General features: G+C 38.0%; 7 protein-coding genes across 10 annotated transcripts; 3 read left to right on the plus strand and 4 right to left on the minus strand.

Moving 5' to 3' along the window:
- The first annotated feature begins 4,649 nt into the window (after nt 1–4,649).
- On the plus strand, nt 4,650–6,463 carry LOC148062300 (thyroxine 5-deiodinase-like). The gene has a single exon (XM_087813265.1). It carries the CDS (start codon nt 4,882–4,884, stop codon nt 5,686–5,688), a length of 807 nt encoding a protein of 268 aa, XP_087669391.1. The 5' UTR covers nt 4,650–4,881; the 3' UTR covers nt 5,689–6,463.
- An 18,135-nt stretch (nt 6,464–24,598) lies between these two features.
- On the minus strand, nt 24,599–52,388 carry ppp2r5cb (protein phosphatase 2, regulatory subunit B', gamma b). 4 transcript variants are annotated; one of them, XM_087812365.1, is made up of 16 exons: nt 52,270–52,388; nt 51,850–51,912; nt 46,360–46,522; nt 32,803–33,002; nt 30,293–30,403; nt 30,134–30,226; nt 29,923–30,053; nt 28,951–29,010; nt 28,755–28,863; nt 28,630–28,683; nt 28,266–28,436; nt 28,072–28,199; nt 27,887–27,988; nt 26,796–26,868; nt 26,620–26,736; nt 24,599–25,869 (listed from the first exon to the last, which is right to left on the minus strand). In XM_087812365.1, the coding sequence occupies exons 1-16, from the start codon at nt 52,294–52,296 to the stop codon at nt 25,735–25,737; spliced, it is 1,737 nt and encodes a 578-aa protein (XP_087668491.1). In that variant the 5' UTR covers nt 52,297–52,388; the 3' UTR covers nt 24,599–25,734. The 4 variants fall into 4 exon arrangements, with proteins under 4 accessions (XP_087668491.1, XP_087668490.1, XP_087668493.1 ...); XM_087812364.1 differs by having other exon boundaries at nt 28,072–28,436; XM_087812366.1 differs by having other exon boundaries at nt 25,775–25,903; nt 28,072–28,436.
- Nucleotides 52,389–53,737: 1,349 nt separating this feature from the next.
- On the minus strand, nt 53,738–61,375 carry LOC148062302 (heat shock protein HSP 90-alpha). The gene is made up of 11 exons (XM_087812279.1): nt 61,240–61,375; nt 60,186–60,335; nt 58,679–59,045; nt 57,813–57,946; nt 57,432–57,746; nt 57,202–57,367; nt 56,938–57,128; nt 55,837–55,984; nt 54,595–54,863; nt 54,203–54,536; nt 53,738–54,134 (listed from the first exon to the last, which is right to left on the minus strand). Exons 2-11 carry the CDS (start codon nt 60,333–60,335, stop codon nt 54,022–54,024), a joined length of 2,187 nt encoding a protein of 728 aa, XP_087668405.1. The 5' UTR covers nt 61,240–61,375; the 3' UTR covers nt 53,738–54,021.
- A 234-nt stretch (nt 61,376–61,609) lies between these two features.
- hsp90aa1.1 (heat shock protein 90, alpha (cytosolic), class A member 1, tandem duplicate 1) lies at nt 61,610–65,388 on the minus strand. Its single transcript, XM_087812280.1, has 11 exons — nt 65,280–65,388; nt 64,511–64,660; nt 64,078–64,444; nt 63,865–63,998; nt 63,481–63,786; nt 63,240–63,405; nt 62,978–63,168; nt 62,745–62,892; nt 62,399–62,667; nt 62,002–62,335; nt 61,610–61,939 (listed from the first exon to the last, which is right to left on the minus strand). Exons 2-11 carry the CDS (start codon nt 64,658–64,660, stop codon nt 61,830–61,832), a joined length of 2,175 nt encoding a protein of 724 aa, XP_087668406.1. The 5' UTR covers nt 65,280–65,388; the 3' UTR covers nt 61,610–61,829.
- Nucleotides 65,389–67,150: 1,762 nt separating this feature from the next.
- On the plus strand, nt 67,151–74,022 carry wdr20b (WD repeat domain 20b). The gene is made up of 4 exons (XM_087812521.1): nt 67,151–67,436; nt 70,388–70,570; nt 70,857–72,293; nt 72,548–74,022. The coding sequence occupies exons 1-4, from the start codon at nt 67,188–67,190 to the stop codon at nt 72,602–72,604; spliced, it is 1,926 nt and encodes a 641-aa protein (XP_087668647.1). The 5' UTR covers nt 67,151–67,187; the 3' UTR covers nt 72,605–74,022.
- Nucleotides 74,023–82,614: 8,592 nt separating this feature from the next.
- Nucleotides 82,615–87,174, minus strand: mgat2 (alpha-1,6-mannosyl-glycoprotein 2-beta-N-acetylglucosaminyltransferase). The gene is made up of 2 exons (XM_087778793.1): nt 86,986–87,174; nt 82,615–84,375 (listed from the first exon to the last, which is right to left on the minus strand). The coding sequence occupies exon 2, from the start codon at nt 84,163–84,165 to the stop codon at nt 82,753–82,755; it is 1,413 nt and encodes a 470-aa protein (XP_087634919.1). The 5' UTR covers nt 84,166–84,375; nt 86,986–87,174; the 3' UTR covers nt 82,615–82,752.
- Nucleotides 87,175–90,326: 3,152 nt separating this feature from the next.
- rps29 (ribosomal protein S29) lies at nt 90,327–91,254 on the plus strand. Its single transcript, XM_087812689.1, has 3 exons — nt 90,327–90,482; nt 90,885–90,984; nt 91,131–91,254. The coding sequence occupies exons 1-3, from the start codon at nt 90,421–90,423 to the stop codon at nt 91,137–91,139; spliced, it is 171 nt and encodes a 56-aa protein (XP_087668815.1). The 5' UTR covers nt 90,327–90,420; the 3' UTR covers nt 91,140–91,254.
- The last annotated feature ends 52,925 nt before the right edge of the window (nt 91,255–144,179 follow it).

Here is a 144,179-nt window from a genome sequence, read left to right on the forward strand (position 1 = left end):
TTCTCTCACGAAAGCTGGATTCAATGCCGCATTCTCCTTTAATACTAACGGTTTTCGACTCTCAAAAAACAGTTTGTGTCTAAAGGTTTGGAAGATGCACCGTTTCAGGACTAACCCGATCCAGACTTTTTCTACGTCAGTTACTGATATATAAATAATATATCACACTATACAATACTACTTGTGGTGGAAGGCTGCTGTTTCTCTTCTAATTTGAAGTTTCCTTCTCCCTGGAGTTTGTATGATTTCCCCCTTACTTGCTGGTTTACACGAGTTTCCTCCCAAAAACGGTGGTTTGAGTACTTTCAATTGTCGGTGTGAGTGCGTGCATGGATAATTCTTTGTCTCTGTATACTCTGTGAAAGGCTGACGTCATGTTCAGGTTGAGCAAAAAAAGCTCTGGGATATAGCGACCCCCATAGGGGAATAGCCCTTTGAAAATTAATGAACGCATGTAGGAAGACGGAGCCATGTAATATAGCGAGTTGAAAAGTTCACCATGGGCGGTGGTGACTGTTAACAGATCCTGTAGCTAGGTCATGGACAAATTTAATGTCCTGGAAGACAAAAGAGTGTGTGACTTATATGTAGAGAAGATTGCCTAGTCAAAAAAATGTATGAACCGCAGTGGAAATACCGTCATGGCAACATGATTGGATTTTGAGCAACCAGATAGAATCAATCCTCTTTTTTTACTACATTTTAATCGATGGTTTTGTTTGGAGTTTTTTTGTGTGGATTCTTTACAATATTATAAAACCACCTGGAGTCATCTGTTGCTATATAGACTGCTCGTGCTGAATTCAATGGCACTCCTGATTGAAGTGCAACTTCAAAGAGGTGTAGGAAGAGCTTAATAACCATGTCGCAATCTGCACAGAAGCTTGAGTCTCATTTACATGTGTATATCGTCACACATGAATCCTTCGTAGCCGTGATATTAAAAGCACAGATCGTATAGATTTCTTCCTATAGCAAAAGTGCTGTCGTGCGGTCCTCATCTAGACTTTGCACCATTATTTGAAAAATGTGGTTATAGTGACGTAGAAAAAAAGGGTGACTAATTTCAAAACTCTCCTGACACACTCACATGTTTCAAATGTTGAAGTGTTCCTCTCCAAGATTCAATCCCTCTTCATGACCATGTGTTGAAGTTATTACTTTATAAAGTTAACTTTTTATATTCAAAACATGGTTTTTGAGAGAGTTTTGAAATTGGTCACCCTTTAAGTTTACTTTTTTCACATCACTATAACCACATTTTTTCAAATAATAAATCTCAGCGAACAAGAGGTTACAAGAGAGGAGTCCATTATGACATAATAATGGACTTTACTCCTCCTCCAGCCAACAGTAATCACGCCTCGCTTTGTTTATACAATAGGTCCCTTGGAGGTGGAGACTTCCAGGACTGATGAAGCCTTGTGACAAACATCAAGGCTCGACCTACACAGCAGAGTGGCTGTGGTTATGGTAAACAAGATTTTATTTGCACAAAAACAAAGTGTTTTCAGTGGGCGGGGCTTAAGCACAAGATGATGCAAACTGATGATTACAATAGAGGTCCAAGATCTATTTACGACACACTTAAATCAACACAGTATTTGCCCTTTAATGAATACGGTTAATAGATTTATACGGCTTGTCAGTAGGTCACCGAAGTGTTGTTTACAGATTAGGATTGCAAATGTTTGCTGACCTTTTGTTAATGGAATTTGGCCAAGCTTCGAGCTCAAACATGTTCTGAACTGTTTAGTTTATTCACTGACATATTTGGAATACTTCCTCTAAACTGACTTAGTAGTACCAAAGTGTTTAGGTTTTCTGGCTTTATGATTTAACTGTGATTCACTCTGCGTAGTGAAAGTAACATACTTTCTATAAGTTGTCTTTTCTTAAGTTCAATTCTACCTTCTTTTTATTTTTTTTATTTATTGTAATTTATGTTGGCTTAAATTTAAATTTCCCTAATATATTATTTTTAATACGCCTGCTTGAAGCCATGCTTTTTGTACAGTGATTATTTAAATATATATACTGCGTTAATGTTAGTAAGTAAGTAATTTTTATTTATATAGAGCTTTTCCGGACCAGGGTCACAAAGCGCTTAAACAATCAAAACAATATAGTAAAATAATAAAGTATATACTTTAAAAGTCAAGATATCCACTCATTTCTTTCATTCTTAATCATAGAGTGATGCCCAAACAAAAAGCCAAAATAGTGGTTGAAACATGATGATTCTAATTTGTTGAAGTAATGTTTCAGGACATAAATATTTAAAAACATTTAAAAGTTGCACTAAATTGAGAAAAATTATGATATAAACTATGTGTTTTTTCATATACAAGTAGAAATAAATTATACATGTATATATATAATAGATAAAAATAAGTATGTCGCACAATATCTAAATTCAGATTACTAACTAATCAGATCCATCCAATCTGATAAATGCTTGAGTCTGTTTTTGTCTTTCTCCAAGAATGATTAATGACTGTGTTTTCTAATGAGCCTTTAGTCTGAAACCAAGTTGGCTGAGATGTGAATATACCAAAAACCTTTGAACGGACTTGGGGCGATTTGAAGACCGACTTCTTTGGGTTGGCTATTAAAATCAAATAAGAATAATAGATCAAAATGACCTGAAAAAATCCTCAATCCACCTCTTCTGGAAACCTTATTTCCAGATGGGATTAATAAAGTCAATGGATCCATCTATCCATCCATCTTTTTTAGTATTTGTAGGTGGGAAAATCAAAGAGGAGATCAATGTCTATAATAAAAGATCATATCAGAATTTTACTCTTGGTTTGTTTTAAATCCAAAATCACAAGTTTAAATTTCCTCTCTGTGCCATCGTGCTAATGCTGCAAACCGCTCAAGATCTGGTGCACTACTGGTTCCACGAACAAGAAAAAGTTGTTTCTGAGAATGTTTTTTCATTACTGCATGTGTGAGTTCCTTTGATAATAGAAGGAGTCTTGACATCGAGGCCCCCCATCTTTCCATGTGTGAAGAGTAAGTCGTTAATTGAACTGTAAAATGAGGCACCATTTAAAATTGGATTAAAAAAAAAACAAAAAAACATCTTTCCCTCTCTCGCCTCTTGTGCACACATGCAGTCACACCTCTGCGATCTCTGAAGTGGTCTCACACATTTCAGGAATGAACTCCATATGCTTCAGGCTAATGTGAAGTATTTAAGGTTGGGACTTGGAGGAAACTGTAAAATCACTGTGAAAATACTTGTCATTACACATTTAAACACCAGATTTGGTGTTGATTAAATACACAGCGGTGGGGTTTTTGGGTTCACATTTGGCCCCTTTTAGTTTAATCTGAAAATATATTTGATGGAATTTATTTTTTATTTATTACGGTTTATCTTTGTTGTACTATTGAAATAGATCTGTGAACATTAGTACAGTATGAGGACACTAGCCTGATATGGCCCCTGACTTCTATGAGGTGTCCTGATTTATGACTGTGACGCAGTTTGTGTTTTTTTTCTCTTTTTTTCTATGGTGTTCCAGCTCACATGTCTGCTCAGACTATACGTCAACTCTTGGAGAAATAAGAAGTCGGGCAGTACATTAAGGGGGGGACCTGCAAGGACTCACCTGGGGCTCTGATGGTCCTGGCTCGGTCGTGGGATGGGGTTAGGGGTGAGATTATCAGCAGGCCTTGAAATGTAAAGAGGGTGACCATTTGATCAGTTTAATGTGCTAATAATTTCCACAGAGTGCTTTGTTTTGGTTTGGTTTGCATCTTTTTTGTCTTTTTTGCTTCTAGACAAGAACATGAATGTGTTCATGTGTGAGCTTGGATATAAAGGTAAGGTAAGGTAAGGTAAGGTAAAACTTTATTGATCCCTCAGGAGGTCTCCTTTGGGAAATTGTTTTTTACCAATAGCCAGCAATTTTTCATAAACAATAAAAAATAATACATAAAAAATAAAATAAGAAGAACATAAAGAGGAAGAACAAAGATGACACAATCTAAGTCTATAGACAAAGACAAAGGACATAGGTCATGGAAAGAAAAACAACAAAGACAAAGATACAGAGACTAACATGGAACAGAACATCCAGATAAATGTACACTATATGTACTACATGTGCGTGTACATTTACAAACAAACAGGCGTATAAAGTGAATGTCCCAGGGCTCAGTATGTAAGAAAAGTACACACTGTTCCAGGTTGAAAAAACTGATGTCTTTAAAGGTTTACCTAAAGCCTTCAAAAGAATGATCTAAAGTGAAGTTCTCTGGGTACAGCGTGTGACTTTTTCCGTGTGATGACGTAGAATGAATTGATCTATACCCACATCAATAAACTATATTCGCTGTTGATTCAGACCCCACGGCAGCAGTGAATGACTCATCCCTCCGCTCGCTTCTGCGTGAATCCAGCGCCGCATAGTGGCCCCGAGTGGGTCCTGCATGCATGCAGGTAATGTTTGAAAACTCAACTGTGAGATGTTTTTTTTTAACGCCTCCTGACTTTAAGGAGATTTTTTAAGCGCTCACTGACTCGAACCAGGAGCGTCTCTCAATGTGAAAACATGGATGTCATGTTCCATCCTCCACCATGTGGACCTAAGAGTCGCTCCTCCAGTCTCCGTGTGGAGGTTTTGAACCCAGAGTTGACGGGAGGTAATCCCCACCATGTGAGTGGGCGGCGCGGGTACAGGAGGCGTGTTTTCATTGTGTTTTTTTTTTTTTTTTCTCTCCCCCTGTCATTATTCACAAGCTGCTCTACCTATAAAAAAGAGCGCCTAGGTGCGTCAGATGGTTTTCTCCAATGTGTAAAGGTGACTAGTTGAGCGTCACTCGCCGGGTCCAGTCGCATCCTCGTCGGCAGGGGAAGAGAGTGAGATGATGCAGGAGTCCGGCTGTGTCCAGATGGCCAGAGCCCTGAAGCAGGCAGCCCTGTGTCTGATGCTGCTGCCTCGGTTCCTGCTGACCGCTGTCATGCTCTGGCTCCTGGATTTCTTGTGCATCAGGAGAAAAGTGTTGCTGAAAATGGGGGAGCAGCAGGAGAGCCCGGAGGACCCTCCGGTGTGCATCTCCGACTCCAACAAGATGTTCACCCTGGAGTCCCTGAGGGCCGTGTGGTACGGACAGAAGCTGGACTTTCTCAAATCCGCGCACCTGGGATACGCGGCGCCCAACACCGAGGTGGTGCTGGTCCAGGAGCGCAGGCGGGTTCGGATCCTGGACTGCATGAAAGGGAAGCGACCGCTCGTGCTCAACTTTGGCAGCTGCTCCTGACCGCCGTTCATGACGCGTCTGGCCGCGTTTCAGCGCGTCGTGAGCCAGTACGCGGACATTGCGGACTTCTTAGTTGTGTACATCGAGGAGGCGCATCCGTCGGACGGGTGGGTGAGCTCGGACGCCCCGTACCAGATCCTCAAGCACCGCTGCCTGGAGGACAGGCTGAGCGCGGCGCAGCTGATGCTGACCCAGGCGCCCGGGAGCCACGTCGTGGTGGACAACATGGACAACTCGTCCAACGCAGCCTATGGAGCGTACTTTGAAAGACTTTACATCGTGAGGGATGAGAGGGTGGTCTACCAGGGAGGCAGGGGTCCGGAAGGGTACCGGATCTCGGAGCTTAGGAACTGGCTGGAGCAGTACAGGAATGACCTGATCAAAGCCCAAACAACGGTCCTCCATGTATAACCCCCACTCCAGTAGAACCCCCCCCAAGTAACGATGTTCAGATGCTGCTACCCCCAAGTTGAAGACCAGTACGTGACGTTCTGTTCGAGACTCTGGACAAACAAACTTGTCATATTGACTGTGAAATCTTTGTCTGCTATTATCGAATATTTCCCTAATTTTTTTACATGGAAAAGTCTTGAATCAGATAGTGATAACTATTTTTATACTGGTGTGTGTGTGTGTGTGTGTGTGTATGAGTGTGTGTCTAAAGGTCTGTCGTAATAGATCCTAGAGGGGGGGCTGACATCCACCCAAAATAAGCTTAAATTGACTATCAAGTATACTAAAAGACAATAGCAATAGTGTTCCGACGACATTAAAAAAACATAACATATTTTAAAGTTCAGTTCTGCAATAACCGACAAATAAACAGTATTCAATGCATTTCTGTCTAATCTTGTTATATTTTGTGGCGTCTCAAAAAAAGGATGGTGATTTGGTCCCCTAAAGAAATGCTGGTCCCACTTCTTTACAGCCTTTTATTTGTTTGAAGATGTCTGTTACAAGCTAATATTTGACTCCGGTGTTTTAGTGAAGTTCGGTTTTTAAAAGGTAATACCAGAAATCCGATACTGATGTTTCCAACACCAGGAGTTTGTACATATTAGCCTGCTTGGAAACGGGCTGAAGCTCTGTATTGTTGAGATGATGTAATGTTTTTTTTTTTTATTATTAAATGTCAGAATATATGTTGATTCACTGATGACTGCAAATAATGAAAAGAAATTCTGAATCTGTCTTTTTTTTCCCTTCCTCCATCAACCACGATGAATAATACAGTGATGAATCTTCTGATACGCAATTATGTGCTACACAATTACTCATTTCATCCCTTTCCCATCATTTTTTTGTTTGTTTTCACCATCTGAGGCTCCAGACTCGCCTCTAATCAGGCCTATTCAAGTCAAAGTGATCCACAAATAGCATAAAGGGTGATACTACGTGAGCTTATGGCTGATTAGTGAAGAATTTACTCTCAATTATCGCAGTTTGAGCCTTGAAGCCGCTCCGAACAAAAACTAGACGTCATATTTGTTTGCCGAAGGGTAGAATGAAAGGAGCTTTTTGTGTTTAATTTGTGTTTATGGTGTACAGAGTCAGCGGAATTAAAGAAGTTTGTAGTAAACTGCTGGGTAATAACTTTGCATTCAGATAGACATTTCTATTTTTTTTCAGTGGTGAACTCAGCATTAGAGTAAAGATCCAGTGGGAGTCCATGATGGAGGCAATTCACACCTCAGTCTCATTTTCACTTCGAACATCACATCCAGAGAGTCATTTTCAGTCTCTATGCTCCCTGCTCTCATATCTACAGACTCATGCATACACGCAGAGGAAAAACAAGCAGAAAACGGCAATATGATCACAGTACCCCATTCATCCTCATCCCACTGTTCCAAGTATTCATGCTTCACTTGATTCTCATTATATCATTACATGCATGTGCTGTTTGGCATCCTGGGGGTCACTTAATGATGGTTGTGGAGGCTAGGATGAGAGAATGGAAAGTTAAACTACACTACACAAGAAAACTAAAATATTTAAAGTCTTGTAAAAAAAAAAAAAAAAGAAGGGGGAAAGCATCTTTAAATGTTTAAGCATTCCACAATAAAAGATGGCGCTTAAGGAGTAAGATTAATGCACATAACTGTTTTTTGAGCAAGATAAAGGTTTGCCTGTCGCATGAAACAATACCAGATTGGGCTGAAAGTTACTGAATGTTAGTAAGACGCATGTGCACACGTTTTTTTGTCCTTTTTTTCACCTCAGGGCACACCTGTATATAGCACACAGAACATTGTAAATAATTAACCTTATGATACTTTTACAACCTAAAAGTGAAAAAACCAAATGCCACCAAAAGCTGATTCATCTAAACTACAGAAATCAACAAAAGGCTGTCATCCAACAAATATCTGTTAGACAATACATTAAATTAGTTCTCATTTGAATAAAAGCCTGTTGCTACACCATTAACATAAACTTTCGGTTGAACAGTTTCTTGGAGAGCTTTTGAAGACATTAAAAAAAAAAAGAGTTAAAAAGTACTTCAGCGTGAGAAAAAAAAAAATTATGCATTAAATGAAACATGTCACATTGATCCCTCCCTTTATTAAAATGGCCTCAGTCAGTAGCTTTATATATGTTGTTACGTTCATGTGACATGTTTTTATCTATTCCCCAGTGAACCTCCATACATCAATAGTTTTTTTTTCCCTTGGCAGAAGCCAATGTGTATACTGTGTAAGCATGTTTGTTATCACTGGTCCATGTCCTTTGTTTTGTGCAGGTTCAGGGCTCACATGGTTATCGGCCGTGCATGTTTACTGCTCATTTTCCAAGAGGTCAAACTAGTACAGTAAAAAAATATATATTTTTACATACATGGTTAGTGACATTCCACATAAAATGCATACATTTAAAAGCAAAGGAAAAAGTATGACAAACGTTTTAAAACATTTGCCTCAAGTTAAGTACTATGTTGTGGCTACTATAAACAGAAAATATCAAAGGGTATCAACTCTCACAAAAACATTGATTCAGATTCCTGATGCACAAAATTGTTAATAAATGTTCCCCTTTCCAGAGGAGATACTGAACTAGGAAACGATTGCCTTAGTGGTGAACGCTATTGAAATGCAGGGATCCTGGAGATACAAGAACAACCAATACTTGTTCTTAAAGTGAAAAAGTAAGAGGTTGTCATCTCAGTTCCTTACCCTTTTCTCTGTCATTTAACCCTTTAGCCAAGACCATCAAACAAGATATTATCATTATCATTACTAGTTTTATTCTCAACGAAAGGCAACTTTTTGTATTTGCAGATGACATATTGCTGTTCGTATCTGTGCCTATGCGGATGAAGACCCTCGGAAACGTAGCTCTACCCTTTGTTCCACTTATCCATGACATGTTTCATTTATGCGGGTCTTCAAACCTCCCTTTTTAGACCTTTAATATTTTACGGAAAATTTGGTTAAAGAAGATCCGACTCCGATAAATGTGGACCTGAAAAATCAGAATGCCTGGCTCCCACATGTTTATTAGTTATAGTCCCATTATATCCAATACCTGTTTTCTTACTCGTAAAATAGAGGGACAGTCTTACCTATAAACACCTATTGTGAAAGTGTGTTTCCCCTCTGGGGATGAATAAAGCTTTTCTATTCTATTCTATTCTTACCTGACTATTTCTACTTAAGTGTGGCAGATTGAGGATACCACATTCGGGAATACCGGATAGTTAAGAGAAAGTGTGATTTATGCTACCGAAAATATCTGAATAAAATCTATTGAGACTTAATTTAATTATTAATAGGTCAAAATTCAGGATTTAATAAGTACCAAAGAATAATTTTGAACCAAGTTTGTTCTTTGTTATCAAACTAAGAAATATTGATCTTCTTCTTATAGGGTCTGGGTCTTATTGCAGCAAAAAAACACAAAATCAATCAAAGGTTCTGACACTCATACTTGATGTGTAATACATCAACCTGAATCTATATCCACTGGCTCTGTCCAAAGGTAAATATTGATGTGGAGGAAATACTTGGAAAAGTTATCTATAGGAGCCTTCTTCAATACTTCTTGGATATTCAATTCAAGAGGATACAAAACGCTGACAATACAAATGTCCATGTCTTGGATTAATGAAAATCAAGATTTAATCATGACATTTCTGGACCCGTCTTCATAATAAACTCGTCAATGGCTTCGGTTTGGAACCAAAATTCTATGATCAATTTTAACCATTTTGTCTGGGGAAAAAAAAATGGGAATTCAATTATTATATGCCAATCAATCAGCTAATTATATGTTGGTCTGTTTTCCCTTTCAACTTTGATGCATTTTTAATTATTGGTTCTGCTGTGAATCAATGACTGACATTTCAAGTAAATGGTTCTAGGAAAACAATTATTTCCCCCACATTCGTGCTGTCAAATTGCTCCCTAATTGCAAGTGTGAGTTATGGACTAAACATGGGTTCAACTCTTTGCACACCGGCACATCAGGCAAACATTAGAGCAAGGGCTATTGACTCTAATGCATTGCGCCGAGGATTGCTTCATGCATGTCTGTGAGCAAGAGTGACACATGTAAACCCTGACATTCTAGTCTCACTTTGTTTAACTTCTCTGAACTTTGTTTTTACTCGAAAAGAGCGAGCCCTTTAAGATAAGTGACACAGCCAAGTCCTTTTGTAAACCTCTACAACTATGATAACCTATCAGAAACTCCAAATACAGAGGGCAAAGGTCAGCATTGATGTTCATTTTTTCTGTCTTTGTGGTCATTTTCAGTTTGAGACCTGGTGTGAAAGAACAGCTTTTCAAAGGTTTATTGATGGTAATATACCATTTCCAAAACGGATACCACACATAGACATAAATAGAACAACCACAGATTCAATACTCTTCTCTGAATTAGTATTTTCTTTAGCTACTATTCTTCTAAGCTCAGTGCTCTACGGGCTTCTTGAGAAAATACTCTTTTTGAAAGGACATAAAAACACTTTGTTGCACTAATATCTCTTTATCGAGTCAATCCCATGACCTTTCAATTAGCTGGGAGCTTTTCAAGTCATATGATGTTGAAAACAAAGTTTATTACAACCCAACTTTGTATTAATCTGAAACCAATGGCACATTTTACTATTTCTGAGCACCCTTAGACCTCACAGACACGGGGGCAACTGTGGAGGTTTATTTTGGGAATGGAATTTTGGTTCCGGATTTTCTTTTGGTTTGTTTTCTTTCTGATAAAGGAATAGGTAACTGAACGTCTGAGTTTGTTCATTCAGATTTTGTTTAAAAAGGAAAATAACATTTATTAATAATATTAGAAAAGTTTAGACTTGAGTTTATATTGCAATCATTTAGAAAATTGGACACTTTAAACAGAGTACTAACATTTGATTGAGTAGTTGGTCCTGCTGTTGTACCCTTCAGTACATGATCTTGGAAATCTGCCTGATCTTTGGTCTCTTTGAGTATCAAAGCATCCATTTTATTAAAGACAAAGTGGAAAGCATCAAGTCTATAAACAACTACTGGTTAAAATCAAGATATTAGGACGTTCTAGGGGAAAGGTTTTTGTTGGCCAGGAAGTCAGTTTATAGGAAAACATGTCATGAGTGTGTCGAGCATCGTAGTAAAAACAAGGGTTCTTCTTGGAAGCTGCCAGATGCAAAAATGCAGTTAAATTAAATATTAATTTTTACTTTGTCTACTGCTCTTTTGATCCAACTGAGCCCCAAAGGCGGAACAGATTAGTCAATTGTTTGCTAGAAATCAAACAATGGCTGAGTGAAAACACTCTACAGCTAAATGTGGACAAAACTGAAACACTGGTGATTGCTCCTGATGATAAGGTTCCAGGGTTGAGTCAGTACTTGGGTGACTTAGGTCAGTCTGTCAAACTGAGCCTTTCTTCTCGTCTGGACTATTGTAATAGTTTGTTTTCATGTCTTAACAAGAAGGATCTGTCTCGCCTGCAGTGGATTCAGAACTCTGCAGCGAGAATTCTAACCCGTTCTGGTAGAAGAACTCACATTTCTCCGATCCTTAAAACTCTTCACTGGCTTCCAGTTTCTTTCAGGATCAACTTTAAAATTCTGGTTCTTACTTTCAGAGCTTTTCATGGTCAGACTCCTCCTTACATCAGTGATCTGATCCAGCCTTACACCCCAGCTCGGGCTCTGAGGTCTGTGGATCAGAATCTACTTATGGTTCCACGCACACGGCTCAGGACCAGAGGAGAGAAATCTTTTCAGGCTGTTGCTCCTAAGCTTTGAACAATCTTCCTCTCTCTTTGCACTTGATGGATCTACTGACTCCTTTAAGAAACATCTTAAGACGTTTCTATTTTCCTTGATTTTCTGGAACTCCTGTGTTGTTCTCAGTATTATCTTGATCTTTAAAGTATATACTTTTTTGAGTATTGTTTTGATTGTTAAAGCGCTTTGTGACCCTGGTCTGGAAAAGCGCTATATAAATAAATATTACTTACTTACTTACTTACTTACTTGCCATACTCATTGCGAAACATACATTATGCATCATTATCATGCTACGTAACTTAATAGAGAATGTTAAGAGAATAATTGTGTCATGTTTTTAAGAATTGTACTAAGTAGGAGACAAAGAGTCCCAATGTTAAGAGAAATTCACACAAAAGATGAGGAGGAAAACAAGTCATTGAGTCTTAATCAAATTTATACTTTCAGACTAGAAGAGACAGATTACATCATCGGTTATATAAACAACGAACATTCGTCAATGGATCGCAGATTTCTCAGATTGTCTACTGACTAACATCCCATTTTCGCCTGAATTCCTTTACAATAATTGATTATTAAATCAACGTACTGGGTTACATTTTTCTCAATGATATGTGGTGTTGTTACATAACTAAACTTAACTTCCAGGTTTAACTGTCAAGCAGCGCCATGCTAGCAGAGACCTGGTAGATATGGTCTTGGGCAGTATTTAAACTCAATACACAACAAACATCCTATTTTACTAAAGACTTCCAGAATCATCGCAGAATAAGTTTATTAAAAAAAAAAAAATCAAGCCAGGGGCTGAGAGAGGTTAAAAAAATAAGGGAATAATTGAGGATGTTGCCATTATCACATTTCTATTTTTTTTCCGGTAATGATCGAACATCTGTAAGTATAATTACTCCTCAAGTATGTTTAGCTGACAGCGCTTGGAGGTATAAAACAGAGATCCACAACAAGGCAGACAGGTTAGTGTTCCTCTTCAAACCTCAAGGACCAAAAGAGTGTTTAAATGACATAAGACTAAATCATCCTTAGTTCTTCCTGAGAAGTTTACAAGAGTTTACTTACAAGGCGCAGCAGGAGCTAAGTCAAGAGCCCAGCAACAGGTCTGATCTAACTCGGGCTAATGAGTTACAATGTAAACTTTATAAAGCTAGTAACCACATTTACTTGGTAGTTTAGTCCGACTAGGAGAAAACATAATTCCTCTCATGGCAGGACTAAAGCCATAATTTAGTTTTCGGAGCTGTGATGTAACCGTGGTTACTGTTGATTTGGATCGAGTTCTTAGCTTCCAAGTTAAACAAATTATTTATTACATTTTACTTTGAATATAGGTAGAAGGTAGAACTTTATTGATCCCTCCTTAGGGAAATTGTTTTGTTCCAATTAGCACACAGCAATAATTCATAAAAATAAAATAAGAACAAGAACAAAGAGAGATAAAGAGAAAGAACAAGATGATACAATCTAAGCCTAAAGATAAACAACATAGATCAAAGAAAAATAACAAAGACAAAGGATACAAAGACTAACATAGATCAGAATTTCAACATACTTCCACTCCTGCCCCCAAACTCAGAATTGTACAATCTAATAGCTCGAGGAATGAATGAGTCCTTGAGTCTATTTGTTTTGCATCTGCTTCTCTGCTCACTGATGACAGTGCTCAGAGGATGACTGTCATTATCCATGATGGAGGTAGTTTGTCCAGAGATCTCCTCTCAACAACTGTCACCAGTGAGTCCAGCTTCCTACCAACCACAGAACCAGCCCTTCTGATCAATCTGTCCAACCTGTTGACACTCCTCTTGGACACATTCCCACCCCAACACACCACAGCATAAAACAGGACACTGGCCACCACAGACTGGCAGAACATGCAGAGGAGCTTCCTGCAGATGTTAAATGATCGGAGCCTCCTCAGAAAGTACAGTCTACTCTGAACTTTCTTATGGTCCGTGTTGCAGGACCAGTTTACTGTCCATCCACACACCGAGGAAGTTATAGTTGTGAACTATCTCCCCCTCGTCGCCTCTGATGGACACTGGACGTGGCTTTGTCCTGGACCTCCCAAAGTCCAAGACCAGCTCCTTGGTCTTTGAGGTGTTCAGCTGCAAGTGGTTCCTCTCACTCCAGTCCACAAAGTCACGTATCAGACTCCTGTACTCGTCTTCGCTGTTAAGTTTTAGAAGGGTAATACAACGCTCTATCACTTAATACAAGTAAATAAAATGTTTGCATCCAATCATTAAAAGCCTGGACCTGTGCTCTCTTCCTTCATCAAAAAGGACATTTTCATTGGGACAACTCTTTCATGGCTTCAATGCTTTTTCTGGTGAGGATCGGTGTGTATACTTTTCTACATATCCATTTTTGAACCATTATATCTGTGTAGGTTGTTTTTTTTAGTTACTCCATTCTTCTTAAAATAAGGATAATTTGTAAATATAATCAAAAGAAAATTGGATTTTGCAACAAAAACAATTCAAATTCCAGAAAAGAAAATACATTTGAACATGTAAAAGTATAGAGCACAATAATCAATTAAAAAGTTGCTAAAACATTTAACAACATAAGGAAATGATTTTAAGACAAATGAAAATATATTTGCATACATTCAATTCTGTTGTCTCAAAGATATATCATCTTTTAAATAATAATATTCATAAGTTTTGTATTAATGTATTTAAATGGGATATATATGCTAATTTTCAGGATTCATTTTTTTAATCATAATTATAGCAATTTAACAAAATCAAATTTGAAATTACATTTTTAATAGTTTTAAAAGAATGTACACATCTTTTTGCATCGATTATGTCTGTATGTTAAGACTGGACCCTGACATGGCTGATGACAAAGCACTTTTACCCTCTTGGTCCCCATTTAATGAACACAAAAAACATCTAGTGAATTGAAAACAAGCTGAATATGAAGAGGATTTGATTGTGTATCCAGTTAATGGAAAGAGCTTTTCTGTATAAAGGTTACAGCATTTGCCAACTTCGTAACGCCAGCTGATCCGTCTTGATGACGCAATAGCAGGCATGCAGCAAAGTAATTAGTAGGAGATGTTTCGGTAGTTAAACGGGGGAGACGAATGATGCACTAAATTATATAGTGATGGGATGTAGATGAAACATTCAATAATCTTTTTTCTTTTTTTTTCGTTTTGGAAAGTCTGAGACAGAGTCAATCTGCAGCTCACGTCAGCGTGTCATCTGCATCTCAGTTACCATGGTAATGTGGTTGCTATGAGATCAATTTATCAGGCCATCAGGCAGTTGCAGATGTCATTGGGTGCTGCTCTCAATAACAAAACCTTGTTGGGGGGAATCACAGTCAAAATCCTGATCAAAGGTCTTTAAGACAAAACAACATTATGGAAAAGACATCCGACATTGTGGATAACTTTTTACACTTCAGTTAGATTGTATTCCTAGTCAGTCAAAACTATTGTTACATAAATGTATGCCGATGATGAGTCCGGTCAGGATTGATGTAACACAAATGCTTCAGTGGTGCCCTGAGTGACGCAGGTTTTTACTCCGACGTCAAGGCTTGAGACTACATCACTACTACTACTTCCCATGGACTTGTTTTCTAATATATATATTATGTAACTCCAAGTCAATCACACTTTGGGAAGCAACAGCGATTGACAATACAATTTCACATGCTGTTGTGCAAATGGAGTAGACAACAGGTGGAAATTATCAGCAATTAGAAAGACACCCCCAATAAAGGAGTGGTTCTGCAGGTGATGACCACAGCCCACTTCTCACTCCCTATGTGATGTAGGGAGGTCACACAGGCACATGGAGGTCACACATACACATTAACAAGCCTCATTTTGACTTGTTTTATGGACATTACATCAAAGTTGAATTAGCCTGTAGTGTTTTTTTCCACTTTCATTTTGAGTTTGACTCCAAATACAGACCTCCATGATTTCCATTGATAGTTTTTGTGTGATTTTGAACATTCAAATGTGTAAAAAAAAGTATTTAATAGGAATATTTCATTCATTTATCTCTATAATGTGTTGTTTTAGTGTTTTGAGCAGTGTATGTATAGTTCAAGTTCAAGTTCTTTTTATTGTCAAATATGCATGTATTAAGACATACAGCATAATTGAAATATACTTGATTAACTACAAATTGATATTATATAATAAGTATACTAGCCCTGAGTTTGAAATTTTATTGTAAGCATGTCTATGGAGCCTCGCGGAGTAATACTATGGAACCATGAGGAGTAATACTACGGAACCTGGGAAACTTATACAATGGAGATTCACGGAATAATATAACAGAGCCTTGCGGAATAATACTACGGAGGCTCGCAGAGTAATATGACAGAGCCTCGCAGAGTAATACTTGGGAGCTTCACAGAGTTACACAATTGAGCCTCACAGAGTAAAACAATTGAGCCTCACAGAGTAACACAACGAAGCCTCGTGGAATAATACTACAAAGCCTCACAGAGTAATACTATGGAGCCTTGCAGAGTAAGTAAGTAAGTCATTTTTATTTGTATAGCGCTTTTCTAGACCAGGGTCACAAAGCGCTTAAACAATCAGAACAATATTAAAAAAAGAATATACTTTAAAGATCAAGATAAAACTGATAACACAACAGGATAATACTATTGAGCCTTGCAGAGTAATACTACAGAGCCTCACAGAGTAATATAATGGAGTCTCACAGAGTAATACTATGGAGCCTCGCTGGATAATACTACGGAGACTCCTAGAGTACTACAACGGAGTCTCACAGAGTAATACTACAGAGACTCACAGAGTAATACTACGGAGCCTCACAGAGTAATACTACGGAGCCTCACAGAGTAATACTACGGAGCTTTGCAGAGTAATACTACGGAGCCTTGTTGAGTAATACTACGGAGCCTCGCAGAGTAATACTACAGAGCCTCGCAGAGTAATACAATGGAGTCTCACAGAGTTATACTATGGAGCCTTGCGGAGTAATATTATGGACCCTCACAGGGTATTACTATGGAGCCTTGTGTAGTAATACTATGGAGCCTCACAGAATAATAATATGGAGCCTTGTGAAGGAATACTACTATGGAGCCCAATTCCAGGTCAGTCCAGAATACATATACGGTACTTATTGACTTGTACTTCTAATGATGTTTGAAGATGCAATGACAAATGATTTATCACGCCATACGTCTACTTCGGCAGGATGCAAAGTGCAAGAATGGTTAAAACCTGCCTCTTCTGTACAACTCTGCATTTTAAACAAACAAAGGTCTGGTTAAACTGTGACATCTTCTAACCTGGATGTACAGAAAAAACAAACTGCAAACGCAGCAGAGGAGCTACTTAGAAAACTCACTGAGCCGTGTTGTTTAGATAAAGCTCCTCATCTGAACATCCTGCCTCCGAAAGCGACCTGAACCACGTTCTATGAACCTGTCTTGCTCAGTCAAATGGAAAAACAGCTGAAGAGTGTGAAAATCTGTCTGTGCTATACTTCAACTTGCTAACCGGCCTCCGTGCTAAATACAAACGGTCTCTTTATGTCCCTCAAGTGGAGTCTGACCTTGTCCACCGAGTGCAACTACACTCCAGACGGTCATAAGGGGGGGGGTTCTGGTATACACTGTTCTGGTTCACCTGCCCCACATATGTCACTGTAGGTACTCGTGTCCCTTATGTACAGCCTGCACATGCGTAACTGTGTGGCTTCAACAAATAAAAGACCCTGTCCTGAGGTGCCCCAGATATGGAAAGATAATAAAGGTTTGTGCTTGCATGTTCCAGACAGTCATGGAGGATTAGCGCCCTGATTCAGCCCTGGATTGACTGGTTGCGGAGAGGTGACAACATGCTGCCTTTCATAAGACGCACTGACCCCAGAGTCCACTTTCAGTGACACATGTTTACAATAATCGTTTTCATACATCCATTCCAACCTTAGATTACAGCGCCAAATGGTCCAATACATCTTGTAAATTTGTGCACACAAATATATAGGAATACTATAAGATTTTTTTTTAATTTCTTTTTAAACAAAATATATCCAAAGATCAGCATTGAAAGCTGATGGTATCCTGTCATCCTCAGTCTTGGCAGGATTTCAACGTTCCCATAGCTGTGGGGGGGGGGGGGGACGTAATGACTGCTGCCATCTAGCAACTGTGAGCTAAATTGCAACTCAAAATGAACACAGCGTGAATATTTGCATCTTAATTCTAGTAGAAGTAGAATAGAATTATTTTATTGTACACACACCTTATTGGAGTACAAACCATAAAAGAACTACGGTTACACATAAAATATAATTGGCAAGGCAAAAAACAACAACACTTTTCCGAGGTATATCGATAGTTTCTAACAACCCCTACTTAGCACACAGTAGGGACACATTCAGATCGGTTTAATACACTTGGCAATGTGAAGCAAACGACTGGAATGATAGATCTAAGGGTTATATCATTCCAATATAATGGAGAAGTAATGTGCTGAGATAACTCTACATCACACTGTTCGTGAGGTGTTAGATGATGTCAGAAAGACCTGTTTAAAGCCATGACAAGGACACAAATGATCATATGTATAGTTTTGGCATCCAATTTTAAGTAATTAATTCTCACAAGAGATCTCATCCAAGTAATTTAACATCACCTTGGGTTGAGCCTTAGCATCCTAGCACTAGCATACACACCACCCTCCAACAAAATCTTCTTCCTTGAGGGCAATGATTAAGTCCAAGTTTAGCGTTTTGTTTGTGCGTTTGTTTCGGCAGAACCCAAGCAGGAAGTGAGTTTCAAATTCATCGAGCGGATGCACAATTTCTGATTATTCAGTGGAATTCCAGCTCAAAAATTTTCTCTGCTGGAAATGTTTTGATACGTGAGACAGCAATCAGACCAACAGATGGGGTTATTGTTGGGGTTGTTATTGTCCATTGTAGTAGCTTAAAGAAACTAGTGATGGGATGTATCTTAATTACCTCTGTGGTTGTATTCCTTCTCAAAACAAATTCTGTTTAATTCTTGTTGTTAAAATCCAAAATCTGTGTATATTACAAAAAACAATGACATCCTTATAGGTGACCATATCAACATATGCATTAATATACTTTGATCTTAAAAACAAGTGTCTGACGGGCAACATACAATTAAATGGTAGATGGACTAGATCCTCAAAGCAATAGATTATAGAGTAGAGAGAGTACCATCTAGTGGATTGTGAAGAGAAGAATACTGCGTCATTAGGCTTCAGAAACCCATCACTAGTAGAAACCCTGAAGTATTGTGCTTAACCCTTGCTTTATCTCAGGGTCAAGCTGACCCAAAGGCCCGAAAACAAATGTGTTTGTGGTATCCCTTGTGTTATCTCAGGGTCAAGGTGACGCAAAGACCAGAAACACAAATGTGTTTGTGGCATCACTTGTGTTGTCTCTGGGTCAAGGTCATTGGCTTCACCCTGGCTTCCATAAATACATATGCAGTGGTGGAGATGGATGTCGTTCACCTTGACCCAGAGACAACATAAGGGATACCACAAACACATTTGTTTCCAGGCCTTAGAGTCACATTGACCCAGTGTCATATTTTTATTCAAGATTATCAGGTAACTCTTTTATAAATGCTGCTTAATGACCTTTAATTTGCCTACTTATTTTAGAGGAAAAACATTTAATTGTACATAAAAATATTCAAATTCCACTGAAATAAAAGATTCCATTCAATCACACAAACAAAATACTGTAAATAAGTAAAGTAAGTGATTTGTATTTATATAGCGCTTTTCCAGACCAGGGTCACAAAGCGCTTAAACAATCAAAACAATACTCAATAAAATATATACTTTAAAAGGTCAAGATAATACTGAGAACAACACAGGAGTTCCAAAAATCAAGGAAGAACTGTGATACAAGAGAATACGTGGTACTTAAAGCTCATTTTGTTTGTGATGTCTTATATTCTGTATTAAAATATACTTCCAATTAAAACATACAGGCCACGTCTAAGTAACTACAAAGTAAATCTTGGCAATATTATCTCTTGATTGGTTGTAAATTAGCTCTACAAACTGAAACATAATTAGACCCCAGGAGAGCTTGAGAAAGCCAACATCTGAAAGGCACATGTTTCATAAAGAATCATTAAATATAAATATAAGCTGGTGGTAATATACGTGAAGCCTAGTAAGATGAATCCAGAAATCTTGATTCTTAACAAGAGGGAATAGATTCCTGATTCAAGCTTGGATTGGAATCTTGGTGAAGATCGAACAGAATGTGTTTGGAAATTATGAAAAATAATATTGGTAAAAACAACACACACGTGTAGAACATATATTCATTCTTCATTTCCATGTTTATCTTGCTGTTTTTCTGTCAAAAATAATATTAGATTGATTTAGTTTACTTATTTATTTTAAGTCCCAGCTAGTAATGTTGAAATCGTCCATCTTCATCATCATTTACATATGTTGATGTAAACCATAATAAATGTTTATTTTTATTTGGAGCTTTTTAAAAGAATGCGCATTATCAAAAGACATACTTTAATGACTTTCAGCAAACATAAATCACAGTAATTTCTACAGTGACTCAAATATAATGACATGTAAGCTAAATAATTCCCCCTAAGTTTGTCTTTAAACAATAATGTTGCAACTAGCAGTTCAGTAGCTATCATTTGTTAGCCTCTTTTTTAACTTCTGCACTTAATATCTTTGTCATTTTAAATAGACTTACATGTCCCTCCTTTCTGCGGTCCTTATCCAGCCTCAGAAAAAAAGGTTAAAACATGTAGTTTTCCCCAAAAGTTAAAGAACTTGTCATTGGCTTATTTGTTTGCTACAGCTCCATCTTTTCCATCCTGAAGAACTTTATTTACAAACTAATTCAAACAATGCTCTGTGCTGTGATATTAAGGCACAATTACAAAAACAGATACAAATATATAAAAGGGTAAAAAGATTATCAGGCAAAGTAAACTGATAAAACTATAAAAGATAAATACTTGTACCAGAAATACTTTGACTTTTGTCACGCCAGAGACACACAGGTGCTACAAATCATGGCAATCAAGAGCTCAGGAGGAAGTTGTCAAGGCAGAAACACACACGTGGATCAGGGCTTCAAAATAAAACCAGGAAGTGAGACAAGAGGACACATAAATGACAGGACATGACAAATATGTGTATGTGTATGTGTTCAGCATTTAAATAGGAAGCTGTAACTTAACAAATACAATGAATCAATAAAAAAATTAAGGAAAATTAAATTAAATGAACCAAATGAATGTTAAACTATAATAATACTATTTATAGCAGCATTGTAATCTGTTTTATCTTAGCTATCAACACATCGTTTTTTAATTGTAATGACAAACTAAAAATATACATTTTCATAATTATTATTATTAATATTATTATTATTATTATTAACGGCTACGCACTACAGCCAAATCGCGACTCAAAACTGCGCTAGCTAGCATGTTAGCATGCTAACACTTGCAGAAAGGTGCTTTACAAATAACCTTTAGTTATCTTCTTACTTACCTATCTTGTTTGCGGTGGAAGACAAGTCAACTTACAATGCAACTGTTTAAGTGTCAGTTTTTGTGAATATACACAATCAAAATTGACATTGACATCTGCATCTTTTCATCCTGCAAAACTTTATTAACAAAACCTATGTATAGTGATACAGGTACAAATATAACAATTAATGAAAAAAAAAAAGAAAAAAGTACTACCATTAAAAAATGACAGCATTTTGTGAGTATATATTGAAATGTATTTTCAAATAATATTGGAAAAATATTTTGATATTTGACTAAGAATTTTTTTTAGCTGTAGCTACATCAGTTCATACTGTAACACTTTATTTATAAATATAATTCAAACGATGCCTGTGTTCAAGAAAAAAAAGACACAAATAAAAAAGTTATTAACATTTTAAAACAAAATATTGTATGTGTATAGTTTTTATAAAGGAATCCAGCTCTAACTAAAAAGCTAAATTAATGAATTAAACATAAAATATGATACATCGTTTTTTCATCTGTAACATCTAAGCTATTAAAAAATATTATTATTTAGTATTCCTTTTTTGAAATCATACAGTGTTCAATCGTAATCCAGTTAATGTCTAAATGTGTTTACTAATTTTCTGGGTAACACAGGTGGAACCTTTTGAAAACATATGCAGTTTTCATTTTCATCTTTTATCAAACTACAGGTAAATTCTAAAAACATGTTAGCATGCTAACGCTAGCAACTACCTGATTTGAGGTTCAAGACAAACCAAAACAACTGCTATTTTTTGCCAATTCTGCCAATTTTGTGAGTATACATTTAGACTCGCAACAGAGTATACTGTAAATATATGCTATTCAAAAGAAAGCTTGATTCGTATTTCCTAAAAGAAACAAACATTTTCATTTGTTCTCATATTACTTCATAAAGAGTTATATTGTAATCATCCTGTCGTCCAAAAACCCAGCGTTTAGAAAAGCGGCGATGAGTCATGATTGAGCTCCCACTCCAACCAAAACACTCACAGATGTTTCCAGAAATTAGCGATGCAATCCTAAAAGCTTTATATATATTTTTTTTAAATTGGATTTATTCACAACGGAGGTCGATGCTCCAAACTTTTCAGCACTGTTTCCATGGAGATGAGTTCTGACATCCCCTGTTGTGATGGCTGCAAGGACTGGAGGAGGCGGGGAGTCACATGGCGAGATTTTAAAGCTGACAGTCCCCCCTAAAAATAAAAATATATGTTTAAAGAATAGAGTTGTGACGCAGCAGCGAACACCACCACATTGACGGAAGCGAAAAAAGCTGGACGGCGGGAACACAGGACTTTAATTCGTTAAACATCCTCATTTGAGGCCCAACAAGCGCCTTAATCCTCGCCGTGTAGAGAAATGTTTTAAAAAATCCTGACCCTGAACGCACCGTGACGAGACATAAATGGAGCGTCAGAAAAGCAGCCAGATACTCACAGCACTCTCCTTGTGGGTGTCTTCATCACAGTCCAACAAATTGCAGATGACAAAATGCGAGTCTATTTCGCCGTCTGAATACAGGTTCATTTGGGTTCGGTACAGATCCCAGCAGGGTGCCAGACACAAGAGGGAGGGCGGCAGCGTTAAAAAAAAAAGAAAACCCTCACTGTTGTGTTGGGATGAAAGAGTGACCCGGGATAAACCGAGGAGGCTGACACTGATGCAGCACCTAATGATGTCTGGAGACACATGGCTTTGTGATTGACGGTAGAGACTCTTTAAAATGCTTCCACCAGGCATGACTCTGTACACACTCAAGCTCACTTAACCTGGAGTTGAGTTTCGTCACAGATGCCAGGGACTCTTCCATGACGAGGACTTTTTTTTATTGTGGTAGAGGGTCAGGACTTGTGGGTGACCAGGTTCCCCAGTGACCACATGCCTTTTCCCAGGCCTTTCCTGGAGCCTTTTTAACCAAACTTTCTTTTTTTTACTTAGTTAGCCACATTTAACTTAACTTATTTCATTTTTTCACCTTTTTTTATCAATGCTCTTTTGTTTATTTAAATGATCACCTTGGTATTATCCATAGTCTATTATCGTCTGGCTTGTTTATGGGGATGATTCAGTAATTTGTTTATTTATTTTAAGTGAAAATAAGTCTGCCAGTCAAATATATCTGTGGAATTTCTAAGCGTATTGTTGCAACTGCAATCCAGCAGATGGCAGCAAATTCTCGTGAATTCCCAAAGGGACGATGACCCTTTTGCTTTCTAAATCGACGTTACAAATAGTCTAGTGTACGTAAATAATGTCCCTAAATAAATAAAAGCAAATTGTTTTGTCAATCATTTAATAGTATTTATACTTTTTTGTGTTTTTTGCATTGTTTTTGGGAATTGTAGTCAACATTGTTTGTTAAATATATTTAACAAAAAAGTCAATTACAAGACGTTACAAAAACGTAACGAAATATTGAATAAAAGTTTCGAATGAATTAAAAAGGTATCTGAGGGGTATGTTCGTTGTGCTGGGCGGGGTCATATTATTATAAAATTACAATATAATATTATAAAATAAATGATTAAACTCATTTTAAAACAAAAACATAATTTCAAGCCCTGATGCAACAGTGAGTTTACACATTTGTTTTCAAATCAGTATTTTTTGTGAGGATTTATTTAATTTTTTTTAAAGTTCACACCCCTGCTGGTAGAATAACTTTTGAGCTATTATTTTCACGCAGTTTTCAATACGCAATTACACTTTCCAAACAGTGGGGGGAGTCAGAAGAAAGTTTTTGTAGTGTTTCTACGTACGAAACAGACGGTGTGTGACGACAATGCTAATGTAATGTAATGTTTATGTAGAGTTTGTGTTAAAATCAAGGGCCCAGAGGGGAAACTACAACCCAACCCCTACAAGTTATTTTAGGCCTTAACTGCTTTAAAAATCTGTAGTTAAAATTAAATGATTTGAAAAATAAATTTAAATTAGTATTATTAACGTGTATTCCATTTAAGGAGGCTGGATTGGGGTGCATATTTTACCCAAATACAAAATGACTGAACAGTTTGCGTATTAGGTTGATAAAAAATAAAAGATGAAGATGTTTTTAATTGATATAAAGCTATGAAAGGCAACAGGTTAAATGTTCCGAGTGAATAACGACTCAAGTGACTCGTTTTCCTTTTTGCTTTTTTTTAGGATGAAAATACAAAACTATTCTCTTTATTTAACGTATATAGATTGATTTACATCACTTTAAATGGGATCAAATCCCACATACACATGAAGCTTGTGTATTCCAGGACCTGGACACACTTTCTGTGGATGCAGAGTTAAAAGGTTTCCAAAAACAAACATGTTCTATGGCTGTGAAAGTTTTTTTTTTTTCAGATTTGTTTCAGACCGAAACATAAAGTGAACCATAATAACAGTACATCAATCATTTAGAGCTTCTATAGGACAGAAATATGTCAAATAAAAGCTCTAAAAAAGCCAGAATTAAAAGTTTCTTTACCTTTTGTATGGGTGGAAAAAACAGCAAGTGAGTGAACATGAGGAAAACAGAACAACAAGACAGCAGTTTTATTTACAATTTGAACATTCAGTTGAAACACTGACAGGAGCTTCCGCAGGCAGGCAGGCAAGCGGAATAAAATAATAAGTTGGAAGCAGCCAGAGTTGTGGCTATAACGGGGGAGGATGAGGAGAAGGAGGGTGGGATGGTGGATATGGGATGGGCTCTATCAACAGGCGGCCCGGGCGAGACGACCCCACACACCAGGACACACAGCATCAAGGATCTCGAGTTTTTAACCAGCTTGTTTTCTGTTTTTTCTTTTTTCAAGTTTAATCAGGAAGTGCTTCATTGCTCAAGTGGCCGCTCTCGTTGGGATGCGGCGCCCCGCGTTCTGGAGTCCCTCCGCTGACGACTTGAAATTGTTTTTTTTACGCTGCTACTCGGTGTGCGCGTCCCCCTTTAGTCTATTAAAAAGGCACTGTGAAACGAAAGGCGAGCCTTTGACCTCAGTTCCTCTACGACGTGGCGATGAACAGTTGGGAAACAAAACCGGCTTCTTCTGTCAAAAACAAAGAAAGGGAAACAATCTTCTCTTTAGCTTTGGTCGAGTTAAACCCCGGGGTGTGTGTGAATCAAACTATACAGACGTCACATCTGAAGTCACTCAAACGGGTCACTTAACGTCACGAGAGTCCTTCTTAGTTTTTAAGCAATGAAAAAGCAGTCAGCATTTTTCCTAAAAAAAAAAGAATAATCAAATTGTTGTTTTTTTTTCTTCCCTAGATCACAGACAAAAAGGGATGGGCTCATGTTATTGGGAACCGATTTCCCCGACATCAAGATTTTACAGCTTACGCACTGAACACCTGAGAGAAATGACCAGTAGAGGGCAGCAAAGTACCCCGCGACACGAAGGGTTTAGCGGAAGCAGGGGACGAGGAGCGAAAAAACGACAGAAAATACAAGTCTGGTGTCATCATCACTGCACGTCTGGACAGAATTACATCTTTTTCTGTGGCAGTGGCCGTGTTCCCGCCCCCCCCGTGTTGTGCTCTGTTGCCGTGTTCATGTGCTGTTGTGTTGTTTTCCCTGTGGATGCTGCTGCTGGTAAGTATATGGAGGTTCTTGGGCTGGGGTTGGGAGGAAAGAGGGGGAGTGGGGGACGGGTTGGGATGGGGGGGTCGGTTCAGTGGCCGTCATGGGGTGTCAACATTTCCTCGGCTCGCCGGTGCAACTCCAAGGCCGTGACTGTGGAGATTTCCTTGGGCAGCTCGGATTTCCTCCGCACCAGCGGACGCTCGCGTCTTTGATCCTTCTGGACCTTAAACACACACATACGGAGAGGGAGTCAAGATCTGACTCACGTTTAAACGTGCAGTAAATATGTTAGTATGGAGTGGGGGGAAAATATCGATACACATTTTTTTTACCGTAAATATATTTTATGATTCATATTCTAATAAAGTGTGTATGAAATTTTTTAATGTAAAATTAATATTGAAATATTCACTCTTTTTACAAATTTTGTGTGGCGATTAAACTTCCAGCCAATAGATAGCTAGGAACAATTGAATCCCACAATGACTGAGGACAAGAGGATACAGTTGACTCCAGCAAGTGGATGTTTGGACATATTTTTTTTATATGTTCTACTGCTAATATAGAAGTGATATAACGCCAAAGCTACTTTTTTTTATAAACTTTTATTAAAGGAGCCATATATAACATAGACAACCTCAGATCTGGCTCCCCCCGGTGTCAGAACAGTGCAACTGCAATATTGAGAAACCATTGCCACGTAAAGCATGTAATTCTGTTCTTAAAAAACTAGAAAAGGCCCTTATTTTATTCAGTTTCTTTGGAGGTTTTTATATAAACTTCCAAAAGTCTTCGTACTTCGTATGAAAACACTCACAGACTGTCCAGGTGGGTCGTCCAGATTAGTTAACGAGTGAAAAGCATCGCTAAAATAATAGAGAGTTCTAAAGTGTAGGGCCGCTTTTTTAATTAAGTAGATCATTGGAAAAAATATAGAGAAAAAAAATCAATATTGTATTTTGCTTATTTCTACCTGAGTGGCTTCCTCCTTTATAGCTTTCTTTCGTAGATTGATGTCGTCCAGCAACGGTCCATCCGTCTCCATGTCCATCACAGTGCCCGAACATCCAGCGTCTATATACGTTATAAACTGTAGAGCAGTGTGTAAGTGGATGTACAAACAAATGTCTACTGTTCATATTGTCTCACCTGTGGATTTGATTTGGCAAGATTGTCAATTTTGACCCACGCGTCTTCTCTTTCTTTCCATTTGGCTTTTTCTCTGAAAGGACAACACAACAGAGGCACGTCAAAGATACACAATTTACACACACAAGGAAATAATAGAACATATAGCATTTGAAGTGGAAATAAACCTAAGACATTTAAATAGTTGATTGTAAAAATATATTGATGCACATAAAATGTATACGTTTAATTAAAAAAAATATTACAATTTATATGTTAATATTCACAGTGTTTATCCATCTTTGTGTTGCAATTCAACTTCTGGCCACTGGTCAAAGCAGAAACATATATATCCTGCGATGACTGAGGACAAGAGGATACAGTTGACTCAAGTCATGAAATCTATAAATTCTGCAACGCCAGACACAAATACTAGGGTGCAATACTACAAATACTGTATTGCAATACTTTGCAATATATCGTAAATTACCGTACCGTTGCTCATAAGGGTGTGTATTGTCAGGAATCTGATCATACCATATGTATCATTTTACAGGGACAACAATATGATAGATTCCAAAACTGTAGGATCAAGGCTATATTTGTAGTTTTGCCTACATTTGTAGTATTTACAGACCGCATGATTCTTTACTAATTTGTAACTGCCTTAATTTAACAAAATATGTCCAAACATAAACTTTAAAAGCTCTCGACTGTATCCTCTTGTCCCCAGTTTAATTCAATTGTTACACAAAAATGAGCAAATGCTGTGATTATTTGCATTTTAATGTGTAAGTTAAAAAATATTGAGTTATTTTGAACACACTTAATTGAACTGTTAACCATAAAAAACGGTAAAAAAAATATATATGAATTTTTATTGTTTGATTTTTTTTCAAACTGAAGTACAGTGCTGTCAAATATCTATACAGTATCTTGAAAAAAAAAACATTGGAATGTCTATATTTTCTAACAGCCGTAGTAGCTCATGTATCGTGATACATACCGTGATACCAGTTTTTTTTTGCAAATGCACACCTATACTTTTATATATACACATTTTAAAATCTAGATCAAAGTGCAGAATATAGAAAAACAAATTTGACACTCACTTGCTTTTCTCCGCCCTGAACTGTTGTGTGCAGTCGTCGAACAGCTTCTGGTTCATTTCCATGAAGAGCTTGAGAGCGTTGTAGATCAAACCATGGATTGTCCTGGAGGCGCACAAGAGATTGACGACGGTGGTTTTTATCGAGTGGAAGTCTCGGGCAGTAATTACACACTTCACAGGACTCACTTGTTCCAGTGGGTCTTGGAGTTACGGTACAGTGCGGGAAACATAATGGGCAGGATCTTGGCGGCGTTGTCGCTGATCAGACTCATGATGTACTCGTTGTTCCAGTAGTAGAGCGCTCGCTCCGCCACCTTAACGCCACAACAACAACACGTCACCACAAGACTCCAGGTAACAACACCGGACTCGTGTCTGACCTGGAAGTGCGGACTGGAGACGCACTTGGCCAGCTGCCTGAAGAGAGGCTCCATGACTTTGACGAACTCGGACGGTTCGATGACGTCCAGGATTTCCTCGAGTTCGTTGAGAAACATCACCTCTTTGGGACTGTGAGTCTTTGGCCAGTACTTTAACAACGCCATCACCGTCTGTACGCACACATGACAGATATACACGTAAATACGTCGAGATACTCGACTACATTTAAAGAGTCAGTATCAGGAACTGACGTGTTATGTCAGTGCCTTAACAAGCTTCCCTGTTTATGAGACAGGAAGCAGTCGGGAGAGAAATTCAATTTGGATGGTAATGAGTTAAGAGCATGACTAAATCAAATCTTACAGGTTCCGTGAGGGTGCTGTCCTTCTCCAGGAATTGAACCACACAGTAGGCGAGCTAAAGGGGACAGAGATGAGGCATCAGAAAAAAACATTGTATAAAAAAAAAACAGTCTCGGGTTTGCTCACCTGAGGATGGTAAACGCTGAGGGATTTGACTTTATGTAACGGCAGCAGAACTTTCAGCAGGAAAATCTTGTGCTCTTCTTTTAGGGGTAAGGCAAAGCCGTTTATTATACTGCAGAGAGGGATTAAGTCAGTTCAAATTAGTGCAATTATCTTCTCTTATCAGCAGGTGGAGGAGACTTAACGGTTCATGTCTTACCTGCCTAGAATTTCTAAAAGTTCTGCTATTCCATTATGATGCTCGGTCTCATAAATGAACCTGAAGGCAGAAATGAAACGATCATGATACAGAATCAAAACCACTGATGATGGAATTTTGTCATCAACAAACGTAAATGTTGGTTATGAGATGAAAATGATTAAAACAAATAAATAAAACCCATTATCATAAATACTAAAAAAGACATTTAGTCGTGTTATTAATTGTTTCGCGTGTCTTCCTGAAGACACACACATTATTTAGACCAGAAGTCTCAAACTTATCAGCTTGGTGTCAGTTAAGAGTAAGTACCAGAGAAACATTCTTGTTGAAATTGGGCCACAGGTTTGGGGGATCTGTTTTATTTTTTAAATTGTGTAGGAATCAGTTCATTGTTTTTTCTGTACGTCAAATCCAATGGAAAAAGAAGTAAAGTAAAAATTTGTGAAGAAAATAAAGCCAAAAACAAGAACATTTCAACAAACTGCTAAATATACTCTCCTTTGCAGGTGCTTTAAAGCAAAGTAACAGAAGGTGTGACTCTGATGATGTTGTTGTGTTTGTTTGTCTGTGTTTGTTGTCCTTATTTCCTTCATTATCACTTTAACTGTTATTGGAAGTTATGCTGAATAATTGTAGACGTCGGCAATAATATTAATGTCAGTTTACATTGAAAAAGAAAGTTTAAAAAATAACGATGATTGATTTGTATTAGACTCAAATGTTCACTTTCGTAGTCAACTGAAACTGACAAAATAGAGGACGGACAGAACTTAAACTAATAAAAAAAGGACTTCTACTAATATTTTTAAAGGCAGACAATCATGGAAAAAAAACACTATTCGCTACCAATTGTCCACAACAAACCGAAAAAAATGTGACGTGAAATTCAATAGTAAATAAGCAATAATTGGGCAACATGAAAAGTGGACTCTTAACAGTGGACATAAAGCAACTCATTTTGTTACTTACCTATAAAATATATTATTGATGTGTTTCCTAATGTACGCTCGTAGGCCCAGGAACTTGCCATAGATGCGATGAAGAGTGGTCTTTAAAAAATCTCTTTCTCTTGGGTCTTCACTGTCAAATAGATCTAAGAGCTGTATTTGAGAGAAATTAAATTATTCACAGGTTATGTTAATGTTACAATAAATAAATGAAAATAAAAATATCTGCTTACCTGCATTACAAACTTCTGGTCAATATACTTTTTGGCTATATTTGGTTGAAAGTCTGAAGACTCCAAAAACCTTAGAAAGAATTCATACACCAGCTGCGGAGAAATAAACATTTAGGGTTTATTTTCTACCGATATGTGACTGACTCAAGACTCCTGTACCTGCAGGTGTGGCCATGCAGCTTCGAGCGTGGGCTCGTCTTCCTCGGGGTCGAACTCTGCACCAGTGGGGTTTGAGGAAGGGGGCAACGTTCTGAACATGTTCACAGCAAACTAGAGACGAAAAAAATAGATTCATCTTAAGGGTTTTGAAAGTGATTTAAGATTCAACTTAAGATACAGTTGTATACCTTTAAAGCTACAATATGTAAGATTGAAAACATGTTTGGCTCCTCCCAGTGTCTGATAGTGGAACTGCAATGTCAGGGAAACTGTGGCCAGATAATCACATTTTAATAGTTTTTACAAAGCAAAAGTGAAAGCCTTTTGTTATGTCTGTTTAATTGATTTATCAGCCTGGTAACTTCAAAAAGACTGGTCTCTGACCGACTGCACAGTTTCGTGGTCACATGACACTCACACTGCGGGACGACAAGGCGTAGTTAGGAAGAAACAACCATTGTTAGATGATAGCTAGAGTTGTGTAATGTTAACAAATTAAACCAATAAAATATTATTTCTAACAAATATGAGAAAATGTAAAAATAAAGGTTAAAAATATAACAAATTTTATCCAAGTACCAGATGTGCCTCTGGTAAAAAATATTGATTAAAAATGCAACACACCCTCAAATAATACAAGTACAGGACACATTGATGTATTCTTAAAGCATAGTGACATGTTGCTCATTACACTAAAAAACTCAAACACTAAAAAGCATTTCTATTCGGTAAGTAAAGTGTAATACTATTTGAATTATTATTTTACACTCAACTAACCTAATCCATTTATTTCCAAAAACTTACAATAATAAATCAAATTAAACCCAGGTTTATACGTGTATATAAAGCATTAACACGAGAATAATCTTTATGATAAACATGTTTTGAATCTGCAGCTTTGATGATGAAAAGCACGAGCTAACAAGGAAGCGTCTTCAAGTGGTCAGGAGGAAGAAGCTGCAGGGTTGGAGAGTATATTCTCATGCTGATGTGGACGCTCAGATGATCAAATGAACTCATGAGAAAAGAGGTTGAGGGAAGGCTGGGCGACAGCACCTTGATCATCTGTAGTTTGGCATGTTTGTGTTCAGTCGGAGACTCAATTAACATCAAAGCTTTTCATAATTTTACATGGGATTAGTGGGCAGAGAGACTTAACCTCAGCCTGGACACAGTCCGAGTGATAATGAATTAAACAGGTTTTTTCACAAATGGCAAAACAGTTGCAACAACAGCTGTGATTCCCTGAGACCATGGTGTTTTGGTTTAAATCTTTTTTTATTTAAACTCAACAAAACATGATTCTGATTCTGATAATACATTTATATACTAAGGAATACGGTGTTTACATTCCACCTAATTTTTTTTTTTTATAGCAAAAATCCCTCCGATGCGCAGAAAAATATAAAAAATAAATAATTATTTTAATAGATTAAGTAAAAGTTAAAGGTAAGTAAAGTAAAAGGTTTTTATCTGTTTTTTTTATTTTCTAAACTACTTTAAGTCCTGTTTTTTTTAACCAGAACAGCCCATTTTTATTTTGCGACTCATTAAGTTTTCCTTACATGACTTGTTAATAAAAAATATTTTGCCATTTTGTTTGTAGCAGAGTAAAGGAGACTATGACGGGCCACCATCATTTCATCAATGAACGGGTAGACTGAACAGGACTGCTTTTAATCTGCTTAATCATGTTTGAAATGGAAATTGAATCTCTTATGACAAGAATGATAGATTTTATCAAACTGTTGGCTCGACTTGGAAAAACAAGATTACATGGGGGGGGGACATCTTAACCTTTCATTTTTGTTTGTCGCATAGAAGGCGGCACTTTTTATATACATGAAGGACAAATATATACAGTATGTCATTAGAACAATTAAAATACGAAAGATTAGACAATTCTAACACATTTTTATTCCCCCAAACTATATTTCCCAAAATATACAGTACATGTATAAAAAAGATAATCTAAATGCATTAATACACAAAAATAAATCAATTATTTTAGACTGTAAATGACAAAAAAAAATACCAAGATGACTTATAGAAATAAGAATATAAAATACATTTTAAATTGCTTATTAATAGAATTATAAAACAATCTAACTGAGAGAATAACTGAATAAAGAAATAATAAAGAAAGAAATTCCGATGCTCACACAAATATAATGTATATTGTTTATAGAGGCCAACTTAATTCTACCGTTATTTAAAGTATGGTTTTATAAGTCAAAACAGTCGTTAAATGATTGATATTAGCATGTGTGTTATTTAATAATACATTTATTCTGTACTGAAAAATGTTGTGTTTATAAGACTAGTGACAAAAGTTTCTGATATTGAGGTTTGAATAGTTGTCAAAAGTGTCAAAACACTTTTCAATCTGTCGTCCAATTAGATAACCCGAGGTGAAAACACATCTTTAACCTATTTAACCTGAGCCAGTTACACAACTAAAGGTCAGGGGATCCAATGAGCTGCCAATACTGGATGATGGAACTACTGACCACGTGCACCACCTCCGGGTAGATGGGCTCTGTGATGACATTTCTGTTGTGGGTGATGTACTCCACCATCTCGCTCAGCGCCGCCCTCTTCACCTCCTTCCATTTCAGGTCGCTCAGGGGGTCCGAGACGAAGTCGAAGAGGACGCAGCACTGACGCAACTTCTGGATGAAGAGCTTCTCCTGCTCCGCGGGTGGAACATCTGCAGGAAGAGAACGTATTTCAGAAACCTTTCATGTTTGTCTTTTTAATAAAGATTACAAATCATATTGGTTAGAAGTCTGTTTATTATAAAAGTGGTATACGTCATGGTTGATCATGAAAAACATCCCTATTAAACAGTGCAGAGGAAGTCGCATCAATTCCATGATTCAATTACACATGGCCTTTCAATGGCTTCACAGATCAGATATTGATTGGACCACACATGACCATGTTTAATTTGACCTGGAAAGAACACGCAACTCCAGTGAGATCCAGTTTGGCCAAAAACGTCTTATTCCCAGTTGAATGAATGAATGAATGAATGAATGAATATTGTTTATTTCGGGCAAGTTTTACCTTTCTTGAACCAAACGGACACATTTCTCAGAAGCTTTCTCCATCATATATAGCAGTAAGATATTAATGATGTACCACAGGAACAAAATTATCACATTGTTTTATTTTTATATAAGTAAGTAATAAGTAAGTAATATTTATTTATATAGCGCTTTTCGAGACCAGGGTCACAAAGCGCTTAAACAATCAAAACAATACTCCAAAAAAGTACATACTTTAAAGATCAAGATAATACTGAGAACAACACAGGAGTTCGAGAAATTCAAGGAAAAGCCTGAACAAATAAAAACTGCATTATATAACTGCATTTCAGTCAATTTACATCAATTGTGTGTCATTGACAACCATTCAAACGTTATACACTTTTTACTTTTATAATCCAAGTCTAATTCTTAATAAATAGAGAGAATGTTTACCAAAAAATAATAATTAAAAAAACACTATGATCTGAATAATAACTACAGATATTAAAACTTTTAATAATTAATTCACAGAAGTGTCAAAACAAATGTGACAGTGTTTCAAAAATATAAATATACCACCACAAGGATATTTGGTTTCCAATAAAGATGGCTTTTGTCTCAAATGATTCTTCAGTTGTCCTTTAAAACCTGTTATCATTTTAAAATATTATATTATATTTAAATAGGATGCTGGTTGGCCACATTTCCAGATGGAGGCAGCAAAGCCTCATTGCATATTAAGACTGAGCCAACACTTGAAAATGCAATTTTAAACCAAATCCAAGCTAATCAATCTTATGAAATAATTGATTAAACTTTAAATCCGACTAAATATTTGGCTCACAATAAACAGGATTAGCATAAAACCTTTTATCTGGTAGGTTATGTCTTAATAAAACTATTTCCTCTCATAACATGTTGTGGTAAACAAAAAATAAAAATCAATTGTACATCACAAACAAGTCACTTAGTCCCAGCAACCTTTGCGCCTCTACTCTGTGAACACGATGTTCCTGTTGTGTGGTGCAGGATTCATTTACCGACGTCACATGTCAATAATTGATCACACATCCTCAAAGACAGCATCAGCACCACGGCCATCAATAATGCAGCGGCTCCAAATCGGCCTCACGGATTATTGAGCCATGAACTTTCGCTGCTCGGAAAACGCTGTGTAGTTCTTAGAGACCCTCCAGCCATCCACCCAAGCAATAGAAGGCGAAGCCAGCAGCAGCTAAAAAAAGGCTCAGCGAAGATTTTTCTTTTTTTTCCCCTGGAATGGGTTCAAGTCTTCTCTCACAGGATTTGAAGGGCTTTCCCTGCCTGCACATTAAAGTGTTTCTGTCACACAGCCAGCTGGAAATGTCAAGCATCACCTCAGAACTTCACATTATTGTTTGACTGCTTCTGGATTCAGGAGGGAAACGACATCAAGATCAAGACCGAGAAGGAAATCAATTAAATGTCAGCCTCTCTTAAAGTTTCATTAGGTGCAAATATCAACAAAGGATTACCTTGCAAATGTCAAAACTGTATCTGTTCCTCAAAAGCCTTGATTAATCTTCAATCGTAGATCGTGTTTATTAGAAATGAAGACACTTCTGTGTAACATCTTTCTGTGCAACTATATCGTGTTACAAATAGAGAGCCAGAAAATATCGAAACACTGATATATGCGGGTCATTTTTCACAATACTGCCTTGATAATCACTAGCACTGTATCAAGTTCTACTAGTCATAGTTCTTTTATGGTTTCCATTAAGTGTGTTAAGAATAAAAAAGGCTTTTTTTTTACATTAACATGCAAATATTCAGTGTTGGTTAGTATTTGTATGCAAGCAGCCAAAGTCTTCCACAGCTAAAGGAAAAATCAAATCCCGAGATATCCAAGTAATAACTAAGGATGAGGAGACAGTATCCAGCCGACCCAGTTCTATAAATTTAATCAAAAGAGACAGGTAGTATGACAAGTTCTTATTAAATTCAGTGTCCCCTTAAATATTTCCATTACTATGCAAGTGTATCGAAATATATTGTATCAAATTGTCTCTTGAACCAAATGTACAGTATCTTATGGGATACTTTTTTTTTTATTGTTGTGCACTTTGTGACCCTGGTCTAGAAAAGCGCTCTATAAATATTACTTACTTACTTACTATATTGAGATGATTGTATCTTATTTTGATATTAGTGTTTAGATACAGCCGATGAGACCCATGTACAGTGATGAAGAGACTATACAATAAAACTTGGTTAAAGAAAAGAAAACTGATCTGAATTTTATACTCCTTGTTAAGGACACTTTGGTAAATATAAAAAAAATGTGGCCGCCACAAAGAATGCTAAAATACTTAGATCCATAGTCTGATGGAACAACTGTATTGTAAACAGATGAGGTTTACATAATTATTTTTTATTAATATTATTTAGTTTAGTTAAAGGTGCAGCCTTTATCAAGCTCTATAGTCCAGAAATGACGGTCCTGTAGCAAAAGTCAATGGCTTCGCCAAAAGTCAAGTGGTCAGTAAATTGTGCCACCAGAGTCAAATACTTAGACAATAACACAAACAGAACTTTTACCTTCAGTATCGCAAATATCGTGAAAATGATCGTATCGTAGGAACATTTTGACAGCTCATGAAAAGTGTTTATTCGATTCATTATTAAGAGCCTAAACTTACATTTTTTTCAACGTACAGTTCATGATTTTGTTTTCTTTACAACTAGCAACTGGTTTTTAAGGCGCCTTGTAAATGTATTAATATTATTTAAGTATAAAAGCTGAACTGCAGTGAGGGACCCTGTTTCGTGGAAGGTTAAGGTTCACACTCTTGTCTGTCCTTAAGGAGCTGCTTCATAAGTAATGTTTGTCCTGACAAAAGGACTACAGAACCATCAGTGTAGCAACAAATATGCCATGATGTCCAATAATCACCTCAGTCAAGTAAAGTAAAACCAACAATTATGCTTTGTCCGGATCCTTAACAACTCCACTCTGTTTAGAAGACATAAATAACTGGATGACTGAGAATTTGATATGTACATAGAAAATGAGACATAAAAACTCATAAGGAAAATATAAACACTGACAAACATGTTATGAATTTACAGACGACACAGAGAGAGAGGGATAGAGAGAGAGAATCCCATTTGTTGGAATAGACTCGACCATAAATTCCTCAAAGCCTGTACGTGTCATTTGTACAGGCTTCAACCTGTGTGAGTCAGAATTATGGTTTGCCGTCAGATTTTCACACAAGCTCCGTGTTTACAGGTAACAGTATTAAATCAACAGCAGGAAATATTCCAGCTAACACGGCCATCTTTTACTTATTCCTGAACGCCGTGAACATCATTGTCACAGGTTCTGACTCTGAAAATGTCATATCACTTGTTCATTTAAGCCTGGAGGCTGGTTTGAGAAGTGTGGTGTGTCGGAATGAATACATGCTAAGAATTTGCATTTCTCAAACTATATTGAGGTTTAAAAAAGGAATAGTGAAAAGTTCTCAAACACCCTTTATAATAAATTATGAGAAGACTACTATAACAAAACCACCAAAAAAATAGGTTGAAAAAAGGCATTGACAAAGATATAACTTATATTTCAGCCTAAATTCTTTCTAGTTGTTCTAGTTCTTTCTAATGATGTGCCATCATTTCTTGTACCAACAAAAAGATATTTCCAGGTAAATATGAGCAGCAGAAGAAACCTTGAGCCCTCGAAGGTAATTATGGAGAAGAGAATTAAATACAAACAGGTTCTTGTCTAGACACGGCTCAAATATTTAGCGATACAGAACGGCATAACTATGGGACAAATCATAAATTAGGAAAGAGCTTTGAATAGATGGATGAGTTTTGGGAAAACATTTGGTCACCATCATATGTCCTTTAGGGAGTATAAATGTGCCTTTGAATCAATCTTGCAGTACGTGTCGACTCATCTAAAATATCAATCATTTTTGACGGCAATTTCTTTTCTGTGCGTCAGTAACTCAAAGTAATTCGGGGAAAGATGGGGAAAAGTACAAGGTCAAATACCAGTTAAATATAATGGATCATAAAATTACTGAGAAAGTTAGTGTTAGCATCAGAAAGTATTTAGAGAGGCTTTATGGACAAATACTGTATATGTACACACATATACATAATGTTTCACTATGATGGTTCATTATTATATCTTTATTATTAATTATATTTATTGATTTTTTTGTATATTTGTACTGTATTCTAAATCTAATATGTATGTATGTGTAATCCATTTCTTTTGCCACTTTGTACTTCTTGCTGTAACAAATAAAACTTCCTCACTTTTGGACGAAAACAATACTTTTAAAACTATATTTTCTCTTTTATTTCTTTCTTTACGAAACATGATCAAGTAACCCATTCTCTTTGATATTCAAACAGAAAGAACAGCAGAACACAAACTAGTCTAGTACATGAAAAATACATCTCAGCAGTAGTATTTGTCATTTTCACATATGTGTAGGGTTCTTTTTTCTGTATACTTGACCTAAATAAGTATATTGACTTGTCAAGAGTCACAGGCTAAGTTACATTGAAATGTGTTTCAATATGAAACACCTATACTAACATTGATAAACAATAAATCAAAAACATGTTTTCTTTCACTGCAGCCAGATATCAAATGCCTAATATAGTGGTACCAGACCCTGGCCCAGTGGTTGGTGACTACAGGCATAGATCATTGTTTTCTCACTGGAAAAATACTTTTTTATGAATTTTATTTTTAAAAACGTATCATGTGATGTGTATTTTAAGGTACCACGCACAAGTTCACTGTTGAGCATAAATAGCATATTATTCTTGAACTTTTCAAAAAAAACTTTTGCCCCCGCCAACACTTCCACTGGCACGCAGTCAATACAAACACCACAGTGTTACCCAGAGTCATTTCCGATAATATACAGCAGTCGTGTTACGCGACGTTCTCGATGTTACTAATGAGCACCTCTTATGTGCGTCATGAGCTAGGTCAGCTCCTCTTACACAACACCACTTTCTGAAGAAGCCTGAAATATAAAGTGCTGAAAAACTCGAACCAAATAACCTTTTTCTACGCTGAAGTGTGCGGCTTGCACACAGGAAACAGGTACAGAAAGCACAGTATCAGTGCTTGCTTACCATATATATATATACATGGATATATACAGTATATGTATATGCAAAACAATTAGTTATATTAAGTAGGATTTCTTTTTTAGCAAAAAGTGGACTTTATAATTCTTATTTTGATCCTGTGAATTGCCAGATAGTTGTATTAAATTTAAAAAGCTACTTGAAGTAACATACGAGAGATGAGACGTGTTTAAGTTCGTGTAGGAGTGTAGTACTACTACACTTGCTTTTATATCTTTTATAAAAGATGTACAGCGAATAATGTTTGTAACTGTTGATCACATTTTTATATTTAATTTCTGTTGCGAGTTTTGAAAACATGATTGTATTCATACGACGTGATTAAACAATGGAGGGGGTTTTAAATATAAATGAACTTTAAACAGAGGCAACCTGATACAGAACACAATGCAGCCCTCGGACAAACAACAACAACCTTTAAACACGCTTCCTGTGACATCAGCAGACTTTGTGGGGGGAAGGGAGACTCAAGAAGAAGCACTTCATATTTTGGCCCTCCCTCCCGAACTGTGGCTAAGCTATTCTTCCCCCCCCCTTGTTGGCATACAGAAGAACTAGCTGCAACTTCTGGAGAAGAAGTCCAACAGATCGGGTAACACAACAACCTCCGGCGCTTCGGCAATAACACAAAGTGTCACAGGGTAAAAACGCACAGAGCAGAAAAGGGATTCAAATTTCCTGCCCTCACCTCTAAAATGCATGAGGGCCACAGGCTGGAAAGGCCCATTGGAGCCGGGTGTATCCACAATCATCCCACTGGCTTGAGCACATGCCAACATCAGCAGGCAGGGGAGGAGAGGGCAGCCGGGGCTACTGCGAGGAGCCTGCCTCCATTTTAGCACCAACACTCACAGCAGAAAATGAAGCTCCCCTGCTGCTGGAGGGAACCAGCGCGTCAGTGATGTCATCGCCCACTGCTGCCGCTTGATTGGCAGACCGCTGGTCACATGGGCGGCTTGTCAAAGTAAATAATACATGAGGGACTGGATTGGCTCCTGGTCAGGAGGAGGAGGGACTGGCTTCACGTTTTCAAAACAAAAAAAGTAAAGATAAGGCGTCGGTGGCGGACGTTTAGAAATGTCAATGAATAGAAAAGAAACACATTCTTCTGGTATGTGAGGATTAAGATCCTCAAATGAATGTATCCTGATGACAAGTATTTCACAAGCTACTCCGTAGGTGTGAAAGAATTACTTACAAGAGAATAAATCTTCTATTATATTTCTTTTTGGACCATTATTTTGGTCACAGACCACGACCACGATCCTCTGTTCACTGCTGGTGCGATAAAAAGCCGTTATTATCGCTCACTGATTTTGTTTGTGTGTGTGTGTGTGTGTGTGTGTGAGTCTTTGTGTTTGCATGACAGATGGCGCTCCAGGAGTGAGTTATGGAGCCCAGGTGTAGCAGACAGGAACAGGAGGGGGGTCTCAACAGTGAGCGAGACTGCGTGCAGTCGTGGAAATGAAAACAAACAAAAGACTGTTGAGGAAAAAACAAAGGTAGAATGTGCTGGAACACAAATTGCGACAGACAATATGTCTGATAGTGATGCAACAAAATGGAAATTGCAACATTTGCAGCTTTAAGACGTGAATTAAAAAGGTTTAAGGGCAACGGATTAAACTGATCCAGGACCTTTATTGTAATCATCAGTAATTGTTTGTACAAAGACTCTCTTTTAATTTAATATATTACAACATTTTCTTAAGCCTCACCCTCTAAAAGTCATCAATCTACTTGAATTTCTAATATTGTTTTTTGTAAACAAGTGACAAAGCGAATGTGTTTTCACCAAGTTGAAATTACTTAATTAAATAGATTAATTTTAATTTTTAAATGCAGAGCGGAACGATTTGTATTCCAGGCTTGTTTAATGACCTTTTAAAAGTTATAAAGCGATATCAATAAGAAGATCTGTTGTTTATCTTTAAATAAACATGGATGCACACGTGTCGAACAGCCCCGAGCGAGAGTTAAGTCACAGGCTAGTGAACCTTTGAGGCATCATGAGTGTGATTTGGAAGAGTGTTCGGGGGGAAATATCTTCCGTGACTAAAACACAGTTGATTGCTTCATTTCAAAGGTCTGCTGATCTTCACATCACAGTCCAGACTCTCTAAATCGATGCTTAAGGCTCCAGCCTATTTCCAGAGACAGCTTTATTCAACACAGCGACTGTTCTTGCTCCAACAGAAATAGAAGTAGTTTAATTTTAAAAGAATCATCAACGGCAATTTGACAGTTTTAGGATCCCTGGTTAACCTCCAGAGGGACTACATCAGGAACTGAATAAATATTTGCAGTTAATGGGTAAAAAGTTTAGAAAAATATCATATGTTGTGAGAAAAATAGATTCAGACAATAGGAAAAAAACAAATAAATAATAGAAAGCTATAATAAAATGATATCTTTGTAAGTATTTAAACAACAAAAGATTATAATATAACTAGGCAGAGACAATAAAAAGGGAAATATGACATTTTAACAACAAATAAATCCATTAAACCAATGAAATATCAGGAATCACTCAAAACCAAGTGTCGCTTTCATAACTTTCATAACCCAAATAGTCACTAAAGTACAATCCCATTTGTTTCACTGCGCAACAAATCACTTAAAAACAAACAAATATCTAATGTTGTTTAATGGGAAATTTGATAGAGAGAAGGTAGAAGATAATTTCTTATCTTAACACTTCATACTCACTTACACTGATCTACTCAACGGCTGCTGGAGACCAAGGCAGTTACAGAAGAGCTTTTGCAGAAAGATTTTGTCCACATTCATCTAGGCCATCTCACATTGTAGTAAGATGTCCTAGATTAGACCCGGATATTGTGAGGGGGCGCACTGGCTCCTCTTATATTGTCTTCTCCAAGCTCTTATAATAACAGTTTAAAGATAAAGCTGCACATCTATGGTTATCATTCCAATCTTTCTCGTTCTCTCGTATTGTTTTTAGTAGTGAAAGAGTTTTCTTTACATTACAAAGAAATGACACAGTTAAAGACTAATTTTTAATCTTGCAAAATGTCCTGTAACATTCCCTACTTTTTGGCTAAATTAGCTTATTTTATTCAGTGTAAAGTCTTTAGTTGGAAAAAGTACTGTTTTTGTATTAAAGTGTTCGAAAAAGTACTTTTTGTATTAAAGTGTATAGCTTAGCTACTTCTTTAAAACATTGGGGCTGTATTTTTTGGTTTAATTTTATAATTGTATGTACGTAAATATCAGAATACAAATATTTTAACAATATTATATAGTATTCCGAAGGTACAGCAGAATCCGAAACTTTTATTTCCAGTTGTTGTAAACACAACATAGGACTTTTTGTGGCGTCAGTACAGAATAAAAGAATTAAATAAGCAATAGAAAAACAGAAGTATCAAGGCAGCAATTAAACTTTTTGTTATATGTTTATATTATCTGCTGTAGTGTTCTTTCTTTTTATGTTAAAGGTAAATTAAACATTTATTTCTTAATAATAGCTCCCTTTGTTATTATAGTTTGTTTCCTAAATATATTTCCCAGGAAATGTAACATGAAAAAATGTTTACGTTTGTTTTGGTTATTTATATTTGTTTCCATAATTCTGCTCCTAGATTCAGTCCATTGTTAGTTATGTCATCATGGTTAACAACCAGAGTGTGACAAATATAAGCCGATATTAAGAAATATATTCTTTCTTGTAAAAAAAAAAGAAGAAAAAAAGAACATTTGTTAACATATCATTTTCAACTTTCGCCAGCAGATGGAGACAAATTCTGCGTCTGGAAACAGGTACAGCTGGAACTGTTTTTGTTTTAGACACAACGTAAACAAAGTAAATCCAGAGCAGTGCAATCAATTTTAATTCATCTCCCATCCTTTTTTTCCAGGAATATTTAATTATATTAAAAAACAATACAAACAAAATATTTTGAATATGTAAATGAATATTATAAATAATTTAACGGTCACTTCCTCATCTTACAACGTGAACAGATTCCTGAAATATTTATTCCCAGGGTTTTTCCTCTGCATCTTTGCAGGACATGATGTGTTTTCCATCAGGAGGTGGTACACATGCCTGAAATGAAAACAGGTCAAGCGCAGAGGCTGTTTGGACAGGACAGAGTGATAACATCCACAGGTCCGATGTCAGATAACGTTTGGCTAAATCTTACACGAGCCTGCAACAGATTATGATTTATATAAAAATTGGTAAATCCTCTGATTCTTAAGATGTCACAAAAAAGATGTTAACAATGTATTTTAACGCGCGCTTTTCTAGTCCAGATAATGATTGAATGTCCACCAGGCTGTCATGCTGCTGTTGCTTTAAGTACTTCACATCGCCCTCCAACTTTATCCTGTTACATCATGAATGACATCTGTAATCTGCGATTCCCCAACCAGGAATAATTTCATCTGTGTTGAGCTTTGTGAGCGGCTTGTTTTTTTCCCCCTTCAACAAAAGTAATAAGAAACTAAAAGGGATGGAACATTATCTAATTACTTACATCATCAATGCCAGTGTGTGATAAAGACTCTGACTCATCCATCCATCCGTCCGTCCGTCTACTAACGCTTTCCTTTTAACAGAAACCTCTTCCAGCTCTTCTGGGACAACACAGAGGTCTTCCTAGGTCAAGTCGTAGACATGATGTGTCCTGGTTATGCCCTGAGGTCTCTTCCCAGTTGGACATGCTTTAAATAAGTCTTGATGGAGGGATGCTAAAAAGGGGCCTGAGCCACCCCCATCTGGCTTCTCTTGAGGTCCCCAGGGTTCTTTTGTTAAATGGTAAGTCCTGACACGACAGTCTTCTTTTAAAGAAAAATATGTAACATTTTTAACTTTATTTATCGTTTTTTGGTTAAAACTTGGGTGGTTTAACTCGCAAACTACTGATTTAACAATGTTTTTTTTACTACAACTCCAGAGAGTCTGAGAGGGTCCATGTGACCTCCAAACATGAACCGGAAACAGTGTTTTCGTATGTCTCATACAGTGAGACTTCCTTACTAGGGATATAAAAGAATAAATGGACACACAAGAGCCTTCTTCTTGTGACAACAAATGCACATGCAGTCAGCAGTGAAGCAGCAAAGGACCCAGGACAATGAAGTTCTACTGTTCTGACACTAGGGGGAGTTAAAAACTATGTTTACAAATGTATCGTTAAGATATATTTTCATCTATCCAGTTAAAAATGCATCTTTTTTTAAAGTAACCATCTGAAGTTAAAGACAAATGCAGGCTTTTCCTTGATTCTCTGAGACACCTGTGTTTGTCTCGGTGGTGTCTTGACCTTTTAAGTATATATTTTATTGGGTATTGTTTTGATTGTTTAAGCGCTTTGTGACCCTGGTCTAGAAAAGCGCTCTACAAATATTACTTACTTACAAATGAGTATGAGTAGGAGTAAACTGTGAAACAATTTCACAATCGAAGAATGATATACTATATTTTTCAGACTATAAGGCGCACCAGATTACAATATCAATGGTTGGGTCCATTTTCATACATTTCATACATATTTTAGTATATGTAGTATGACTCCGCCTCGCTTCTTAGTAATACGAAGACGAATTGCTTAGGTACACTACGTAAACTTGCGGTATGGCTTCGTAGCTCACCAAAGTTGTACTTAAACATTTGGACAGATTATTTTGTACCACATAAAATGTCACCTTATGGTTTCCTGCATTGTTGGAAGTCAATTGAACAAAAGCAAAACGTCCAGCAGTCAGAACGCAACATTGCAACAGCAATGAGCAATACCAGCACATGAATATATTTTTCTGACCCATTTGCCGGACAAAGTCAAACAAGCACTTGTGTAGAAGCCTGCCATCGCGTCAATACGCGACCGGGCCCTGGACTAGACCCTAGGACAGAGAGGATAAGTGTACTCATGCGCGCCGGCACAAAAAACATACACAGACAATATGTCCCGAGGCCTCGGGTCATTGGCAAGTTCATGTGGTGCAGTGGGAGCTTTGTGCTTGGCCGCTGAAGGAAACATCAATACACGCATTACAAAGTCGGTTTTCTTCTAGCAGAGCAGGGGGAAGGGGGCGAATGAAGAATGAGTGGCCATCATTGCTTATCTGCTCACTGGCAACATCCTGAAGCACAAGGACTGTGGAATTAAAGCATTATCTGTGGCTTAACACTAAATATAGACGTCTGGAATAAATCCAGAGCGAAGTCAATGCCATGCATGTCCTCCGTTGGCATTTAATACAGAGTGTCAACAACACACTCAGTGTTAAAGATGAAAGAGGAGTGACGCTTCAAAACTGGACATTGGATACAGTACAACACTTTGGATTCCTTGGGTCACGATTGTGACATTCATTTTATTACACAAGACATGCTGCATCCCTGTTTGGGGTTTTGTGGGTTTTAGAAGACAGAAATTGAATTTAAATTGAATTTAAGGGCAAACTCTACGTACTTCAAGGACTTGATGGACACATGAAGTGACTTATCTGCCAGAATTTGACTTCTGAGGTTTGAACGTGTTGACTATACGTAAAATAATTTAGTTTATTGGTAGATTGTGTCAGTACGTAAAGGAAATAGTTGTATTAATTAGAGGTTAAAACTGTTAAAGTCTTAATTTATGACAACCATTTCTTCCGACTGTGTCCAACCATCAATACTTTTTAAAACACAATCTCAATATTCTTTGACTTAGTGACTAAAATATGAAACATTAAATCCTATAATACAAAATACAATCTCAATACTTTTTATTTAGCATCTTAATATCCTATTCTGTCTGATGTTCATTCATGCCAACCATCTAAAATGTTGATTTAGTTTGTTTTATCAGTGTGATGTTAATGTTATTCCTACCTCTATTTTTCCACATAGTGAATTGAATTTGGCAAGTTTGTGTTGTTAAAATATGTTTTGTTTTTTTTCCCAGTTATGCCAAGCCAAATTTAAAAAGTTAATAGTCAAAAGATGTTTTGTCTCAAATTCAATTTCAGAATCAAGATTATATAAACACATTTTTTCCAGTATCTAACAAAGTATTACAAATTGAATCCAATTGTTCTGACAATAAAAATCATCTAGAAATAGATTTCCAAAAGTAGTAGTTGAAGAATAAGTAAGAGATCGTTTTAATACAATCTTCTGTGGCAGACAGTCACAAACAAATCAGTGGGAAATCCCTCTAAAGACAACAATTTAGGACTAGATCTGTTTGTAGTTTAAATGAACATTAATCCACCAAATGTGCTAAAATACTGTGACATCTCCCATGCTGCTTCTCATCTCCTCTGTTTTCGAGAACATGTCCAACCATCTTGTGACAGACTTTGTCCAACAGGAGCTGATTTAATCCATTACAGGTCGGTATTGACCAGTTCTAGGAACTAGTGATTTGCTTGAAATTGGGTCTTGTCACATTGAGCATGCAACTTACTCAACTTACTTACTCACCGTTTTATGTCAAATGTAAGACTAAAAATATTGTCATGCCAGTGTTAACCCTTTTGCTCTCAATGCCCACTACAGTGGTCTATTATTCAGAAGCTATTTGATGTTTAATATCTGCACAAAAAAATTGTATTTTAAATCAAATTTATTAATTCAAAAGGAGTTGTATTAATACTTGGGGGATTTTGGGGTAGTTAAATGTGTGCTAAATTTGTAATGAACCAGAATGAATGACTTTATTAATAGAATAAACCATATCAGTTCCATTCAAATTGAGCATTTTAAAATTAGTGAAGCCAGTAGAAACCATGACTTGCAAAATAACATCTAACGTGACCATTTTTTTTAAAACTTTCGAAGCGACTTCACACACACACACGCTGTTTTGACAGTACTCGAGTACCACAGACTTTTAAGCAGGTAAGTACCTTTAAAAGCGGGCAGTTTCTGGAGCTCCCTGTTATTGCTGAGGCTGAAGCGAGAGGAGCTCTGCCTCTTGTCCTTTTTGACGGGGGTCTGGGACCCCGGCTGCTTCCCCTTCAGCAGCTGCGTCGTGGGAGGTACACTGTTGCTGCTCTTCCTGTTGGAGTTCTGTAGAATGAAGAGAGAGTACCCACTTTAACTTGAGTAGTTCACGGTGTTAGAACATTACAGAGAGGGTGAACCGTTACAATTCTATTTTTACTACAATTGAAAAGCATCAAATGATGGTGAAGTTAAACATAAATGATACAAAAAAAACATGTAGTGGATCAGTATTTACATTCCAAAGAAAACACCAGCCCAAAAAAAACTAAAATCAAGTCTAAATGTTACTAGAACAATACAATCTTCTGGCTCTAAACATTCATTGACAAGGAGGACAAAGATAATGGGATCCAGCCAATCCAAACAAAAGAGGAAATGTGTTGGATGAAATATGATGTGCTTAAGCACAAAGTCATTACGAGAGAGGAAGTTTGCTAATAATTACACCATTTGTCCTCAGAAAACAAATGTTTTTTTGGAATTCTTAATAATAAACCTCTTGATTACTAACAATGTGCATGTTTGGTTGACATACTGAACCAGAACAATAGTTATTGGTGGATAATATGCTAAATTTAACCCTCTCTGCCTCGAGTCATGACAGTGGCAAAGTCAAAAGGTAATCTTTTGTGTGACTCCCACTTATTTAACCGTATTGTACACGTTTTTCAGAATACCAATTGTGTGCTTTCATTTTAGGTATTCTAAATATCAAACCAGGTTAAATAACTCCTTATGGCATCCTTGCTCCCCTTGCTCAGCACAATTTAAACCAAGCAGGTGCTGCATCATGAAGCTTCATGAAGCACCGTTTTATTTTTTTTAGATTTAAAATTATGTTAATACCTATTCAAAGCGATGGATAATGCAGCAGGGAAATGCCGTCTAGTGGGCCTTACAAAAAAGACACTGATTTTTGAAGCTTCAACAACACATCGTTCATACAGTATAATCTGGTTTTATTTTTCAAACATGTACGTGAGACATGGTTAGCTAGCTAGTTCCGGGTAACAACCGTCCTCTCACCAGGAGTTCCGACTGTAAATAGGACATGAACCAGGTTTACTGATTCATTGCTTATTTTATTACTTATTTAATCCGGTCATTTAATCCTAGCAGGATTACACAGTTAAAGGGGAATGAGAACAAAGGAAACTGGGGTTAGAAAATGCATAAAGGAACGCAGGTATTATTGTATTATTTCCTTTTTCATACATATTAAATGCTACCAAGAACCAATATACGGTTTTAGAAAATATTGATACGGCAATACATCGTGATTTTTTTTCCACTATGTTGTATCAGTGTACAAAGGCATTTTTCAATAGTTTTGGACATATTTTGGTTTCAAAACAAATTAAAGCAGTTACTCGACTCCATCGAGAGTTATGTGTTCTGTAAATACTGCAACGACAGTCAAGTACTTTGACAATACTACAAACTTTTTTTGTATGGCTTGTATGTTTTTTTTGCATGGATTTTATGTTTTTTTTGGATGGATTGTATAGCCAAAATCTTGCCAATACACACCCCTTCCTCAAAATCCTTTAAATTTCTCTTGTGTATTAATTCTGGTTGTGCTTAATGACCTCAAACCAATTTTATGTTGTTCATGTCGCAAAAAATCTGTCAAAATGTTTTGGTAAGACTGGTAAGCCACAAGAGGCTCCATAATATACTCCGTCAGGCTGCGTAGTATAACTATTAGGCTCAGTAGTATTACTCTGAAAGGATCTGCTTTATGCACCATTTATTGCGGTACACTTATGTATGACAATAAACCCGTTCATTGATACCGAGCCTTATAATCCAGCGCGCCTTATAGTCAGATAATAACGGTACTTTAAACCTATAATGTCAAGCATACTTATTAAAACAATCTTCTCTCTATTCTTAAAATAGAAGTTGCAAAAGCAAGTTATGACACATAACATAAGAGATGAGCTACACCGCTTAAAGAAAAAGCTCATGATGGTCATGAGTGTATATCTCACACTGAAAGGTCAATCTCTTGGATTGCTTAGTCAGAGCAGGATGGGGGGAGTATAGTTAACCCAGTGACCTAGCCATTCATTGACAGTTAACGATAATGAGGACGACATCGCATTTATTACTATGTCATAATTGAATTGCTTTTTCAGTGACAGGAGCGAGTCCTTCATACGGCAGCTCTACTTCCTGGCTGCTTTTCAACGATGACTTTTCATCTCCACTATTCATTAGCTGCAGGAAATTGAACAGAGTGGCCCATATGGACAGAATGACTAGTAGAACCTACTATAAAACAAACAAGCCAATTAGAGTAAATACAAAAGACATTTAATCGGTTCCATCTGTAAATGGTGAATGCAAACTGTGAGTCAAAAACATTATATTTGGGTCTTCTGGTGGCGCCCACCTGCCTACTGGATTCTAGTCATTAACAACAGCCCGTTTTTTTTTTTGTTTTTTTTTTTCTGTTCAGCAGATGCTGCTGTGGATGTGTGTCAGGGTGTGAGTCACACAGGGTATATCTCATTTATTTCAGATTCGAGACGGCTGCAGTCTGCAGCTCTGCAAGACAGGAACCTAGAAAGTGGGCCACAAAAAACCAAGCTGAGTTGTCACCATTTCTTACTGCAGGATTGACTCATGCATGGAATACATAAGCTAGTAAAGCAGATACCCGGCCTGAGAACTTGTACTGTATCCAATGTTCGGAGTTTTCTACGCTTAAATTAAATCAACTTAAAGTCTTAGCGGTAGAGTACAAGTTGATGAATCCCATTGATGTGTTAGTTGGGCGCACAAGAGCGAGCAGGATTATTATCTAACAACAGGAAGAGAGGTGGCTCAATGTTCAGCTGGACAAATATCTATACGCCTGTTAATGACTCTGGCGCTCCAGTTAAATCAATCAATAAAATATGTTTTTTTTTTTTTTTAATATCTTGTTTTCTACAGGTACGTAAAAGCTTAGTGTCCAAACATTAAATACAGTTATCATGGAGGATGTTAAATACATTTAATGAACTTCCTAAAGGCAATTTTCTGGGAAACAAATGTGTTTAAAATTAAAATTGTAATGTTATTTATTGAGCAAATGTTTCAAATGTTCTGGATAAGTATACAATATAATAGAGTAAAGCTCAATATCCCAATATATGGCAATATATGGAAAAAATGTATTACACCTCTACATGTTAACGTAACAATGCATCTATGAAAAGAAAAATTGGCTAGATTTAAACAGCACTTGAACATAGATAAATCATAAGATTAGAAGCTGACCACATTCAATGTCAATGAAATTAACTTCACTTTAAAGTTATTCCTAATCATTTCCATCCTTATATTTATACATGTCCTGTCAGTATGTTCTGGTCAGGAACTTCTGGTCACCAGGGGTTACCTTCGCTCTTTATAACTTAATTAATAAAAAAAAAGTAACATTTTGAGATTTAATAAATATATATGTCATAATACTTGGTTTAATTTTTTAACAGTTATCACTGTAAAACTCCATTTTAACATTTTATAGCAGCAGTTTAGAGACTGTGTTTTTAACTTCCAAGAGACTTTTTGAAGTAACCAGGAAGATAAAATGAGAAATCGACCCAACAATAGCCTTTTTCTGGGTTTGTAAACAAATTTACACGCAGTACGTGACAACATAGGTTCAGCGACATTGCAGTTCTGACACGGGCAGGATCCACAAAATAAAAATGTCAGTCTTACATATCGCTGCTTTAAAAGAGAGAGAGAGGTTTTTATCCCAAAGTTAAAAATATATATAATTATGTTTTGAAGCCTGGTAACAATACAGGCGGTTGAAATTAAAACATTTTGGTGTAAAAAAAATAAAAGGGAATTCAGAAACGCATTGAAATATTAAAAAGATTAGTTTAGCTCTGACCTCTCTTCCATGTCAGTGACGCAGATTGAATCCATATTACAAAGTCAAATGGGTCATTTGTAAATCTATTTCCACTCTTCTCCTCCTTGACAAAGTTAATCAATTTGAAGCGTCTAGGCTTTCTTTAAGCCACTCTCCCTCATCTTTAGGTCTTGACAACAATCTCTTCAAACAAGGTACATTGACATTTCACGGCAAAAAGCTGTATCACGCTGACATTTGACACACTCGTTTCCTATCCCTCACTTTCATAGAGCAGCCACACAACGACACAAGTGATCTTGTACAGGAAACAATAAAACATGAATCCAGTACCAGAGTGTCTTTTTACCCAAGTTATAGTCACAACATCGCCACGTATGAAAAAAAATACATAAAGAAGAAGATTGAAAATATTGTTTTACTACAGAATCAATAAGCATTTAAGTCTTAAGATTAAAAAATAGTTATAAGTATTGATGCGTGTTCTGCAGAAGCTGCAAATAACACACAAACAAGTAACTATATCAAGGTTTTATACCCTATTTTTCCAAGATTTTTCACTTGGTGTTGCAGCAAATGTGATGGAAACTAAGCAAGAGAAGTCAAAGAGCATATGAAAATACCTTCAATAGGAGTAAAATTGATTCATTATTCTTGCCAATACGATATGTCTCGTTAAAATGTATCATATAATTGAAAAACCTCTCATAAAAGTGATAAACTAGAAGTTCATTATTTGCATTTCAGATCAATCTCATAGCCCATTAATGTTAAATTATTGGATTATAATTGCATCATCAATTATACTGCATAGTCCTTTGGTGTAGAGTTGAAGGATATATCTCAAGATACGATTCAATAATATACAACACTTCCAGCATACTTTTAGGAACGATTTTAAGAGACACTACATTTCAGTGACATTTTGCAATCCTTACACTCTCTTTTGGTTTATTTAATAGAACCGAGATCGAAAATATTACAATTTATAAGGTTAAAAAGCGAGTCAACTGTATCCTCTCGTCCTCAGTCATCGCCAGGACCTCTCGGGTTTTCATTGTTTCCTTCGCGCAGGGGACATAATGACTGTCCAGATGTTTCATTTCAACACAAAAATTAACAATTACATTTAATATGTGCGTGTTAATAAAAAAAAGACACAGAGCTGTTGAATATCGGCATAATACAGAGATATTAAATGTATCGATATTTTCCTACATTACTACTTTGCGTGGATGTAGTTTTCTCATACATTCATCCTCTTTGTGATCTAGTATTTCCAATACTTCTGCAACATATTGGGTGACACCCTGCTGGGAAAATCTCGCCAAGACACAGTCAAACCTAAAGAGATGACCAGTAAACTCTGATCAAGATTTCTTTTCCCCAAATGACTTGATAAGAACATTGCATCTCAGAAGTGAACGATCCCAGTCAGTCATGCATCAGATATTAGATCCGTGACATATGTCATATAAACGTCCATTGAGGAGGGGTTCTGTGGTTAGCTCACCTCATGATCCGAATTCTCCTGTCCTGATCCACTCTTGCCCACTTTACCAGACTTAGGGGTATCCTTGGAGACAATAGGAGAAGTCAGTTTTTTTTAGATTCACCACAGATATTTTTAAAATAAATAAACCGGTGGTGGAGTAAACCAGCAGCTAGCTAACGTTACTCAGACACTCGAGATATGAGCACCACGAGAGAGTATTCAAAATAGTACTGTATAAACAGGAGTAGTACGTCAAAGGAAGGATTTAAAAATAAACAATATAGCCAGTGTGTGCTAAGAGCTGCTTATCTTTTACAGGCTAACACAGATTTACATCCTTTATCTCGTCGTAAAGCGGCTTCTGTCACTAACAACGAGGCTTCGCGCACCTAAAAGCGAAACTTTAGTGCGATATTCTCGCGGTAATTCGCGACTCACCTTGTCCTTTTTCGTTTTATTCGGCATTGTACAGACAGTAACCGCCCTTGCTCCCCTCTCGGATTACTCCACTACCAAAAGCTTGGCAACTCTCAGGGCACCACACTGGAGGGCGGTTCTCGCTCTCTGATTGGCTCCGGGTGGTCACCTGACTCGAGCGACGTCGCTTTCGCAAATAGAATGGGAAATGGTACCCCCTGCTGGTGGACTTGTAGACCTGCAGCATTATGAATAAAATCAACATATCACTACCTGTTCTTGTTTTACCATAATTGCATGTATTCTTGTATTTCAAGTGATCATTTATAGACTATTTTAGTAAACTAGCATTGCGTTGTGATAATAATATGCATTAAACAGTTTAATGTTAAATCTCGTCTTAAAACACTTTTATTCCCTGGCTTTTAACACAGCATGAGACTCTGAGCTGTTTTTAGTGCTTTTCACTTGTTTTATTGTGTGTTTTAACTGTGCCTTATTTTATGTCTCTGTAAAGCACTATGTAACGACTGTTGTTTGTGTGCTTTATAAATAAAGTTGAGTTGAGTTGAGTTAAAATGCTTGAATATTCTGGAGGGTCTGCAACCCATGAAAAACAATAATCGGAACAAATAATACACATTAAAGTGATAGTATTGTGATTTTCATTTTTGAGTTAATTGGATAATAATTATGGCCATTCCCTCCACTAATATTTAAATAAAAACCTGATTTATTTTATTATATTTTAATAAAATACCCCAGAAATGATCTATACTTTATTTTAGCTGAATATTCTTTTGTTTCTCTATTTAATGTGGTATTTTGATCATGTTTGTATCATGTTTTTTGTGCCATAGGTTTATGTGTTAGCTTAGGTTTATCATTCACTGTTCCTATCTGAAGGAGTTTTAATTTGACGGGCAACACTTCCAAATGTCTCTTTACACAAATAGGTTGCTGAACCCTGTACTATATTCTGAATAATTTCAAATATTATAGTTTATAATATATATATATATATATATATATACATTATATATTCAGACAAGCTTAATATTTAAAACCTTGTTCTGGATTCACAATAACAAAAAGATTTAGCAATAAGAACGGTCTAACAGACAAAAACAAAATCTAAAACATAAAAGCATGTTAATAAATGTCCAAGCTGGACAGTATCAAGATAAAGAAAATGTTACTACTTTTACTAGAACCCACTAACAGTAACTGGTTAACGCAACTCAATCTTTTTTTGTTTCTTATTAAAAATAAAACACTACATATACTGTATAAATGACTGAGCACTTTTTCATGTGTATGTATGTGAGGTATTCTTTTCTGTCTCCAGTGAAAACCCAAATTCAATCTTATGAGGCACCAAGATATTTTCCTCGTGGTATGTTTCTTGGCTGATCTGCTTTTTTTGACAAGTTACTGAAGCATTTTTTCTACTGTTGAAAATGCAAAATGTTAACAACTAGTCGATACGAACATTTTATCAACTTTATTTTCTGAATCCCAAATGTTCTTCAAATAACAGTGCATCAACTTCAATATTTACAGTCAAAGCTAACACACAAGCAACATTGGAATGTTAATAAATAACAAATGAAAAAAAAACAAATACAGAAAGAACAGTATAGGGCGATGAAAGGTACAATAAAAGGAATGTTATTGATACTTGAACAGCTGGGAAACAAAGGGAATGTTTTCAGGAGACAGTGGATTGTTCCAAGCTTGTTTACAATGATACATTTTTGATCAAATACTGGCCTAATCTACTTCCTCCATTCTAGAAGAGTCTTCATCTCCCTCAAGAGGGGGCATGTCCTCGGTGGCCGGGGCGGGCGCTATGTCGTCAGAGGCCAGGTCATCTTCATCAATGCCTAAGAACAACACTCATTTTAAGTAAGGAAGAAAAGGAAAATCCTGGATGAGATTTTTCAAAACTTACCAAGGCCAAGCTTGATCATTCTGTAGATGCGGTTCGAGTGGGTCTGTGGGTCATCTAGTGAGAATCCCGAGGAGAGCAGGGCGGTCTCGAACAGGAGGATGACCAGGTCTTTCACGGACTTATCGTTCTTGTCCGATTCCGCCTTCTGCCTCAGCGTTTCCACGATGGGGTGCTCGGGGTTGATCTCCAGGTGCTTCTTAGCAGCCATGTAACCCATGGTGGAGTTATCCCTCAGAGCCTGGGCCTTCATGATCCGCTCCATGTTGGCCGTCCAGCCGTAAGTGCTGGTGACGATGCAGCAAGGGGAGATGACCAGGCGGTTTGAAACTGTAACCTGAACAGACAAGTTTGTCAGATTAAATCCAAACTACACCCCTCATTTGAAGACTTACCTTCTCCACTTTCTTCTCCAGAATGTCCTTCATGATCTTGCACAGGTTTTCATACTGCGCCTTCTTTTCCTCCTGCTTCTTCTTCTCATCTTCGTCCTCTGGCAGCTCCAGACCTTCCTTTGTCACAGAGACCAGGTTCTTTCCCTCAAACTCCTTCAGCTGCTGGACGCAATACTCGTCGATGGGCTCGATCATGTAGATAACCTCCAGGCCGGCTTTGCGAAGACGCTCCACGAAGGCGGAGTTGGCGACCTGGTCTTTGGTCTCACCTAGTGTCAAGACGGTAGGGGCGTTAGAAAATAATGATACTGTGATGGATTGTAATATTTCTTTCCATGATACTTTATCCAAATGTGAAAGCACTGTATTAATAGATTTTTTACCATTGTTATTTTATAGTTTTTACATCAATCCAGTGTGTCTAAAATAAATTGTTATATTTATAATTCACAAGTAACCTTCAAATATTCATTGAGTTCATTTTTGTGTTGCAATTAAACGCCCTGCCGCTATTGTGTCACATGTTAACGTAATGGCAACAATCATTATATCCTTTGCAGCTAAAGAAGAACTAAAGAACAAAGATTCCCGTGATGACTGAGGATGAGAGGATACGTATGAATCCAGCCGCTTTTAAAGCTGATGTTTGGACATTTTTTGGTTTCAAAACAAATGAAAGCAAACAACTTCTTCAAGAGTCATGCGGTCTGTAAATTCTGCAACAACAGTCAAGTACTCAGACTATACATCAATACATACATACATACATACAACAGCCTTGTTTCTACTGTATCAAAAAATATTGCAATATCATATCGTTGCCCCTGTATCATGGTACACATTTTATCCCAAAATTCTTGCCAATATTGCCATCCCTAAAAGATGGTCATTGATTCTGTAAGAAAAACAGAAATAACCCGGTTCCTAAATGATTTGAATTTGATTGTAAAGGTCCTGAATTGTTAATTTTAAATCAGAATCTAGGAAAATAAAATTGGATTAACTGTTTCAAAAGCCTCTTTATTTTTTCCTCATCACTAAAAACAACAGTTCTACTTCATGCATGCTCTGCCCTCTACAGACTGTCACTATGGGTTACCAACTGAGTGATTTATACACAAAATAAAAACCTGTCTCCAAGTGCAACAAGAATATTACTGTAATAATACAACAGAAAACGTTGGTCAAGTCCTCTGAGTTAGTACTCACTTGGTACAATTAAGAAACCTTAGAAAGGCCCACCTGTGATGTAGTAGATGTGTTTCTGACCGTCTTTCATCCGGGTCACGTAGTCCTTCAGAGATACCATTTCATCTCCAGAGCTAGAGGTGTAGTAACGCAGCAGCTCAGACAGTTTCTTCCTGTTCTGGGAGTCCTCATGGATACCAAGCTAAAAACAACAACACATCAGAAACATACTTAATATTAAAGCAGCAACATGTAACATTTAGCAATGATTCTTGATATTTTGTTATGTTTGGTTTCATTTTAACCCAATTGCTTTACGGCAGTAGATCAGCAACAGCATTTCCTGTGGAGTCAACTTTTACTGTAACTGAGCAGCCAGGATGATACATTTGGAAACCAACCAAAACAAGAAGCATTCTCTTGTTTTAGAAACAAATAAAACTGTAAAAGTGATGCATTTTTCTACATTTCAATTACACTTTTCTAACTTTAGGGGGAGCCAGAGACAAACATGTGCAATCTAACAAAGTTCTGTTTTATACAAAAAATATGACAATAAAAAAAAAGTTGTATTTCGTGATTGCATAGCCATCATTAACATATTGTCTATAATTGGTGGAGCCATACAAACAATAAAAATAAAAAAACATATTCAACCTTGCTTTATAAGAAAAAAGGTTAAAATCAAGTAATTGTAGAGAAATTAGGATTTCATTTAATATAACGTAAAGAACAACAAAAAAAAAGTTGCATTTTGTCATTGCATTCTGCTAAAGCATAATTTCTTTGTAAATTAAACTTTTTTTATTTATCGTTTATCATGATCATGATATTCGAAAGCATTTTTATAATGATTTATAACCGTGATGACAATATTGTTTAATTAAGTAATTGCCATTATCATCAAAATGCCCATAATTGTCCAGTCCTACTTTAATTGTGGATTATGATGGTTCAAAATGGCTGGTTTTATTTTCCTTATGAAAATATTATTATATTGGCTATGCTGTCACCAATGCATTAGGCTTGAAGTCCGTAAAAAGTAAACCTCTTTTTCAGGGTAATATGTTTGCTCATGAATATTCAAAACACTTTCTTGCTGAGGTAATTTTGAAGGAACTAAAGAGACAAAAAACAAAGAGCCAAGAGGGGTACCTTGAGGTTCTTGGAGAACTGCTCGTAGCACTTTTTGTAGTTTTCGTTGTCCTCAGCCAGCTCGGTGAAAAGTTCGAGGCACTTCTTGACCAGGTTCTTACGAATGACCTTCAGGATCTTGCTCTGCTGGAGCATCTCCCTGGAGATGTTCAGGGGAAGATCCTCAGAGTCCACCACGCCTTTGATGAAGTCTAGAAGCAGATTTCACATTAGAATTCACTGCTGAAGAAGGAACCTCTGATTCCATACGAGGTCAAAACTCACTCAGGTACTCCGGGATCAGCTCGTCGCAGTTGTCCATGATGAAGACGCGTCGCACGTACAGCTTAATGTTGTTCTTTTTCTTCTTATTCTCAAAGAGGTCAAAGGGAGCACGACGAGGCACAAAGAGCAGAGCACGGAATTCCAATTGACCCTCCACAGAAAAGTGCTACACAAATAACAGAATGTTACTCAAACGTGGACATTTTAAAAATGTTATTTTTGGTGCCAACCTTAACAGCCAGGTGCTCCTCCCAGTCATTGGTAAGACTCTTGTAGAACTCTCCGTACTCCTCATTGGTGATGTCATCGGGGTTCCGTGTCCACAGTGGCTTTGTCTTGTTCAGCTCCTCCTGGTCAATATACTTCTCCTTGATCTTCTTCTTCTTCTTCTTGTCGGAGCACTTGTCGTGGTCCTCCTCCTCATCGGAGCCGACGTCTTCAATCTCCGGCTTTTCCTCACCTTTCTCCTCCTCATTCTTGTCTTTGGCCGCCTCTTCTTCCTCTGCCTCGTCGTCACTCACTTCCTTATCTCGCTCTTTTTCCACCTGAGTCCAGAAATATGTTAGCTTTCATTTCAAAGCTCTTCAGCTGCTTACGACAGAGTGACTTACGAAGAGAGTGATGGGATAACCGATGAACTGCGAGTGCTTTTTGACGATCTCTTTAACCCTTTTCTCTTCAACGTATTCAATTTGGTCTTCTTTCAAGTGAAGGATCACCTTGGTACCCCGACCCATCGGCTCACCTGAGGAAGAAAATAGTATGCTTAGTACTGTAGTACTGAACTGTTGGAAGTGATGTAGTTTGAAGTACAATCCTTCAGTTTTATTATAAAATAATTATACTCATAGTCTGTTGAAAATACTGTTTTTTAACGGATGTCCAAGTTAAACTTGAAGCACAATCTTTCAATTTTATCATAAAATAATTATACTCATAGTCGGTTGAATATACTGTTTTCCAAGGGGTGTCAAAAGTAAACTTCAAGTGTAACATTAAGTGTAAACTTTAAGTATACCATTGCAATTTTTGTATAAAAATAAGTATACACTTGAATATACTTATTTTCTGTTAAGTAAAAGGAAAACTAAACTTAAAATATGCTAATTCAATGTTAATCTAAAATAATTATCATTCTACACTAAGTTTGAATATACTATTGTGTCAAAAGTAAACTTCAAGTATACACAGTTGAATATAATTATTTTCTGTTAAATAATGTTAAAAGTAAACTTCAAATATACACCTTCAATTTGAATATAAAATAAGTATAATTATAGTAACTTGAATATACTCTTTTTCTGTTCTAAGTAAACTTCAAGCACACTACTTTAATTTATAAAAAATAAAAAATATAAAATAAAATAAGTGTACTCCTAGTAAACTTGAATATACTTATTTTGATAAGGGATACAAGTAAAGTTCAAGTATATTACTTCAAAAAGGAAGTGTTAAAGTCCACTTCAAGTGAGCTTACCGGTGTCCACTTTGACCGTGAACGAGCCACCAGCCGAAGACTCCCAAGCGTACTGCTCGTCATCGTTGTGTTTGGTGATGACGGTCACCTTCTCTGCCACCAGATAGGCCGAATAGAAGCCCACGCCGAATTGACCAATCATGGAGATGTCCGCTCCAGCCTGCAGAGCCTCCATGAAGGCCTTGGTGCCGGATTTAGCGATTGTACCCAGGTTGTTGATAAGATCCGCTTTGGTCATGCCGATACCCGTGTCGATCAGGGTCAGGGTGCGTTCTTCTTTGTTGGGAATGATTTCAATCCTAAGATCTTTGCCAGAGTCCAGCTTGGAGGGGTCGGTGAGACTCTCATATCGGATTTTATCTAGAGCCTGGAAAACAAAAAGTGAGTTCAATGTGCGCCTAAACACTGACGAGAATCTGTGCGTTTGGGTTGGGTTCATTTAAATATTGGGAGATGATTCTGAAACCACAATTTAAATACTTTACAAATGAATGATAATGTTATACATCTTTCCATTACATGTATATACACATACTGGGTCAACACAAACTGTATACTCTGGTTGTGTTCTCTTGCAAAAGCTTTAAATATGCACTATATGATGATATGATTTACGAGTTAAAATAATATCTAGAATTCTTTGATCTCATCCGTTTTGCCTTCTCTAGGTACTGGAAATGTTTTTACCAGGTTAAATTTTGAGTTTTATATTCTGTGTTGTACTTTAAACAGCACTACATAAACATGTGAATTAAAAACACTAGTTATGAGTTATTTCACCTCATTGTTGGATAGATAATTCATTCATTCATTCATTCATTTTCTAACGCTTTATCCCTTACAGTGGTCACGGGGAGACTGGAGCCTGTCCCAGTTTCATTGAGCAAGAGGCAGGGGTCACCCTGGACAGGACACCAGTCTGTCACATAGCACACAAAGACACACAACCATTCACACACACAAACACACAATTTCCCCAAATTCCCAATCAACCTCTGTATGTTTTTGGACTGTGGAAGGAAAACAGGGTGCTCGGAGCAAACCCACGCAACAAGGGGAGAACATACAAACTGGGTGAACCTCCTGTTGACTCTGCTAGACACCAAACTGCTTTATAGCAGTGGGTCTGAGAGAGTGTTTTCATATGAAGTCCTGAGGGAATTCGGAGTTTCTAGTTCAAAAATAAGAGCCATCATTTTGTAAACATGGCCACTACATTGCAGTCACACTCTCTCTGTGATGTTGCGTATTGCTGCTTTAACTTTTGACTTTAAATGAAGTTTTAGCACGAGGAAAGAGTTAAGATTTGAGATATACTGCATATTTATTTATATTGATACGGACTGAAATGATCATAGTTCAAAAGTTATTAAGTAATAAGTTATTCATAAATCTAGGTTATGATCTATTATATTAATTTATTTGATAGCTACAGTTAATAGTGAGAAAAAGAAGCATTACCGTGTAAACCTGAATTCAGATTGATTTTCAATGCAATGAGACTTACATCGGACGAGTTGGAGATCAGTTCTCTCAGGAAGATTTCTTTATTGGAATAGAAGGTGTTGATGATCAGAGACATGAGCTGAGCAATCTCAGCCTGGAATGCGAAAGTCTCTGCTTCGTCCTCCATGGTTTGGTCGTGTAGTTCAGGCATCTGAAAGACAAGGTAAAAGAGGTACTTTTGAGATATACTTTCTTCACATACAACTGTTGTTTGACATTGAAATAACCATCATGTCTTTGGAAGTTAATAATATATAAATTAAAAACGCCACAAATCAATTAGATTAAACAAACAGAAGTAGTAGGAAATTACATAATGAACTTTGATGATGTATCAAAATCAAAAACACATTTGTACTCTTGTAATACAAGTATGTATTGTGATAGGATAAGAGTGAAGACAGGTGGTGTGACAGACTGCTTACACTTCCATCTCTCTATAATCCATCTGTGTCGAGGCAGACTAAACCTTTCAAAACACCTGTTGCATAAGCGCATATCGCAACAAAAAGAAATGGGACCAAAAGGGTTAGAATATTGTTTACAGATATTGCGAAAACAATTTAGAATACGAAATTTGCGCCATCTAGTGGCTCACAAGCGATGGATCATCATTCTAGAATGTACCAAGATGAGGAAAGTATCTCGTAGCTTCCATGTGGAATCATATTATCTTTTTTTTATATATATATACCAAAGGATGATACACGACTGTTAAATAATTAAATAAAATATCGTTAGTAACTGATCTGCACCAGATATGTACTATTTATTGTCTTATTCATTGTAGTCCATTTTTATATTATTATTTCTATAACATGTTACAACAGTTAATAAATCATTTCTATAACTATCAATAAGGTTGGATTATTTATAAATGAGTAGTTACTTTTATATTACTGGGATATCATTCATTCTGTTTTTAAAGACATCTGTTATATTGAATTAAAGACAGGTTTTTCGAGCGAATAACAACATTACCGGTGTTTTAAGTATCGATCTCGGTTGATTTTAACAACATATCATGCATTGACATTCGGATGTATTAAAGTTACCTGTTCGATCCTGCTCTTCTCGGAATGCAAGGCTCCTCGTTGAAGCTGAAACGAAGTGCTGGCGAGTGTCCGTCGACTTTTATAGCACGAACGAGTGTTCTAGAATCCCGAGCCGAGTTTCCAGAACCATCTCGACTCTGTCTTAGCTGCAGACCCGGATAAGACCTCTCATTGGCCCATCGGCCCGTCAGTCAGGGTACTGTAACGCCCGGCTCTTCCTTATAAGGGTAAAGAGGCGTGGCTTAAAGATGAGCGTGGTGCGGGTTTGGCTTGTTAAACTGAAACTTCCAGAATCGTCTTTATGACTCTTCCGTGTTTACTTTATTGAAAAAAAAAGTGGCTGAGAATCAAAGGCCCAGATACAAGAAAGTGGAATTATTTAGATTTTATTACAAATTTGAGTGTTTATAATAAAAAAAAAAAGGTTACAAAGACATAAAGTCAAATTCCCAGTCATATAAGTGGTCTTACATGATCAGCACTTCCACACAGACTTTTTTTTGTCAAAGTTTTAACCCTTTGTTAGTTCAGTGTGACCTTGGAGAAATGGAACTTTTAAATAAAAAAAATCACAGGAAAAAAATATTTTTTTAGTCAACTTCCTCCATTCTCGATGTGTCATCGTCGCCTTCCAGAACAGGCATGTCCTCCTCGGCAGGTTGAGTGACATCATCCACCGGGGATTCGTCGTCATCGATGCCTGTAATTAAACGTTATTGTTAGCAAACATCCTTATAGATGTTGTTACAATAGTAGACATACTAAGGCCAAGCTTGATCATCCTGTAGATGCGGTTGGCGTGGGTCTGCGGGTCCTCCAGGGTGAACCCCGACGACAGCAGGGCCGTCTCGAACAGGAGGATGACCAGGTCCTTCACCGCCTTGTCGTTCTTGTCCGCTTCCGCCTTCTCCCTCAGGGTCTCCACGATCGGGTGCATCGGGTTGATCTCGAGGTGCTTCTTGGCCGTCATGTAGCCCATGGTGGAGCTATCTCTCAGGGCCTGGGACTTCATGATCCTCTCCATGTTGGCGGTCCAGCCGTAGGTGCTGGTGACGATGCAGCAGGGGGAGGAGACCAGGCGATTGGAGACGGTGACCTGTAAAACAAGAACTTGTTAAAAAGTTGTGTTGAAACATAAGTCATAAGCCTATGATTTTACCTTTTCAATTTTTTTGTCAAGGATGTCCTTCATGATCTTGCATAGGTTCTCGAACTTAGTTTTAAGCTCATCCTGCTTCTTCTTCTCATCGTCGTCCTCTGGCAGCTCCAGGCCTTCTTTAGTAACAGAGAGCAGGTTCTTGCCATCGTACTCCTTCAGCTGCTGGACGCAGTACTCGTCGATGGGCTCGATCATGTAGATAACCTCCAGGCCGGCTTTGCGAAGACGCTCCACGAAGGCGGAGTTGGCGACCTGGTCTTTGGTCTCACCTGCCCAGATGAATAAAAACGAAATGTTATCGGAGAAAGTTGGAAGAAAACTAAATGATTAAACAGAAAATACTAACCGGTGATGTAATAAATGTGTTTCTGGTTTTCCTTCATGCGAGCAACGTACTCCTTAAGAGAAACCATTTCTTCTCCTGAAGCTGAAGTATAGTACCGGAGCATGTCAGACAGTTTCTTCCTGTTTTGAGAGTCCTCATGGATTCCCAGCTGAGAAACACAACAGTATATCATGAGTTTAACAATTAAACAAAAATGTTATTTTATCAAGAGACTCAAATTGGACCATTATTACCTTGATGTTCTTGGAAAACTGCTCGTAGTACTTTTTGTAGTTTTCTCTGTCCTCGGACAGTTCAGTGAAAAGTTCGAGGCACTTCTTGACCAGGTTCTTACGGATTACCTTCAGGATCTTGCTCTGCTGCAACATCTCTCTGGAAATGTTGAGCGGAAGGTCCTCAGAGTCCACCACACCCTTGATGAAGTCTAGAAAATAAGAGATTATCAATCACCAGTGCCTGTATTCTAAAGACCAAATTCACAAGACTTGTCCTTACTGAGGTATTCTGGGATCAGCTCATCACAGTTGTCCATGATGAAGACCCTTCGAACGTACAGTTTGATGTTGTTCTTCTTCTTTTTGTTCTCAAAGAGGTCAAAGGCTGCTCTTCTGGGCACGAAAAGCAGAGCACGGAATTCTAGCTGACCCTCAACTGAGAAATGCTGTAGGAAAAATATATAAAATTAAACCTTTAATCAGGAGACCAAAACTACGTATTTTCAGTGCATATAACTAACCTTAACAGCCAGGTGGTCCTCCCAGTCATTGGTGAGGCTCTTGTAGAACTCTCCGTACTCGTCATTGGTGATATCATCTGGATTACGAGTCCATATCGGCTTGGTCTTGTTCAGTTCCTGGGCATCGATGTACTTCTCCTTGACCGTCTTCTTTCTCTTGTTCTTATTCTCCTTGGTGTCTTCGTCTTCATCCGACCCAACATCTTCAATCTTTGGTTTGTCTTTGTCTTCAGCCGCCTCCTCTTTAATTTCCTCTACGTTTTCACCTTCGTCCAGATCGACCTCCTTCTCTCTGGTCTTCTCAACCTGTGAATCAAAGGGATATAGGTTTAATATTCATTTTATGACCACTTTCTTGCGATGACATGACTTTTGAGGACTTACAAAGAGGGTAATTGGGTATCCGATGAACTGGGAGTGTTTCTTGACGACTTCCTTGATGCGCTTCTCTTCACAGTATTCTGTCTGATCATCTTTAAGGTGAAGGATCACTCTAGTTCCTCTGCCAATGGGCTCACCTATAGAAAATATAATAAACACTGAGCAGTGCACAAATAAAAGTGTTTGTGTATCGAAGCATCGAGGAGAGACTTTTACCATGATCCACTTTGACTGTGAATGAGCCTCCGGCTGAAGACTCCCATATGTACTGCTCGTCATCGTTGTGTTTGGTGATGACGGTCACCTTCTCTGCCACCAGATAGGCCGAATAGAAGCCCACGCCAAATTGACCAATCATAGAGATGTCCGCTCCGGCTTGAAGCGCCTCCATGAAGGCCTTGGTTCCAGACTTGGCGATGGTACCCAGGTTATTGATCAAGTCCGCCTTGGTCATGCCAATACCCGTGTCCACCAGGGTCAAGGTGCGAGCGTGCAGATCGGGAGTAACTTCAATCTTCAGGTCTTTGCAGGACTCAAGCCTGCTCGGATCTGTCAGGCTTTCGTATCTGATTTTGTCCAAAGCCTATCAGACAGGAGAAGGTGTTATAATAGAATGAGGTATATTTTATGTAGAAAGCTCTTTACTCACATCTGAGGAGTTGGAGATCAGCTCCCTGAGGAAGATCTCTTTGTTGGAATAAAAGGTGTTGATAATGAGGGACATAAGCTGAGCGATCTCAGCCTGAAACGCAAAGGTCTCCATCTCCTCCTCCATGGCGTGTCCAGCACTCTCAGGCATCTGGAAAAAAAAGTGTTATCAGTTACATTTTAAGCACCATAAGTGACCCCAAAGATATTTTGTCAATGTGTATTTAATCAAGCTTCTCAAGCTTAATGATAGTAAATGTTTTCAGGTTGGCCATTTGGCCAAAGTGCGCTGGGTTCGGGGGTGGTTGCATCTGTTCACGACAGGCCATGTGTTCTGTCTGTCAGTCAAACGCTTCATAGATGGGGGGAGGTTGGATCTTTCTATAACCCCCCCACATGGCCAATCTAACACCTTAAATATCAAGGAGGAAGTAGCAAATAGCCCTTTGAAGAAACTGAAATCTCAATATATTCTTATGTTGCCACCATGACATTTTATAGAGGGGAAAATTAATAAAGCATTTTTTTATTCATTCTTATTCAATTAAAAAAAATTATTGCGGAAGTTCTTTAACAATTGTTTGTCCTTAAATTAATGCTTAATCTGCTATCCTGAGTCTCAATACCGCATAAACCTACTGCTCTCAGGGTCATCGTCTAGGCCATGTGCGCCATGCATTGGTGATTCAGTGTAAGCATGGAAAAGATGGAATTTCCTCATACCTGTGCAGTTATTATCAATCATTATCAATTCATAAAATAAGCCTTACCTTGGATTTAATTTGTTGTCTGGTTATCTGGTCTGCAATTGGCCAACCTTTTCCTCGCTGAACTTTTCTCCTTGAAGAAGTGTTGCGGTGCGGCTGCTCCTATCGAAGTCCGTGAGCTTCTTTTGGCTCTATGAAGTCTCCCACGAGGTGCTATTTCTTTTTATACATAAGGGCGGGGGTTCTAGAAGCTCCCATTGAGAAGCTTCCAGAAGGTAGTCCCACTGTAGAGGGGGTGTCGAGAAAGCCCGCGAAGGGAGGTGGCCTGAGAAACTTTAAGTTGATGTGACCTTATAGGGATTCACAGTCACAAGAAGTGCCTGTCACTCAAGACCAGAGCTTTCCTGATAGTGGGTCTGGCTCATGGGCCCCAACACCACCCCATAAGCGTCACAGCTGTGCTTTACGTTCACTATCAGCTGCTGTCGTGGAGGCTCTTCGGACACGCAGACAAAATGGCATCTGTAGAGAGTGTTTTTTCAGCTGCACCCATCGAGATATAACTCACAATATTCCCAACAAAGTTTCATCATTAAAATGGGGACAGCATGACTTAATCACCTTGTGATCTTTTTAGCACCATTTTAGAAATTGTCTGGATTAAAATACGACAACATGAAACTGTTTTAGTCTTTACTGAAGTTCTAGGATCTATGAGTGACAAAACAAAGTCAAAGCAATTATCTTTCTGAAAATGTAATGTAAACGCATTGGGATCACATGAGTAAACTCAAATAGTTTTGATGAATTTAATTTTAATTATCTGCCTCAGTAAGTCACCAGTTTTCTTTCTGACATTCTGACGGCAGTGCTCTTGATCTGTTGTGTAATGGTATATTCCGAGTTGACAGAAGATCCTTGGAGAAAGTGCCAGTACATGCAAATGAAGCAACCAGAAGAAGTGTTGCAATCACTGTAAAGTGATATTACTGGAACGTAACAGGTATGTTGCTGGAATATCTTTGACTTAAAGAAAACAATAAATGTTTTCCCGTATTGGGCAATTTATTAACAACAGTAATAGTTTTATTTTTGCTGGATGAAGTTTGATATGAGTTACATTTCTGCATAAACTTTTTTTTTTTTTAATCTCTGCTTAAAACCATTAAATTGTTTTTAATACTTATTTCATTTCATTTCACATGACATGATATGTAATTATGTTCATTATCTGTAAACAATAACTTGTAACTGTTAGGCAAAAATAGAGGAAATCAAGCTAAATATGTTTGAATGTTTAAAAAAAATAGAAAAGTCTGTAATATAGCTTTTTCCCAAAAGTTTTTTATAGTATAGTCTATTTGAAGGGCGATAAATACTCACAAAAATGACAAAAGTGTAGGTCTCCCGGAAGTCCAAAAAATAAAAACAAAAATCCCATAGTCATAATAAGGGACTATTAATTAATAATAGAAATGAATACAAACATATGAATAATTACTAGAAGTTTATTCATTTCTTTTTCTACATGAGTTTGACCCTTTGAGGGTTATACAAATACAGTTAAGGGGCCGCATGTGGCATGTTCCCAGGTCTGCCTTACATCCGTACATATGTTAAGCAATATAAAAGATTAGTTCTCAGATTAAAGCAAAAATGTCAAAGATTTCTTATTCTCAAATCATTTTTCATATTAAAATAAACACATTTTTAAAATAAATATAAAAGTAAATTATACTGATCCACAGATTATCTCCACCGTTATGAGGATCGCCTCTGGCATTTTTTTCCCCCAACATAGACAGGTTTTTTAAAAATTTGCGTATTGAAATCATACTATTGGTTTTTCTACTTTCGCCTCACCTGACTTCAAACTACTAAACACGCATGAGCGCTGCACTTCAGCCATGTCTGCACATGCGCCGTACGCAACATCCGGGAGTCGGACAAGGATGAACGCCAACTTCCAAGATGGCGGCGGAGGGAGGAGGGAAGGAGACGAACGAAATTAAAAGTCAATTCACCACCAGGGAAGGCGTCTACAAACTCCTCACGCACTCCGAATACAGCCGCCCGAACCGGGTGCCTTTTAACTCGCAGGGCTCCAACCCCGTCAAGGTCTCCTTCGTCAACGTGAACGACCAGTCCGGCAACGGCGACAGGATTTGTTTCAATGTGGGCCGGGAACTCTACTTTTACATCTACAAAGGCGTCAGGAAGGTAAACACCCACGTCTGCCGTCGGGGATGGTGTTCGGCGTGAGCCGGACGAGTTGTCAGCCTCTCGTGTCAAAGTGTTCAAGGCTGTCAAAATGATGTCCGTGTAGCAAGACGATGCTAAGTATGCTAGTTAGCATTCTTTACTGACATAAGCGTAGTTGTTTACAAGTGGACACGTCGCTTTCTACACTTTAATGTAGTTGGGTGTGTCATATTCAAAAGATGTATTGGATAAATAAAACCAGTGTAAACGGACCGGTCTTGTAAATACGATTACAGTGATAAGTATACCTGACGTACTTGGAAGTATACTGTGATAAATGTTAAGTAAGTTATTAAAACGGGTGAAAATGAACTCATTTCCGGTAAACCTCATTAATACCAAATCAATAAGGTTCAATATTTTAGATGTGACCTTTTTTTTTTAAATCCTAATTTTAAAATGTCATAGTTTGCTTAAAAATGTACTCCATTGAAAAAAGTTGTTAACATTATAAAGCCTGCTAAAAAAAACGAAACAGAAAATTACGATATCAATTACCGTTTAATTAGAATATTTGGCATGTATTTCAAAATATGCATATTAAAAGCAAACAAATACCCAAGATCAAATAAACACGCCTTAAGCTGTTAAAATATACAGTATTGAAACATAAACATGGCGCCGAAAAAACATTGTGCGACTCGTTCAATTTAAAAGGTATTTGTCAAACTCTAAGACAAATGTATAACTTATAATATATTAGGTATTCCAATGAGTAGTTTACTCACCTAAGATTTAGTAATTTTTCTCGAGTGAAACTTGGAAAATGTCATCAGAGATTTGTGGCTGGTGTACATGGTCAATCCAGAAAATGTAGTATTGTCGTAAAGTGGTGACGAAAAAAAACATGCGAAACATAGTTGAACGGGGAATTCAGTGGCCCACCTGCTATTTCAGATTGCGTGATCAAATGTGAAAAGCGCTGATTGACCACCACCGTTATTCAGGAAGCAGGAAATACACACATTTAATGGTTGAATTAATATGAATTTCTATGGACTAGGTATGGGGGGGATACGAAAAAAATCTATCACAATATGGTCCATTTTACATCACGATAACGATATACCACATTGAAATTTATTCATAGCATAACTTTACAGCATACTACAAAAACTGCTTACCATTTCTCCCCCTTTATTTTGAACTATGTTGTCACAATACCACGCTCACGATACCTTTTTCCAACTACAAGCTACTCCAAGGACACCGATACCCGGCCCTGCAGGCAAATATACATGCATGTTATGATTAAATATATCTGGAAAAAAGCACAGCCATTTGTATATAGAAAGCACACATTCTGGTGCTTTTTAGTGATGATAAGTTGATTATTATAGTTCATCATACATCATGGCTTATATGGGTTTACCTGCATGTCAAAAATGTCATTTCCATAAACCTTTTATTCCAAAATGCTTTTTTTTTTTCATCAAGAGCCTGTTTTTTTGTAATGTAACTAAAAGGTCATTCAAGGTTAATGCCATCAGGTGCTCATTACATGTTTTGAAAGGGCAATTAATCTTGTTTGATCACATCTTCGTGTCCAGCCCCAGAACTAACTAGGCTTTTGGCAGGATTGGCCTATTTTTCCCTTTTTTCCCCCCCAACAGAGTAATGATTTCCTGTGTGCCATAGTTAATTACAGTCATCCACCACCATCAACAACAAGTTGTTTCTGCTGACAAAATCCTATTTCCCCCACTCGGACTAGTGATTAATTCATACATGAATGGCTTTTTAGACCATTTTCCGTTTACGTTTTTTGGTTCATTCATGTACATTTATTATGCACACTAAACATTTCTTCTAAGCTGATGACAACAGTCAAGGGGTAAACAATTTACAATAACCCTGATTATCCAGCAAAAAACACTGAACTAATCAACATTACACATCAAATTAGAGTAGTATAAGTTCATATACCTCTGGTTTGAAATGGTCCAGTAGTTAGTGAAAGTATGTCTTTCATTTCTTAATTAGGTCACGAACAGAATTCGATATACAGAGTATTTCTCATTGATTGTTTTAGTTTTGGGCTGTTCCCAGTCAATAACAGCTGTATTTAATCATTAGTATTTAGAACTACATTAGTGGTGCCCAGTAAAAACATGTTTTAAAGTTGCTCCAGAGCTTAAGAATGACATTAGAAAATCACAATTATTCACAACACTGATAACCATTTTAATTATATCACCATCCTCTATTGAACCTAGAGCTGGGCAATATGTTCAAAAATCATATAACAATATATGTTTTTCATATGGTTCGATATCCATTATTCTCTGTTTTTCAAATGCCACTTTTGAATGCATGTGTAAGGAAAATACAATTAATATAACATTAATAATAATTAGGTTTCCTGTAAGTTAATTGCACTGTCGATGGAGTCAAATGTGTTGAGCTTTATTTTTTCCACTCTTGAATGGTGCAGTCTCTTGTTGGATAATGTGTGAGGTCCTAAATACTCAATGTTACATTTTCTGTTTCTCAAAAAGTCTCTATCCTTGGTTGTGCTCATTCAAACATGTTGGCCAGTCAGTGTTTTGACACCGCAGCAGTACAAACAAGAGTAGGCGGTCTGTGCTAATTGTGAGATGCTCCATCTGAGCTAGACGGCGATGATCACACACAATTTATAAATATTTAATCTGGCTGTCATATTGTTAATCCACCACTTTAACAAAGGAATGCAGTCAATCTCTATCAGTATTTCTGTCCCCCAATTAAATGTATGCATATTTAGATGGCCTAGTTGTGGCATGTATACATGGAATCACCAGTGATGTCATGGGCCAGAATGATTGCTAAAATGAAATCAAATACTAATGGAATGATTATTTCCAGCAATGATGTTCATGTCTTAAACTCTGTATTCCATCCAATACATGTGTATTGTTTAATTTCAGGCGGCCGATCTCAGTAAGCCTATTGACAAGCGGATATATAAAGGAACGCAGCCCACTTGTCATGACTTCAACCCTCTCACGGCGACAGCGGAAAGTGTTTCCTTGTTGGTCGGCTTCTCGGCAGGTCAGGTCCAACTCATAGACCCCATCAAGAAGGAAACCAGCAAGCTCTTCAATGAGGAGGTGCGCTTTATTCGTCACGTGCTATACATTAATGTTGATGAATGTCTCATGAAATGGCTGGTGTGGTTTCGTGATACAGTGTGATTATTTTCAGTGGGTGGCACTCGCTTAAAAAACATGTATAATGGTTCATAGCAAAACATATTTTGCATGTAGTGGCTTTTGAAAATTAGAAAGATGTGTCATGAAACCTCATCCGCCCATTACTATGAGATTATTTGACAATTGTCCATCATACAAATCAAAATGAAAGCAATGTTTTTACCCAATGTTTCTTTCTCCTCAGAGACTCATAGACAAGTCCAGAGTGACGTGTGTGCGATGGGTACCCGGGTCAGAGAGCCTGTTCCTGGTGGCCCACTCCAGTGGCAGCATGTATTTGTACAACGTAGAGAATACATGCGGAACCACTGCACCGCACTACCAGCTACTGAAGCAGGGGGAGAACTATGCTGTACATACCTGTAAGAGCAAGTCCGCCCGCAACCCGCTGCTGAGATGGACGGTTGGTGAAGGAGCGCTCAACGAGTTCGCCTTCTCTCCCGATGGCAAGTTTTTGGCCTGTGCCAGCCAGGACGGCTACCTGCGAGTGTTTGGCTTTGACGCCGCAGAGCTCCACGGGACAATGAAGAGCTACTTTGGGGGGTTACTCTGCGTGTGCTGGAGCCCCGACGGTCGATACATTGTAGCCGGGGGCGAGGACGATTTAGTTACGGTTTGGTCATTTTCCGACTGTAGAGTGATCGCTCGAGGACATGGACACAAGTCGTGGGTGAGCGTGGTGGCCTTTGACCACTGTACCACCAGTGTAGAGGACGGTGACCTCCCCGCTGAGTTCAGCGGAAGCGACGAGGATTTCTTTGAGCAGATTCACTTCGGCGCAGGTCGAGACCGGGCCAACAGTGCTCAGTCCAGACTTTCAAAAAGGAACTCGACGGACAGCAGGCCTGTTAGTGTGACGTACAGGTTCGGCTCAGTGGGCCAAGACACCCAGCTCTGTTTATGGGATCTCACTGAGGACATTCTCTTCCCCCATCTCCCCTTGTCCCGAACTCGGACTCACACTAATGTCATGAGTGCCACAAGTCCTCCAGCCACTGGACAAACGACGACGACGACTACTACATCTACTAGCACCACTAACACCAGCGGCACCAACGGCAAAGACAATGTTAGCAATAGCAGCTCCAGTGGTAACCCCGTTAACTCACTGCAAGGCTCCCTGCCACGGTCAAACAGCTTGCCACACGCTTCCAATCCAGTAGGTGGCAGCACCCCCAACTGTCACACGGGCAGCAGTGGCAGCAGCAACAACAGCAGCGGCAGCGCCACCACCACCACGACCACCACCAAAGGCAATAGCATCATCGACAGCGCTTTAATCGCCACCGGTGTCAGCAAGTTCGCCACCCTGTCGATACACGACTCTCGCAAGGAGCGCCACGAGAAAGACCACAAGCGAAACCACAGCATGGGCCACATCAGCAGCAAGAGCAGCGACAAGCTCAACCAGTTGACCTCCTCGCGGACGACGAAAGCCGACACCGCCAAGACTCTGGGCACGACGCTGTGTCCGCGCATGGAGGACGTGCCTCTCCTGGAGCCGCTCGTGTGCAAGAAGATCGCTCACGAGAGACTCACTGTGTTAATCTTCCTGGAGGACTGTCTGGTAACAGCCTGTCAGGAGGGCTTCGTTTGCACATGGGCTAGGCCCGGCAAAGTGGTGAGTGACAGGCCCGTTGACGACACCGTCATGTGACACCTCAACGCTCACATTGTATCCAGCACTGACCAAAACTAGAAGCTGCTCGCATCACCGTGTGCAGCCTTCTGGTTTTTCCAGATTTCCATTAGCGCATAACCCCCACCCCCCTCAGACAGCACACCCCCCTCCCCTCCCCATGGCCGCACTTTCTTTGGTCTCACTCAAGATACACTGTTGTTTGTTATCAATGTGTGTCATCTGTCTTTCTGCAGGGATTGCTCCCGTCTCAAAACAACCCGGCCAGCTCCCCCAGTGGAACAGTAGTATAGCCCAAGTGCAGGCGCTGCTAGTCGCAGCTCCGTGCACCAGAGACGGGGATGACTGAGCCACAGCCCTGCAGCTTCTTCGGTCACAGTCCCAAACGACATAAGCGCCAGTGTCGCCTCCAATTTCCACTACGACTACCCAGCTTCTCAGATCGCCTGAAACGGCAGAGTCAGGGTTAGATCCTCGGCCCCCTTACGTTTGTGGGGGAGGGAGGGGGGGGGGGATTTAAAGGCTGCTATTTGTCCAAAAGGTTTATTGTATCTGTTGGTATTTTCCTCTATATCATATCAAGTTAGACGGATCAACTCTAGTGTCCAATCCTTCTGTGCCTGTAGTTTTCCAATGGCTAGACCAGACCAACTATTTTCTTATTGATTTCTTGCTTTCATAATAAAGGGAACGGGAGCTTCGGTCACATGCTTCCGACATATACATTTTTTGGGTTTTCCCTAGTGCGGCCAAAAAAAAAACTGCGACACCTCTTCACTAAGACTCGCTTTGTACTTCCTAAATATCTCACTCAATAGTGTATTTGCACAGATATTTTTCCCCCCTTCCCCCCCTCCCCAGTTTGTTTAATTCTGTGGAAGTATCAAGAGGAACATCTCGGAAAGCACTTGGTGAATTTATAGCTTGACGCAGGATATATATTTTTTTTCATTTGGCGAGGAAAAAGAAAAAGATGTTTGCACTTAACGGAGGAGAATGGCTTTACATTTTCAGGACTCCTCGACAAGGTTGAACTATAAATCGATGTGGAAGATTTGTATCTAATGAACACTTATTTTAATATCGTTTGCGATGAAATGGACTGTATTATATGTAAATATTGTACTTAAATGATTTATGGATGAAATGATCGTTCTGACATTAGCTCCTCATTTCAGAAGATAGAGATATTTCTAATACAGAAACTATAACTAATATTAAATTGAAATCTTGAATATGCAGATGTTTTTGGGTTTTTTTGTACAGAAAGAGAATTCAGGTGTATTTTTTATTAACGCAACGTTTGGTATAGGAAAAGTCTTCTTTAATAGGTAGTGCTGAATAGCCTTGGCACCGCGGATTTCTTTGCAACAGGCAGGAGGCAGCAGTGTAATTCAGTTGTCACTCCGAGCTCAGGTAACCCACGGGAAGACTTACGCTGGCATACTTCCCCTCACCTGCTAGCACTAGTCCCATCTGTCCGTGTGTGTGTGTGCGTGTGTGTGAAGTGAACTAACAATCAAGACTGGCGAACCATAAAATCTGTTAGCGTGAGTCATAATTAATGCTGAACTTGTGAACAAACATTTGACACTGTGTTGACGATGGTTTATGTGCCCGAGGTGAGGGAGGGGAGAGGGCCGGAGGGCCGGGGGGGTGGAATCCTTCTCCCCCCAAATGTGACGCCTATTAAACTGCTTCGCCAGACAAATTTGTTTTTTTTGTGTCAAATTTCTCTAAATTTTGAGTTGAATTACAATTTCAATACTCGTCTTGTTCCACTTGATTTGATGTTTAACTGGAGGCTCAACAATTAGCCGCCATTGTTTAGAAATGTGGAGTTTATAACCAATTAAAACATCTCAAGATGTCACTTCACCAACTGAAATCATCATGTACAATTTGACATGTCAAAAGTAACTTGGGTAAGAAAAAACAACCAAGCATAGTTGATGATGAAAACAAGGTAATCATGGTCCAGGGCTTGGCAGTAACATTTCTTCCGGGGCCACATTATATACTGTGAATAATTCAGGGCCATCCAGGCTAAAGAGACAAATGAAGAATTTAATATCATATTCAACTTTTTATTGAAAGATTATAAAGAAGAAAAAAAATGTTTGAGGTTTTACAATTTAAAATATAAAAAAGTATAATCATGCCATAACATTAATTGGTAAAACCTTTCAATTTATACACATTTAATTAATATAATATGATTTGAAAAAGGAAAAAACATTCACGCAAATGACTAATAAAGAGAAGAAAAAGGCTTCAAATTTAAAACTTTAAATAAGAGTTTAACTTTGAATAAAATCCCTAGTTGGCCATCACAAATATGTGTAAATGGTCAGGTTTATAGTATTATTTTGACCTCATTGGGGCTACAGAGATGGAATCAGAGGGCCCACATATGTCAAGGTCCGTTTTATAAGAAAATGATTATATAACACTAAACAAAGAGTCAGGTTTTTACCTCATAACTTGCCAGTTTCTTATACAAACGCAAAAAACCCCTAAATAATATCTATACCTTAGCAAGAGATAAACTTATAAAAATCAACTCAAACTTCTTAAACTTGAGTGAGGGGTTTTAAATACAAAACTTATCTTAATACCTTTTAACTGTAACTTCTGGTGAGACAAATTTAAGTTTTTTTCGCGTCTGAGGAGACTTTTTAAGTGCATTGATTCGAAGCGGTCAACAGGGGGCAGTATTGTTCAAAGGTAAATCCATTATTAACAGAAAACGAAAGTTCGGCCGCTCTGACTATCTCTGCTTACAGACTTACTTGTTCTCATGTATATTTGATGAACAGGTTTAAACTGATCCTCCATAATGAATGAGTCGCTTTTAGGTGAAACGTGAGGACCTGTGTTCAAACCTAGTGGGAGAGAAGTGATGTTTACAAGCAGCCAATGTCTGATCAAGACGCCCAGGTGTCACTACCTATCGACCAAACACTCTGCGGCAGTCCATAAAAATCCTTGTGAAGAAGATGCCTCCTGTATATATATGGCCTGTACTGACCTGCTGCATTTATCTTGACCCCCTCAGAGAGACATGACACCCACCCTGATGGGAATTCAATAGATTTAGAGAGGCCCTTTGCTTCTGAGAGACCCCACTTTAATCATCCAATCCCGGGTCAACATGCCTCCATATATTGACCTGCAGTTGTGTTTACCTTGCGATGTGTCCGGCTGCTATGAATGATTAATACCTCGGCAGCACGAGCCTCAGGAACCCACAGCACTGCATTTATTCCACATAATGCACAGGATTTGCAGAGAGGTGAGAAGTTGATACATGTGAGCGATGCAGGTCACATCACTAAAGGCTTATATTTGTCTCATAAATATTCGTCTCATAAATATTTGTAAATGTGCAGAGGGTTGTCTAGGGGGGTCAATTATTTGCATGTATTTCGATATTTGCAAGTGTTAATCTAATATTTGGTGTATTTGTAAGTATATCATTTTTCATTTGCAAAACAAAGATACAATTATTTAACAAATAGTTCAGTTTGGGAAATGAGATTAATTCACTGCTTACCTTTATGGTGTATTTTTGAGATATTCTTCAGAGAAAATACTCACATCAACAAATTTCCTACAGATTCACATACAAAGGCATAGCGATTAGATGTTTTGTAAGCAGTGTTGTGTCTGAAAGAGTTCATTGAATGATGTACTAGTTCATATTTTGGACGATCGTGAACTGAATGTAATGTATTTTGCCCGATGAAGGCTACAATGAACGCGTTCATTCTGGTGTCTGTGAAACGTCACACTGGCTCTGTTCATCTGTTCGTCTTCGGTTGCCAGATTTCTACGAAGGCTTTCAGGCAGAAACCCACCAAAACACACTGTAAACAGGTCTTGATGTAAAGAAACCCCCCCAAACTGGCAACACCAGCTGCCATTTACACACATAACTGGTTACGTCGTCAAAACAAAGAGCATCATGGTGAGGCTACAGCAGTGTGTAGTCAACACGCCTTAAAATATATAGGAAACCTTACATTTCTGTGAAGACTTTGTGTTGCCTGGATACCTTTATATATTCAGTTCCTACATTTCTGTCTATTCACTTACAGTAGCAGTGATGCATTCATGTTCTTGACGTGCATATTTTCTTTTTCAAAGTCGGCATGCAAAGTCTGCACAGAAATGTAGGGTCTCCTATATAATTATATTTACTGCGTTATTTCCAACGCTGTATTCCACAACAACACACCTGTGTTTTCTTATCATCTCACAAACAGAATTTTCAGTTTTAAAAAGGTTTTCTTTTCTTTTGAAAATGAAAAAATAAAGTATTAAAAAATACACATTTACTTCTACAGTTGCACATAATACACTTTAATTTGTGGCTATCGAAACACCTTTACAAATAATTACGAGACAAATATAACCCCATATAAATCTGACTTGGACTTTTTTTCAGGAATGTGTGAAGTGCCAGGCATGAGGATCAGCACTCGAGAAGTATTGATATCGTGTTTACAATCAATGGGACAACGTAATGAAACAGGAGCAGTATGGCTGACCCGGCTTTATCTCACACAATAGGACGTTGAGCAGGTTTCAGTCTCAGTATAGGCTTGAACTCGGGGTTATGACCTAAGGCTGGTTGCTGTCTCGGTTCCACACACTTTGCTGACATATCATTTTACACAACGCAGGTCTAAGGTGGCGATAAAAAAAGCTCTATTGTTGTCTCTGCTGGGTTTTTTTTGGGACCACTGGTCCATCTGTTATATACACTTTCATAGAAAGAGAGCGATATAAAACAATTAACCCTGTAGAAACGGGTTTATGAGGTTACATGATATAGAGTTCTTCTACTAGAGCGGGACAGAAATCTCGCTGCAGAGTTTTGTATTAACTGCAGGCGAGACAACTTCTTGTTAAGACATGAAAATAAACTGTTACAATGGTCCAGGAGAGAAGACACAGACGCATGGATTATAAGATCCAGATCGTGTTGTGACATAATTTCCCTAAATTTAGAGATTTTTCTCAGTTTAAAATTAGACATTAATTTTTATTGAAAACTTAAAGGCCCTTAAGACAAGCGTGAAATTTATCCAATGTTGCGATGTTTTCCCCACACGAGAATGTGATCACTTTGTAGAATTTGTAGATGTGTCCAAGAGGAGTGTCAACAGGTTGGACAGGTTGATCAGGAGGGCTGGTTCTGTGGTTGGACTGAAGCTGGACTCACTGGTGACAGTTGCAGAGAGGAGATCATTGAACAAACTACTGTCCATCATGGACGATGACAGTCATCCTCTCAACACTGTCGTCAGTGAACAGAGAAGCAGATGGAGTGAGAGCACGAATGCGCCTTCCCAGATGCAACACTAATAGACTCAAGGACTCATTCATTCTTTGTGCCATTAGATTGTACAATTCTGAGTTTGGGGGCAGGAGTGGAACGAAATTATGTTCTATGCTAATCTTTGTATCCTTTGTCTTTGTTATTTTTCTTTGATCTATGTTCTTTATCTTTAGACGTCTCTTTATTTCTATTTGTTCTCGTTCTTATTTTATTTTTATGAATAATTGCTGTATTGCTGTGGCTAATTGGAAAAAAACAATTTGTCAATAAAGTTCTACCTAACCTAACCGAACCTAGAACGCACAACTGGTCTAGTCCATGTAATGTCCTGCAGTTAAATCAAGATTGATTTTCTTTATGATTTAAAACGTATTCTCACGTCCCTTAAATATCGCACATAGAGCAGAGGGTGGGACAAATGGCAATTTAGTTTGATTGACATATCGTCACCCAGGGCTGTTTAAAACAATTGCCTAATGTTTTTGCAGTACTGTATGTTCCAGATGACTAAAGTGTAAGAGCATTTTTTTTTAATCTGCTGAAATCAGTGTGAAACGAAGATTTTAAACAATATAGTAAAACGTTTTCCAGGAAAAAGAAAACCTACCCTAAATTTAAACTGATTTAATGACACAATACCCATAACAAGTTAAGCAAATAAATGATTTGTTTTTATTTTACATTGTATTGAGGATTATTCATTTTCTTCAGCAGAAGATCTGATAGTGTGCACATTTTTTGCGACTTTATTTCTCTCTTTCCAATTTATAGGCTTCAGTCCTATAACCACTGGTCTGTTATTATCAAAATCAAATAAATCAAATTTAAATGACAGGCCAAAATGTTATGTAGGTACTATCTGTGTTTATTTTAGTATATTAAATATTTGTGTAAGATTCATTATGTAAAATAGAAAGGTTTTTAAATTCCATATTTAAAATCTTTTGGAAATATCCTACATCAGAATCAGAATCAGAATCCTTTATTTGTCCCGCGAGGGAAAATCCGGTTCAACATCAGCCAGAGCAATGTACCAAGAAAATAAAACACCCAGAAATAAAAAATAATAAAAATAAAAATAAATAAAATCTAAATAGAATAGAAAATAAATCTGCACTATATTATATATTCACAATCATATTTACAAAAATAACAAGAAAGATAGATGGATGGATGGATGGATGGATGGATAGATGGATGGATGCCTAGACAAAGTTCCCCAACTACAATTTGAATCAAGGAACTTTTCGCTTCAGCTAGCGATGGGCTTAAGTACTTCATTTATTATAGCACAGTAGTTGGCGTCCCATAAGCCGTTATATAGAACAGCTTTTCAAAGCAATAGATACTAGAGACATTTTTAACAAATGATAGCTTCATGAAGCTTTGCGACCCATCCCAAGTTACTAGCTAACAGTCCAGAAAATCTAACAGCCTTGTATCGTGGACACTGTATCATGGTATAGTATCTTCATTTTGGCAGGAAAGTTCAATGATTTTAGTCATCATTTTCAAACTTAGAGTTCCAAATTCACAATGTTTCATGATGCAATGTTTTCACTACAAAGCTGTTTAATGAGGCCTCATGAACCCGTTGCTACTATTAAAGTAATTCACCCAATTTCTACTCACCCACATGTCGACTAAGGTTTGGGATTACTATCAGAGTAATCCATGGAATTTTTGGATAGATAGGCAAAAATGTGCATTTTAATAAAGTGACTGGCGCTCAGTTGTTTCATCTTCATCCAAAAAGAGTTAAAAATGAAAGAGAAAAGTTAGAAAAATAAAAATAAAGCCCTTGTGTTTGTCTGTAACTCCTGTATTGAAGCCTTGACATAAGGAATTGTTTAGAAAAAAAGTCATATTTTAAGGTTGTTTTTAGTGGAAGATCACCGTCTACCAACGTAAACTTTATAATATAGACTTATTTATTAGTTTTTTTGGAACAATGACTCTTGTCGAGGCTTCAATACAAGATGGACATTACAGAAGAGCAGTATGGAGGTTGTTTTTTAGAAGAAGTAGAAGAGGACAACTAACCTCCAGCCGCTAAATTAAGATGAACATACATTTTACCCTGAAAATAATCCCAACCATTAGTCGACATGAGGGTGAGTAGAAAATGAGTGAATCACTTTAAGCGACACGAACGCTCAGTGCTATATTACATTTTCTTTCGACTGTTAAATAATTCAGTAGAGCCTGATGAAAACTTTTGTAGGAAATTCTTGCACTATAATTTCACTAAAGTACTAACAAGTACTATTTGTCATTACAACACTTAGATGAATCATTAGTCACCGACAATTGGGCACATGGTGCCACTTCCTTCCATTCTGGATCTATTCTGAGCCGTTTGTCCCTGGAGGGTCAGCAGCAATTATTGGACCTCCGCAAAGGGAGCTGCTCCACACACGTGACCGGAGTACAGTGGCCCACAGTCGCATGTCTTCACACTGCATTAAGAATTAAAAGTACACACCGAGTCGACACACCGAGTCGACACAAACTCGCCGGGGCCTGCTTGCGGGCCGTGTAGCAAACTATTGTTTGGCTTCGTCACTCGGACCTAAATATCCAACCCTGCTTCACTTGTTTGGCTTACATCGCACATTTCGTCCGCCGTGTGCCATGCAATATTCAAGAATGTTCCGAGGAAAAAAAAAAAAAAAAGAGGCCTCCAGCGGAGAGATTTATCCGAGGAGTACGAAGAGTCCACTCAGCATAAGCTTGCAGCAGTTGCGGATTTTGAACAGTGTGCAGTACTCATTGTAAGGGAGAGGGGGAGGGGGATCGATGGAGCCCTGGAGATGCTTCTGAGCTCCCTTACCGATGGAAACGGTCAATATCACGCTGTGGCCGGAGCACTTCAATTGTAAATGCATCTTCAATCGCAGCAGAAACTCCACTAATCATCTTGGGATTCCCGCAGCGGAGTAACGAAGACATGACTATCTTTTGTAATATTAGACCAAAAAGTGTGTGTTAATGATTTTCTTGACCACAATCTTCTTTTTTTCTTGACCATCTCTTTCATTCATTGAGCCACTTGTTCCCTTATGGAGCCTATTCCAGTTTCTCCCGGCAAGAGGTGGGGACACCCTGGACAGGACGCCAGTCTTTCGCAGGGCAAACAAAGACAGACGACCATTCAAACACACACTCATACCTATGGACAATTACCCCAAGTTCTCAATTCACCTCTGAATGTTTTTGGACTGTGGGAGGAAACTGGAGTGCCTGGAGTAAACCCACGCAACACTGGGAGAACATACAAACTCCAAAGGTCTCAAGTTGGTTCCCTGGAAAAGAACCAGAAACCTTCTAGCTGTAAGGTGACCACGCTAAGCCCCTTGACCATCTCTAAAATATATATTCTCTCCATCTGGTTGTTGAGATTGTGTGAAAACCACATTTTGTAGAACATCAACAACCAAGGGGAACTATCTTGTTTTCAAAAGGGAAGCCAACAAAGATGTACAAAAAGGTGAAGTGTCCACTTGATAGACCGGATTTAGAAAGCAACCTGGATCAAAAAATGATTTGGTCTTGGTTACTAATTGCAGTATACACACATATACTATTTTCTAAACATTTCCCTTTTCATTATATTCTCATTCATCCGTTTTCATTATGACATGATAAGGGGTGTGATTGACAAGTATTTGCTACCGTAGCCTCAAGCTAAATGGCCGCTGTTCTACCTTCCAATCATAATCAACGGCGCCTTAACTCGACCTCATGACCAAAGACTGGTTTGGCCGAAAAAAAAGGGTTTGTTAACAGTTGGGTGACATTACAGGTATTACTTCCAGTCCTGTCACGACTAGTAGCCGACATTCTTATTAGATCTGATAGTCATGATCTGATCTGTTATTTTCTGTAAGTGCATCTGACGGACGCGATAATACAACTCAAACTGATGACCACAATACAAGTTGAATTAAATGTGTAAAGATATTCCATTTTCTTCATCATACTGTACTATGTTCAGGGTAGATAACATGGATTTTTCTCAAGTTCCCATGGGTTTAATAACTCCAATATTGATTTTTACAAACACAAACATCTGATTTAAGGTGAAAAAAATGAAAGAGGTGGAAACGTTCAGAGATTAAGTTGCTTGTGGCTTTAGCTCGGCTGTATATACTGAACATAAGAAAATATAGTTTAGGCATCAAACTCAAGTCTAATTCACACAGGATTGACATTAATAAAGATTTGTTGCATAAGAATCATCCACAACCCGGAATTGTTTCTGTATATTAATACGTCCCTGATCCCCATCATACTGTATATTGGTGTGTCTGACATTGAGAACTATTTTAAAACATTTAACTCCCCAATATAATCTAAAGTTTCAAGGAAACTTAGACGTTGGTTAAACATAATAAATAATTATATAATAGGACATGTATAAGTCCAATCTCGTATTTGCTAGTTGAAAAAATAAAGATACAAAACACATAAATAGAACCTCGGCTTGGATGAAACCTTAAGCTTCACAGATACCTTGTGTCAATTTAATGTAATTTATCTGGCATTATTATTATTATCTTAAGTCATCATTGCGGGGGTTCTGCGTACCTGTTGGAACCTAAAGTGGGAGACTATTTAAATTGGAACACGGTGTCTCTGAGGAACTAATTTGATCTCACGGAGATAAAAATATCTTCAAATTAATTATGCATGCACACTGGGATTGCCAAGTCCGTGAAATTATCTGATTTGATGGCCCCAAAGAAAGCTAACAGGGCATTGTTTCGGTAATTCAAAGTCGTGCATTTTAGTTATGAGAAAGAAAACATTTAAAGTTAGAAAACATTAATGAAAGTATCTTAACGATGGAACTGTAATTGTACTTATTGCTTCTTAATGTTTAGCAGTTGGTGTTTGGAAACCGGGAACTATAACCTTACTTTACGAACAATACCATGTCAAAGAAAGCAACAATCCCAACATTCGTTTTTATTTAACAGTCCAGTACAACAGGCAATATGAAGAGTAGTCCATAAAGATTTAGTTTTAAAAGGCTTTCTTTTTCTTAATAGAGGATGCAAAAAAGACAAGAATGTATAATAACAATTAAGGTCACTGTAATCGAACGTAACTCTTGCAGAGTTCATGGTCCCTGATATCGCCCCACCCACCGTTCTTCACATGTGGGGCCACTCCTCCAGCCCCGTTGGCGGGCAGTCTCTTGGTTATCAGTAGGCTTTTGGGGTAGAGCTGGTTCCCACTGCTCAGCAGGATATTTTCTATTTTTGTTTTCTGGCTCGTAGGCATGCAAGTAGCTTTTTTGTGATGCATGCCGCAGTCCCCGGCGTGGAAAATCCGAGGCGCCTCGCTCACCATGACCTTCCAGTATGAAGGCAGGCAGGAGACAGTCAGGTACTGCAAGGACCAGTCCCAGTTGTAGTCGTCGTAAGTGCAGAAGGTGTCGGTGCACTTGAAGAGCTTCTGGTACGTCTCCCGGCTCAGCGCCATGCCCATGTTGTGCTCCGTGGACTTCCAGGCCTTCACCTCCACCTTGTTGGCTTTGCTGGAGAAGCCGATGTGGCTGTAGCTTCCCAGTGACATGACGTCACAGTCGGTGCACTGCTCTCGTTTGATGGCAGACATGAGCTTCAAGAAGTGTATGAAGTCTGGGGACATGTAGTGGTCCTCTTCGATTAACAGGACCAAACCGTTAAAGTCCTTCAGGGCCTTGACTCTGTCCCAAACAAAGTGCAACTTCCACCACCAGTGGTGTTTGGTCTGGGAGAACTTGGCTTCACGGTAGTGTCCGAAGGAGTCGGGATAATCTGCATTTATGCATCCTACCTTTAAGGCTTCTTTTTTAGGAATGTCTCTTGGGCAGTCTTTGGGATCATGTCCAGGAAATTCCTGTGGGTACAACTGGATGCTGAAGGGGAAGAAAATCTGAAGGACCTGGCAGAAGTCGACGGACGCCACCACTTTGTTAATCTCAGGCGACCAGTAGTCATGGCTGAATATCAGCAGTATGTTCTCCACACCTCGGGACTTGCGTAAACTATCCACTAATAATTTAAGGTAATCGGGGCGATTGTGCACTTGGACCACCACGACCAGATCGTCCTTTTGCCGCTTAAACCTCTCCTCGTTTCTGATCGTCTGGTCGAAGTTGAGCTGGAAGACAATGCCGCGGTAGACCAACGTGGTGTTGTCCACCTCCGGCTTGGACACTTTCTCTTTATTTTTTTCCGTACGAGTCTCGTTTAATTGCACCAACGGGGCCGGGACCGGCGGTCGGGTGGCAGCCGGCGTGGGCGGCTGCACCTCGACGTGATTGTTGACGATACCAATTCCGCTGCTGCTACTGCTGAGGTTGATGCTATTGCTTCTTCTCGCCGTTTCCGCCTCTTTGGGCGACGACCCGCTGTCGCTTTTCTTCTGTCGTCCGCTGCTCCAGAAGGCGAGGCCACAGATAATGACCACCAGAGATAGGATCACCACCTTCCTTTTATAGATTCGGAATCTCATGATAGGTTCTCGGATGAAAAAGTAAATCGCCGTCCGAAAAGAAATTCTGATGCGGGGGGTCAAAAGATGGAGCAGACCAGATCAATACGCTGTAAGGAGGCTAATTGCTGTACGCACAGATCTTGGTCGAAGTTCATTGGAAGCGGCTGCACCTTCCATAAGGCATGACACTTTCTGGGAGGCAGCGGAGTAGCTGATAGCATGAGCTGCCTGTAAAATAAATCGAAAACACAAGAGTTAGGTCCATTTGGAGAAATAGCAACTGTAAATGCGAAGTGATGGACTAGCAAGATGTCCTGGTTACCCTCGACCTCTCTGGGGTATCCTTACCTCTTATGCTGACGTCAACAGATAAGTACTAACGAAGATAAATATAGGATTATCAGGCTTCTAAATGAGGTAATGATCTAAACACGTGCACAGATAGTCTTTTAGGAAAATGAGGCTTTCATTACCGTGCCTGAATCATCTTTCTTGATAACTAATGGGTTATGGGCCAAGAAAGAACCCATTAGCTTTTGGATTGCTTACACTCACGGACAGCAATAACGGATGTTTTATCTCTTTTCATTTTCATTTACCATTTTATTCCAGAGGACATGAAATAAAAAAAAATAAAAAAAATGGTATTTGCTACTTTAAAGAGCAACCTTCTTATCAAAGAAAATCTTGTTATCGGAGATCTTTGTCATACTTCCTCTTCTATTTGTTGGTTTTAGTTTGATGAAGATTACTAACATTCAGTATGACGTAATACTTAGACGTTACTACTTTGTGTAGCTAACAATATTAGCATCTTAAAAATTAGTTTACATTTAATAGATGTGTTTTCAGTCTATAAAATGTCTCCAACATGCCCCGTCTGTGCCACCATCAACAAGTACAATCACATTTTGACAAAAATCTCAAAAAGTAACAGAGTTTGATTTTTAATCACTTGGATGTTTAGGATATAGATTCATTCTTTAAGATTATTTAATGTAGTATTTACTTCAGAGTTGTTATGATTCAGCCCTGAAGCTTTTAGATTGATCCCGTTACACTTTTGCCATCATGACAAATGTGTTTTAAATGCACCAGGCCACTGATCATTTGAGATGAATAGTGAGAATGAGACTCAGCTCCAAGACAATAATAATGACACCAAAGAGAAAGTAGGTCACAGGATGATAACTGGAGCACTGCCTGAAAACCAACACCCTCGGGACTATAATGAAGAGTACATACATCACTTATAAGAGCATGATATTCAGGTCCAGAACTGAAGCAAAAGTTTTTTTTCTTGTTCTTTTGAATCCAATATATTAAAAAAATGACACACACTTTATGTTTTCATGATAATATATAATAAGTAGTTGTCAAACTTTAAGAGAAAACTCAAAAAAGGGACTGTTCTGTGTACATACTTAATTATTGTGAACAATAGGCAGAATAACAATAAATACATATTTACTTTAAAAGCATAAACATTTGAAAATCAAAGTGTTCTCATGTCTGCAAACACATTTCTTATACCGGCTATATAAATAATAATCTCCATGCACTTTAAACAGATTGAAAAATGAAGGGTAATATGTTGTTATCTGATTTTGTGAACTTAAACTAAATAGTGTAATTCATATTATTTACATTCCTACATTGTATTTCTTAATATTGCTCCTGTTGACAAATGTAAGCTATACATTTACAATTTCAAGAATATATTGTAATACTGAGAATTCCAAAGACATTTATTATCAGAATCAAAAAGATGTTAATCGCCAGTAATTGCCACCCTTAAATATATAATTTGAAATCTAACGTAAAAACCCCCAAAACAAATGAAAACCCAAAGAAAACATATTTTAACAAAGTTGCTACAAGAACCGTGTTGAAGCAGAATCGCTTTTGTGATTTTACTTTTATTTTGTTTCACTATAGTAAAAGTATATCGATTTGTACATTTTGAAAAAAGTATATATAAATAAATGTTACCAGACATTTATGGATTTGACAAAACATCCACAGACACCCCACAGTTACTGAGACCATGAGGATATGGTTACACAAGACAAATATTTTATTTAATATAATTATTTACAAATATACTTCAAATATCCAAATACAACTAAAATCCTCAGTTATTTTTTCTTAATGGCAGGTATATGTTCCGTTTAAAAATCTACTTATATATATATTGACACAAATTACATATACTTATAAATTAGTTTTTTATATGTTAAATGCTTCTAGTCTGGGGACCGTTTCGAGAAATCGTTCAGCAATTCTACCTGAAGATCATTGGACGTCATGACTCTTGTCAGATGAGATCATTTGACGTACATTTCTGTGAATTTATCAACATTCTCTCAACTTTAAGACTGTTTTAGCGACGCGTATTTCACTCAGTTTGAGTGATGGAAGTAAACTGTCATGCTTATAAAACAAATATGATTGACTCATTTACAAAAAAAACATAAAGCTTATTGTTTTAATTCTGATCTTTTCAAATATAAGACTTTGTTTGAGTGAATTCTTAAAATAAACGAAAGTGATGGAGCGTTAGTATATGGTTGCACTAGGATGTTTTCATGTTGTTGTAAGTCCGGCCTAAATAAAGTGTCGTAAAAGGCGACGTTTAACGCACTAAAACACAAGTATTTAAAAGAATAATAAGGCGAAAATAGTCGACAGAAGTCGCACTGTTTCTCCTCAGTCAGCATCCGTTCCAATGCTAACTGGAAGTTAGCAGCGGTTCGGTTAGCAACTTAACGAAGAAGCCCAGTCCAGAACCCGGAACCAAAAACCCAGATCCCGAGGAAGAATGGAAGCTTCGGTTACCTCACAGTGCAGCGCTCCTCAAGCCAAGTGACATCAGTTCGGCAGTGTCGTGTTTGCCTCCATAGCTTCCTGGTGGCTGCGATGGAACTGGGATCTCGCTGGAGGAAAAAAAAAAAAGAAAACATAAGGAGGAGCAGTGCGCACAACACGCCAGAAGGGGGCGCGCAAAACCTTCCTAGAGACCATTCTGCCCCCTCTCTCCATCACATTAAAACATCCTGTATCATATTAAAAAGGACTGCACTAAAAATGTCTTTCAGACTTAAATAATTAAGAATGAATCATTTTGGCTTCATCGCCATGTGAACCGAGACGTTTTTAATAGGCGAGCATCAATATTTAATGTCTGAAATATTGATGTCGTCCAGTTCTGAAACTTTTAATGATATTCCTTTTTTTTTTTTCCATCAGGAGACTGTTTTTTCCAGGAACAAGTTCTTGCCTCAGGCCTTAAGTGACACAGGATTTTGTGGTGTGGGGCAATGAGGGGAGAATTTAGGGACTGAAAGTGATCAGTTTTCATGACCTTTTTTTTTTCTTCAATGATAAGTAATATGAAAAAATGTCCACATCTTGTCATTAACTCAATCATGGCGGGCAGTGGCCAGATAAATATATAGTTACCAATGGTCTGCAGTCCAGATACATTAATTTTATATATTATATATTTTACATGCCACTCAATGTAATGTCTCTTATTAGATAGATGATGATAGACGGACGGACGGACGGACGGACGGACGGACAGACAGACAGACAGACAGTTGGATGGATGGATGGATGGATGGATGGAAGGATGGATGGATGGATGGATGGATGGATGGATGGATGGACGGACGGACGGACGGACGGACGGATGGACAGACAGACAGACAGACAGTTGGATAGATAGATAGATAGATAGATAGATAGATAGATAGATAGATAGATAGATAGATAGATAGATAGATAGATAGATAGATAGATAGATAGATAGATAGATAGATAGATAGATAGATAGATAGATAGATAGATAGATAGATAGATAGATACACTTTATAGATAGATCCCTGTAGAGTTCTCCTTTGGAAAAACAAGAACAAGAACAAAGTGTAATAAAAAGAAAGTGCAAGAAGACACAATCTAAAGATAAAGAACACAGATCAAAGAAAAATAACAAAGACAAAGGATACAAAGATTATGCAATGTCTCTTATTATATTTAAGTCTCTTTTTTTTAAATGTATTTATTAATTATATATTATACATACCACTTAATGTGATGTCTTTTATTTTATTTTATTTTGTTGATCTCATTTTATTTTATTTTTTGTTAATTTTAATTAGTTGTATTCTATACTTTCATCACCTATAAACATATTGTGTTGTTTTACAACACTGGAATCAAAAGTGTTCTTATTCTGTTTTTTGTTGTTGCATAAACACAACACAAACATTTATATGAGGCAGGGGTGGGCAATACATTTCCTCGGGGGCCACCATATATGTTGCGATGGCATTAACTGTCCGTGACTGCTATAAGGGGCTGCCAGGCTAAACAAAAGTAAGTGATGAATTTTGAGTTGGATATAAAAAATGAAGGGACATCCTTGATATTTTTGGTCTTAATTTGATGTATATTGATATCTACTATTTCATTAAAAAATATATATTCTTAAGGTTCTGAATATAAATACATTTCATATAGTTTACCATTCAAAATAAATCACACAACACAACATTAAATGCAAAGAAGTGTTATTATGCCATACAATAAATTGTGTAATATTTAATTTGATATAAAATCATGAAAAATATAATAATATAAAAGCACTTCGAAAAATCTAAACCATTACGCATAAAAAGGACAAATAAATGTAAGAAACAAGGAGAACAAAAGTCAAAACAAGGATTATTTAACAAGTTATATATTGGGTTGAACTAGTAATAAGGTTGTTAGATCATCATCATCATCGACCACAGTATGTCAGGCTGAAGGATATCAAGTCTGACACTGTGGTGTGCAGTACAGGAGCACCTCAGGGGACAGTACTGGCCCCTCTCCTCTTCACCATCTACACTTCAGACTTCTGCTACAACTCAGAGCTGAGTCTCGTCCAGAAGTATGCTGACGACACTGGCATTGTTGGATGCATCAGGGACAACAGTGAAGACGAGTACAGGAGTCTGATAAGTGACTTTGTGGACTGGAGTGAGAGGAACCACTTGCAGCTGAACACCTCAAAGACCAAGGAGCTGGTCTTGGACTTCGGGAGGTCCAGGACAAAGCCACGTCCAGTGTTCATCAGAGGCGACGAGGTGGAGATAGTTGACAACTATAAGTACCTCGGTGTGTGGCTGGACAGTAAACTGGTCCTGCAACACAGACCATGTGTAAAAGAAAGTTGAGAGTAGACTGTACTTTCTGAGGAGGCTTCGATCATTCAACATCTGCAAGAAGCTCCTCTGCATGTTCTACCAGTCTGTGGTGGCCAGTGTCCTGTTCTATGCTGTGGTGTGTTGGGGTGGAAATGTGTCCAAGAGGAGTGTCAACAGGTTGGACAGGTTGATCAGGAGGGCTGGCTCTGTGGTTGGAATGAAGCTGGACTCACTGGTGACAGTTGCTGAGAGGAGATCATTGAACAAACTACTGTCCATCATGGATGATGACAGTCATCCTCTGAACACTGTCATCAGTGAGCAGAGAAGCAGAATGAGTGCACGAATGCTCCTACCCAGGTGCAAAACAAATAGACTCAGGGACTCATTCATTCCTTGTGCTATTAAATTGTATAATTCTGAGTTCGGGGGCAGGAGTGGAGTGAGAGTATCTGGATGTTCTGTTCTATGTTAGTCTTTGTATCCTTTGTCTTTGTTGTTTTTCTTTGACCTATGTTCTTTGTCTTTATCTTTAGACTTAGATTGTGTCATCTTGTTCTTCCTCTTTATGTTCTTCTTCTTATTTTATTTTTTATGTATTATTTTTTATTGTTTATGAAAAATTGCTGGCTATTGGAAAAAAACAATTTCCCGAAGGAGACCTCCTGAGGGATCAATAAAGTTTTTACCTTACCTTACCTTACCTTAGATAAACATTTCTAGTTGGTCAGTTTTAGTGATATTTGATATATATTGATGTCTGATGATAACAGTGAATACAAAGGTGATTTATTTAAATTTGACAAAATAACGAAGATTAGTCCAAACAAACCACGTTATAATTATGAATTGATAATTTAATAGTGTGATTAGATCGAATATTACACAACAAGCATTATTTGCTAAATAAATGTTCTAACTGTGCTGTTGAAGATGAAAACGATCTCTTTTCTACCGCTAGGGGCGCAAGAGGGAACACAGCAACCGGAAATGAGATAAGAAGGGCCGTGCTAGAAAGCTTCATTGCGCATGCGTGGCCTTTCTTCCTCCTTTCCGACACTCGAGCGAGAGAGACAAGATGGGCCATCAACAGCTCTACTGGAGTCACCCCAGAAAATTCGGTCAGGGATCCCGATCCTGGTCAGTCCCTTCACAGAAGATTAACGTATCCATAAACGCTGCTAGACGAGGGTTGTTTTTCGGTGTCGCGGTTCAATATCTCGCAATATTCAGCCATTAAAGTCCCACCACATGGATCCTCGCCGGAGTTAATATGGCGGCGAAAGATGCCCAGATGCTAAGTGCTAACAGTTAGCATTTACTTATACGATTAAATGTTCGAGTTTTAATGGCGTTTGGTTACATTTTGTGGGTGTTTGTTTAGTTTAGCGTTACATCCTTCCTTGTTTAAATGCAATATTGGTTCAGAATGTCATAAATGTTAGATGGTTTCATTGACGTTGTCGCTTCCGCCGGCCTTTTTTAAACGATTGTAACTTTTTATTTGAATAACCGAAATTCATTTTTTGAACTTTCTTTCAGCCGAGTATGCTCGAACAGACATGGTTTGATTCGCAAATACGGACTCAACATGTGCCGTCAATGCTTCAGGCAGTACGCAAAGGACATTGGCTTTATCAAGGCAAGTTTCACTGTCAAACATCCTGTTTTTATTTGTTTAATATTTAATGAAAAACCAGCTGTACTTCCACCTTGAGATACTTTTCTGGCTAACATCAAGTGAACGTGTCTCTGGAAGATGTTGACATTGTTGTGTTTTCCTTACAGCTGGACTAAACTCTGCCAAGCCTTGAAATCCACGGATGGGTCAGTTGAGACAACTGGAAAGCCTGTTCATGATGGATTTAATGAAGCTTTGAAAATAAATGTTACCTTTTTTCTCAAAGTTCAATGGGTTTTCATGTGTCTAGCTTTTACTCTTGACTCGCATACACACTTGGTTGACTGGCGTCAAAGAAACGTAGCGAGATTCCAGCGGATCCTTAAGAAGTCATAATTTAATGGGGGGGGGGGGAAACGAGCTGTAATCTGCATTAAAATGTTCAATCTTTATGGCTGAACATGATGCGAGGCATGGTGTTTTGTGCAGTGAATCTTTAAAAGTATGTTTCAATAGAAACTTTCCTTAAACCAATGCAAACCTAAAACATTTTGATTATAGAGTTGGTCTTAAATGTAGTTTCTAAAGGTATCAAGTCTTAACTTGTTTTAGCCTATACGAACCTTGAGGAAAACGATTTACAAGGAACTTTTTGAAGGAATAATTTGACAAGCTTTGTGTCAAAGTAAAGTTGATTCTATTAAGATGTTTAATCTAATTGAACATTTGTCACCAAAAAATACAATGGTTTAGTTGCTTTGGCATCAATTAATACTTAAACTGTATTTATATAAACGGGACATACTAGAGAGCTGGATGTCAGGTCTGTTCAATTGTAAATGCATTATCCAAGGATGTTTCCATTTATTACACTGGGATTGGAGTGAACTTTGTTCAAGGCAAGGGATATAACTGCATGGCAGACTAAACGGGTTTACAAAATTGATAAGGCAGGGTTGACACTGATCTTTAGAAAGTCTTAAAAGCCATTAAACTTGCATTAATGTCTTCAAGTTTTCAAAATTATAAAAGCTTGTGTTAACTATTTGGTCGGTTTAAAATATCTGGTAACATTTGTTTTAAAAAAAAACAGACCAATCTGCAATCACATTAGCGGTTCTTGTAGCAACTTTGAAAATGGCCGTTTGGGCAACATGGGAGAGGGTAGACTCAATGTAAATAGTTGAGTTGGTCCTACATTTATTTTGAAATTGTGTTAGTCTTAAATTTGACTTGCATCAAGCTGTTAATGTTAAACATGTCAAATTCCAAATCAGTGATGTGTTGCAATTCTCAAAGTAGCATAGCTTTAAAGCAGTATTGTTAAAAATGAGTAAACGGTTTTTAATGCAACTTGCACAGCAGAAGTTAGCTCGTTTTTACAAATGTTTCAAGCTGTAAAATAGCGCACAATGTTTTTGATTAATTATGTTGCGGTACTAAGGCACATTTTTATCACTCGCAAAAACCCTTTCTTCCACTAGATGTCAGTAGTTCTCCATAACGTAATGCATCATGACGTTTTTGGTGCTTCAAGCGGTTGAATCATTAGTTTCTCTAAGGTTTTCTTTTTACACCAGCTTTAAAATCTTTATTTTACCCTTAAACTCATCTGAAAAAGTCAATTCTTATGACTGAGACGACGAATAATGAACCGTGTTCAGTCTATTGCAACATACATTAGGAAATAGATAATTATTTGTCTCTTTCTAAGAGAGATTTACAGTGCCTTGCGAAAGTATTCGGCCCCCTTGAACCTTTCAACATTTCGCCACATTTCAGGCTTCAAACATAAAGATATAAAATTTTAATTTTTTGTCAAGAATCAACAAGTGGGACACAATCGTGAAGTGGAACGAAATTTATTGGATAATTTAAACTTTTTTAACAATAAAAAACTGAAAAGTGGGGCGTGCAATATTATTCGGCCCCCTTGCGCTAATACTTTGTAGCGCCACCTTTTGCTGCAATTACAGCTGCAAGTCGCTTGGGGTATGTCTCTATCAGTTTTGCACATCGAGAGACTGGAATTCTTGCCCATTCTTCCTTGCAAAACAGCTCGAGCTCAGTGAGGTTGGATGGAGAGAGTTTGTGAACAGCAGTCTTCAGCTCTTTCCACAGATTCTCGATTGGATTCCGGTCTGGACTTTGACTTGGCCATTCGAACACCTGGATACGTCTATTTGTGAACCATTCCATTGTAGATTTGGCTTTATGTTTTGGATCATTGTCCTGTTGGAAGATAAATCTCCGTCCCAGTCTCAGGTCTTTTGCAGACTCCAACAGGTTTTCTTCCAGAATGGTCCTGTATTTGGCTCCATCCATCTTCCCATCAATTTTAGCCATCTTCCCTGTCCCTGCTGAAGAAAAGCAGGCCCAAACCATGATGCTGCCACCACCATGTTTGACAGTGGGGATGGTGTGTTCAGGGTGATGAGCTGTGTTGCTTTTACGCCAAACATATCGTTTTGCATTGTGGCCAAAAAGTTCGATTTTGGTTTCATCTGACCAGAGCACCTTCTTCCACATGTTTGGTGTGTCTCCCAGGTGGCTTGTGGCAAACTTTAAACAAGACTTTTTATGGATATCTTTGAGAAATGGCTTTCTTCTTGCCACTCTTCCATAAAGGCCAGATTTGTGCAGTGCACGACTGATTGTTGTCCTATGGACAGACTCTCCCACCTCAGCTGTAGTTATCTGCAGTTCATCCAGAGTGATCATGGGCCTCTTGGCTGCATCTCTGATCAGTCTTCTCCTTGTTTGAGATGAAAGTTTGGAGGGACGGCCGGGTCTTGGTAGATTTGCAGTGGTCTGATACTCCTTCCATTTCAATATAATTGCTTGCACAGTGCTCCTTGAGATGTTTAAAGCTTGGGAAATCTTTTTGTATCCAAATCCGGCTTTAAACTTCTCCACAACAGTATCTCGGACCTGCCTGGTGTGTTCCTTTGTCTTCATGGTTCTCTCTGCGCTTTAAACAGAACCCTGAGACTATCAAAGAGCAGGTGCATTTATACGGAGACTTGATTACACACAGGTGCATTCTATTTATCATCATCAGTCATTTAGGACAACATTGGATCATTCAAAGATCCTCACTGAACTTCTGGAGTGAGTTTGCTGCACTGAAAGTAAAGGGGCCGAATATTATTGCACGCCCCACTTTTCAGTTTTTTATTTGTTAAAAAAGTTTAAATTATCCAATAAATTTCGTTCCACTTCACGATTGTGTCCCACTTGTTGTTGATACAAAAAATTAAAATTGTATATCTTTATGTTTGAAGCCTGAAATGTGGCGAAATGTTGAAAGGTTCAAGGGGGCCGAATACTTTCGCAAGGCACTGTATATGGACTGTGCAAATGACTGGATTGATTTAGTAGAAACAAGTTTTTGTGCTTCTTACAAAAATAGGCAGTGGAAAACGGATCAATACCCTTATTAGAAGTGTTGCCACATTAGCTAGGAATAAAACGGCTCATGGTTCATGTCTTGTATAATGAAAAGTATATAAATGTCTAATAATATTGTCATAAGATACAGTTATATGATGAATGTAATTAGATGGAAACCCTAGGTAACAAAAAACACATTTATAGTCATAAATAAAGACTTACCTGTTGACCTTGATATAATCGATTTCTACAGAAACAGCAGCGTTTGGTCGCCATGGTTACAAGCATTTCTTTTCTACTGGAAAAAAATTGTATTAGACAACCGGAACTACAGCAATTATTGCAAACTCCTGAAGAGCTGCATGCTTTCTAGAGCTGCTGGAGGCTCCACTGAGATGCCACTCCGTTGCTCATGAGAACCATCCTCACGCTCTTCTGCATTTGTGGCATGATCCTTTTCTATGAATCAACTTATTTTTCGTTGAAACATGCTAATGCTAATAGACTTCAAAAGTAGTATGTCGTATGTGTTTGGTCAAATTTACATGTTAAACTACAGGGACACGTTAATCCTACTCAATGCTGCCTCTTTTGAGCATCTGTTCACAAATAGTTATGAACCAATATCCTTTGTTAAGACAAAACATTTGCATTGAGCGTTACCCCTAGTGCGAGTGAAAAAACCCAGAAGAAATGCAGCCAATTACCAATAAAACAAAATTATTTTATGTTGCACATTGGTTTGGAAGTCAATGGTTGATATGCTGCTCCGTACACATCCAGCCGTGTGCTATTAGTCAGCTTTATTTTGGGAGAAGGCAAGAAAACGGGAAACTAACCTTACAAAATAAACCCCCAATAAAGGATACATGACATAAATTGCCATTTTTTGGACCACAAAGCCAGTATAATGCCTTAAACACTATACAACCAACTCTGCTGCAGGACAAACTGACTAAGATGCATGTGGACCCTGGTCTGGTCTCCTGGATTACGGATTATCTTACTGATCGACCACAGTATGTCAGGCTGAAGGACATCAAGTCTGACACTGTGGTGTGCAGTACAGGAGCACCTCAGGGGACAGTACTGGCCCCTCTCCTCTTCACCATCTACACTTCAGACTTCTGCTACAACTCAGAGCTGAGTCTCGTCCAGAAGTATGCTGACGACACTGCCATTGTTGGATGCATCAGGGACAACAGCGAAGACGAGTACAGGAGTCTGATACGTGACTTTGTGGAGTGAGAGGAACCACTTGCAGCTGAACACCTCAAAGACCAAGGAGCTGGTCTTGGACTTCGGGAGGTCCAGGACAAAGCCACGTCCAGTGTCCATCAGAGGCGACGAGGTGGAGATAGTTGACAACTATAAGTACCTCGGTGTGTGGATGGACAGTAAACTGGTCCTGCAACACAGACCATGTATATAAGAAAGTTCAGAGTAGACTGTACTTTCTGAGGAGGCTTCGATCATTCAACATCTGCAAGAAGCTCCTCTGCATGTTCTACCAGTCTGTGGTGGCCAGTGTCCTGTTCTATGCTGTGGTGTGTTGGGGTGGAAATGTGTCCAAGAGGAGTGTCAACAGGTTGGACAGGTTGATCAGGAGGGCTGGCTCTGTGGTTGGAATGAAGCTGGACTCACTGGTGACAGTTGCTGAGAGGAGATCACTGGACAAACTACTGTCCATCATGGATGATGACAGTCATCCTCTGAACACTGTCATCAGTGAGCAGAGAAGCAGAATGAGTGCACGAATGCTCCTACCCAGGTGCAACACTAATAGACTCAGGGACTCATTCATTCCTCGGGCTATTAAATTGTACAATTCTGAGTTCGGGGGCAGGAGTGGAGTGAGAGTATCTGGATGTTCTGTTCTATGTTAGTCTTTGTATCCTTTGTCTTTGTTGTTTTTCTTTGACCTATGTTCTTTGTCTTTATCTTTAGACTTAGATTGTGTCATCTTGTTCTTTTTCTCTTTATGTTCTTCTTCTTATTTTATTTTTATTGTATTATTTTTTATTGTTTATGAAAAACTGCTGGCTATTGGAAAAAAACAATTTCCCGAAGGAGACCTCCTGAGGGATCAATACAGTTTTACCTTACCTTACCTTACCTTAATGTCCACCCCATCAGATTAATATGTAAATAAATAAAAAATGACATTTTTTTGGGAAAATATTGTCCCACAAAGAACTTTTAACTCATTTTTCGTAGTTAACTGGCCTTTTTTCGTAGTTAACTGGCCTTTTTTGAACCTTTTCTTCAAGTAGACCTTGATACATCAGGAGTCACTGGCTAATGTTATTCCAGAGAAAACCATGTCTTTAATCTTTAATTATAATCAATGCTACCAAATATTACCATTGAACTAATCCGCTTCAGTATCATGTTTATTGCCTGCAGTGGTAGAAGTACTTTTTTGTCAGTGTTCGGAAATTTGAAAATGATTTCTGCAAAGTCTCCATACTACAACCTTTTCTAATACTACACTCAGTATAATCGTATATTAGAACAACACAAATTATGTAAACAAATCCAAGAAACTAGTCCGAATCTGATTCACAAAAGGTGTGCATGCATAGAAGGACCTTAGAGCACAAGGTCTGGATGACCTTTGGTCATGCTCAGAGTTTTAAACACAATTTAATACAATAAATACTCAATAATCACATTAGTGATCGACATGATTTAAAAGTAAGTTAGTAAAGCGTTTTACGGTGTTTTGACTAAACTAAACTTGTTAAATGTATTTTTGTGTCATCATTGATCGTCCTCCGCTGACACCACACACATGGAACTCTGCTCTGTCAGTCTTTATTCAACCAGTATTAAGAACATACTCTATTTATTGGATCAGGCAGATTCCAATGATGAAGTCAACATTAACACTAACAAGAACGTTTGTTACTGTTGACTTTCACGCATTCACCTGAAAGTTTCTCTCATCTCTACAGAACAGCAAAGTTAACTTCTCTGTTTTGTTTAGTCTTTCTTTTTGCTCCGATCTGTTAATATTTTTTTTGTCGAGATGCTTCTCTAGATGCTTAATAAAGTTAGTGCTGTTAAATCTTGTGAAGCGATTTTCCTCTATAAACATCCGCTCAAAAATGATTGTTAATATAATATTAATAATTATTAAACTGCTTAGATCAGGTGCGTGAATCTGAGCTTTTTTTCACCGTATCCGTTCTGACTTTTAGACCTCTGCAAAATTGTAGGTTGTTTAATTTTTCTTCTGCAATCTTGAACTGCAAATTGCAGACTGCAGACGGGTATATTGAACACTTCCCTGAAATCTGAAATTAAAAAATGTTGAAGACCCACAGAGGAGGCCATTTGCGGCGCCATCTTGGGAAGAAATAGATCACATGAGTAAAGAGGGTCGATGTAGAAAGAAAACAGGCATCATTAAAAAAATGTTTCATCTCCCTTTTGTCTCCATATTCAATTCTTCCTTTTATCTTTAATATGTCTTTTGAGTTGCCTTTTATCTCCATGCGGAACTGCACCAATGTCCTCAGGAGAGTCCGTTCGTTGAGTTTAGTTCAGAGCTCAGGAGGCGTTGTGTCACAGTTCTGGCTGTAAAAGTTGATCTATTCAACAGGAAGTGCTTTTATACGACATATCTTGGTGCAATTCACCTCGGATAAATGCTTCCTGTCACTAGCGCAGCATATAAAACAGACTCCTTCATGTAAACTAGCAGCCTTGCATTGTTTTTCTGGGACACTTTCCTCTCATGTATTTGCTCGTACTCCCTGGAGAGGTGAGCTCCACTCGGCTTTATTACCGTCCGGCATCTGCCCCCCCCCCACCTCCATTGTTCCAGTCGACCAGGACCCGATTGTCAAACCTTGGCGGAATAAAGCGTTTCTTCTGCGGCACGAGCCTCCTCTCAGATTTGATGACTTCAGCAAACACTAATTCCTCTGAAGATCTTACAGGCGATTATTGAGTCTGAAATATTGCCGCAGTAAATCCCATGAGTTTCGAGGTAATTCACTTACAGTCAAACGCATGGCCCATATCACACAATAGGGGTATTCCCAGAACTCTAATGTTATATAAGAGCTTCACTTGGGACGACAGGCGCCGCTCCTGGCTGACTCATCGCCGGCGTGAAATCCTGGTGTAATTAATGATGTTAATGATGGCCCCGTTCCAGTTCGACCAGGGCGCCGCTGCAGTTTGGCTCACTGACTGGGGGATTTTAATGGGCCACGAGCATCATTAGTGTAAGTTACACCTGGGCAGAGCGAGAGCCCGTCCAAGAGGTCCGCTAATGGACGACATTTTGTCTCCGCTTGTAAACATGGCACTTAAATGGTCCTTTACAAAACTTTATTTAAAATATGAGGAATTAAATCGTTCTTCCTGTTGGGAAAAGAAAATATATATATTTGAATAGCACAAGAAATCATTAGTATAATCGTAAACTTATCTAATATATAATTATATTGCGTTGCATATTATAATAATTATATGCAAGTTGACACATTTCTACAAGAGTTTTTTTGGTGTCCTAACAATAATACATTTTTCGCACAAGCATCAAGCTACATGAACCTTATCTTATGTAATTTCCAGAGTTTTTCAGACTTTAACGCACACTTTAAATCCTTGAATTTATTATTATAAATAGTGGCTGTACTTTATGTGGTACAAAACGATAAAAAACATGTCAAAATCTTTGTAAGCTACAAAAATGTTTACAGAATGTCTACGAAGCTTTGTGGTATTACAATGTGAAGCTCCATAATATTACTCTGCAAAGCTCTGTGATATTACTATGTGAAGCTCCATAATATTACTCTGCAAAGCCCCATAGCCCCACAAATGCTCCTACCCAGGTGCAAAACAAATAGACTCAGGGACTAATTCATCCCTCGGGCTATTAAATTGTACAATTCTGAGTTCGGGGGCAGGAGTGGACAGTGAGAGTATCTGGATGTTCTGTTCTATGTTAGTCTTTGTATCCTTTGTCTTTGTTGTTTTTCTTTGATCTATGTTCTTTATCTTTATCTTTAGACTTAGATTGTGTCATCTTGTTCTTCCTCTTTATGTTCTTTTCTTATTTTATTTTTTATGTATTTCTTTTTTTATTGTTTATGAAAAATTGCTGGCTATTGGTAAAAAACTATTTATCAATAACGTTTTACCTTACCTTACCTTACCTTACCTTAGTATTAATATGTGAAGCTCCATAATATTACTCTGCAAAGCCCCATGGTATTACTATGCAAAGCTCTGTGGTATTACTATGTGAAGCTCCATAATATTACTCTGCAAAGCTCTGTGGTATTACTATGTGAAGCTGGTATTACTTTGCGAGGTTCTGTGGTATTGCTCAACGGTGCTTCATGGTATCACTCCATGAAGATTTGTAGTATTGCGCTTGATGGACTCTTTCAAGAAACATCTTAAAACATTTTTATTTGTTCAGGCTTTTCCTTGATTTTCTTGCCTACTGTGTTGTTCTCAGTATTATCTTGACCTTTAAAGTATATATTTTATTGAGTATTGTTTTGATTATTTAAGCGCTTTCTGACCCTGGTCTTGAAAAGCGCTATATAAATACAAATTACTTATTTACTTACTTACTATTACTCTGTGAGGCTCTTTGGTATTACTCCCTAAAGCTCAGTGTTATAACTCTGTGAAGCTCCATAACATTACTTGACGAGGCTCCGTGGTATCACTCCTTGATGCTCTCTAGTATTACTTCGTAAGGTTCTGTGGAATTACTCCTTGATGCTACATAGTATTACTCCGCGAGGTTTTGTGGTATTACTCCTCGATGCTCCATAGTATTACTCTGCGTGGTTCTGTGGTATTACTCCGTGTTTTTATTCTGGGAAGTGCCATAGTATCACACTGCGAGGCTCTGTGGTATTAATCTGTAAAGCTCTGTGATATCACAACGCAAAACTCTGTGGTAATATTTCCCAAAACTCTGTAGTATTAGTACCCGAAGCCCTGTGTAATTACTCTGGAAGTTCAATAGTATTACTCAGCGAGGCGCTGTAGTATTACTCAGTGAAGCTTCGTGCTATTAATCTGTGAAGATCCATAGTATTACAACGCAAAGCTCCATGGTATTTCAACATGAAGCTCCTTGCTATTACTCCGCAAAGCTCAGTAGTATTACTCCACTCAGCTCAGTGTTATCACTTTTCTTCTTCTTTTTTCGATGAACAAATGATACATTATTGTTGAGTACAACAAGAGTTAAAAATAACTGAAACTGGAGTAAAGCTCAATGAAGTTCTATCTATCTATAAATGATAAATATTTCTACATGTCTATTTAGGATTAACAACAACTTTGAAATGTAAATGTATTTTCTTTTTTCTTTTACAATATATTTCACTTTTAATTCTCATAATGATAACATGGATTTAAGTTTTCTTCACTGTGAAGCAATACTTAAAGCGACCTGGGAGGGCAGTGTTGCATCACATTTCAGAGTTAAAGCAGACGTGATGCTGTGCTGGGGATTGAGGGGGCAGGAGGTGTGGCATCCTCAAACTAGATACAGAACAGCATTATTCTGACTGGAATCGGATAAAATTCTAATCAGAATACAAACGCTTCCCCTGAGGAAAGTTGAATGTATTTCTGAACAAAAGTGGCTTTATTTGTCAAATAGCATTCTCCTTTAATCATTTTAAATTTGTTCATATTGTTTACTACTTTTCAAGAATCTATACTTCCTATGCTTAACTTCACTGGCCATCCAATACTTTAGCCGAGGTCAGCAGCTTCTCTCACCCAGCATATGCTCGGAGGCAGGCAGGCGAAAAAAGGAAAAAAAAAAAAACCATCAACCATAAATGTGGAAAAAAGCATCAAATGGTGGCATTAAATAACCCAAGGAGAAACGGTGTCACGGAGGACTTGGGCTCTCAGCTGCCCTCCAGCTAAGAGGATGTGATGTTCTGCTGGCATTGTAATTTATTTCTAACACAGGTCGTGGCCGGCCAATAACACCATCCGTGTCCCTTCACCAGGTGGTGTTTTACGATAATCCTCATCACGAGTACATGTGTATGTATTCACCGTCACATGTGGGAATCCATGCAAATGTACATTTAATGCTCATAATTCTTTATGCAATATGGAAATATCACCCTGCAGCTCGACGCTGGAATAGTTTGGATGGTAACCTTTGAGTTCAGAACGCCTGACCTGAATATGACCCTTGCTAAGAGTTTTTATTACCACAATTTATGTATATGTGACACAGCCTGAGTGGAATTGAATATTTAATGGCATTAGTGTTGTGTTCAAGTGCATACCGCAGTACAGACAAATCCTGAAGGAAGTGTGGCTGAAGGCGCTTGGATGATGGATCGATTCGTTGTTGCATTTAGGTGATGTATATTTACGATGGCGTGACGTGTGAGACTATTTTGATTTCCGGCTTGCTTATTTGGCATTATGCCCGACGGTAATGTCAAAACATGTATTCTAAATTGCTAAATTGTTGGCTTGTGTTCAGTTTCTAATATCTCACATCAATACTGGGAGCCAATTTGTGGCATGCTTGTCAGGTCGTCTATATCTATAAATTGCACTTGGTTAACTTCTAATGGTTCTACAGCATTTCTACAGAAGCTTCTTAGGCTTTAAATGGCGGCCATTTTTAGCCTTAAATCGTCGTCAAGGGCCAAAAATGGTTGTCCCTTATTATGAGTTGCACAATATAACATTTTCATCGTCTCATTCCTCAAAAGGTTTTAAACTATTTTAGAGCTTTGTAACTCAAATATTAAGCAAGTTATAGCCTTATAACATATAGCTAAAGTAAATGTGTGTAAAGATGATGTTAGTTTTCAATACAATAGTTTTTCAAAGTAGTATAATACCATCTGATGGGCTCTGAAAATAAGGACAATGCTTAATGAAGCTTCGTCACGTCAGTACCTCATGATTATCGTCAGACTTTACTTTGTTCCTTTTTCTTTCGAAAGTCTAGAAGTCTCTTGTGAGTCCTTTTTTTTACCACAGACATTTTATTTTGGTGCCACTGACCACGGCACCCTAGCGGCAGTGACATATTTGGGGGTTAAAAACTTTGTTATAATTTTGAAACACTCATTACTCATATGGTAGGACTCGTTATCTTTTATTTTAACAATGCTCTTGCGCAAAATGTGGCACATGCGTAACAGTGGAGCCACAACAATGCAGTTATACGACACTGACAGTATTTTCAATCATGCTTACTGCTGCCTAAACCCCAACAGTGTCAACATTTATTTATCCTGATTACAGAAGTTATAAAAAGGTAGTTTGTTGTAAAATTAAGCAAAACAAAGGTAGTTTTCAACAGTATTGCCCGTTTATAATTGAGTTTTAGAGTTTCCAAGTTGCAGAGGCGTAGTAGATACACTGATTCAATTGTTTGAGATCTTTACATTGACTTTTTTCGCCGCGCCCCCTTGGCACAATAAAATGACTTTGTGCCCCTCCCCTTCCATTTGCTAAATTTGAAACATTATTGATTTATTTCCTTTTTGCAATATTTCAGGGAGTAGTCAAACATTCAATTCACACTAAAGTGGCAATGTTTGTGTGTGATCATCACTATTTATTTACATATCGAAGATGAACACAGTTCTAAGGATAAACATGGTGTTTTCACCATGCAAATCCACAAGCAAAGAAAATTACACAGGAGTCACTCAGACATCTAAACGGTTAAACCACCACATCCATATGATCCACCACGTGGTGGACATGAGACAAAGGTACCTCATCTTCTTCAATCTTCATCTGATTTAAATCCCCCTTTTAAAAATATTGTTTTTCTCATGTGTACAGTAGTTACATGATTGTAAAGCACCCATACTTGTTGCTTGCGTTATAGCAGCATTATTTAACATTTTGAAACATTATTATGACTTTTTATAAAATCTTTTCTGTCATTATTTCTTCAATTTGGAACGGTCATAACTCATGTAGAAGTACTTCTGAGCTATTATTTTACTGCACTTAATTATTTTATTTTATTGTTACATGACCAACAAACTGGTTCACAGAAACCGTGTTTTCATATTAAAGCGCAACTTATTTGAAAACCCAACTTCCCTGACTTACTTACATGCACAAAGTTCTCCTCCGTCTGAAATCTCAGTGAACGAGAGGATACAAGAGCGGAGTCCATTATGGTGTATTAATGGGCTTCACCCACAAACCTAGACGCTTGACCAATCACAGCAGAGTGGGTGTGGTGATAGTAAAAAAGATTGAATCTTCAGAAAAAGTGAAAAGAGAATTTTGTACAAACAGACACATACTGATGATACAATAGAGGTTCAACATCTATTGAAGACTCACTTACATCAACACATTAGTTAACCTTTAGGTACTACATTCCATTTTTACTGTTAACAGCGCATCAGGACTCAATCATAACCCATCAAAGTCTGTGCAGCCTTGGCAGAAACACCACTTCCTCTCATTATGTGTAAATATCTGAAGGCTGTCATTCAGAGAGAAGGTGCTTTCACCTTAATACGACAGATGTAGTTCTATTTCTATGGATACATGTGTCACAGGATTGGAGTAACACACAGTAGCTGACATGGATTGAGACCACCCTTTGCTCCCTCCATCTTTGCTGTTCCCTCCAGAGACATAATGGCTCGGCAATTATGCGCAACATCAATAGTGGATGACCAACAGGACAGCAAATTACTGGTATTATATATTCCGCTCTTCTTATGTCATCGTCAGACAGAGGAGCCAATTTCCTCTTGAGCAACATGAAGGACGGGAACGAGTGGATATTTATTTGACAAACCAAGCTAATACTTCTGCAGAATCCTTCCATTTATCACAGTCCACAGCCTGAAATACCATTTTTTTTTTCACTTTATAAGAGCCACAACAAACCAGCTCCACTCGGGAGCTCGGCGGGAGACGAGGGCGTTGATGAGGTGATTCAACTTTGTCCCCGCCGGTCGAGTCATTTTCGTGAACGCCGCAGTTACAAACCACATTTGAAATGCAGATCAAGAATCTACTTTGAAGAAGTGACCTTTCAGTAGTCGCCACTTTTGCAAGGCGAAAATATTTCGCAGGCGTTTCCGCCAACATCAGTCGGCGACGTTCTTTGAAGCTACTGCTTGTTAGGTGGGAGGTTATGCTAACTTTATTCAGCCATCATTATATTATATGATGCACTTTTATGTTCATTTGGCAGGAGGGATCCTGCTTAAATCAGTGTTTCAATTACGTGGCTCAAGTGTGACTCAAATAGGAGGAGAGTACAAATTTTACTTTAGGTTTGACGATAATGTTGTATTTGTCATGCAACACTGACTTTGCATTTATTTTTCTTTAGTCGGTCTGGTCGTGCCTTTATTTTTTTCCCATGATGTTGGGGAAAATGTTGCTACAGTAGTTTTTCCTTTGAAATAATATCACATTCTGGCATTCCAGTATGCCTCACTGTGAAATATTGATGCATTCTGCAACATTTTCATTCCCCTCTGATCTGTTCTCCACTTGTTCGTGAACATAATCTGTCACAAGGTTGTTAAGTAAGTAAGTAAGTCATTATTTGTAAAGCGCCTTTCTCAGACCAGGGTCACGAAGCGCTTTAACCCCCCAAAAGCCCCAAGAAAATTAAGAGAAAGTCTCAAGATGCTTCTTGAAGGAGTCAGTAGATCCATCAAATGCAGGGAAGAGGAAGATCGTTCAAAGCTTAGGAGCAACAGCCTGGAACGATTTCTCTCCTCTGGTCCGGAAGCGTGTCCAGGAACCATCAGTGGATTCTGATCCACAGACCTCAGAGCCCGAGCTGGGGTGTAAGGCTGGATCAGATCACTGATGTAAGGAGGAGCCTGACCATGAATAGCTCTGAAAGTAAGAACCAAAATTTTAAAGTTGATCCTGAAAGAAACTGGAAGCCAGTGAAGAGTTTTAAGGATCAGGGAAATGTGAGTTCTTCTACTAGAGCGGGTCAGAATTCTCGCTATGGAGTTTTGTATTATTGTATTGTATCATTTGTATTGTATTAACTGCAGGCAGGACAGCTCCTTCTTGCTTAGACACGAAAACAAACTGTTACAATAGTCTAAACTAGAAGACACAAACGCATGGATTATAAGCTCCAGATCGTGTTGTGGTACCAATCTACCGGACCTTGTACCGCCCCTGCCAATTGTACCCTATGAACCATTAAGCTGGGGTATGGAACTAGTAAACATACAATAGTTATAATTATAACTGTGACTATGTTCACATGTACTGAGTTTTGGGACTCAATTACGGGTTGGCATTACAATTCCTAAGGGGCCACATTCTATATTGTGGGACTGTCAAGCAAAAAACTGAATACAAAAATAATCAGTAAGGTAAACAGGATACAAAAAACTAGTTATTTAATTATTTTTTTCCTGTGGTATACCAAGGTTTTTATAGCCCTCTTCCACATCCGCAATTCTGTATTCTGGGAGCCCTCAGTATGGATTACCTTCCCTCTTTTGTTCACCATTCGGCGGATGGCTTCTCCAACCCAAACAACATTGCAATGTCACTACTGATCCTGGTAATGTGGATCACACTGTGGATCAGTCGATGTCTCGCTCACTCTTGCTGTACAGTGTTCTGCCATCCATGTAGGGGAGGTGACTGATGTTGGGTCGGTGACCATAGCATGTCTTGTTGATTATTAGGCTGGAGAGGGTTCAGGACACAAAGAACAGTAGTCGGGGGGAAGAGTATCTCCTTGATAAATGATTAGATCAATTGACTCCTACTTGATTTCAAAGTGCCTCATTGAGTTTGCAATGAATGTCCCTTAAAGTCTTTCTGACCTTGTACGTTTTCGGACATTCTAGGTTTCTCGATTGTGGTATTAAGTCGTAGGCTTTCTTGTATGAATCCATGGAGTGAACAAGTTGCTTTCTCTGGTTCTATAGACTCAAGCGACTGTTCTGTCAACCATCTGCTGGTGTTTCATACTTCTATTAGTCCATTGCCTTCTTCAGTAGCCCATTTATAGTTAAAAAGAAATCCTGGTTCCTCAGCACTTGATGCAGACTCTTTCAAACTAGACGATGTCTGAGCTGGTTTTGGCTTTCTTTGTTGTTCCCATCATGTACCGAAAACGGTCTTGTCCAAGGACCCACACTGGAAATCATCTTTATGCCCATACTTTTGACGTACCCCTCGGTTGGTACTGTAAAAAGGTGATCTAACGACTGAGCCATCCACTTTTAAAAAACTGCATGGAAAGATGTTTTTCGGTTGTAAAGGTGGAAGATTAAATGTATGATATAACTTTCGATCAGACAAAGGTGCACCTTGGACTCGCACCGTGGGAGCAGATCTAATGCACAATTCACAGAGGACGCTCATCCAAGCATGAAAACACACCACTCGCTTCTGCTATCAGAGAACGCAAATGCATGAATTGTTTTTCAACAAGTATGTTCAAGGCCATAACTCTGCGGCTACATTTGTTTCGGCCGATATTCAATGATTACAAACGCCGAGTTCTTGTCACTGCTCCTTGAAGCCTTATTTCTATAGCTATATTCATGCTTGCGATTTAACAAATGGATATAGTTTTCTAGTGGATATAAGGTAGTGTGAAATTGTATCATGTATCAGTAGAGACGACTCATACTTCTGGTAAGATTCCACAAAAAGTACCTACATTGATTATATAGTAACGTAAGTAGTGTGTATATTAAACATATTTCAAAGCACATGATGCTATTGCAGACATAGAAAGACACAATACATGAGTCGTTCAACTGCTCCATTATCTGTACTTTTGTTTTCAGACTGACTTGAACTAACACTCTTATTGTTATCTATTATTATTTCTATGCGTTTGTGTCTTCTCGTCTGGACTATTGCAACAGTTTGTTTTCATGTCTTAACAGGAAGGAGTTGTCTCGCCTGCAGTTGATTCAGAACTCGGCAGCGAGAATTCTGACCTGCTCAAGTAGAAGAACTCACATTTCTCCGATCCTTAAAACTCTTTACTGGCTTCCAGTTTCTTTCAGGATCAACTTTAAAATTCTGGTTCTTACTTTCAGATCTATTCATGGTCAGACTCCTCCTTAGATCAGTGATCTAATCCAGCCTTACACCCCAGCTCGGGCTCTTAGGTCTGTGGATCAGAATCTACTGATGGTTCCTCGCACACGGTTCAGGACCAGAGTAGAGAAATCCTTCCAGGCTGTTGCTCCTAAGCTTTGGAACGATCCTTCTCTCCCTCTGTGTTTGATGATCTACTGACTCCTTCAAGAAACATCTTTATACATTTTTATTTGCGCAGGCTTTTCCTTGATTTTCTGGAACTCAACTGTGTTTTTCTCAGTGTTATCTTGACCTTTCAAGTATTTATTTTATTGGGTATTGTTTTGATTGTTTAAGCGCTTTGTGACCCTGGTCTGGGAAAGCGCTCTATAAATATAAATTACCTACTTAGTTACTTACTAAGATGAAACCATGGCTCCTGGTAGGATTTGAGCGATGTCATCCCCTGTCTTTGATGTAAAGAAACAATGTCTCTGTTAAAGCATGTTATTTTGTCGGATGGGCATAAAGAATGTATTTTATTTTATAAAGAAATGTGGAAATCTGGGATAAATGAGAATTTCCCTTCCCTGAGTTAACTGATAAACAAGGGCAGGATTTATGCTCACAATGACATTTAAACACGCATTGTGTAGTTCACAACTTAAAAAAAGTTAAATAAAATTACGATTGGGTAAAAAAAAAGTTTATTTTTAGACACCACTAGATGCCACATTTTAGTCTTTTGCTTTAAACAACTATTCTATTAAAACCTCACATCCTTTTTAAACTTAAGGCCTTACATACTGAGCCACAAAAATAGGAAACCATTTGATGAGGCTCCATCGGCGGTGTCGGGAGTAACGCGTCGTTAAGTAGCGCTTGTAAACAACACTATCTATTGTCACCGTTTATTATTGTAGGTTATAATGTTTTATATACACGTTAATTTTAGTAGGCGTCTACTGGCCTGTGCCTCAATATTTATATGAATATTTATATTTTACAAATCTCTGAAAACCTGTAATATTATTATTTATTATGAACTATTGGATAGTAATCTGTAACACACCAGCCATGTTTAAGATGTATTTTATCGGTTTATTTCATGTATGTTTCTCACAACATCCAACCTTACACTAGCCTTTTTACCACTCTCAAAAGTTACTTTGAAAGTAAGTAAGTAAGTAAGTAATATTTATTTATATAGCGCTTTTCCAGACCAGGGTCACAAAGCGCTTAAACAAACAAAACAATACTCAAAAAAGTATATACACTTTAAAGATCAAGATAATACTGAGACTTAAAGTAACAAACTACTAGTTACTTATTTAAACACTGTTCATCAGCTCTTTAGTATTTGCGGCTCTCTTTGATTTTCATTAGGAGAAAACCAGAGGCGCCACGATGAAGAAAAAGTCATTTCCACGGCTTTTATTTTGATGTTATTTCTTCTGTTTTTCATTCACTCTGCACCTTATTAGACAAGCCAACAAACAAACCAATCGATGCCGCACACCAAGATTAGAAAATAAAGCTTTGTTTGTCGTCCATGTTAGCCGCTTGAAAACAATCCTAAATTCCGTTACTAGCGGGTAAACAATCAACAAAGTGTTACAAAGCTGCCGTGTCTGATTCGCTGCCTGTTCTCTCTCGAGAGATCAACTCCTGTCGTCTCATCATTCTCGCTATTTCTCGACAATAACCAGCTCCTCTTCATTATGCCCCGGACTCGGAGCGACACTCAATCACACCCGGGGACGTCCATCAAATAGGCCCCTCTCGGGAGACGACGCGGATAATGGCAGGAAGTGAAAGTATGACTTCCAGTCGCAGCAGGGCGAGCGCGCTCCGCTCTGGGAGGAGATCACACGGTGCCTTAAGGGTATCGGGGCGACGGAGCAGTGGCTGTGATGGCGACGATGTGAAGGGTAGGCTGAGGCGGCGAGGTGCACCCGCACGATAAGACGTCCGTGGACAGCACTGGGGGATTGTGGGAGAGGAGCTTATCAGCGTGTGTCAGGGTCTATCAGCACCTGTCATGTTTACTCCTCAGGTGTGCTGGCTGACTGCTCTGCCAGGACTTCCTCATATCAGCCGGTTGACACCGCTAACCAGGAGCACAAACACACCCACTAGTAGAGTAGAACTCCTTTCGCCTCGCACATACATCTGCCTTTTTTTTAAAACTTTGTTGCATTTGCTGAATCAAACCTGGCTACAAATCCTGATACTTATCCATAGATATTCAGAATTTTTTTTGCTTGGTTATTCAACATGTTAAGAAAATCACAAAAGATGTTGTTCCACACAAAATATACAGGTAGGGTATTTTTGTTGTGTAATTATATGAAGTTTGTAATAATCTTTAATGGATTATGTTGTTTATTCTATTTCGGTTAAACCGTGTGCCTTCATGAATCTCTTAATACATCTCAGTAGTATACATTTGGGTACTCACAAATTCTTATCTGTTGTCAAATAGTGCTAAAATATATTACATATATATTTAATATTATTTGAAAGGTCAACTAATGTGTCGATTTAAGTATCTTTAATAGATGTTGTACACTATTGTACTCATCAGTGTGGTGTGTTTGTACAAAACTCTTTTCATTGAACTATTTACATTAGAAAATGATCGTAAGCCCCGCCCACTGAAAAATGCTGCGTTTTTCTGGAGATGAAATGTTGTTAACCATAACCACACCCACTCTTCTGTGATCGGTCATCAATCATGGAAGTTTCCCCCCCTCGAAGGGACTTGTTGTATAAACAATACAGGGCATGTTTACAGCTGGCTTCACTCTCGTGAACTTTTGTTCGCCGAGATTTCAGACGGGGGAGAACTTTATAGAGTAACAACTTCAAAACATGGTCATGATGAGGGATTTACTGCATATTGGAGAGGAAGACTTCAACATTTGAAACATGAACAAGTCAGGAGAGTTGGGTTTGTTAACTAGAAAAGTAGTAAGAGTGCGCAGACCTCTGCGATTTTACATTTTCATTTTAGAATCAAAGAAAAGTGTATGGTGGCCTAGTGGCTACAGCTACTGACTTACAGGTTGTGAGTTCGCATTCAGCTTGAGGCAACGTTTCAGTCAAAAATCAAACTGATGGAAGAAAAGTTTATAAGCAAAACATATTAATTTTCATTTAAATAAATAAAAAAGTCTGCCTTCTTGAAGAAAAATTATACTTACAACCTTTTAATATAGCATGTCATTCTTTTTTTTTTTTTAAATATAAATAAAATTACACAATTATTTTCTCTTGATCTTGAAAATCCTATCCTGCTAACTTTACATGTTTTCATCCAAAAACCTTTTTATTTATGTTTGAGTTAACAGTACTTGATTGATGATTTCATCTGTATAATTAAAACAAGTGCACTTGAAACATAATTATTATTGTATTGTAAAACCCAACCCATGATTAATATGATAGTGATGAAATGAGTTTTATTGGAAAGTTCTTATTATTTAAATTACAATCTGATCTTAAAATGTCACGCTTTTTGATTATATATTGTGAACGTTTTTTTCATTACATTGTTTAAAACAGACATTTTATTCAAGTGATATTTGTTATGATATATAATATTATAGCAACACACAATAACAACAGACGAACATGTGTGCATGGATGGATGGATACTGAATAGAAGAATGAACTATTCACAAAAAAACATGTGTGTACGGATGTGGAATAAAAAGTATTTGTTGCAGGAGTGAAGCAGCTTCTCTATAAACGACAGATGAGGGAGGACATCTGCATACATCATGTTTTCCCAGACTGATCAGGAGATGAAGTGGAAGTGAGGTGGATATATGTTATTTGTTATTGTTAAAAAAATAATTTCCTGTTATAAAGGGTCATTAAGATGCAAGACATCTTCTGGACACAGCTGTCGCTACCAAAGGAAACTATTCTCTTCTTTGAGACCATCTACATTCATATCATTTCCCCTTTTGTTGGCATTTCTATTCACTTCTCTGCTCTTCCCCGGGGTTCAAAGATCTTCTCATAGAAATGCAAAAAAACTACTCAGATAAGTATGTGTTTGTTCAGAAAAGTGCATTGTTCAGTCGGTGTGTGAGCCTGACACACTCGGTGGAGGTGAGCGGGTGAAAAAAAAGGTATGGAAGATGTGAGAGATTGTCAAAATGTCGCGGGTTGGAAATGTCAGCTAAAAGGTGGAGAGGAGTCAAACCGAGCGAGGGCTGAAGGTTGAAAGCGTAATTAGTAGCTGTGAGTCACAGCCGGGCGTCCCTGTGTGATGTCACCGGCTCGCTGCTCTCCGTGTCCACCGCCGAGGACAAGCACGGGGACAAGCGTGTCCTGACCTCTGGCCTTTCCGAGGAACACGCTGTATTCTGTTTCACTGCTGCTCTGCCTCCAGCTCTGCTCTGACCTCATCACTATTTGTAAGGTCAGCCTCGTGTCTGCTGTGAATGTCGATGGACTCTAGTGTGGGAGCTTTTTTTTTTTTTTATTCCACTTGGAACACTGTCCAAGTGGCAGCGTTTGTTCCATGACCGGAATCAAACATCCGCAGCATAGACCACGATGGAGGGAGTATGAAAAACATGGGTCAGCTTCAACATTCCCTCTCAGGAAGAGGGTGGGTTTGGCGTGGCGTCGCCGGCGACCGACTGCTGGGATGGAGTGTGTCCGCGAATCCGAAACAGCCACTTGATCTCTTGAACCGCCGTAACTTACGTTTCTTCGACAAACGCACAGAGTCCGGAGAGATGAAGAAATGCAGAGAGGATGCAGCGACATGACAGAACTAGACTGCAGATGATTTCATATAAGAGGAAACGTCTCAGAGTTTGAAGAATGTCATTATGCTGCCGCAGCTATGATTCATGAGCCGCATTAGAATTAAATCATCCCACAAGATGGCGCTCTCAGTCTTTTGCTCAGCTATTGTTATACAGTACAGGACAACAAATTTGACACGTCCTTTATTTAAGAAGAAGTTTTTTTCTTTTTAGATTGCAGATCCTCACTGAAGGCATCAATATTATGAGTGAATACATGACATTATGAAACTGAAAACATGTCTTTATAGTCTAGTTTCTTCAAAGAAGCAACCTTTTTTTCTAATGACTGAGCTTTTTCTTGATGAATTCAATAGGTAGGTGACATGGTTTTCACCTCACAGCTGTGTAACCTCGGTTCTTCCTCGCATTCAATCGTACTACTAACTACTCCGGGAAATTGTGTTTCCAGTTTACAGCAGACATCATAAAAACAAGAACAAGAAAAAAGGGTATATATAAAAAGTATAAAAGTATAAAAAACATAGATCAAGAGTAAATAACGCCAAAAAAGGATAAACATAGAACATAAGTAAGTAAATAAAAAGATTAACATAGAATACATCATCCTTTCACTCTACTCCTGCCCCCAAATTCAGAATTACACAATTTAATAGCACGAGGAATGAATGTGTCCCTGAGTCTATTAGTGTTGCATCATGGGAGGAGCATTCATGCTCCATCTGCTTCTCTGCTCACTGATGACAGTGTTCAGAGGAAGACTGTCATCATCCATGATGGAAGTAGTTTGTCCAGTGATCTCCTCTCTGCAACTGTCACCAGTGAGTCCAGCTTCATGCCAACCACAGAGCCAGCCCTTCTGATCAACCTGTCCAGCCTGTTGACACTCCTCTTGGACACGTTCCCAACACACCACAGCATGAAACACTGGCCACCACAGACTGGTAGAACATGCAGAGGAGTTTCCTGCAGATGTTAAATGATCGAAGCCTCCTCAGAAAGTACAGTCTACTCTGAACTTTCTTATACACATGGTCTGTGTTGCAGGACCAGTTTACTGTCCAGCCACACACTGAGGTACTTATAGTTGTCAACTATCTCCACCTCGTCACCTCTGGTGGACACTGGACGTGGCTTTTTCCTGGCCCTCCCGAAGTCCAAGACCATCCCCTTGGTCTTTGAGGTGTTCAGCTGCAAGTGGTTCCTCTCACTCCAGTCCACAAAAATCATAGAATAAATCTCCTGTACTCGTCTTCGCTGTTGACCCTGATACATCCATCAATGGCAGTGTCGTCAGCATACTTCTGGAAGAGACTCCGCTCTGAGTTGTAGCAGAAGTCTGAAGTGTAGATTGTAAAGAGGAGAGGGTTCAGTACTGTCCCCTGGGGTGCTCCTGTACTGCACACCACAGTGTCAGACGTGATGAATAAGCGGAGGATCGAAGTTATAGGTAGAGTTGTACAGTTGTGTTGTGCAGAAATCAGGTTGAATTGTTGAACAGCCTTATTGACAAATATTACAATTTATATTATAACGATAATCAGACCAAACAGCTAAATAAAGAGAAACAAGTGACCATCATGACTTTGAGAAACAAAGGTCTTGCTCCTGCTACTGGGGGGAAGATTTTCCTTTTTATTTGATGCTACTATTAAATCTTCGCTCTTTCCTGTTTTGCACATTTCTGCTGTTTAATAAATGTTTAACAATCTAGTTTTTATCTGCTGTTTTTTATGTGGCTACCCCCCTACTCACTCATCTTGCTAAATTATGCTCAAAGAAAGCCAACATGGGGCGTAACAGCACCCTCTGATCTCTTAAAATACGACAATGCTTTATGAAGCTCCATCGACCGATCACTACAAACGAGTAATGACATGGTGATGCCAAACTAGCTTTTATAAAACCAACTCAGTGAGCACTGTTTATGAAACTGTAGGCAATATATAAAGCAATAATTATTTTACAACCTAAATAAGCAACTTATTGTAAACCGAAAATACTATTTTTATTGTTTACTACCGGGTCGTGGAACTGTTGATCCCTCCCCAGGATTGTTCATGAGGTTTCGACCATGTTCCTCTGGGAATCTTATGGGGTGCTCTCCAGGATTATGTACTATTAGATACCCTGTTCCTCTAAGAGCTGTCTGTTCCATGTACGCCAAGTGGGTTGGACTCATTTTTAAAGGTGCAGCCAGGGTTTTAAGAGGTCCAGTTCAGTGGTCTAAGGACCGGGTCACAGTGTTTTGCAGATGATGTAGTCATGGAGGAGACCCTGTATCTGCTCATGAAACAGTTTTTTTAGTTAAGACACTGTATCTTTATTTTGAAAGTCCACAAATTGTTTCTCTCAGTTTGAAAATGATGCCAGGTTTCATTACATTTCTGGATCAGGGACAAAGGTAATGAATCAAAATGAACTCTATCACGATACAAATGTAAACTTCCTGTTTTTTATTTCTTTTCATCTCAAGGGAATTTTTGCTGTGAGTGAATAAATCTTGGTTACGTTTTGGAGGCTAGCGGATTCTAATTTCTATATAAAAACAAAAGAAAAGATACTTTTCTTTTCATTCTTTGTTATTCGGGAACAACAACCTATTACGGGACTAGATAAATCATTGTAAATAATTGCTTCGAAGGCAAATGACATCAACTGATTCTTTATTAGTGAGCCATGAAGTCTCCTGGGACTAACAGTCAGAAATTAAACTGAATCTCAAGAGCGACAAAGCGACACAGATTTTCCTGTCAGATTTTCCCCGTGTCTGTCTGCCGAGATTCTGCTGGTGCTCAGCCTTTCGTGAAATGATTAAGTCTAAATTTCAGCGCCACAGGGACTCTTCCACCTCACTTCCACTTCATCTCCTGATCAGTCTGGGAAAACATGATGTATGCAGATGTCCTCCCTCATCTGTCGTTTATAGAGAAGCTGCTTCACTCCTGCAACAAATACTTGATTCCACATCCGTACACACATGTTTTTTTGTGAATAGTTCAGTCTTCTATTCAGTATCCATCCATCCATGCACCCATGTTCGTCTGTGGTTATTTTGTGTTGCTATAATATTAACTTATTTTAGATATTCATTAACTAAATACTTTGTACTTTAAAATGACCATGTATTTTTTCTCACATTCAAAACTCTCAGCTGCTTCCTTTGTGTTATATCTCGTGTGTCTTTCTTGGTGTTTCCTGTTTTTATTTTGAAACCTGCTCCCTTCTGTGTCTGTGAGTTTCCTTTCCGGTCCCTCCCCCTGCTGATTGTTATTGTCTCCACCTGTCTTGTGTTCAGAAGCTGCCAGTGATTGCTGGCAGCCTACATATTCTTCTCACTCTCCCTCAGTCTTTGTCGGTACGTCACACTCCCTGTCCTGTTTTTGTCTAGTTCGTGTTTCACGTTTTAGACTTCCGATTCTAGTTTGTTTTTGCCTTCCTGGTTTTGACCCTGGTATATTTTCCCGTTTTTCTGCCTGCCTGTGCCCTTGACCTGTTGTTTGGATATCGTACCTGTTGGATGTATAGTTCCTGGACTACCTGTGACGATCCCTCTGCCAATAAATCAGTGAAGTTTGACAATCAGACACTTTCTGCGCCTGGGTTTCCTTCCGCACCCTGACACTTTGGTAATGATGATATTCAGCATTTATGTGTGTATTTTGTTTTTATGGATACAGTTTGTTTTCAACATTTTCCTTGTCATAAAATAAAAATATTTTATGACTAAAGTAGTTAAATAATATTTAAATTTCTTTGCCCCATGATTTATGATGCACCCTTTTTTTTCCAGAATACATTTCTTTAAATGTATATAAAAAGGTCATCATCCATTTTCTTTGCTTTGCTTCATTACCATTTCAAATGCTTTTCAATATAATTTATGTATGAGTTATTTGATAGGATAATTTAATAAAACAAACAACAGTTACTTTGTGTTTATATATATTTATTTTTTACTGCTGTTTTACCCTTTTCTTCTCATTTAATTTTTACTTAAAATAACCAATATATTTCAAAATAAATGTATTACTTGTATTATTTTATACATTCTTATAATGCTATTACCCTTTGTATGCTATTTGTGGTTAAATGATTAATATAATACTAAATTATATTTCTAAATATTTTACGATTAATCTCTTAATTTATACTTAAATCAGTTATTACTATTTATTTTTATTTTATTAATTTAAATATGTATTTATACTTAATTTATAATATACTTAACTTTCCCCATATTTATTTAATTTATAAATATAAATTCAGTTATTAGTTAGTAGTTGCTATTCAATAGGTGCAAATTAAACATGGTTGTCAACTGAACTGCTTCACATTCAGTTGTTGTAGCATAAAAATATGACATTAAATTAACTTTATACATTGATTATTAATAATCCTCTTGTCGCCCTTCGGCAGAGATGAAGACACGTCTGAGAATGAACACTTGTGTCCCTCAGAGAAGAAAAGAAGGCGACCTTCGGTGAGCATCCTCGCTTGTGTACCTTTGTGAGTGTGTGACAGTTGGTGGAGGCTTAATGGTTGTTGAGTAGGCTGAACACAAATGCTCTCTGGGTAAACCTACAAATAGATAAGCTGACATTCTGCCATCTCTTTTTATTTATTCATAAATGTCAGGGAGGATCACCGCAGGAATGACAACAAAAGGTTGAGGGAATTTAAAAGTCTTGTAGGAGCCATTGTGTGGGTCCACTTCACACTGCTTTCCCAGTGAATCTCAGATGTAAACCATCTTATTTCAGAATGTACAGAGCATCCCAATATTTGGTGCAAGAGGAGGACACCCTGGACAGAACTCCAGTCCATCGCAAGGGATACATCAACAGAAAACAAAGAAATAAATGTCTCTGATTTAATGGTAAATTTGGGTCCTATGACAAATGAGTTTCATATTCTGCAATGTGGTGAACACATGTTTAAGATGGAAGTATGGATTTTTTTTTCTACTTCATCCCTTAAAAAACAAGGATTTGATGTGACAGACACTCAACTGTGATTTATTCTGTCCCCTGTCCTCTCTGTGTTCTCACCTCAATTAGCTTTTCTCATAGGCCAGAGATGACTTGGACCATATATCAAAAGGTTGAACTTCTAGTAAAACACGATGATACATTTTAATTGAAACCAAATGACTATTTTACGTTATGTTTATGGTGTATTCATTATAGTGCACCTTTAAAGGTGTGACTTCTAGAGTGAGTCTGAAGAAAGATCGTCCTTGATTGAATAAGTGTAACCTTTTATCTATAATAAACCATTTATCATACAGCAGTTACCTTTTGTCTAAGCATAAATCCTTACATTTAAGTTGTATATGAAATCTTTTTTTTCTTCACAATATTATCACAATTTCTTATTCCTTCATAGCAATTAATAAAGTAATACTTAACATTTTTTAATTAATTTCTTCCTTCATATGTTCTTTAATGATTTTAGATTTAATAAATCTTTGAAAGATTTATTGGATGAATATTTAACAAAACTCTTGTAGAAAACAAAATTGTTAGTAACACTGGATTTGAACTGGTTTGATGAAAATAAACAAACCACAAAAACTCAACAAATAGAATCCAACAAACAAACAAACCAAAAAGCAATCAGAAAATAATTCAACAAAATAAATTGGAACACAATTATTCTCAACATAGTTATCTTGTTGTTATTAACCCATGGTTCGACTATGGCTGTGTTTATACCAGTCTTGATGGTGCATTCCGTCTTAGGAAGAGCCTTTAATTTAAGTGTCGACTGGTCTGGGAGCAAGAAGAAAATCTCATTATTTTAACATTATATCTGAAAATATTGCAGTTTTGAATGGAAGTAGAACAGATATTGGAGAAACATAATTATTGACTTGAGGATTTGATGCCTTGTTCAGCTGTAACTTCTCTTTAAATCTCAGGGCATTGGGTTCTACACGGGAGTAAGTGTTCACATGATACATTGAAGGCAATATCTAATATGCTAAATCCCCTCTTAGCGATACATGAACAAATCCCTGCCTGTGGACCTGAGAGTGATATTTATAATCAATACAGAGGTGTCTGGGTTACAGAGTAGGCGTCTCCCCACTACATGTGCTTATTATAATGCGTGTCATAAACTGCTCAGGCTTGTCTAATGGGGTCACAGTATCATTATGTGGAGATCTGTGTGAAAGCCGGCTAAAACACGGTCAGGCCAATTATTTAACAACCTCAAAGTGTACTCAACCTTGATGTACGAGCCATTATTTCCGCCTAGAACAGGGAGAAAAGGACGGAGGAGACGTCCGATCGAACGGGAATACAGATGGAGTGTCTTATTAAAGAGGTAAAGGGAAAGTTTAATTAAGCCTTAGAATGAATGTGCTGGGTATATCCACCTGTGGGGAGTTCAAATCCAACCCACATCCTTTAAACGGGTCACTTAACGGAAGCCGTTTTATAAGTTTGCTCTGCAGGGGAATGTGGCAGCAGAAGATAAACATCTTCTGATGGGTTTGATGGAACGTCCCACAAGATGCCGGCGAAATCCAGGAGAGGCGCAGAAGTGGCGCTGAGATTCCGAGGAGAGGCGCGGAAGTGTTCGAGGCGGCCTTTAAAAACACCATCATTACCAACAAAATACTCCAGAGCGCCGCCAAAATAATCAGTGCTGAAGCATCATGGATTTAAATGGAGCGGTAATGAAGCGTGAAGAGCATTCACAGTCTACACAGAGCTGAAGAAGTAGGATGGATGTTGATGATAGCGCAGGTCTTTTTTTTTTTTTTTTCTGATAACACAAGGGCAGCGAGAGACATATTGCATTAATTATCTTTCCTTTTCTGTTTACCCAGATCGATATCTCATGGGTAAGTGTGGTCTATTCAGTTCTATCGTGAGGAAAGAAATGTTGAAAGTCCTAAAGAGATCTTCATGCTACACTGATTATGCTCACAAAGACCACATTAGCTCATTTGAAGAAATCCCTTTAGTGCTAAAGTTCTGGCACTCGCTCTCGCTCTCTCTGCACTCTTGGATCTCATTGTTTGAATCATAAAGAAACACCTTAATTTCTTTTGCCCTTCTAAAATACTTATTTATTTGCAGTTCTAAAAAGTTTCCCCTGTCTTGATTCATTTTGTTTTTGCTTTTATCTTCTTGTAGTTCCCTTCATTCTGTTTGTCCCTTGACAGGTAATTGAAGCTGCTAGTTAAAGGGATAGATCACAATAAAGGGAAGAAGTTATAGGAAGAAATGTATGTCAATAAGACAGTCACGAATGGAGCTTAGTTTTCTTTGCTCTTGTCCTAATATGACTCATGATGGCTCCAAATACCTCCATTACACTCATGTGTAATCTCCATCTTGTACTGTATCCTGACAAATTGTTCCGAAAAAAGTCGAAAAAGTACATATATTAAGCTTGTTTTTAGCCGAAATTCCCATGCTTTCAGGGTAAATCTTGTGCTTGTGCACTGACACAGGTATTGCTGTCAACATTGGGAGCTTCTACTTTTTTCTGAACAATTAGTCATTTTGTGACTTGAATACAACAAGGATGTTACAGACAAGCAGTATGGAGGGATTTGGGTGTTTTTTGTTTTTATTTTGTATGAAAAAAAGTAAGAAACAGCCCCAACATTAGCATCCACATACATTTCGACCTGTAACTCGGATGACTATTCTGCCAACCCTTAGTCCACATAAGGGTGATAAGAAAATTAGTGACATTGGAATTTTGGGTGAACTATCTCTTTAAACGGCAACTAATTTCAAATAAATTTGCAGCTAAATGTGGACGAAACTGTTCCAGGGTTGAGTCAGTACTTGGGTGATTTAGGTCAGTCTGTCAAACTGAGCCTGAGAAACCTGGGTGTTGTATTGAACAAAGAAATGTATCTAGTTCAAAACTGTAGAAAACTGACCAGAAACTGTTTCCTTCAACTGAGAAAAATCTCTAAACTTAGGAAAAGGATGTCAAAACAGGATCTGGAGCTTATAATCCATGCGTTTGTGTCTTCTTGTTAAATCTCTTCACTTGCTGCCAGTTTCTTTCAGGATCAATTTTGAAAATTCAGTTTTTTGCTTTCAGGTCTATTCTTGTCAGACCTTCCATCATTGATCCAAACCAGCCTAACCCACAGCTCGGGCTCTTTGGTCTGTGGATCAGAATCTACTGATGGTTCCACGCACACGCTCCAGTTGCTCTTCTGGAACGATCTTCCTCTCCCTCATTGTTTGATGGATCTACTGACTCCTTCAAGAAACATCCTAAGACATTTTTATTTGTGCAGGCGTTTCCCTAATGTTCGGGGACTCCTGTGTTTGTCTTTTAAAGTACATATTTTAACTGTGTATTGTTTTTGATTGTTAAAGCGCTTTGTGTCTAGAAAGGCGCTTTACAAATAATTACTTACTTCTTACTAATGAGAAAACCCAACTCAACGCACTGTTTCTTTCCGTATAGGCGTCTCTTGGAGGTGGAGACTTCCTGGATTTATGAAGCTGAACTGATAAACCTCGACCAATAACAGCAGTGTGGGCATTGTTATAGGAAACATCAAGCTTGACAAAAACCAAGCATTTTCGGTGTGCGGGGCTTAAGCATTTTTCTAATGTAAATATCTTTATTAAAAGAGTTTTGTACAAACAGACTTATACTGATGAGTACAATAGAGGTTTAAGACACACTAAAATCAAAACATTAGTTGACCTTTAAGCTTCCTGGTTCCAGTCCGTGGTGTCAGATTGCCCTCAGTTCTCATCTATTCTTTGATGACCGGTGATCAAGTCATCAGAGAACTTATGCAGAGGACAAGACTGTGTGTTGTGGGTGAAGAGTGTGAATAAGAACAGAGGCATGAAGGGACCTTTTTGAATTTTGAGGAGGGTTTGGTACTTAAGATTGGCCGAAGACAAACCCAATAACACATTGTATGAAGATGGAACCCCTTGATTGGCCTGCACTCATTCAAACTCAAGCCCCCCCAAAAAACGTCAAGCATAAGCTTTTTCAAAATATTTATTACAGATGAAAATAGTTCAAACTAATCAACCAATTAATGGATTACAGTTGAAAATATTTAATTGTAGTCGAAAATTGTACTTGTTTGATGTATAACAAACAACGTGTCCATGATTTGAAGTGTAAAATTAAATAAAAAGTTACACATATACTTGAAACTAATGTAAAGGACAAGAATAAATAAATAAATGAATCATTAAAAAGATTAAAAGTTGTATCTTGGGTTATTAATGCTAATCCTACCTCCATGATGTTACCTAGAATCTACGAAAGTAAACAAGTTCCTTACAAATAAAACTCCAAGTGGCCTTTTAAAGCCTCTAATTAAATTACACACTTTTATATTGGCGCGTCCGCTGCGATCTATAGATTCATGTCTCCTGGAGCTCCAAGATGGGACCATGTGGGATGCTTGCTAATGAAGCGAGGGACGAAAAGAGAAAAGGAACCTTGTTTACGCAACCGAGATAACAACAGCTCAATCAGCTGCCTGACCTGAATTCCTAATTGGTATCATTATTAAAGCGGGGACAACTGGAAGACGATAAGCTTCCCGTTTGTATAACGAAGCGGAGATGATAACCGATGCCGCGCGTCACCTGCTGACAAGCGGCTTCAATCATCATGAGGAGAGATTTATGGTTTCACAATAAGAGGCAGACGGAGTTTAATCTGCTTAATTTTCTGTAAACAGTATGTGCATATGGAACAGCTAATACATTGCTGTGGTGGTCAAACCAATAAACGCAGTATCATCCATCAGCACTGGTTGGAATTGACGTCTTTCCCGTTGGATCCATGAACCCAGTTGACCATGATGGAGCTGGAGTCGTGGACACCGGCTAATCTGAGGTAATCCAGTTATTAGTTGCAAGTTGAATCTCTGATATTGCTTTTTTGGGGCGAGAGCTGTGACAGGCGCTATCAGGGAGCGAGGGGCATGCTAGGTAGCGCCGAGGCGGTCAGCTTAAGTGAAATGTCACTTTTTACAGTGCAGCTGATTGAATATGCCCCGCAGAAGGATGGCAACCCAGCTGGAACTCACTGGAGGCTTCTCTGGATGGATATTAATTTCAGTCAGATGTGGATACGGAGGGTTTGAATGCATAAGCGGATGAATGTGCACGGTCGCGCACATCCCGCCTCAGAGCCACGTCTTGCTCAAAATGTCATTACGACTTTATTGATATTACCTTTCGACTGACAGCCAGACCTGGAATGAAATGTCACTTTCTCTTGTTATTCGTGCGGCAATTTAACTCCTGTCTCTTTGGTTCTGTGTATAACCATTATTACCATATCCAAAAACACACTCGCATATTTCACATGCTGCTCTACAACCGTCCTTTTTCGTAACGCGGCAGTTACAAATGTGTGAAATGCTGCAGGCATCCAATTTTACACTCTACGCTGCGATCATACGAACCCATTTTTTAGACCACAGTGCGTTGATGTATGAGGACCTCTCTGGCAGTCACTGCATGGGAAAAATGTGTTGTGTCTGTTGTTAACATGGCTGCAAGGAGGTGTTTTAAATGTAGTTATCAATTGACCCATGTGTGGAACAGAAACCGCAATGTGTCATAAATGCCCGCCAGAGCTTACTATTGCTTTGTATTGTGACCTTAGTTGTGACTTGACGAGAGGATAGATGTTACCTGGAGGATATAAAATATAAAATAATGATGTAACAAGACACACAATCCAAACATTGAATCAAAATCCGATCTGGTTTAAAGACACACATTCTACTTGTACAAGTGACAAAGGAGAAAAGTTTACATCATTTCTGCAGCTGAGAGCTGTTAGTTCACTGTTATATCTATGTCACATTATCTTACTCCAAAACTTGAATGAGCTGAGACCTGGCACAAAGACAAGTATTGATAAAAAACAAAAACATTATTGATACAATTATATCAATGTTATATGTGGTTAAATTAATTTCATGAAATATTTCAGGTCTTTCCCATCAATGATTATTAATGCTTGATCAAAAATGTAATTGGTTCAGCACCAAATCTGACCTTTTTTCATCATTTACACTCATTTACTCAGAGGAATCAATGTTAACAATAATTGTACCAAACAATCTTTTGAAAATTAGGGCATAACAACAAGTAAAATGCAATGAAGACGACTCTGAAGTATCAATTCCTTCATGCAAACAACAACCGTCAAAAATAATATCTCTAGAGTAATTTAATTCATAAACACAATCGTTGTGTTTCTTTTCTTTTCAAGTGAATACATTGGGAAAAATGAGAGATTCTATGGAAAAGTTAACGTGTGTTGTCCGTGGACTGACAATGGTAGGGTTAACCAGATTGATTAAGAATCTCTTAAGTGCTCTGATCTTCTTTGGAGCGCTCTTAAGATCGCTGTTAAAGAAAAATGTGTTTTCCAGAGTCGTTCTTAGCTTAAGAAGATCTTTCACTAAGAAGGAAATGTAAGATCAAGCTGAACTAAATGCTCAGTTATCTAGTCAGGGTCAGGGACATTTAAATCATCCACTTTTCCAAATAACAAAACAATGCTCAAAGAAAAAAGAAAGAAGAAAGAAACCCCCCTAAAATAAATGTGTTCATGAGTGCATAAACTGGCCAAGTAGGACCAGCTGTTGGTTCCCGAATGAATGTCCTCTTCAGTTTTGGTCTCATTGCAAGCTTCTCATTTTTGGACTCAAACTTTGACCAAAAGAGTGATGTGTCACTAAACCTGGAACTAACTGGACTCTACGGTGTGTAGCGACTGGAGTACAAGAAGGCTCGAACAAGAAGGTTGTCAATTGAATAGATTAAATGGCACATATAGAAAAGCGAACAAAGGAAAATTGAGAGGCGTCAAGGAGAACAAGAAGTAAGCGATTAAATCTTACAAACTGACAGAAATAAATGTCAGAATAACGAGGTCTAAAACGGGTAGTGGGTAGAAGAACACATGCCAAGAACATTGCAGCCATCAACACAAGCCTACGATAGAAAGGAAAACATTAGAAAAGGAACATTTAAAGTGTGTATTGGATCAGGGTCACGCACATAGAATTAATTAAGAAAAACCTCAAGAGCATCAGAAAAAGAACCAGGAGGACAGTCAAATATTACTAGCATCAACATCAACATCATTAGCACATAAAGAGTGTCAGTCCAATAACCAGGAACAGTTTGACTCTTTAGATATTGTTCAAAAACATTTTTTCTCAGTCGAAAAACTGAGAAAGTAAATTTGTAAACAAATGTCAGTAACATGGTTACACATCCCAGAGAAGTATATTCAATTTCCCACTTTTCTTTATTGTAGTTGAGCCATCAAAAGGTCACAATTGCAGACTTGTATGTGAACAGGACCTTAGAATCACATCAATATAGAACTGGATAACAGAAAAAGAGCACATGTTCAGTGGAGTGGAAAACGCTCCACGTTTTATATGGATCAAGGCTGAATTAATTGAATGAATTAACTCTAAAAGCAATCTTGTGTAGCAGCAGGAATACACACTTTTTATAGAAGAAACAGTCCGCCTCGCTCCTCACTGCAATCTATGTAAATATTTATTTTGTCCATTTAAATGCACAAATTCAAATCGGCATCGCAGCACTATCGGGTCTAACCAAGGAAAGCCGTATCTCAACGGTAAATTGGCCCAGAAGTGAAGCGTCGTAGGCCGCGATTCATCAGTGGGTCCGGGACAGAAGGGCTGAGGGGGCAGATCCTGAGGTTTCTTATTGATGTGCTCATTACTGTCAGTCAGGCCAGACCCTCGATGGTTTGAGTCCAGCAAGCCATCTCCAAATTGGCGCGCACCTTGCAGGAAAATAGATTTCGTCCATTACCTGCAGTGTACATTTTGCATGTCATTACGTCTCGTGCACTTGAAGCTTCTACAACTCGCCGACGGAGGATTACTATACTCTCGAATGCAATCTTTTCTGTAGAGTCATTTGTAGGTAATGTGTTTCCGTCTCTCCTGTGAAGAATACAAATGTGTTTGTCTTGTTCTTAGGTCTTATTTTCTTTGCTCGAGTCTATACCGGAGCCATGTGAATACAGAAGGTCCATTATGGATATTGAGAGAAATGAACAGCTTCCCTTACAGTTGAGGCATCCTAAGTAGAACTGCTTCAATAATACAGTTGTTGTGTGTTAAGGGATAAAGAAACAAGTATGGAAATCCATTTTTTATGAATACATTGCTACAAAACATCGGATTCACATTGTACCTAACCCTATTAGGGGTGGGTTTGTTTAATATATATAAAATATAGCCACACTGGAATCTACTTACTCAGGTATTACTGTGTTATAACCAGGGCCAGATTATCCATATGGACAATCAAGCATTTACAACCACTGGGGTTGAAAATAAAAGATGGACGGACTAAAATGAATGACCAGGTATTTACACAAGATTTAAGGTGGGGGTGTTAAAAGAAACAGGCGGCAAACTCATGAGAAAGTGCTGCACCATCAGATGTAGAAAAATTATTCGATTCTTGAGTGTCTTGTTGGGAATGTTATACCCTTATTTGTAAACTGTAATAAATAATGCTACTGTTGTTATGGTTATTTATGAATAAGTTTTTCTTTATTTACATCACTGTTACCTTATTGCTTTAAAAAAATAAATACATTGAACAATGTGTACATAAGTAGAAACATGCTACTTATACCTATTATACCCATATTTTGTTGTTGTTTTGTTGTTCTTTTGCATGAAAAAAATTCGCCATTTTGTTAATATAAGCTGTAAATGTAATGTTTTAAACATTTTTATTCCTTTATTGTTTAAATATATTTTCTTTTTATTATAACCCTTAATAGACCCTTGGCCCCAACTTGGCAATGCATTAAAATTTGTCTACAACTGCCAGTGAAGAAGCTTTAAAAGTATTGCTCATAAATGTTTGTTATTTACTTGAAATTGTATAAAGGCCATAAATAAGTCATCATCGATATTAGATAAATAATAATAATAATACTAATGAGTAAATGTAATAAATAAATGTAGACGAAATATGAATTGTCGTTGAACTACAAGTACAGATCACACTCAAGAACTTTGGACCAATAGTCATTTTATGTTTATGTAAACCTGAGGAGCATTCCAGTATGTCGTAAAATAAAATCTTTACTTCTTTGCCTGCTTTTCTTGAACTTACAGTTCTCAGCAAGCAATAGATAAATGGAAACATACCACTTACATACGTTAGTGGTATTTACAGATAGTTGGATAAATGTACTATTTTCATACATAATGCGCACCAGATTGTAAGAAGCATTAAGATTAGCCTTGAGTTTGGAATCCGCCGAGTACATATGTCTCCTCATCTTTGAGGGGCCATCGGTTTGATGAAAGAAAGCGGAACCAGAAATATTGCATATGTATCACATATTATATATGGTTCACTGCCAACTTTTCAGAAAATAAATTGAACGCCTCATAGTAAATACAGTATTTTCAATCATTCATCCTTAAGGTAATCAACTCACTGCTGTATGTTTTTGTACCAAAGCACTACGACTACATATGTATCCCTCACACACGGTGCTGCCTCAACCTTTCCCCATTCATTAGATATAACAAATGCTTAAGCCAAAAAATGTTATGTCTTACTAAAGACTTTCTTCCTGATGTCTCTGCAGTACTTCCAGTCATAACAGAGCTCGAAAAATAGATGTGTTGGAGCTTTTACAATTTAATTGCAACTGCTTTTGGTGCGAGAGAGAGGAGCATCCGGGGAGAAGAAAAGACACAAGCGCTTGCACTTTTTCTCCTTGATTCAGCAAGCTAACAGCATCCTGCCGCATCAGGATATGACAGACCAGATAAGGGTTGAAGAGGTTCAATGGTAAAGGAAAAAAAAATGCTCTATGCTCAGCTAAGGTCTAAAATAACGGAAGTAACACTGTGGGAAATTCTAAATCTGGGTAGAATACTGTGCCTTTGTAAAAAATAAAAGATCCAGCTGCTGCTTAGTTTGGCCACGTCGGACAGAGATCTAAAGGCTTGTCGGAAGGCTTGAACTCCTACTCCCATTATGTTCGCAAGCTTGATTGTTGACGTGGCAACAAATTCTCCCCAACCAACCTCAAATAGCTATCTTGGTCAAATCTTTTACCAAGTGTCGGCTCCCATGCCACAGCTCGCTCCACAGTCAAAACTGAGGCTGAGGTTAGTGGTACTGATCCCAGACAGGAAGTAGGAGTCTCTAGTCTAAATCAACCTGCATTCTATAGTCACCAGCAGTGACTAAAATGGTTGTTACGACTCTTGGGCCAGGGGACACAAAGGTAATCTGCAAAACCACCAAAGGAGTAGCTCACCATTGGTCTGTTAAAATTATTTTTCATGTAAGAACCATCTCTTTATTTTTCATGTTGTGTTTTATTTCTTGTTGGTAAAAATCAGCTCAGAAGTGTGTAACATACTGATAGTAGCCCTTCGAGTCACACGGTTCCCTTTAAGTAAGTAAGTAAGTAATATTTGTAGAGCGCTTTTCTAGACCAGGGTCACAAAACGCTTAAACAAACAAAACAATACCCAATAAAATATATGCTTAAAAGGTCAAGACACCAGCGAGTTTATTGTTGGTAGTTATACTCTCTTATAAGGTGATGGCCAGTCATGGTCGGACCTAGTTGGGCCTCCATGTATAGTGGCCTTGGGGCAAACTGGTTTTTGCAGTCAGTGAGGAGTTGCATCAGTTGTAGCATTGCTTAGCAAAGCGCATGTGAAGGATCTTGTCTCAAACTGTTTGTTTAGATTCTCTTGTGTGGGAAGAAAGTCATAGGTGGCTCTGATGTTGAAGAAATATTTGGCTTCCTTCCAAGGATTCTTTCGATTCTCCACGTTTTCCTGACTTCTATATTGGACTAAACTGCGATAGCATCTCTCTCTCCTCGTCTTGTTGCCGCCACCACAAGTTTCCTTCTCTGGATTTATGCTGCTTTCCGTCGTGTCGGTCCACTTGTTCAAAGCCACCTCGTCCATGCCGCTCGTGTCCTATCATGTGTCCATATCTGAGGGCAATGTTTGTCTGTTGTACAGCCTTAACATGGATCCATTTCCTCTCATTTCAATGTCTGGTAGCAGCTTCTTAGATACTTTCATCTTGAGACTCTAGCCAAACTCCTTTGTGAGACAGACGATTCAAGGACTCCATGTCTATACAAGCTGATGTTGGTAAGGCAGTGTGGGAGGCCAAGCCATTTCTTTATATATCAACTGTCCTCTCCAGCTTCTCGATTTTCGTCAGTGGAGTCCCTAAAATACTAAGTTGACACATACATTTGTAACGTTAGAATCAGCACTGTTTGGTATTTTTTAGTTTGTTTTTAAAAGACCTTAAAAAATAAATGAATCACAATTTAATATTCTGTGTGCTTTAAATTAGACCAATAAAATGGTAAGGTGGTTGGATTGTGGCCTGAGAAGTTCGAGTTGATTTTAACCCCAACACCGCTTATCTTTGTGTACCTGACTGCTCCTGATGGTAAGCTGGCGAGCTGCGTTACAGCCTACTCCCATCACTGTGTGAATGGGTTATAACTGTTGTCAGTCACTTTGGCCAAAATGCACAAATTTAACAAAAAGAAAAATTATTAGTACAAATGCCACGTACTAAATTTAACACATTTTACACATTTTACACATCTATGAATGCATTTCAGGAAAGAAAACAAACAAACTGAAATATTTAAGTTGATTGCGTAAATAATCAATTAAGTTAATTTGGTAATGAGCTAGGATAATCTGTGAATAAGCGAGTGTTTGGTGATGCTCTGAGATCACTGATGTATGGTGTTATGAGAGGAAGTGTCTTGTGAGAGAAGCACGGTTTGTCTGGGATTTTTTCCGTATCAGTAGTTGTTGATTCTGTCTCCCAACTGCTCGGGAGTCATCAATCCTGCCAAGCTGCCTCTTCGGCCTGACACAGTTAATCTGGCGACTACCCTGCTCTGCCGGGATAAGTAACAATAGCAAGTCTTCATTTGCCTCCTTTTGCCTCGCTCATAAATAAAGTCATTAACTGGATGTGGACGCTGTTGTGTGTCGGGACGATGCAAATAAACTAAACTCCGATGTAGAGACGATCTCACATGCACACACTTCTCTCTCCCTTCACGCTTGAAGTCTCGCGTGGAGGTCCAGATGAATACACAACAGCCGTCATCCGTCTTCGTGTCCATCTGGATTCATCCCAGTAAATAACAAGAAACAATTAGAAAGGAAGCAGAAGACGACGATAACACTAGACGCACACCTGTGTGAAGGAACATAAGTGTTTCAGCAGATAAATTGTCCTGCTAACTGCAGAATTCTTCAATGATGTTGTAATACTGAAACAGACAACGATGTGAGGATCCACATGTATGGCCATACATGCCTTTAACCCTTGTGTTGTCTGTGGGTCAAGGTGAAACAAGGGTTAACCAGTTGATGAAAACAGAAGTGACAAGAGACAAACGCTAATTCAGGGTCTGGAGGCTATCCCAGCTGCTCGGGGTGAGGGGCAGGGGATACTCTAGTTGCCTCTGGCTGGAGGTAGACCAGCAACCTTCTTGCTTCAGATTCAAACAACAACATTATGTATTTCTCTAGTGCAAAAAAACATGTAATTTTCCAGTTGGAAGCAATATAGGGATACAATTACATTATTTTACATAGTGAGGCATTGAATATTTTTTGTTGAGCTAATTTTGAATGTATTAAAAAAACACAGGCAATTGTTATTTAAAAAAATTATGTTTATTTAATTTTTGATTTATCTTTTTTGAATATTTTTTTTCAATTAACAATGAACACCAGAAAGACCCTGAGATGGTGTTGTCAGTTCACTATCTGGACTATCTGTACTATCTGGTTGTGCAGGAGACAATGTAAAAAGCAATAAGTTCACAAAACATTAATCTCTTAAACATCATAAAAAAAGGCTCAAATCTATCCACTACCTGAAAGGTTAAAATATCTTAATAATTTAATAAATTCATTTAATTATATATATATTTTATTTTATTTACACAAATGCATGACATCGAATTCCAATAAAATACATGTCATGTATTGTATACATTTACATTGTATAATATAGATTACAGATGTACATAATACATATGTATTTATATAATATAATATAATGTATTGTGCTTTTTAAAGTCCATTCTGATGAAGCCACTTATTATTGGATACAAGTTAAAAATAACATGAAAGCTAATAAAGCTTAATATTTCAAACATCATCAATGTGCTACTTAATAATCTCCAAATACAAATAAAGTTCATGAATAAATCAATAAATTAAAAAGCAAATTAATTTACAAAGGTCTACTGTTCGCCAGCATTACTGCACATACTAGTGCTTTAAATCACCGTTTGTTATTAAAGAAATTGACCATCAGCGTCGCAAAATATCCACATTTTCATAAAGAAAGTTTTTCTTCACTTCAAAGTTTTAACGCTTTCTTTTTGGGGGAAAATCAGTTTCAAAGCAGCTAATTGATTTGCATTGTCCCCTGCACAAGCACAGGACACATGTAGTTCTCCCACATCGAGGACTTCCAAAAACTGATGGCAGCAGCTGATGGTGGAGAGCTTCCAGGTGGAGGTGACTAATTGAGGTTCAGTCCAATAACCTCCACCTGGAAGCTCTGGCAGGATGTGTTTGTCAAGCATTACAAATGCAAAAAAAAAACATGGTTTGGATGATTCATTAAACAAGAACAAGAACAAAGTGCAATAAAAGAACAAAAAGACAAAAGACAGAAATATAAGTGAAGAACAATACATACATGCATTTGGTTAATACGTACACATATGAGTCAGTTGTTCTTGTACTACAAGAGTGTGAATATCATCGGAAAACAATGAAACCGAAAACGACGAGAGCAGAAAGAACATTTCTGTACGTGAGGTCCCCAAAACACTGGCTGTGAAGTCTCACAGCAGAGCGAAAACAAAGACAGATGATGGATTATTGAACATGAACGAATCCTCCTGCCTACCAGCATCTCTAATTGTTTGACCGACTGCATCGGGATAGAACCATTAATAATACACACAGATTATTTACCCATCATGCTTTCTGATAATTTATTCAAATACAAAAGCTGTTACCCGTAATCTATCCTTTTCCCCCTCTTTTTTTGTGTCCCTCTTTGTCAAAATCTGTGATAAAAATGTAAATGAAAAAGACATCTTCCTCACCGAAACACATGTAGCAACCCTTATTAAATATTTAGGGAAGAAATGAATGCCAACATGAAATACTTTTACTTTTAAACATGCTCATTTGTGAACGAAAACTACATTTTCTTCTAAAGCAGAGTCCAGTAAAAAGGCTATAATAATAAAGTTTTATTCTTCAACTTTATTTATTCATTTGGAAACATGGAAGGGTGGAATATAATTTAAAATACTTAATTGTTAATTAACTAGCATGCAACTGTCGCAAACCTAACATTATTGGCTTTTAGCAACATAAAACATGTGGTTTATGCCTTGAAAACAACATACAAACTATGAGTTAGCATCCAAACAAGGACCAGGAGACTTAACTTTCTTTTAGTAACAAAAACTCTCCACAAGGTTTGAACGAATCCATATTGCTGCGCGGGCATATTTTCTTCTGAATTGGTCCTTTATTAAACGTGTCCCTGCAGTATTTCATGTCCTGCACACAGTTTTGTGATACTAAGGCTGCTTCTCTTGGATGGAGTCTCAAGTATATCCAATTACTGGACTTCTGCCGTCACATAAGAAAAGATTGATCACACATCAACGTTGAAAAAAAAGAAGAAGTTATGTCTGTTGCTTTCATCATGGTCACAGCTCACTGTCATACTCTCGCTCGCCATTCAAAGTGTCACGACCAAGCTAGCGTGTCCTTCTGCTTTTCTACTGATCCCATTTCGGTTGCTAAGGCCTGTGCCTGGTCTCGCTTGTGGCCAGAATGAATTTAAGAGGAGAAGTTTGAAAAGGAAATACAACTTATTTACAGTGGATGTGAAAATATATTTTCTTTACTTCACCTACCACTTGTATATTGGTGGCTATGCAACCTTCCTTTAGAACATGAGCTGTTTATGTGCTTGATCATTTCTTCCTCGTTTGATTCTTTAAATGATGGATTGTATCCTTCCACTGATTCTCCAAACTTGAAGGAAGGAGCATTAAAGTCAAACTGAAAAGTACCAAATCATAAGGTTATCGACCTTCGATTTTCTCATTACTTAAAGAGAAAAATTAGTACCCAAATCTTGGATTTAATATATTTTCTACTCGCCCTCATGTCGACTAAGGGTTGAGAATATTTTCAGAGTAATCTATTCCTTTATTAGAGTTAAAGCAACTCCATTTTAATGTAGCGACTGTCTTTATCTTCGTCCAAAAAGAAAATTAAAACCATCCAAATACCTACATACTCGGGTCGTCTGTAACGTCCTTCTTGTATTGAAGCATCAACAAGAGGAATTGTTCCGATAAAAATGAATCAAAACTATAATTTGACCTTTAAACAGGAGCTCAGAGACTGATAACTTTAGCCACTTAACAAACTTAAAATATAGACTTATTTTAGTTTTCTTGATTCAGATGTTTTCGAGTGTCTTTTTGGGCAAAGATGAAGACAACTGAGCTCCAGTCGCTACATTAAAATGAACAAACATTTTTGTCTATAACTCTTAGGTAGAGATTTCTCCGAAAATAGTCCCAACCCTTAGTCGACATGAGGGTGAGTAGAACAATGAGTGTGGTATGAATTTAGGGTGAACTATCACTTCAGTTATAAAAACAAAAGCCAATGAGGAAGTGTAACAATCCGCAGTTCACCTCAGGTTCACTTAATTTTTAAATTTTAAATAATTAAAAATCATATTAACAACCTGGATTAAAAAAAAACAACAACAAGGTTTGGGTCTTGAACATTAATATTGACACATACCATATGCGGATTGATTTTTCCATTTAATTATTAGATTAGATTAGCTTAACTTTATTGATCCGTCTGGAGGGCTCCTTTGGGAAATTGTTTTTCCAGCTCAAAGCAACACAGACGATAGATTCATGAAACAAGAACAAGAACAAAGTGAAATAAAAATAATATACAAGATGACACAATCTAAAGATAAAGAATAAGATAAAAAATAAACAACAAATAAAAGGATACAAAGATTAACATGGAGTATCATCTTTTCCCGTGTAATAATAAGAAGACAAAAGACTGTTATGTATTCTGATCCCATCCATGACTATATTCTTGACCTTTTATTCTGTGGATATTGTTACTTCGCCTTGCCCTCCCTTGGAAACCTCTGTCTGGTGTTGGACTGATATTCTTTCTGCTCGTGACCCCCGACTCTGCGCTGTGCCGTGACCCTCTCTAAATTTGTCCGCCTGAATGACATAGTTTGAACCTCCGTCTTGGAAAAAAAAACGAGTTGTTCATTTTGATTCACAATGTCGAGCCAGCATTTTCAAGGACTTTTGTTGGCTCTATCCATTTGTCCCGTCAAGTTCTGAGTTAAAGTGGCAAACCACTGCGAGGACAGGGAGTGGATCTTTGCCAAAATCATCATTTCTAGCATTAAGGAAATACAAACTCATTTTAGTACATGTGTCATCCTTTACATAACATGATCAAATGTTCTCTATTTCATTCAAAATTTTACTTTTCAAAAAATGGATTTGATCAAGACAACATTTTGAATGTTTTTATTTATCACACTAATTTAATGATCTTTAGCCCCGGCCACACGCCCACTATGCTGTGATTGGTCAAACATCAAGGTTTTGTCACTGCACATCATCAATCCTGGAAGTCTCCATCTCCAAGGGACTTGTTGTATAAACAAAACGGGCGTGATTACAGCTGGCTGGAGGAGGAGTGAAGTACATTATTACATCATAATGGATTCCACTCTCAACTCGTAACCTCTCGTTCGCCGAGATTTCAGACGGGGGAGAACTTTATAAAGTAATAAGTTCAAAACATGGCCATGAAGCGGGATTTACTGCATCTTAGAGAGGAAGACTTCAACATTTGAAACATGTGCGTGAGTCTGGGATTTGGTATTAGTTGCCCTTTTAGTTTTTACCTAATATGTTTTAATAAACAAGAGAAATACTTTCTGATTTCATCTTTTTGGCAATTTGAAAAAGGCTCTCAGTACTGTCAGCGATGTAGTGAAGATCAGTGTAATATATATATATATATATATATATATATAAGACATATTAACTGTTAATTATTAAACCAACCACTAACCGAAATATGAAGAAAATGGAAAAATAATGTTAAAAAGTCATGTTTTGTTGCTTAAATGCTGGAAATAAATCAATACTATATGCCAGTGGTCCCCAAACTCAGGGCTCACAAGTCTCAAAAACCTTAACCTCTAACCCCATAAATACGAAGGCATTATAATGCGTTCTCATTTCCTTGTCACATGTGAAAAACAATATTATGAAAAGAATATTTGAAAATGTGTTATATCCTTTTAAACTTAACAAGTTTTAACATTTAAAACATTATTACGTGTATTTTTATTTTTATACAATTACATCCACCCTCCCACAAGAAAATGATACCATTTTGGAAACGATTTTGCAGCCCACTGGCAATACCTTCGCAACCCCACCAGGGGCAGCGGCCCACAGGTTTGGAATCACTGCTATATGCTGAATACCAAGGTGGATATAGTTTTGATACAAAATATTTTATTAAATTGTGTTTATTTTTAAGACCATGTGTGTTAGTGTCGGATCAAAGCTTTATTCGTGATGCAAGAATTTTCATTTAAATCCATTATAGGCTTAATATTTCTTATTGTATTGTTTTTTATTGTATATTATACAATGTAACAGTATCCCTACTTAAATCCAAAAAGACATTGATTTGCCATGACACTTTTTGATTGTGATTTTCATGTAGACTTTATTCCTCTAATAACACTATTAAACTGTGTATTCCCTCGTGATTTTTGTCATTTTTACCTCCTCAGCAAATGGCTTCCCCATGTTTCCAATTACCTCACCTCCTCTTCCTGTGGGAAATGGTTACAAAAAGCCAAGCGACTACAAAAAAAAAAAGCCCAGACGGAAATCTTCACCATTCTTTTTTTTCTCGGCAGAGCGAGATGGTAGGGAAGCTAATCTATTTTAATAGAGTTGTCTGTGTATTATTGGCAACTTTCCCTCCGAGCGCTCGCCGTACACTTTCATACGATACATGCAGACAGAGCGTTTGTGTCAGCACAATACTGTAAATAATAAAGGAGGCACGGTGGTGATGGGAAACTGGAGGGCTTGAAATAGCGTTGAGGGAAGAGAATATTTATTCACTTTAATGATCAAGCCCTTTATTGACTTTTCGGAAAATCTAATATTCAACCCGGCAAGCCTTTTGAGAATCTCTCTCCTCGTGAAGCGGTTTCATGATGGTTTCCATGCGACAAGAGGCAGAAACACGCTGCGTTCATTCTATATTCTCACACGTTTGCTCGACTTCTGTCAAAAACGATCATTCCCGACTCTCTTTAATGGGACACAGACGTTGACGTTACATCTGCAAACATCTACAAACTCCGGTCGCCGCGGTGACCGATCCCACCTGCGCTGACACACTCTGCTGGCCCTCGTCACGCCGCAGGAGCCAAGGATCAGGGAAATACATGAATTTGTTTGGCAGACACTTTTTGGCAGCTCCGAGATACACGGTGATCAGCCTTGATGGAACAGAGGGAAGCAGCAGGCAGAGACAAACAGCAGGGACAGGTGAAGGAATGTGTCATTTAGAAAAATAAACCAGTGCGGGAATAGGAGGAGGAAAACCACACAAGCCGTAATAATCATACATTAGAACAGATTTAGAAAGACAACGACTGAATTCTCCATCATTAAACTGGACCAGAATGTCGATAAAATGTTGCCAATGAAGCTTACGGGCTCATGTTGACTTCTCTTGATACACCAGCTTTAAAAAAAATCCATTTTCATGAATCGAACTCACGAATCAGAGAGCCCTATGAATGAACTCAAGTTGTACTTGCTGACCCTTTTATGTGGTAGACCACGCTCAAACATCTTTCAATGCGAAATGTTGTTGCTGTTGTATTGCTTCGCAAGGTGCCGTTGTATTGCTCCATAAGGTGTCGACGTATGACTCTGCAAGGTGCCTTCGTATTACTCCCTAAGGCACCATTGATTTACTCCATGAGGGGCCACCGTATTACTCCTCAAAGCGCTTTCATATTACTCCATGAAGCCTGGTTGTATTACTCTACGAGGCGCCTTTGTATTACTCCATGAGGCCCGGTCGGAATTACTCCATAGGGCGCCTTTGTATTACTCCATGATGCCCAGTTGTGTTACTCTGCGAAGTGCATTCGTATTACTCCATGAGGAGGTGTCTTATTACTCCATGAGGCACCTTCGTGTTACTGTACAGTTGTATAACTCAAGGACGCACTATTGTTGCACTCCACAAAGCTCCTTTGTATTACTCTGTGACGCTGCTGTAATACTCCGTGAGGCGCCTTCATATTACTCTGTAATGCGCCTTTGTATTACTCTGTGAGGCGTTGTCATATTTCTCTGCTAGACTTCTTCGCAATACTCCATGAGGTGCCATCGCATTACTCCGAGAAGGGTCTTGGTATTATTCCATGAAGCGCCTTCATATTACTCTATGAGGCACCATCGTATTACTCCATGAGGTGCCGTTGTATTACTCCATGAGGCGCCACGGTATTACTCCATGAGGTGCCATTGTATTACTCCATGAGGCGCCACGGTATTACTCCACAAAGCGCCTTTGTATTACTCTGCGAGGCACTGTCGTATTACTCCGCGAAGGGTCTTCCTATTAATCTGCGAAGTGCATTCGTATTACTCCATGAGGCGGTGTCTTATTACTCCATGAAGCGCCTTCATATTACTCTATGAGGCACCATCGTATTACTCAATGAGGTGCTGTTTTATTACTCCATTAGGCGCCGCTGTACTACTCCACAAACAGCCATCATATTACTCCATGAGGCGCCTTCTTATTACTCCATGAGGCCTGGTTGTATCACTCTGCAAAGTGCCTTCGTATTACTCTGTGAAGAGCATTTTATTACTCCATGACGCCGCTGTAGTACGCCTCGAGGCTCTGTATTACTCTGTGAGTCTCGAATAACTTGGCGAAGCCCTTAGTATTACGCCATGGAATGCCATCGTATTACTCTACAAGACACCTTCATATTACTCCATGAAGTGCAGAAATTATAACATATGAGCGATTTGAATTGAAACCTGAGGCATAAACAAACAAAAAAACAGGTGTGACCTCACACTCCAAAATATCGCCCAAGAACATCACTCACATGATAGATAAACCCTCTCTGTCAGGAAATGTACCTGACGATTGTTTATTTTGGCAAAATATGAGCCTATATTCTTATTTTTTATTATAATTTTTGGATAAACATTCATGTTGATAGAGTGTGTAATGTACATAATAATTTACAATCATGATCTGAATTATAGCAGTCATTGCATATGAATACGAAAAAATGATACTGCTGCTTAGTATCGTAAAGTAAACATTCAAGATTCGAGCGGACAGAATTGTCTGTCGACTAATTCGATAACTGTCACAGCCTCCAGTTGCAAATGACCCCATTATGGAAATAGGCGGCCAAAAATGAATAAATGAGTTTTCTCTGCTCAATGAATTCCTGAAAGAATTGTGCTTCTGCGATGACTCAGGGAGCACTTCAGGCTTGTGATGTGAAAAGGGGAAAAAAAACCCTCGAGCAAACATACCTGGAGATGTCAAATCCCCCCTCTGGCTTTAAAGTTAAGTTTTAAACTACATTTAGTTCCACCCTGAACTCCCGGGCGAGTTATTAACTCAGACGGGTGCACTCACCTGTCCCTATGTTGTGGGATGAACACACCTGAAGTTGTCAGATTGACGGTTTTGAAAACCATCATTTTCGATCCACCGCGGTCTCATAATCTTCTCATCATGTTGGGAGTGCTCATAGACACTTCATCAGCGTGTGATCCTTGAACTGCGAGCGCGATTATCAGCTCGGAGCGGCGTGATGGATTCATCAGCGCCGCTGACCACCTCAAGTCCTGATGGATTACCAGTAATGCAGTTGGGACAATTGACGGCTGGTTAATGTCCGCGGGACAATGTTCCGCTCGTATGTTTGCCGACTCAGCTGATGGCGGACCAATCATAGCGGCTGATAAATACATCAGACCGTCCCGGGGATGACGGAGGGAGAAGCCATTGAGATGGAAGCAGCTGGTATCGACGGAACTCCCTCTCAGTCAATACAGACGATGCATTGATCCAGCAGTTAGACGTTGAGGTCAGGTCGTCGGATCAACTACAATTTCTCTAATGGATTTTGGTTGACGTTCAATTCTTGTTGTTTTTAATATGAATAAATCTGACACTACAAATGACCGTCTAGAATAGATTGAGCCGGTGAAGGAAAAAAACCCGCTAATGGAGTTTGAAAATGAATTGTTGAGAATAAAATTAAATGAATTATTCAAGAAAACTAAATTAAAATGTGACAAATGTTTTGAGGATTTATGATCAGTAAGATCATTACAGTGCATTTCCTTTTTATTCATATTAAGTTTATAATCCTCCTTCCCCCATTCATCCATCTTCCTAATCGTCCATCAATCCACCCAACCATTCGCCTAATAATAAAACCATCCATACTTTCATCAATCCATCCTTCCATTCTTCCAAACATCCATTCATCCATCCATCCTTTGTTCCGTCCAGGCCACCATCCATCAATCCTTCCAATCATCCCTCCATTCATCATGTCAATCATCAACTCATCCCTCTGTCCATCCATTCCTACATCCCTCCATCCAGCCACCAAATCATCCATCCATCCATCCATCCATCCATCCATCCATCCATCCATCCATCCATCCATCCATCCATCCATCCATCCATCCATCCATCCATCCATCCATCCATCCATCCATCCATCCATCCATCCATCCATCCATCCATCCATCCATCCATCCATCCATCCATCCATCCATCCATCCATCCATCCATCCATCCATCCATCCATCCATCCATGCCCCTCATACACCTATCCCTCAATCCATCCATCCTCCCAATTATCAATACATCCATCAGTCCATCCATCACTACATTCATCCATATATCCACTAGCCACCCAATCCTCCATCCATCCTTCATCCATAAAACCATCCATAAAACCATCCATAAAACCGTCCAATCATCCATCAATCCACACATTAATTCGGCCAATCATCAATCCATCCATCCCAATATCTGTCGATCATCCATCCATCCATCCATGCATAATATTACAGTATATCATAATTAACTATCAATGTTGATATTATAAAATTATAAAAAACAATCATTCCCTTGTTTATTCTCCTTTTTATTATCCTTATTATGATTATATAAATCAACATGTATATTTTTCTATCATAATATTGTATTGCTGTCATCAGACACTCACACATTTCACAATAGTCTTTCTCAGAGTTTATTGTTTCAAAGAAATGTTCTCATGAGCATAAAACTTTCCTCACAAGTATTATTACACAGTTATCTAATTTTTATCCATCAGAACATTATACAACTTATACCCACATCTCTTGATATACTACTGTCATCATCAAGCCATTATTACTTTGTCATAAGTCCCACCATCCTCCATTTTGCTCATCATTTTTCCATTTTGTTCCATCTGATATTATTTATACTATCATTATTTTAAACATATATTTTACAAAGCATTTATCTCCAACACTAATGTACTCATCGTAAACATCTTTACTACACAATTATGAATCTCATCTGTCTTCTCTCCGTGTTTGAACTATTTCCCCCGAAAGCGTCTTCCTACATACTTCTAGCTGAAAAAATGAGACTCTCTTGGATGCGCTTTAAACAACGCCCAGGCAAGTTGAGAGGAAAAAAACAATCTGGCAAGGGAAATAACAAATTTGTCATGTTGAGCAGGCTGCTGCTCTCTATTAACACGGGTCATTTCCAAACAGTAATGACAACCACAGCTGATATTTAGAGCACTGGTGCAAACACTGGGCTGCTTTCTTGCCACAGGGCACTGAGGTGGTGTATCTCAGAGATCCTGCAGGGGTTGCTGTGGAGTCACAAACAAGTCAGATGTTTAAGATCCATGCAGGAGGAGATATTTGAATGAGATTACATATTCATTGCGTAATATTTTTTCGTTTTGCGTAGGACAGAGTCACATAGTAAAGTGCTCGAACTATACATACAACCCATCAGTCACAAATACCTGAGATTCATAAAGTAAATATAAAATATAAATAAAATATGTATTTGCAGAGGGAAGAGCTATTCTTGTTTTTACTCTACCAGCCGTGTGGATCTGACACTAAAGGGATTAGAGCAGGGGGAGGCAAAACATTTCCTCAGGGGCCACATATCCATATACCCCCATATATGGCATTTATAAAATAAAACGTAAAAAACAACAAAGACAAAAAAGATCAACATAAAAATAAAACTAAATATGCCAATACAATACGTTTAACCTTCTCATTTTGATCATATTTTTCCTAAACATTTTCTGGAACTCCTGTTGTGTTCTCAGTTTTATCTTGACCTTTAAAGTATATACTTTATTGAATATTGTCTTGATTGTTTAAGCGCTTTGTGACCCTGGTCTGGAAAAGCGCTATATAAATAAAATTACTTACTTACTTACTTACTTAATATTGACTCAAATTCTTTTGAAGAACAAGAAATATTTAAAAGGACAAATAAAATCCTGTATAGAGAACTTAGGGAAGCTATATTTAATTACAATTCATTTTATACATGCTTCACACAGATTAGTTTTACAGTAAACGCATGAAGGCCGAATAAATACATTTAAAGGGCTGCACGTAGTTCCCGGGGTCAAACTTATCTGGACTACATTCATTCATTCATTCATTGTCCACCGCTTTATCCTGGGGTCGCTGGGAGACTGGAGCCTACCCCAGTATCATAGGGCGAGAGGCAGTGGACACCCTGGACAGGACGCCAGTCTGTCTCAGGGCACACAAAGACAGACAACCATACACACACGCTCTCATACCTATGGAAAAATTTCCAAAAGTTCTTAATCAATTTTTGCTAATTTAGCGAAAAATATAAAAACAAATGTACAGATATGTAATGTTAGCATAAAATAAGAAATCCACAAAAGTAATCAAGCGTGATATTTAAATAAAAATGCAATTTCTGAACATGCTCATGTTGCTCTTGAAGAACTGCCTTTTCCAGAAGGAAGAAAATAACAAACGATTATGTATATATATGTACAAATATCCTTCTTCAAACAGGGCAACTATTGTGTAGGCCAATGTTTTTTTTCAGTAGGGTTCAGTGCACTTGCTTAAACTAAGCGTCTCTCTCACTTTGCGTGATGTTGACTCGGTCAGTGACGGTCAGCATACCTCGACTTCATTGACTTTGAGTCAATAATATGTTAGCTTTAGCAAGCTCGCCATGTTTGCGATCAACAAGCAGCCATTTGTTACTGAAGAGCTAAAACCCTCAGTTAATTCAACTTAGGAAACAAGCATGTGGAAGTAATTCATTTTTTTCCCCATTTTTTTCTACTCTTACAGTATATGACAGCTGAAACAAATATACTAAAATGATCCTTAAGTTTTTGCTGACTGCCCTTTTTAAATAGAACTGTAATAATTCAATTGGTCTTTGCTTTGCTGTTCAGCGGCTAGTGTTAGCAGCTATTACCTTTCTCCTGGACCTAATGGAGCCACTTTTCACTCCATGTATTCATTCACTCCAACTGCTCCGTCAAATATAACTTCGAGTTTTTGGCAAGAATCTCCCAAAATGCATTCCCACTTAGTGGCAAACTTCCAGAAACCTGGCGTGTGGCAGCACCTTCTTATCCACTTATCAAATCAACAGTTCATGAAAGAGTCATCACAAAGAGACAGAAGTTGTTTTTTTTACCAGCTTATACTAAACTTCGTTGTTCACTTTCAGAAGAATTCTTATTCAATGGTCTCGTGAGGGCAAAGTGTTATTTTGAGTTACCAGTAGATAAGTAGAGATGAAAAAAACAATTTAATCTACAATGAAAGCAGGATTTCTTATTTGAAAAAGAATAATTATTTATTGATCACATATGCTTTAACAGATTTATCTGTCTGCATTCAGACACTTTAGATGCAATAGTAGTCAACATTGATTCAGTGCACTGTGGTGAGTGAAGAGCATTTTTTAATCTTCCCAAAGTAGTTTTAGTTTGTAATTGTAACACAATTGAGACCACTGTGTTGGTGCCAAAGAGTCAATGAGTCAATGTAAAGATGGATGGAGTGAAACATATTGTAGAGAAAGATGGAAAATATTAGTCACCTTTAGAGTAGGATACTAAAATGTTCAACTCGGATTTAAAATAAATATTTGTATTAACAATACTAATTCAGGAACATAAGTGTAACATAATCAGGAACTTATAAATCAATAATTTTTGAGTTTTTATTGGAGAAGAAAGATCACAGAAAGGATGAATTGCTTGGGCCATCTTGAGACAAAATGTTTTTTCAGGTAGAGTAGTGTCTCAAATATTGGTCATTGCAACAATTTTATAGTGGGTTAAATGTTTTCTGATTGTTAACTTTAAACACATGCAAGTGCACATTTATTTCAGTTAACATATTTATATTAAAAATATTTATAATAACATGTATTTGTTTTAACTATGCTCACATGCAAACATATATAAATCAATTATAGTTAATATAAAATGTATAATTAGTATTAAAATATTTTGACAATGTGTTACTGGTGACCAGAAAATAAAATAATTTGTCTTCAACCCTTTTAAATTTTGCATAAAATCTGAGAAAATCTGCCACAATCATCAATTCTGTAGGTATCTGCCATAATGTCACTTTTACTTTCAAATAATAGTTTACAAAAAATTACTTTAGTTTTTAGCTTAATTTAAAAAAGGATGATGAAATAAGCCATATATATATATAGGCCAATTAAACAATAATGACTTGAAAAATCAAGGGTTGTTAAAATATTAAAAATCTATGTTGTAATGTCTAATTTAATTTATATTTATTGCTTCATTTCTCTTAGAATATTACATTATTCATTAACAAGTAGCACATTTAAAAACAACACTTGGTTTTTAATGCCTTTAAGTAAAGAGCCACTAACTTAATGTAAAACACACAAAAACTGCTGATAAAACTGCAAAAAGTTCTTCCCAGACATGACATTTAAATTCTCAAGTTATACGTTTGCCTTCGGGTTTCTAATTTAAACAAGATCAAACACTTTAATTAATAATTTACCACTTGCAGTAATTACAGAGTCAAATATTCCCTCAGGTGAGAAGTTGCACATTGTAATTACATCAGATGGCTAAAAAACACAAGTCTGTCGAAAGCATATGCTTCGTCTTGTCAGCCCCGATAAGTCTTGCTCACATATTTTCTGTAATTAGTGCTTCAAGCAGATTCTCCGTCTTGTTATTGGTTTTTCTTTGCTCAAAGCACACCGACTGGAGAGGACAGAGGGCCGAAATCGACTTCAGTGCCAAAAACAATAATGAAAATTGTAATTGAAAGTACAAAATCTTTGAAGATGTATAGACAAGAAAATTGTTGAAAAGAAATTGCAACAAACAATCGGAGAGATTGAGAGATGAAAATAAAAACAGTTTCTTTCAAGTGTAAACTACTGGTTCTATCATATGGGCCGTCAGACAATTCTCTTTTGGACTTTAAAATATTTGTGGCACGACTCAACTCAATTTTCAAGGTCTCAAAAGTGTAAAAATGGCTGAAGCCCTACCATATTGCAGCTTTCATGTAACGTTAAACAGATGGAAACCCTGTGTGAAGTATCACTCTCATGTGGAGTGCCACAAGGTGCTATAC

This window comes from Callionymus lyra, chromosome 17 (assembly GCF_982586985.1).
Source record: "Callionymus lyra chromosome 17, fCalLyr1.hap1.1, whole genome shotgun sequence".
NCBI lineage: Eukaryota > Metazoa > Chordata > Actinopteri > Syngnathiformes > Callionymidae > Callionymus > Callionymus lyra.

Excerpts from the sequence above, each read along its gene's own strand:
- ppp2r5cb (XM_087812364.1), bottom strand. The coding sequence starts at position 52,296 with ATGCCGAATAAAACGAAAAAGGACAAG. Across the intron at positions 29,011-29,922 it reads ATCAATAATATATTTTATAG|GTTCATTTATGAGACCGAGC; the intron begins GTAAGTAACAAA and ends TTCTGCCTTCAG. Across the intron at positions 25,870-26,619 it reads TAAAGGAGGAAGCCACTCAG|GTCCAGAAGGATCAAAGACG; the intron begins GTAGAAATAAGC and ends TGTGTGTTTAAG.
- LOC148062302 (XM_087812279.1), bottom strand. The coding sequence starts at position 60,335 with ATGCCTGAACTACACGACCAAACCATGGAGGACGAAGCAGAGACTTTC. Across the intron at positions 57,947-58,678 it reads CACGGTCAAAGTGGACACCG|GTGAGCCGATGGGTCGGGGT; the intron begins GTAAGCTCACTT and ends TTTCTTCCTCAG. Across the intron at positions 54,864-55,836 it reads ACACATCTACTACATCACAG|GTGAGACCAAAGACCAGGTC; the intron begins GTGGGCCTTTCT and ends TCTTGACACTAG.
- hsp90aa1.1 (XM_087812280.1), bottom strand. The coding sequence starts at position 64,660 with ATGCCTGAGAGTGCTGGACACGCCATGGAGGAGGAGATGGAGACCTTT. Across the intron at positions 63,406-63,480 it reads AGGACCACCTGGCTGTTAAG|CATTTCTCAGTTGAGGGTCA; the intron begins GTTAGTTATATG and ends TTTTTCCTACAG. Across the intron at positions 61,940-62,001 it reads GATGATCAAGCTTGGCCTTA|GCATCGATGACGACGAATCC; the intron begins GTATGTCTACTA and ends GTTTAATTACAG.
- wdr20b (XM_087812521.1), top strand. The coding sequence starts at position 67,188 with ATGGCGGCGGAGGGAGGAGGGAAGGAGACGAACGAAATTAAAAGTCAA. Across the intron at positions 67,437-70,387 it reads TCTACAAAGGCGTCAGGAAG|GCGGCCGATCTCAGTAAGCC; the intron begins GTAAACACCCAC and ends GTTTAATTTCAG. Across the intron at positions 70,571-70,856 it reads GCAAGCTCTTCAATGAGGAG|AGACTCATAGACAAGTCCAG; the intron begins GTGCGCTTTATT and ends CTTTCTCCTCAG.
- mgat2 (XM_087778793.1), bottom strand. The coding sequence starts at position 84,165 with ATGAGATTCCGAATCTATAAAAGGAAGGTGGTGATCCTATCTCTGGTG.
- rps29 (XM_087812689.1), top strand. The coding sequence starts at position 90,421 with ATGGGCCATCAACAGCTCTACTGGAGTCACCCCAGAAAATTCGGTCAG. Across the intron at positions 90,483-90,884 it reads GGTCAGGGATCCCGATCCTG|CCGAGTATGCTCGAACAGAC; the intron begins GTCAGTCCCTTC and ends ACTTTCTTTCAG.